The 122621-nt window shown below is 37.1% G+C and overlaps 1 protein-coding gene across 12 annotated transcripts; it reads left to right on the forward strand.

Moving 5' to 3' along the window:
- The first annotated feature begins 3668 nt into the window (after positions 1-3668).
- On the forward strand, positions 3669-115837 carry FNDC3A (fibronectin type III domain containing 3A). 12 transcript variants are annotated; one of them, XM_061133146.1, is made up of 31 exons: positions 4304-4578; positions 5164-5286; positions 6081-6170; positions 6253-6275; positions 6666-6713; positions 10163-10278; positions 24008-24145; positions 42604-42679; positions 64739-64815; positions 77132-77369; positions 80083-80352; positions 81827-81885; positions 83249-83406; positions 85300-85359; positions 88101-88239; positions 89977-90030; positions 92329-92453; positions 92829-93003; positions 94586-94672; positions 97195-97333; positions 97857-97925; positions 98731-98849; positions 100217-100322; positions 100410-100585; positions 101919-102032; positions 102740-102889; positions 102990-103273; positions 103383-103595; positions 106992-107158; positions 108344-108471; positions 113328-115837. In XM_061133146.1, the coding sequence occupies exons 7-31, from the start codon at positions 24047-24049 to the stop codon at positions 113640-113642; spliced, it is 3597 nt and encodes a 1198-aa protein (XP_060989129.1). In that variant the 5' UTR covers positions 4304-4578; positions 5164-5286; positions 6081-6170; positions 6253-6275; positions 6666-6713; positions 10163-10278; positions 24008-24046; the 3' UTR covers positions 113643-115837. The 12 variants fall into 12 exon arrangements, with proteins under 12 accessions (XP_060989133.1, XP_060989129.1, XP_060989130.1 ...); XM_061133147.1 differs by lacking the exon at positions 10163-10278; XM_061133144.1 differs by lacking the exons at positions 5164-5286; positions 6081-6170; positions 10163-10278.
- Positions 115838-122621: the final 6784 nt, after the last annotated feature.

The following is a 122621-nucleotide window of genomic DNA, read 5'->3' on the forward strand; positions in this document are numbered from 1 at the left end:
TCACTTTGCTGACAAAGGTCCATCTAGTCAAAGCTATGGTTTTTCCAGTAGTCATGTATGGATGTGAGAGTTGGACAATAAAGAAAACTGAGCGCCAAAGAATTGATGCTTTTGAACTGTGGTGTTGGAGAAGACTCTTGAGAGTTCCTCAGACTGGAAGGAGATCAAACGAGTCAATCATAAAGGAAATCAGTCCTGAATACTCATTGGAAGGATTGATGCTGAAGCTGAAGCTCCAATACTTTGGCCACCTAATGCGAAGAACTAACTCACTGGAAAAGACCCTGCTGCTGGGAAAGATTGAAGGCGGGAGGAGAGGGGGACAACAGAGGATGAGATGGTTGGATGGTATCACTGACTCAATGGACATGAATTTGAACAAGCTCTGGGAGTTGGTGATGGACAGGGAGGCCTGTGATGCTGCAGTCCATGGGATTGCAAAGAGTCAGACATGACTGAGCGACTTGAACTGAACAGGTAAACCCATTCAACCTTCACTACAGAAGGCGAAGTTATCATACTGGATGGTAAACAAGTGTGCCTCCTGCTCCAGTGAGAAACACGATCTCAACCTTCTAAGTCTGATATACAAACATCTGGAAAAGATAGTCTAGAGCAAAACTGCTGGTGTCTCTGCTTACTAGATGTAGTGAAATATGACAGCTCCGGGAAGAATTGTCTGCCAATGTATACCATATCTCTTTCTACTAATCATACAGAAGTTTCCTCTCTCAGATCTCCTAATTGCATGACTCAACAACTTTCCAGAATGCCAAAAGGAACCTCAGAGGACAACATTCATTTAAGAAATATTTATTGGGCAGCTATTAAATGCCAGGCACTATGTAAGCAAAAATAGGTTCAGTCCTTCTCCTCTTGAAGGGAACAATAGACACATACGCAGTATGTACACATACCAAATGCTACATGTGTGTGCTCAGTCGTGTCTGACTCTTTGCAATCCCATGGACTGTAACCTGTCAGGCTCGTCTGTTCATGAAATTTTCCCGGCAAGAATACTGGAGTGGGTTGCCATTTCCTTCTCCAACCAAATGCTACAAACTGAGGTAAGTCATAGAGGAAAAGGTACATTAGTTGTAGAAGGGCTTCATCAACAAGGGGCCTTGAACTTGTCTGGGAAGTTAGAAATGTTTTTTCCTTACTCAAGTTAAAGGAGAGAAGAGGGTCATGTGCAGAGAGCCTGTGCTGTTGGGACTGCAGCATGTTTGAGAATGTAAAAGGTGGTGGGGAAGTTTTCCACACAGGAAACCAGGGGAGAGTGGTGTCAGATCAGACTAGAAAAGGCAAGACCTCACATGCTCTGTTAGGCCACCTTAAGAATGCTAGTCTTATCTTAGAGCAGCTGTTTAAGGGTTTTATGTGAGAAGAAGAATAGTCTTACTTGCTTTTAGAAAAACTGTTTTAGCTGCAAAGTGGAGAATTGATGGAAGGGCTCAGATCATATACAGTGAGACCAGATTAGATTGGTGACAACAGGAAAGATGTAGGCCAATTTAAGAGATTTTGGAGAGAAAATTGCCAGAACTTGGTGTTGCAATGAATCTACAGGACATGTCAGGGGGCGACTGCTGCCTGTTTGATTTGAACAACTGGATAGATGAGGATAAGGCTTCCCTGATAGCTCAGATGATGAACAATCTGCCCGCAATGCGGGAGATCTGGGTTCATTCCCTGAGTTGAGAAGATCCCTTGGAGAACGGAATGGCTACCCATTCCAGTATTCTTGCCTGGAGATTCCCATGGACAGAGGAGCCTGGCAGGCTACAGACCATGGGGTCATAAAGAGTCCGACACAACAGAGCAACTAAAATGTGCACACACACACACACATAGATGAGGAGAAAGAAAACAAGAAGAGTTTATCAACTAAGTTGGTCTAAACTTTGTAACTTTGAGACTTTAAGTGAATAAGTTAATGAAGCAGTTGATTTGGAATTTAGGATAAGAGTCAGGGATACAGACACATACATGGTAATCATCAACTTTTGATGATAACTAAAGTAACTGGGGTGGGTGATGATGTTCAGACCAAGAGATTATAATGAAAACAGAAAAGAACCCAGACTAAATTGTAAGGCACTCCTGTATTTAACAGTTAGGGAGAGGAGAAGGAATCTGTGAGGGAATTAGAGAAACGATAGCCCGAAAGGTAGCGGGAAAAGCCAAGAGAATATAGTGCCAAAGGAAGAACTATTCAAGGAAATAAGTGATCCAAGTGTTGGGTATTACTCAGAGCTCAAGAAAGATGAGGATTTTAAATAACTTTTATTGATAAGCAAAATGAAGCACTGAGAAGTGACTTGTTCAAAGTCAGTGTAAATTCATGTTCCTCTCTGGATTCCCAAAGGATTCATACTGGTGGCCATGCTAGGGTTATTTATGTGTGTGATTCATTCTCTCCACAGAACATAAATTTCCCAGTCCTCACGTGACTCAACCTTACAGCATCACATACTGTTGACTAATCTATGTCTACTTCAATGGTATTCTGAATTATGTCTTGGTCCCCTCCAAAATAGCTGTTCTTTCTTGTTGTGCCTATACATGTAGGTATGCCCCAAATATAATTTTTAATAATATAGCTTTTTAAAATGACATTTTTTCCCCTCACCCCCACCCCAATGCCAAAGGAATTAAATCTTGAGGGATAGATTACAAGATTCTGTCTTTTTTAAAAGCTCCTGAATAGGAAGCTTTGGAAATTACTTAGAGTTGGGTTTGGAAACCACTAGCGTAGTCTCAGACCAAATAGAGCTAGGGAAGCAATGTGGAGAAGACACCCAACTCGCCCACACTCTGATAAATCCTCCTATTTTAAAACATACAGTTATGCTTCAGTTATTCAGAGATCAGCTTTCCAGCAATTGTCTGGAAGAGGGCCAAATCTGGAAGTTAAGAAAAGGAAACACCTCTCTCTTTCTCTCACTCTCTCTCGCTGGAAAAGAACTTTTGAGAGTGAACAACAATGAAAATATCTCAAGATACCACTTGATATAGAGTTACTGTCCTATTTACTGATGGGAAGAAGAGGAAGAAAACAAATCTCTCATTGGCTGATTGTGGATATAAACACCTCATCAATCATTACCTGGAGCCATAGAGATAAAGCACACAAGAAAGGAGAAAAGAGTAAAAAATAAACAGTAAAGCAGAAAGGATGAGAGGAAGGATCTGAGTGGTTCAAGAGGCAGATGAGAAGAGGAGAAGCAGTAACAGATATTAGAAAAGGTGGTGAGACCATTTCAAAGAGAAAAAAAAGAGATCACCTAAGTAGAGACCCTATATACCTCAGCAATCCTTTGGGATTTTAGGTTATGGCCAAGCTATGGCATCTGATGGCCAGTCATCTACAAAGGATTTCATTAACCATTGTATTCCTTAAGAAGGTAGGGATACATTTTCAAAGGATTCCTGTTAAAAGGTGGAGGGAAAAAGCACTGCTATTTTTGAAAGGCAGCACAATTAATAACCGAAATGAAGTCAGACAAAGAAGCCTGGTTACATCGCCATTGTTTCTGAAGGGAGAGTTCCTCGGTTAGACTCCCCGTCCCAAGGACTACCCCCATCCCAAGTCTTCTAGTAGAACCCGCGAAAGGAAGCAGCCCAGGGCAGCCCTCAGGCATTATTGCAGCGCCCCCAGTCGCCGGAGGTTCAGAGAAATCTCGGCTGCGTTCCCTTCCAGGTCTTCGGGCTGTTACACAAATTAAGGTAATGGGATTCCACGCGATTTGACTGGGGAAAAGGCTAAAAAACTAACCCCCACATTTTCAACTGCAGTAAATATCTAAGTATTTTTGCTTGCTGAGGAGATCCCGGGCACTAAAGCGTTTGGAATTGAAAACATCCAAGCCCACTTCGGTTGGCTTCCTATTCCTTGGGGGAGTGTCTTTAAAAGCACCTGCCGGCATTAAGTTTCGTGCTTTCGGAAAGAGGCAGACCCGGTGCGCCTCACAGGGAGTCTTTTAGAGTTTGGACTGAGAATTGTGTGAGTGGTCCCAGGAACGTCCATTATTAACTCATTTCCCTAGTGTCGCCAGCAGCCCGGCCGCCACGGCGGCTACGACGACTCGGGCGCAGGCGGGCCTCGGAAGAGAGCCCGGAGCCCGGGAGGGCGGTGGGCGTCCCGGGTTGCGGCGAGGTGGGGTTACTCGGCCGCCCGGCGCTCCGGGGAAAGACCCGCGGAGCGGCGGGCGCGGGCGCGGGGCGGGGACGCGGGGTCCGGGCCGGCCGGGGGCGCCGTCGGCGGGGCTCGCGCAGCCGCACTCGGCGAGCCGACTCCGGGCTCCTCCTCCCGGCTCCGTAGTAAGCATGGCGGCGGCGGCGTTCGCGGTCCCTCGGGTGAAACAGAAAGCGGGAGCTACGCGGAGAGGGAGCGAGGAGCGGGGCTGAGGCAGCGCCGTCACTGCCGGGAAACCACCCCAACAGTCAGTGCGCCGGCGGCTGCGGCGGCCCCGAGAGCTGGCTCTGCCGCTGAGGTGGAGCGAGGACGATCAGGAACCCGAAGAAGAGGCGCCGGGGTAGCCGCCTTCCTCCGCCTCAGAGCGGCGTGACTCGGAGGTGAGAGCGCGGGCGCTCCCTTCGGGAAAGGCGGGCGAGACAGAGGCGTCCCGGTCCCGTGGCGCCCCGGGGCAGGCGTCACGGAAACCGTTAGGCTGAGTGTGAAGGGCCGGGGCTCCGAGCGGGGGTTCGGGCCCGTCGAGGGGCGCGGCCCACCCCGTCCTGGGGGCGCGCGCTCTGCCGAGGGCGGGGAGTGGGCCGCGGGCGGGACGCATCCGCTGGTCGGGCACCTGCCGGGCCCGAGTCTCTCCGGGAGGCGCTCGCGGGGGCGCGGCCACGGCCCCGCCACCAGCCCGCGGAGGCGGCGCGGGGGCGCGGGCGGTCCTCCCTCCGCCCCCCCTGGCCAGCGGCCCGCGGCGAGCAGCGCCGCTCCTGGCGGCGCGGGGGTCGAGTGCCGGAGCCCTCCCGGAGAGGATCGCCGAGCGTCCGCAGTCGCCCGGGGTTGTGGCCGCCCGGCGGCCGCCGAACTTGAACGCCCCTCTGAAGAGACTTTCCTCCCGCGCCTGTTGGGGTTCAAACCTCGAAAACCCGCCCCGGTGTGTTGGATCTTGCTTGGCTGGTGCCGGTACCTGGCCGTTCCTTCAGCCGGCTGAGTTAACCACCTGTTCAGTCGCGGCGGGGTTGGACTCCAGGCTGCAGTCCTCGCCCTGTTTAACAACCTGGATCTTTGAACTTTTGACACGGCGGTGGAAGGACGTCATGTGTTAGGTAAAGGAAAATGAACTCATAATTTAGCCGTAAAATCGCGGGCAGAAAAGCGGCTATTTTAATTAGTGTTAGTCGTTCTTTTATTAAATTGTTAGCGTTAAAAAAAAAAAACCGTGGGATATTTTTGTGTGGGGATGGGGGTGGGTAATGGATAGTGGGGGTGCTAGGAATCGTTAATTCGGGATTTTCTTTTGTGAAATTTCGTGTAAGTTCCTTTGGATACCTTTGTGTCTGAGCATCTATTAACTAAGAATACCAGGCTGACAAATTTTTCTTTTTTTTTTTTTACTCTGTAAAGCTCATGTGCATGTAGATTTGTGGACTCAAAATTGAGCGGCAAAACGATTTTGCTTCTTTCCGTGTTTTTAGTTCTTGAAAGCAAAATTGGTATTTTTCTGTACTATAAGAATGAAAAGTTGAACTGTTACTATAATATTTTATCACCATGATAGTACCAGCACTAGTGCTAAACATATGCCACCCAGGAGTTGGAGCCATATGTTAGGCAGAAACTAATTGAGTCTTATGGCTATGATCTTGTATTTGGATAATATTTAGCTTTTGTGTATTTGCTAAATCTGTAGTTCTTGCCATCGTGTAAGCTTTTAAATCACCTGAAAATAGTCCAGAGAAATGAGTCTCCTGCCTTTTTGATATTTTCTCGGTTGATTTGATTTTGCTCAAGTAATGAGATAAAAGTGCACACTGAGACAGATGGTGGACTTAAAACAGTGATAAAAAGGATTTGTTGTAACACATCTTCTATAATGTAGTGCCTAAAATTTTGCTTTCAGCTTCTTAACCCACTGATAATTCTTGCCATCACCACTTATACCAGCTAGTGGGAACAGAGGATCCTGACTTGACAGGAAAGAAAATATTTGGTAAAATTTTTATAAATAATTGTGTTTCAGAATTTTAGCACTATCACAGTAAATTTTATGAAATTTTCTTTTTTTCTTTCAGAGAACATCTCTCAGTTTTCCTGGGTAGGTTAACTGAAATTTTTTTATCCCAGGCTGGCTGCTTTTAACCACCTGTATGCTTCTGAATGAACTCCCTCTTTTTCCATTTTGTCTGAACCCTCAAAAATCATTGACTGTTTAGGAAAAATTAACTGCTGGTTAACATTGGTTTCAATCAAATATAGGGGTAATTTACTTCTCCCAAATTAATGATATGCATTCAAAAAAACAGATTTAGTGTTACCTTTTGATGTCGTCTGTGTCATCACTTTCCCCCTTTATATGAATAGCTGAAAGCTGATTTATTTTCTCCTGCATTTAATAATTATGTTTTAATTTTTTAAGTTCTATGGTATAATATTGAGCATATTTTATTACTGATTAAGAAAAAATTTCTTCCTCTTCTCTGACCAGCCAGGAAAAGGTCAGGATTGAGAGGCTACAAAACCCAGAAAAGAATAGGTATGCATAATTAATATTTTTGTCATCTTTTGTAGCTTTTCTTAGGTAAAGAGCATTTAATTTATAATTTTAGTTTAGATTTATGGGTAGTAGTTATGTCTGTTTAAAAAAATACTTGTATATTTTAATGTGTATGTACCCAAGGCTTGTGCATCTTCTATTTTGCCTGTATTTTTAAAATACAGTTTGATGAGGTAACCTAAAGGTTTTGTTTTTTTAAAAAAATGTTCTTGGTGCATTTTTCTATGAAAATGAGTGTAGATGATGTCTTTGAGAATGATGTAGGGCCTTGCATATGATTTCCAATTTTATTAGCCAGGTGATCAAAAGATAAATGATTGCTTTATTCCCCCGAGCAGTCTCTAGCAGATTTCAAATAAATTCACAATATTGTAAATCCAAAGGTTTAGAATGCTCTGCCTGCAATTCCACTGAGTCTTTTTCAGTGCTTCTGTTTATCACATTGCAAAAAGAAAAAGAAAAATGGCCCCTATGGATATCAGTGTTGAGAGCTGCTTGCTTAAAAGAAATGAATGACCAATAATGGTGAAAGACAATATTTTTTTAACCTGTATTGGGAGCTTTTACTATTTTCTTAATATTTTGGCCTCATTTTATTTCAGAGTGTTATGCTGTGGCCTCTTTATCCCTTGATCTTATCTCCATCCTCCCACTCTGGTAGTTTTGCTTACCTTTCACATATACTTTATAAGTTTGTGGTGTAACCTATGGTTTTACATCAAGTTCCTTTGTAGGTGTCTTCCTTTGATATTTCCAATCACTTATTAGCCATTGCCAGGCCTCAGGCTTTTTTTTCTCAAGATAGAGAGTTGCATGTGTCATCTCTGGGAAGATGACATGCTCAGAGGATGGTGAACTATTAGAGTGGGGATACAAAAGCAATGGGATGTGTTTCCTTCCTTCAAGTAGATTACAGACTAGTTGGGGATACTAGACTAAAACACAAGAAATCCTTAACAAAAAATGCAAGATGGCCTTATTAAATTATGTGGCAAGGACTGGAATTTAAAGGAAAGTGAGGCTACGGAGGGCAGGAATGATCCTGGAAGGCATTCAGAAGAAGTCAGACTTGAATCTTAGGAAGGATTTCGGGATCAAGCAAAAGGAAAGACATTCAAGGAGACCAGTCTGAGAGGGTAGGTATCAGGAGGAAGAAGAAAAGAAGGTTAAAGTCAAGATTTTCGCTAAGTGCCATGACATGGTCAAGAAGGATAGGCAGGGCTGGACAGGACATTTTGGCTGTATCATTGTGAAGCCATCACTGGAAGAATGCTGCATCTACTTTGACATATTAATAACTTAAGCTTTATGTTTGAGGAATAGCTTATATATTTTATATGTGTATGTTTATTACAGCTTAGATCAGGGATCAGCGGACTTTCTGTAGAGTGCCAGATAGCTGATACTTTAGGCCTCGTGGGCCACTTATAGTCTCTGTTGAATATCCTTTTTTATTTGTTTTCTTCCAATCGCAGAATTTGACCAGCGGGCCTACTTTGCTGACTGTTGGCTAATAATTGGCTAGTTAATTGTCCATATAGCACATAATGTGAGCTGCCTTACATCATTTGTCTGCATGGTTGTTTTGTGTGTTTTGAGTATCATTTATGTTTTTCCATACGTTATAATAAAAATAAAGAGAACATACAGAAATAACTTCTACTGTAATTGCTATTTTGTGACCAGACTTCTAGCAACTGCCTAGACTGTCTCAGAACTAGGAAGTGAAAGAAGAAAAGCCTTTGAGCTAGTCCTTAGAGCAGTGAAAATAACTACCCCAGGGCTTGATTTAGAATCTGTATAAGGTTAAGTATATCAACTGCCTATTCAGGTTGTACATATTTTAAACTACAACTGGCATTTTAGAAGCCTTGGCTAGGATGCTGGTGGCCTGTAAGTGACAACTGGGGAGCAGGCAGCAGGAAACATTGTTTGTAAAAGTAGTTCAGGATGAGTTAGTGAAGAGAAGAACAGTTGCAACATCCTTCAGTAACTCCAAGAGTCACTGTGTTATAGAATAGTCTAATAATTGACATTTACATTGATGAGCTTGAGTCATCAAGAAAAGATTATATCACATGTAGATTGAGGCAGAGAAAAAAGACCTAGAAGTCTCTTTTAAAATATTTTCATTATGATGGTTTAAAAATAAGTTATAGTGATTTAAAGGGTAAGTATCAGTTATTTTGAAAATCCCTCTACATGAAATATCTCCTTTTAAGTTTCTAAATTTATAGATGTGTGTTTCTAAGGCAGTTCTGTTTCCTTCAGCACATTGTGTTTCATGTACCATTACCAGATAAATAGTGGTGCTTCAGGTTATGGTTGCATGAATAAAATTGTCTACGGTTACTCTGTATTTTGTCTTATCAAGAAAGTAAGAATATAGCATGAGAGGTTTCTTTGAATCAATAGGTATTAGTGAATACATTCTGTATGTCAGAGATAGCATTAGGTGCTGGGAAAAGTAAAGATATATAAGATGGAGAGCTGTCTGGGTAAAATCAGTGGAGTTTCTTTTTTTCCTCTTAAAGACATTAAAAGCAGACAAACCATCAAAACCCCCAAACTGAAGTTAACTTTTGCCCTTTTACTTACACTAGCATTTTCCATGCTTTGTGTATGTTTTCAGTTTTAAAGCATTATAGACCTTTTGAACTAAATTTCAAGCCTTCATGAATTGCTACGTAATAAAAGTTCAGCTTTTCAAATTTTGCTTTAAGGAGGAATTAACAATTCACTTTGCCACCCCACTTTTGTCAGTATTTGAAACAGCTTCATTATTCCAGCTGTTTCCATTTCCTAGATAGGAGATAAAGTACTTTGGATCTTAGTTCCAACTTTACCCTTATTAGCCATATGATTTCAGATGCGGTTTCTTTTTTTTTTCAGTCTTGGGTTCCCAATTCTTAAAAAGAGTTATATATATCCTGTGTTCCCCACAGAAATATTGTGAGCACCCAAAGAGATGTTGGAAACCATGATGGTATTAATGTACCATGTGTTTTTGCATTAATACTACTACACTGGAAGCAATGCAGCCTTTTTTTAGTAAGACCAGAAATCATGAGTTCAAGCTTTATCCTCCAAAGTTCTGTAAATAATAGTATTCCAGTAAGCATTTAGTTTACTCAAAACTTTTAACTGCCTTCTTGGCAAAGAGAATGCACTTTTAAAAGCTTTCTTTCCATTCTTATTAATCTTTCATTGTCCCTATCCAACGCCTGTGTTCCTCTTTGCAAGAGAATACTGATCTATTCCAAGGAAATTCGGCTAGTTTTCCCGCAGTGGGATAGAAATATGCAAAAGTGAATTCCTTATGTGTTGTTTTTTTTTTTCAAGTAGATGACTATTTCTGTATGTATAGTAATAAGATCCACTTGAACTCTGACTGGAAAGTTGATTATATTTTTTTAAATCCTATATAGACTGCCAGATATGTGGTGGTACTCTAATTTTACAGATGAAACTATTCTGATTGACTTCCATCTCTTCCTGCCTCACTTCTTGAGATTGCTTATGTGCTAGTTGTTAGAAATACAAAGTAAGTATGATATGTGCTTTGAAATAAACCTTGGTGTAAAAGATCTCTAAATTTGATAGATTGTTAATCAACCTCTATCAAAAATGTCTGAAAGTTACTGTGTTCTGCTTTCCTTTTTCAGAATCCACATTTTAATGTATATTTGAACAGAATAAACAATTTAAGTGATTTCCTGGTGAAATCCAGTTCCCTAGTGAGGAGGAAAAAAAAATCTGCCTACTTCTCTGGCAGTTCTAAACAGATGTTTAAGTACATTTTAAAGCACAGTTAAGACTTTTCTTTAAAAAGTAATTATATGCTTTCTTCGCGGGAATAGATGTCAAATACAACTGTGTACTTTTGTTGAAATCTAGCTTGAAGGGAGTAGTGATTTCGTTTACTTCAAAATTCATTTGTCTTTAAGATTGGCTTAAGTAAAAATAAAACTGAAGACATAATTTTAATTTGTGATTTTATTATGTTTTCATTCTCTAAATTTTTTGGTTGGCTTGTGATAGCCATTCTTTTTTGTTTTCCAAAGTTTTTTTTTTTTTTTTAGAGTATAGTTGATTGACAATGCCGTGTTAGTTTTGGGTGTACAGCAGAGAGATCAGTTATGCATGTATCTATTCTTTTTCGAATTCTTTTCTCATTTAGGTTGTTCCAGAGTATGGAGCAGTGTTCCCTTGCTGTACAGTAGGTCCTTGGTGGTTATCTGTTTTATATATAGCAGTGTATACATGTCAATCGCAAACTTCCATTGTATCTCTCCCTCCTACCCTTCCCCTCGGTAACCATAAATTCATTCTCTTAGGTCTGTGAGTCTTTTTTGTGACAGCCGTTCTCAATCACAGTTTCGTTCTTAGACTTGATTTTTTTCTATGTAATATTTTCATTTGCAATATGTATTTTCCCTTACATTTTAGTTAGTAGTTTATGAAATATATTTTTGTTTCTTCTGTATTAGGACTAGCTCTTTCCAGTATTTCAGATAATTATTCCTCAAATGCCATAGTATGCTAGCAATTATATTTTTTTATCAATTACTTGAACCTGACCAAAAGTGGTTTAATGTGTGTGATAGAGTAGACTTTGGGTAAAATGTGTGGACAGATGTCCCTCTAATTCATCTTCAGGCTGCTTCCAGATTATTCCTTCAAAAATACAAATTTATTCAAATCATTGCTCAGTTTTAGAAATTAAACTACACTACAGTTCCTGCTGCATCAATTATAATATATTCTGTCTTTATCTTAAGAGTTTGTACTCTGATGGTATCCTGTGACTGGGCTTCCTGGGTGGCTCAGTGATAAAGAATCTGCCTGCAATGTGGGAGATGCAGGTTTGGTCGCTGGATTGGGAAGATCTCCTGGAGAAGAAAATAGCTACCCACTCTAGTATTCTTGCCTGGGAAATCCCATGAACAGAGGAGCCTGGCCGGTTACAGTCCATGAGGTCTCAAAGAGTTGGACATGACTTAGCAACTAAACAAATTCTTTGACTATATTTCCCACCAGTTGCCAACTTGGTAGTATAGACAGCATGTATTTTACGTTAGGCAGGTATAGGTTTGTTTGTTGACTTCTTCCCTTACTGGCTGTTAGGAACATGAACGTATTACTTTACCTTAGTTTCTTCACTTTATAGAGGGGTAGTACAGGGATCTGTCTCCTAGAATTAGCTGTTATAGGGATTAAAAGAAAGAGCCTATTTAACATGGCAAGTGAAATACTTGTCATAGGATACTTATATCTAGATCTTTGATAGGCATTTCTAATCCTTGTTAGGGTATCCAAATTCTTGTTTTCACCATTCACTTATGTATCTATCATTTGTTAAAAAGCTTAAATGTTCTGGATACTTAGAATATGAATGTCACAGAAATCAACATTGTATTCCTTTCGTGTAGCAATTCACACACTTGGATAAGAGAGAAAGGCATATAAAAATATTTTAAAATGAAAAGTAAATAAAATACCACTTCTCTTATCTCTCTTCTCTTGTGTGAATCCTTTCTGTATTTTAGTACTGAACTGCCATATGTTTCCACAGTATGCTCAGAATATCATGAATGTGTACGTAACATACTGTAGCATATATACATATATATGTATATATATATATATATTTTTTTTTTTTTTTAACTTGCCTGTCTCATCTGTTAGACTGAACTCCATGAGTTTGAAGAGTTACTTCACAGGTTGGCAGTTTTGTTTTGTTTTGTTTCTGTAAAGGAGCAGATAGCAAGTATTTTAGGTTTTGTGGCAATATGAACTCTGTTGCAACTACTTAACTGTGGTTTAGGAGCCTTAAAAATAGCCATAGATAAATTATAAACATTGGGTATAACTGCATTCCAGTAAAAGCTGGCAGGAGGCCAGATTCAATGCACAGGTCTTAGTTTGCTGACCCCTATAATGCTGCATACCTTTTGGCAGGCAAATGTAAGGCACTCAGTAAATGATAATAATTATTTATGTATTAAATGCTTTCTGTATTCTGTATACTATTGTAAACAACTTTATATGTATTAGTTTACTTAATCCTTAAAGTGACTCTTTGAGGTAGATATTATTGTCATTTTTAAAAGGAAGAAACTGAAGCACAAAGAAGTTAAATAACTTGCTTAAAATCATATAACTAGTTAGTGAAACATTTGGGATTTGAACACAGGCATCTGACTCCAGAGCCTAGCTTTAAATCATACCAGTTCTGATAACATAGAATTCCAGGAGTGTAATATTGATTCAGTATTAGGAAATATATTAATGTAATTCACTATATTAATAGGTTAGTGGGGAAAAGTGTATGTTTCTCCCTTTGGTGCTAAAAAAAAAAACATCATCTTCTAAAATTCAGTTATCCCAGACAACTTTTTATCAACCAAAAATAATCTTGTAAAGAGACTCTACCAGAAACCTGTATTAAATGTCATAGTGAACTATTAGAAGTACTTTCATTAAAAGAAAGGAACATTGGTGAAAGTCTTAGCCAGTACATTAAGAAACAAGAAAAATAACCTCTAACTAATGGGGAAGAGGAGTGAGGTGGATTATATTATAGTTACTATTTGCAGTTGGTATGATTATCTACTTAGAAAATATAAGACAGGCAACAGAAAATGATTTGAATCAAAAAGAGATTTCAGTATACCGAGTGGCTATCAGGTAAACTTAGAAGATTCATTAGCTTTCTTATAAACCAGCAATAACCAACTGTGGAAAATGGTAACAAAAGTAGAAGCCTAAATTATAAAATCCTTAAGAAATTTTTAGAAATATGTTGCACCATCTGAAGAAAAAAAGTACAAGATCTTAAACTAATAGAAGAATAGTATATTCCTGTATGTGAGAATAAATTTCTGGTAAATTAATCAGTAAAGACAGTGTAATCCTAATTAGAAATCCAACAGAATTTTTAAAATGGGATTTGACCAACTGATGTTTCAAGTTTTGAGAAGGAAAGTGCACCAGAATGGACAGATCAGTTTCAATATGAAGCATGACAAAAGGGAATTTACCCATCAGAGATAAAAAACATACTGTAAAATTATAATTATTAATAAGAGTTTGGGGTAGGAATGAGCATGTTGATCAAAGGAACAGAATAAGGAATTCAGGAGGAGCTCCATGGTTACAGAAGAATTTATTATATGATAAACAAGTGAGTAATGGAAGGGCTAGTCTATAAATGATGTGAGACAATTGGCTATCCTGTTGAGGTAAAGATAATTAAGTACTCACTTTGTGGCACTCTCAAAACTAAGTTCCAGTTGGACTAAATACATTCAGTAAGTAAAAAATAAAATGGCAAAAAATTTGGAAGAAATGAATTTTAAAAAAATTTCAGGGCAGTGAAAGCCATTTCAAATGAGATGTCAAACTTAAATGGCATTAAAAAAGACAAGCAGTGGTGGCCTGGGCTAAAAATATTTGACATGTAATAGACAAGGTTAATATTCAGGATATACAAGGTGTGCCTACAAATCAACTTGGTAGAAAATGAGAAAAGATGTAAGTAGGAAATTCATAGAAGTAGAAATATAGCCTATACAGTTTTGAAGAGATACTCAAACACACCAATAATAGAAATTCAAAACATCAATGAAATAAGATATTTTTAAATCTTTGCTAATTGGCAAAAATTGGAAAACCTTAGCTAAGTATCAAATTGGAAAGTAGCCACTCAAACTGTTGAACAGAGTATGAACAGTTTTATCTTTTTAGGGTAAAAGTTTAACTGTATCTATCAATTTTGAAAGTGTATACTTCTAAACCAAAAGTTTCATTTCTGTGTATCTATAATACAGAAATAATATCATAGGTTCATATAGAATATTACATGATTTTTCCTTGAAGAAAGGGAAATACATGAAGAAAGGTGAAAGCATGTTGTGTTCATCATTGGAATAAATTATAGTATACCCTCCTGGTAGAGTATTAGACAGTCATGAAAAAGAATGAAGTAGATACAGATCTACTTCTTTAGAAAACTCTTAAGACATTTTACATGAAAAAGCAAGACACTCACCAGCCTACACAGTGACATTTAAACCACTCCCCTAAACCTCATGCAGGCTTCCCAAGTGGTTCAGTGGTAAAGAATCTGCCTTCCAAGCAGGAGACACTGGTGCACAGGCTTTAGTAGTTCCCAGGTCCTAAACCACGGCCCCAGTAGTTATGAAACAAGAGCTTAGTTGCTCCATGGCATGTGGTATCTTTCCAGACCAGGGATCGAACCTGCATCTCCTGCATTGGGAGGTGAATTCCTTACCACTGAGCACCAGGGAAGCCCTGGCTGTGTCAGGTCTTAGCTGCATCTTGCAGGATCTTTACTTGTGGTGCACAGACTTTCTAGTTGCCATGTGTAGGCTCAGTTGCCCTGCGACATGTAGGATCTTAGTTCCCTGACTGGGGATTGAACCTGTATCCAGCCAGACCTGCATCCTCTGCATTGCAAGGTGGATTCTCAACCGCAGGACCACCAGGGAAGTCCCAAATTACATATATTTTTAAGAGTCGTTTTTCTGGAGTACCATTAACATCAAACAGGGTAATTGAATTAATTAATTAGTCTTAGGAAAAATATAGTCTAACATCATGTACTTATTGTTAAATCTGTGAAATGTTTGTTTTAGGTTTCTGGTAAGAAATAATAAGATGATTTTGCATAGTGATTCCTGTGACTTTCTTCTTGGTAAGTTTCACGGCAGGGGGATTTTAAAATGCTCCGCCTCCTCTTTTTTAATCTAATGTAGTTAAGTTTAGAAAGTAAAAAATCCAGACATTTGAAAAAAAATAGGATCTAAATTGGAAAAATACATTTTAGGATATCAGTTCATAAGATGAATTAGTAATTTGGGTAAAAGTCCAAGTTCAAGCAGAATTTCTTGAAATTTCCCTGAAAGGGTATTTAGATTACAGCTGGATGTGACTCTGTAGTTGCCTTGAGTTGTGGCTTCTCAAGACTGTTCATTTTTAAATCAGCATTTTGATAAAAGTGATATAACCATAGCCACATTACAAAACAGTAGAAGAAATAGATAAAAAAAAAATACTGTAATTCCACTATCTTAATATAGTTGCTACTGTAATTTTAATATTTTTACCTAATGGTTTTTCATATGTATATTTTCAAGTAATCCTAAAATGTAGATTTAAATGTACTAAATCTACCTTGGAGTGTATAAAAGTCTTGTGATTTCATGTGTGGCCTTGGGATCCTATAATTTTTAGTTTCATTGATTTAGACAAGGCAAAAGACCAAAAAAAAATATTGGATTTCTCAACCTATTAATAAATGTACATAATTTTCCTATGTGTCTGTCAGTTACACTCTGGCTGTAATCCAAGTAGGGTCTTTCTTTGTATTTTCCCACATACTTTTTGAACAAGTAGAGCTGAAGTTTCAAACCCCCAGCCAAGCTTATTTCCATGAGTTACCTACCTTGGCTTCTAGGTCTCGACTGTTATCATTATGACAGCAGCATCATTAAAATAGAACAAATTCATATAGAATGGATGGCTGTTAATAAGAAGGTTAGGAAGAGAGACTTTGATAAAATGTATGCACAAGGAAACTGGTACCATTTCAGAGTTATGACAGGGACTGAGAAAACAGTACTGTTTCTAAACCTAGTAGTGTTGTAACTGAGTATCTCCTCCCCGCCCCACCCACCCACACAAATTCATATCCTGAAGCCCTAAACCTCAATGTGATTGTTTTTGGAGGTGGAGTCTTTGGAAGATTATTAAGCTTAGATGGGGTCATGAGGCTGGAGGTCTCATGATGGATTCACTAACCCTTATAAGACACAGAAGAGGGCAGAGCTTTCTGTCTCTCGGCCATGTGAAGATACAGCAAGAGAGTAGCCATTTGCAGGCCAGGAAGAGGGCCCTCACCAAGAATCTGTGCTGGCACTTAATCTTGGACTTTCAGCCTCCAAGAACTGTGAGAAATAAATGTGTGGTGTTTAAGCCACCCAGTCTATGTATTTTGTTCCAGTAGCACAAGCTAAGACAGTAATTGGTATGATAAGTAGAGTGCAGTGGTAACATATTTATCTAAAAATGTGCAAGTGGCTTTGGAACTGGGTAATGGGTAGAGGCTGGACCAGCTTTGACGTATGTGCCAGAAAAAGGTGTGCTGCAGTCCATGGGGTTGCAAAAAGTGTACGCAACTGAACGGAACTAAGGTCCCTAGCATGAAAAGACTGGGCTGTGGAGAAGGAAGGGCAGTTTGACCCATGTTAATTTCACCTACTTGGAGAAGGGGCAGGAGCAGTGGGGAGCAGTAAAAGTCACTGTTTCTTTAACATTTTGGTCTTCGAATTACTCCCACTTGTCATTTCCGCAGTAGAAGAACACTAAGCCCAACCAGGTAAACCTTGCAAAGAGGACAAATAACCCTTGGACCCACGGTAACTTTGACTCCTCCAAGAAAGAAATGATGAGAATGAACATTCAGTATGATGAGAATCACTATGATCAAATGATGAGAATGAGATCCTACTATGGGCTAGATGTGGTCCTAAGTGCTTCGTATGTAATGTTAAGTGATACAGGCAGCATTCCTGTGAAATAAGTAGTGTTGTCATTTCAATATGAGGACACTCCAGCTCAGAGAAAAAAGTAACCTGCTCTAAGTCACAAAGAACCTACTTGTCAATCACTTCTTGCACCACCCAGCATCAGTGAGAACAGAGCACTAAGTGGTCTCACCCAGCTTAGTTTTCCTCCCAATAAAGTGTTTTGGGAATTTGTAGAATTTATCTTCCAGTTTAGCCATGTACGTGTTGACATACATATCAAGTTATATCCTTTATATTTCTCTTTCATATGACAGGTGGTATTTCACATTTATTTTTTATTATCTGTATAGTTTGATTGCCTTATCTGTGAATTTCATTTCAGAATAGGAAAGGGATATCTCAAAGTATGTGATTATATGAAGGGAGGCTCTGAGTCTGAGGAACCTGAGAACCACTGCACTAACTAGTTACTCCCAGGTTCATGGAGAGTTGACTAAGTTTTGCAAGCAGTTTCTTTACCGACTGAGCTACCAGGGAAACCCAAAATTGTTGTTAAGGGACTGCTAATGGCAAATAGTGAGAGCTTAGAAAGAAGAGAGCAGAGCTGGAGGAGAAAAGCTCCATCATTTTAAGAGAATTCATAAATAATCATAAACAGAATGTTGGTAGAAATATAGACTGTAATGGCCATTCTGATGAGGTCTCAGATGAGAATGAGGAACTTGTTATTGGACAATGGAGAAATGGTGGTCCCTATTACAAAGGAGTAGAGAACTAGGCGGCGTTGTGTTCATGTTCTAACATTTTGTGGACGGTGAAACTTGTGATAAAATTAGATATTTAACTGAGGAGGTTTCTAACCAGTGTTGAAGGAGTGGCTTGATTCCTTCTGACTGTGTATAGCAAAATGTGAAAGGAGAGAAATGAATTGAAGAAGGGTTTGTTAAGCAAAAAAGAACCAGAACTTAAAAGTATTTGGAAAATTCTCAGCCTATCCAGGTTGCAAAAATGAGAAAGCACCTTCAGAAGAAAACACCAAGAGTGTGGCTCACCAACCATTTAATAAGGACATTATTGTGGACCTGAGTCGAGGACCTAATCAGCATCTTGGCAGAAGCTAGGAAGAGATGGAAGTATACCATCAAAAACACTGCCAGGTGGGACCAAAGGGCCAGGTGTGAGACTCAAGGAAGCAAGGGGAATGCAAAGAAGGACGGCTTTAAACATGTTACTCTTCAAGAATGGACAAGTATCCCAAAGGTGACTCAGGGTCATCAGGGCTGCTGCTGCCACAGGTTCAGAGTGCACAGGCCTGAAGGGCAGAGTGCCTCCACCTTGGTTTCGCAGGATGGGACTTCTGCCCTGCAGAGCCGCATGGGCAGGACTGCCAAGCGAAAGGCATGTCTGTGGAAGTGATGGCACACCCCTGAGGGTCCAGAGGGCAGAGCCTGGGTCCAAAGATATTCTTACTCTCTGGCCTGAAAATCTAATGGTATTTGCCTTGCCTAGATTTTGAACTTCCTTGGGACCTGTCACCCTTTTCTTCTGATTTCTTCCTTTTGTAATGAGAATATCTATCTTATGCCTATTTTACTGTTGTAGTTTGGAAGTGTGAAACTTAACAGGTTTCACAGGTTCACAGTGGGAGAGGAATTTTGTCTCAGGATGAATTGTACCTCAAGTCTCACCCAAATCTGATTTAGATGCAATTTTAGACTCTATGTTGAAATGGGTTAAGACTTTTGTGGCTATTGGGATGGAATGAATGTGTTGGGTTTTTTTGTGGTTTTTTTTTTTTTTAATTTACATAAAAAGAGGATATGAATGGGGGGGCAGGGGCAGAATTTAGTATGGACTAAATGTTTGTGTCCTTCCAAAATTCGTATGTCATAGCCCTGTGTTGATATTAAGGAGTAGGGCCTTTGTGAGGTAGGTGATTCATGAGGCTGGAGCCCCTATGATGGGATTAGTGCCCTTTAAATCCAGGAAGAGGAAGAGAGACTAGAGCTTTCTCTCTCCTGGCCATGTGAGGGTACAGAAAGAAGGTAGTCCTTTGCAAGCCAGGAGAAGGGCCCTCAACAAAAACCTGACCATGCTGGCATCCAGATCTTAGACTTCCTACCCTCTAGAACTGTGAGAAATAAATGTCTGTTGTTTAAGCCTACCAATCTGTGGTATTTTGTAGCAACTAGAGCTAAGTTTGCAAGTATTTTTTTTCCATTTCCATAGGTTGCCTTTTCACTCTATTCATAGTGTGTCCTCTGATGCACAAAAGTATTTGCATTTGATGTCCTATTTGTCTGTTTTTGTTTTTGTAGACTTTACTCTTGGTGTTATATCTAAGACGTAATTGCCAAGTCCAGTGTCTTGAAGCTTTCCCTCTGTCATCTTCTTGGAAAGTTATGGGTTTCACATTTGGGTCTTTAATTCATTTTGAGTTAATTTTTGAATGTGGTGTACAAGATAAGAGTTTAACTTCATTTAAAAAAAAAAAAATTTTTTTTGGCATGTGGATATGCAGTTTCCCAACGCTGTTTGTTGAAGATACTGCCCTTTCCTTGTTGACTGGTCTTGGCATCATTGTCAAAGATCATTTGACCATACACATGACAGTTTGTTTCTGGGCTCTCTGTTTTATTCCATTGGTGTATTTGTCTTTATGCCATTATCACACTGATTACTATGGCTTTGTAATGTGTTTTGAAATCAGGATATTTGAGTCTTCCAACTTTGTTCTTTTCAAAATTATTTTTCTGTTTCAGATTCCTTGAGATTCCATAGGAATTTTAGAATGAATTTTTCTGAAGAGAAAAAAAAAGTGCCATTGAGATTTTGATAGCGATTACATTTGGTCTGTAGATTGCTTTGGGTATTATGGACATCTCAACACTATTGAGCCTTCTAACTATGAACACAGGGTATCTTTCCATTTATTCATGTCCTCTTAAATTTCTTTTAGCAACATTTCATGGTTTTAGTATACAAATCTTTGTTCTCTTTGGTTAGATTTATTCCTGATTATTTTATTCTTTTTAAAAGTACATGGAACAGATATCAGATTGTTTTAGTTAGTGTATAGAAATGCAGCTGATCTTTGTGCATTGATTGCATGTCATGTATTTTTAATGAATTTGTTTGCTCTAATAGTTTTTTTTAAAAAATCTTTAGGGTTTTCTACATGTAAGATCCTGTCATCTGTGAACAAAGATAGTTTTACTTATTTATCCCCAATTTCTTATTTCTTTTTTCAGTTTTTTTCGTCAGTCTTTTTTCTTATTTCTTATTTCAATTTTCTTATTTCTTTTTCATGCCCAGTTGCTTTGCCTATGACTTCTAGTACTGTGTCCAATACTATGAATAGGTGTGGTGAGAGTGGGCATTCTAACCTTTTTCCTAATTAGAAGAGAGCTTTCAGCCTTTCACCACTGAGTATAATATTAGCTCTGAGGTTTTCACACGTGGCTTTTATTATGTTGAAGCAGTTTCTTTCTGTCCCTAGTTTGTTGAGTCTTTTTATCATGAAAGTGTATTAAATCTTATCAAGTGTTTTTTTTCCTGCATCAATTGAGGTGATCATGTGTTCATTTTAACTTTAAAAAATAATTTTATTGAAGTATATGCAGAGAAGTACGTACATAGTATACAGCTAAATTTATAATACACTGAAAGTAAAGTAGCTCAGTCATGTCTGACTCTTTGTGACCCCATAGACTGTAGCCTGCCAGGCTCCTCTGTCCATGGGCATTCTCCAGGTAAGAATACTGGAGTGGGTTCCCATTTCCTTCTCCAGAGTATCTTCTCCACCCAGGGATTGAACCCAGGTCTCCCACATTGTAGGCAGATTCTTTACCCTCTGAGCCACCAGGGAAGCCTATAACACACTAGTAATTACCATGTAACAGCCTCCCAGGTCAAGATGTAGAATAGTAGCAGCACCCCCAAAGCTGCCTTCATGCCCCTCCCGGTCCCCATCCTTTCTTCCTTTCCAAAGGCAATCACTACCTGATTTTTAATACCAGACAAATTTAATTGGTTTTTAAACTTTCTATAAATTTTTCAGTATGTTCTCTTCTGTGTCTATTTTTTACTCACATTGTATTTGTAAAATTCATTTTTGTTGTTCTCTGTATCACTAGTCCATTAATTTTTATTGCTGTATAGTAGTCAGTTGGATGAATCAGATACAGTGTTCCATTTACTGTTAAGGGACATTTAGATTACTTATAGTTTGGGGTTGTTAAAGATGAATGCTGCTGTATACCTTCATGTACTTTTCTTTTGATACACATGTGCATGCATTTCTTTTTGGTGTATGCTGCTGCTGCTGCTAAGTCGCTTCGGTCGTGTCCGACTCTGCGCGACCCCATAGATGGCAAGCCACCAGGCTCCCCCATCCCTGGGATTCTCCAGGCAAGAATACTGGAGTGGGTTGCCATTTCCTTCTCCACTTTTTGGTGTATACTAGGAGTCTAATAGCTGAATCATAGCCAGGTCATAGAATATTCATATATGTTCAATTTTGGTAGATAATATCAAACTGGTTTCCAAAGTGATTTTTATGAGTTTTCATTCACATTGCTTATGATTGTGTCAGTTGCTCTGTTCAGTTCAGTCACTCAGTCATGTCCGCCTCTTTGTGACCCCATGAATCAGCTTCACTAATACTTGATATCATCAGTCTTTTCCGTTTTTATCATCCTAGTATGTGGTAGCATTTCATTGTGATCATTTCCCAGTAATGAACTTGAGAATCTTCTCATATGTTTATTGGTCTCTTGAATTTCCATTTTTGTGAAGAGTGTATTCAGGTCTCATCTCATATTTCTTTTTTTAAAAACTCAATTTGTTAGCAGGCCTGAATTTGCTAAATATGTGCTCTTTTACAGTTATATATGTTGTAAATATCTTTCATTCTGTGGCTTGCCTTCTCATTCTCTTAAAGGTTTTTTTAAATGAATCATAGCTATTCATTTTAATTAAGTTCAGTATGTCATTCTTTTACTTTATGATTTAAGAAACATAATTTATACCCTGTTTAAAAAACCTTTCTCTGTCTCACAGTTATGAGATTTTCTTTTGTGTTATCTTTAGGAGGTTTTTTGTCTTACCTTTTGCATTCAGATATGCAATCTATCTGGCATCAATTTTTTAAGCATTGTTTAGTTTGACATTAGTTAGAAAAAAAATTTGCAATAGTACAAAGATATCCAGCTATTCTTCACACAGAATTGCTAAACATTAATATTTTATTGTATTACTATCACATAGATGGTCAAATATTGATATATAGATATAGAGAGTGAAACGTTGGAGCCATCTTGTACTTGGGTACAAAAATGATTGTTAAAAATTCAGGCATTTTCAGGTCAGTTTTTAAACCATGATGGCTTGAAATGGACCATGGGGGAATGTGTATTCATTCCATAGAAATTAGCAAGTGCGACAAATCATTTCTTTTTTTTTCACATATCAAATATATTTAAAAAACCAAGTGAAAATAGATGCATAATTTAAAACAAGTGGGTATTTGTGGCCACGAGATTAGATGAGAACATAGGAACTGAGTAGTAGCAAAATTAAAAGAAATTGATTGAAGGAAGCTGACAGTGTTCTCTGGGCAGGAATGAAAGGAACTTTTAGGTTTCCAAATGCAACATTTTAGTTGCATGACTGAAGTTTCTAATTTGCAAGCTGAAGTAAAACCACCTGCTTTGCATGTAGTGTGAATATGGCTATACAAGAAAGCAATCCAGGAAAACTGCAGGGGTGAGGGCTGGATACTGGCCATGGAGCTGAGGTCTCACATGCCAGGCAGCGCAGCCAGAATGAATACATAAAAACAAAATTCCAGCTTAAAAAGCTAACCATTTTGACCCTACTGAATTGGAGACTACTGCAAACATCCAGAAATGTTTGTTTTACCTTTCAGTATAGATTTGATAGAATTTATGATTGACCTCAGTTGTACTTATTTTGACATATGATTTGCTGACATTGGTTGATGTTCTATATGGTAGATTGATACTACCTCAAATCTTTTACTTTTTATAAAATATATAACAAGTGATACTGTGTATACAGTTAAAGTGTTCTAAATGTATGAGCTTTTATCACTGAAATGATTGGGCTTACTGTAAGGTTCTTAGGAAGAAATAATAAAACCAGAATGATAGAAGACCAAAGCCAGAACTTAACCCTTAAAACTTGAAGTTTCTTTTTCTAATCCTGAGGAAATTTTTCTACCATTTTGCTCTGTCTGAGGAATCAATAAAAGATTGTAGTTCTTGTGTAGTTCCTAGAGACTGATAGGGTGATGAGAGTTAATTGTTTCTTCATAAACACCTTCTCAGCTCAAATTAAAAAGAATCAGTGATAGAGTTGCCTCACTCAGTCATGCATTTTAATTCTTATTCCAGGGTTTAGCTAAAGTAGTGGTAGTTAAACAAATGGTATGTAGAGATGGAAGGAATAGAGAGACAGACAGACAGACATGGAATTTAAATAGAAGCTCCTGATGACGTATCTTGATTTGCTGTCTACATTAACAGACAGTTGGTAAACAAGAAATGTGTTTCCTTAAATGATCTGTTGACAGAAAGAAGAGTCAGCAGAATATATAAGATTTCCTTTGACAAGAATATCTCTTTATCTTGAATGCATTGTATTTTAGTGTATTTTTAAGGATGTACATACAAATGGCTATATATTTTTGTTTTTCAGAGTTGGAGGGTTATCCGGTATATTAATGTCTTATTGATAATGGCAGAACATCCACCACTACTGGATACAACTCAGATTTTAAGTAGTGATATTTCTCTTCTGTCTGCCCCTATTGTAAGTGCAGATGGAACACAACAGGTAAGGAAACTGAAATGTTTATTTTCTGATATCTAGTACACATGTATTTTCTTTCAGAAGAATGCAAAATTTAGAACAGTATGAGGCATCACAGCAGTGGGTTCCTGTTAATATTTTAAAATCCAGCTCACACTGTTTCTGGTTTCATAGGAAAATGAAATGAGACTGTTTTTGAAGCTGCTTCTAAAATGTCTCACTAATTAATGGTTAAATTTCTTGTGTTTCTGTTTAGTTGCCACTGAACTTGTTTTTATTTTACTTTAGGCAAGCAGTACTCTAGTCCCTGAACGTTTTTTAACTAAGTTTAACCTTGTGCCTTAATGATTATTATAGATCATTACTTCAAGTCATTATGAAATTATGATTTAATTATATGATTAAATGACTGCCTGCATTATATTATAATAAAATGTTTTCTTACCAAAATTCCCTTCCCCCCTAAAAGCAAACGCACAATTCCCGGTGTGTTTTTCTCCCAGGGCTTTATTAATAAAGTTCTGTTATTTCGTTGATGCCTCATTCCCTCAGAAATCCTAAAGGGATGAGAATGATGGGCTTTCATAGTTACCTGTGATGTGCCAAGCTGTGTACTTAAATTCTCACAGCTACTTTGTATGGTCCGGATTTTAATGTTGTGAGTAAGGAAACAAAGATTAAGGACATAGAAAATGAGGGAAGAGAAGGAACAATTTGAGTTCTCACTATGGGAAAAAACATGTCCTAAGAACTTTATGATCTTATTTAATTCTTTCAGCAATCCTGTCCCTATTGCAGATGAAACAAAATGAGCTTCAGAAAGGCTCAAGATCACACAAAGCTTTTTTGCTTCATTATTCATATTGCTTCCTTGGGAAACTAAGAGAAATACAATCGTATATTGTTACTTTATAAACTTAGTGTCTGCAGTGGGCAATTATTTGCTTACCAGATGACAGACTACTCTGTTCACTTTGCTCTTGAAAAATCGAGTGATGACTTGTGTTCTACATTTTTCTGTTTTAAATAAACGTGGTATGAAAAGTATACACTGGTTTTTATTTTCACACGTGCTCTGATAGCTTTTAGCAGCAACTTCATTTCACTAAAGTTGCTTTTTATGATAAAATTCAAGTCGGTTAAACAGGTTTTTTTCTCCCTTAAAAATAATATGTGACAGATACTCGTTTACTTTAAGGCTCTGGGAGTGCCTTTTATCATTGTTGCCTCAGGCAAATCACTGGCTTCAAGTTGTTTATAGTGTAATACAAGAAAGAATCTCTGAAGCAGTAAATTACAGTACACTGATGTAGTTCCTATAGTGTATAGTCTGTTAAAGGGAAGACAATAGGCTGAAACAAGACCAGAATGCCCTCTTAAGACTTATTTCTCTCTTTTCTTTCAAAAGGAGATTCTTTTGGCAGAATTTTTCTTGAGATCTTAAGAGCACCATGACTAGCATATAGTAGTGATTGTGTAGATGGACACAGAGAAAGGAGCTGGGAATAGAAGAGCATACTAGAGCAAAATTTGAAGGATCAGGTGGAGTCATTAGTTCTAGAAGACAGGTTTTTAGGTAGGTTTTGAAAAGTCAGGTGTCAAGAGATGGAATAAAGCCTTAAATTCTAACTAGTTAGGGGAGAGACATCAGTGAGTGGAACGAGCATAGGGTTGGTCGATAGATTTGATTTGGGTGACTTAAGACAAATTATTCAACTTCTCTCTGAGATAGAGGTTACAGTAGGTGTAGCTTTGAGGGTGAAATGAGCTTCAGTAAATATTTGCTGAATTTGAATTGAAGCCCTCAGTGAATGCTTAAAAGACTGAGGAAACTGTAGGTATGTCAGTCAGGACTTAAGTCAACCGATGTAGTTATAGTAAGCTGAGAAATAATTATGACTGATACTGAGTATAAGTGTAAGAGAACGGACCAATAACTATGGTAGACTGTAAGGAACTGAACAAAAGTAGGTAACAATTGACAACACACATCTCTTTGTCTTAACTCAGGAACTTACTGCTGTGCCAAGCATGGCCAAATTAGAGCTTGCCTGTGGTGATATGACACCACCTGGTTGGTGCCCAGAGTAAAGAAGCAAGCTGGAGACAGTTCCTAACAGAAGGAAGTCTCATGTACATGCATGATGTTAACAATTTAGGATAACAGATAGGTTGTCCTTTGTCTTTACTCTCTTGGGAATATCATTCTGTTTCTTCTTGGGAATATGAGATGATTTCTGTTCTACCTCTTGAGATCAAATTAATTTTATTATGGTTGACCATCCAGATTATCTAAAATACTCATCAATATTTTCTCATTTTTTATAGCAAACATATTTTACACAATGTCACATACATAGTGGGTCTTTTGGCTTATGAATTACCCTGGAAGGAATCACTCCTGACATCCATACTGCTAGTGTTGCTTTTAGGGAAGCCATGATAGACATTTATGTTTCATTTTGACTGGCAGCACCTGAACTGTTTTTTGTGTTTGAAAAATTTCATTCTTTTTTTTTTTTTTTTAATTTCTGGAGTGTTTTAGGTTTACAGAAAAATTTAACTGAGAGGTTTTCTCATTTACATCTTACACACAGTTTCCCCTATTATTAACATCTTATAGGTAGCATTTGTTGGAGTTAATAAACCAATGTGCTTAATTGCTCAGTCGTGTCCGACTCTTTGTGACCCCATGGACTATAGCTTGCCAGGCTCCTCTGTCCACAGGGATTCTCCAGGCCAGAATACTGGAGTGGGTAGCCTTTCCTTTCCCCAGAGTATCTTCTCAACCCGGGGATCGAACCCAGGTCTCCCACGTAGCAGGCAAATTCTTTACCATCTGAGCCACCAGGGAAGCCCAATAAATAAACCAATAATAACCAATATTGATACATTATTAAGTTCCACAGTTTACATTAAAGTTCATTGTACAATTCTGTGGGTTTTGAGAAATGTGTTATACTATGTATCATCATTATAGTATTATACAGAACAGTTTAACTTCCTTAAAACTCCCCTGTGCTCCATTATTCCTCCCTCACTCCCCACCACCTGAAACTTTGGCATATAGCTGTAGTTGTACTGTCACTATAGTTTTTATCTTTTTCCGAAGTATCTTATAGTTTGAATCATACAGCATGTAGCCTTTTCAGATCAACTTCTTTCACTTAGCAATATGATCTGGAAAATTTCTCTTTGTGGCTGTTTCAGTAGCTCATTTCTTTTTATTATTGTATGAATGATACTGTTGTATCATTCATTCATTGTATCATTCATTCATTGTATGATTGTATTGTATGAATAATACATTATATGAATGAGACTTCATTGTATGAATGTACTAGTTTATTCATTTACCTATTAAAGGACAGCTTGGTTGTTTATAGTTTCTGCCAATTATAAGTAAAAATGCTTTAAACATTTATGTGTAGGTTTTTGGATAGACATAAGTTTTCAACTAGTTGGATGAATATCTAGGAACATCATTGCTCGATCTGTGTTCAGCTTTATAAGAAACTAACAAGCTGTTTTCCAGAGTGGCTGTGTCATTTCACATCTTCAGGCATGTGCTTGATCTGAGATTGTACCCTTTCTTGGTAAAGCCCTTATGAGTGCTCCTCCTACCCTGTTAGAACCCCCACGTCTGCTTTAGGAAATTTGAGCTTTAAAGTATGTGAAATGCTCTCAGTTCTTGTCACTATTGGTACCAACAAAAGGAAAGTTCAGATATTTTGGGTTCTTGTGTAGTTCAGCACTTTCCTATTTTAACTTTACCTTCTCTAATTTCTATTCACTTACCTTCCAAAAACATTGAGTGCATGTAAACTTTTGGTAATCTGATAACATGGACCACAGCCTTGTCTAACTCAATGAAACTTAGCCATGCCATGTGGGGCCACCCAAGACGGCTGGGTCATGGTGGAGAGGTCTGACAGAATGTGATGCACTGGAGAAGGGAATGGCAAACCACTTCAGTATTCTTGCCTTGAGAAACTCATGAACAGTATGAAAAGGCAAAATGATAAGATACTGAAAGATGAACTCCCCAGATCGACAGGTACCCAATATGCTCCTGGAGATCAGTGGAGAAATAACTCCAGAAAGAATGATGGGATGGAGATAAAGCAAAAACAACACCCAGTTGTGAATGGGACTGGTGACAGAAGCAAGGTTTGATGCTGTCAAGAGCAATACTGCATAGGGACCTGGAATGTTAGGTCCATGGATCAAGACAAACTGGAAGTGGTCAAATAGGTGATGGCAAGAGTGAATGTCAACATTCTAGGAATCAGCGAACTAAGATGGTCTGGAATGGGTGAATTTAACTCAGAGGACCATTATATCTACCACTGTGCGCAGGAATCCCTTAGAAGAAATGGAGTAGCCATCATAGTCAACAACAGAGTCTGAAATGCAGTACTTGGATGCAATGAACTAACACCCAAAAAAGATGTCCTTTTCATTATAGGGGACTGGAATGCAAAAGTAGGAAGTCAAGAAACATCTGGAGTAACAGGCAAGTTCGGCCTTGGAGTACAAAATGAAGCAGGGCAAAGGAGTTTTGCCAAGAGAACGCACTGGTCATAGCAAACACCCTCTTCCAACAACACAAGAGAAGACTCTACACAAGGATATCACCAGATGGTCAACACCGAAATCAGATTGATTGTATTTTTTGCAGCCAAAGATGGAAAAGCTCCATACAGTCTGCAAAAACAAGACCAGGAGCTGACTGTGGCTCAGATCGTGAACTCTTTATTGCCAAATTCAGACTTAAATTGAAGAAAGTGGGGAAAACCACTAGACCATTCAGGTATGACCTAAATCAAATCCCTTATGACTATACAGTGGAAGTGAGAAATAGATTTAAGGGACTAGATCTGATAGACAGGGTGCCTGATGAATTATGAACGGAGGTTTGTAACATTGTACAGGAGACAGGAATCAAGACCATCCCCAAGAAAAAGAAATGCAAAAAAGCAAAATGGCTATCTGAGGAGGCCTTACAAATAGCTGTGAAAAGAAGAGAAGTGAAAAGCAAAGCAGAAAAGGAAAGATATACCCCTTTGAATGCAGAGTTCCAAAGAATAGCAGGGAGATAAGAAAGCCTTCTTCAGTGATCAATGCAAAGAAATAGAGGAAAACAATAGAATGGGAAAGACTAGAGATCTCTTCAAGAAAATTAGAGATACCAAGGGAACATTTCATGCAAAGATGGCACAATAAAGGACAGAAATGGTATAGACCTAACAGAAGCAGAAGATATTAAGAAGAGGTGGCAAGAATACACAGAAGAACTACAAAAAAGATCTTTACGACCCAGATAATCACGATAGTGTGATCACTCACACTCACCTAGAGCCAGACATCCTGGAATGTGAAGTCAAGTGGGCCTTAGGAAGCATCACTACAAACAAAGCTAGTGGAGGTGATGGAATTCCAGTTGAGCTGTTTCAAATCCTGAAAGATGATGCTGTGAGAGTGCTGCACTCAATATGCCAGCAAATTTGAAAAACTCAGCAGTGGTGACAGGACTGGAAAAGCTCAGTTTTCATTCCAATCCCTAAGAAAGGCAATGCCAAAGAATGCTCAGACTACCGCACAATTGCACTCATTTCACATGCTAGTAAAGTAATGCTCAAAATTCTCCAAGCCAGGCTTCAACAGTACGTGAACTGTGAAATTCCAGATGTTCAAGCTGGATTTAGAAAAGGCAGAGGAACCAGAGATCAAATTGCCAACATCTGTTGGATCATCGAAAAAGCAAGAGAGTTACAGAAAAACATCTATTTCTGCTTTATTGACTATGCCAAAGCCTTTGACTGTGTGGATCACAACAAACTGTGGAAAATTCTTCAAGAGATGGGAATACCAGACCACCTGACCTGCCTCTTGAGAAATCTGTGTGCAGGTCAGGAAGGAACAGTTAGAACTGGACATGGAACAACAGACTGGTTCCAAATAGGACAAGGAGTAAATCAAGGCTGTATATTGTCACCCTGCTTATTTAACTTATATGCAGAGTACATCATGAGAAACACTGGGCTGGAAGAAGCACAAGCTGGAATCAAGATTGCCAGGAGAAATATCAATAACCTCAGATATGCAGATGACACCACCTTATGGCAGAAAGTGAAGAAGAACCAAACAGCCTCTTGATGAAAGTGAAAGAGGAAAGTGAAAAAGTTGGCTTAAAGCTCAGCATTCAGAAAACTAAGATCATGGCATCTGGTCCCATTACTTCATGGCAAATAGATGGGGAAACAGTGGCTAACTTTATTTTTTTGGATTCCAAAATCGCTGCAGATTGTCACTGCAGCCATGAAATTAAAAGACACTTACTCCTTGGAGGGAAAGTTATGACCAACCTAGACAGCGTATTAAAAAGCAGAGACATTACTTTGTCCACAAAGGTCCGTCTAATCAAGGCTATGGTTTTTCCAGTGGTCATGTATGGATGTGAGAGTCGGACTGTAAAGAAAGCTGAGCACAGAAGAATTGATGCTTTTGAACTGTGGTGTTGGAGAAGACTCTTGAGAGTCCCTTGGACTGTAAGGAGATCCAACCAGTTCATCCTAAAGGAGATCAGTCCTGGGTGTTCATTGGAAGGACTGATGTTGAAGCTGAAACTCCAATACTTTGGCCACCTGATGCGAAGAACTGACTCATTGGAAAAAACCCTGATGCTGGGAAAGATTGAGGGCAGGAGGAGAAGGGGACGACAGAGGGTGAGATGGTTGGATGGCATCACTGACTCAATGGACATGGGTTTGAGTAGACTCCGGCAGTTGGTAATGAACAGGGAAGCCTGGCGTGTGTGGTTCATGGGGTCGCAAAGAGTCAGACATGACTGAGGAACTGAACTGAACTGAAACTTTTGGTTAAGGTCTTTCAAAACTCAGTGCCTGTCTAGTGTCTTTATCAGAATCTTCTCCATTTCATTAATTTTTAATTGTTATTTTATAAATCTCCATTACTATTTTATTTCACTTGTCCCTGTAGGATTTTAATTTATGAAGATGACTTGAGTAGTGACATAGAGAGATGAAATTTATATTACTTATATTTCTTGAAAGAAGAGAGCATGCCATGCCATGCTGGGCCACAGGGGAAACACCAGATTTTGGTCAGGAAACAGAAGCAGAAATAGGCAGAAAGCCTAGACCAAAGCCATTAACTAGTGTTTTCTCAGGAAAGACACAACAGGGTAAACAGCTTAGGATTGGCTGTTCATTAATTGTGGCAGGCAAGAAATAAATATTGACAAGGATGTGGAGAACAGGGAACCCTGTTCACTGTTGATAGGAATATAAATTGGTGCAGACATTATGGAAAACAATATGGAGATTCCTCAAAAAAAATTAAAAGTAGAACTATCACATGATCCTGCAATTTTACTTCTTGGTATTTATCTCAAGTAAGTGAAATCAGTGTCTCAAAGAAGATATGTGTACCCCTGTGTTGTGTTTGTTACAGCATTATTTACAATAGCAAAGACATGGTATGGGCTCACATATGTGGAATATATTTTTAAAAATTAATTTAATTGGAGGTTTATTACTTTACCATATTGTGGTTGTTTTTACCGTACATTGACATGAGTCAGGCTCAGATGTACATGTGTCCCCCATCCTGAACCTCCCTCCCCATCCCATCCCTCTGGGTTGTCCCAGTGCACCAGCTCTGAGTGCCCTGTCTCATGCATTGAACTTGGACTGGTCATCTGTTTCACATATGGTAATATACACGTTTCAGTGCTGTTCTCTCAAACATACCCACCCTCACCTTCTCCCACAGAGTCCAAAGTCTGTTCTTTCTCTCTGTGTCTCTTGCTGTCTCTTGTATAGGGTCGTCGTTCAGTTCAGTTCAGTTCAGTTGCTCAGTTGTGTCTGACTCTTTGCAACCCCATGGACTGCAGCACACCAGACCTCCCTGCACATCACCAACTCCTGGAGTTTACCCAAACTTACGTCCATCAAGTCGGTGATGCCATGCAACCATCTCATCCTCTGTCGTCCCCTTCTCCTCCTGCCTTCAATCTTTCCCAGCATCAGGGTCTTTTCAAATGAGTCAGTTCTTCGCATCAGGTGGCCAGAGTATTGGAGTTTCAGCTTCAGCATCAGTTCTTCCAGTGAACATTCAGGACTGATTTCCTTTAGGATGGAGTGGGAGGGTCATCATTACCATCTTTCTACATTCCCTATATATGCGTTAATATACTGTATTGGTGTTTTCTTTCTGACTTACTTCACACTGTATAATAGGCTCCAGTTTCGTCCACCTCATTAGTACTGATACAAATGCATTCTTTCTAAGAGCTGAACAATATTTATATAGAATATATTTTTAAATGAGCTCATAGATACAGAGAACAGATTGGATATTAGCAGAGGTAGGGAATTAGGGTGGTGGGCAAACAGGGTCAGAATGTACAAACTTCCAGTTATAAGGTAAATAAGTCTTAGGAATGTAATGTACAGCAGAATGACTGTAGTTAACAGCACCATATTTGAAAGTTGCTAAGAGAATAGATCTTAAAAGTTATCATCACAAGAAAAAACTTGTAAATGTGGTGGTGGACATTAACTAAACTTACTGTAGTAATTATCTTGTAATATATTCATATCAAATCATGCTGTACACTTAAAACTACTAATACAATGTTCTGTCAACTATATATCAATATTAAGAAAATTTTAAAAAAATGATTCTGGCAGATTTGGGGCTATACAGGTGGTCTTTAGTTGCCTGTTACTTGGCCCTGGGATGATTTAGAGCAGCAGAAATATTGGCTTGGTGTGTAAGAGTTCAGTAAGGAGGTTAGTTGGAGCTATAGACTTGTAATTGGTTGGTTTGCATATGAGGGGTATGCTCCTGACTGAGCCCTTTGCCACTTCTAAGAATTGGTTAGCCCTGGGATGGGCAGTCTCTTCCCTAGCCAGCTCAACCATAAATGCCAAAGCATCAAGAACACAGAAAATAAGAAAATATGATTAAAGTAATTGGTCCTGTGATGAACCGATGCCAGATTGAGAATTTAAGAAAACAAGGAACATGCCCTCAGCTTACTCTTTTCAAAGCCTGTTTAAATTGTAAGCTACAACCTATATATATAGAAAAGTACATAGAACAAAGATATAATATAGCACATGATTATAAAACATAAATTCTTATAACTGCCAGCCAGACTAACTGCCAACATCCTAGAAATCCCCTGTGTATTCCTTCTACATCACAATACCCTCTATATTTGGAGGTTACCATTATCTTTAATTTTATGGGAATTACTTCCAGACTCGTCTTTATAGTTTTATGTATGTGTATATCACTAAACAGTAGTAGTTTAGATTTGCCTATTCTTGATCTTTAAAGTAATCTTTACTATAACAGATCTTTTGTGTCTTGCTGGTTTTATCCAACATTGTGATTCATTTGTTGCTGTATATTGCTGAAATGTGTTCTCTTCCTTGCTGTATAGGATCCCATGTATGGATTTACCACAGTATATTCATTTCTCTCTTCTATTCTTGATGGACAGCTAGGCAGTTTCTAGTTTGATGCTGTTTTTTTCTTTCGATTTGTCGAAACCCTTTGTATATATTCTGGATATAAACCTTTTATCAGGCACCAGTGTAGTGAATGTTTTCTCTTATCCTTGTAACCACACTTTTTAGTATCTTGATGAACAATTCTTAATTTTAATGTAGTCAAATTTATCAGTTCTTTTATCTAGAGTTTGTATTTTTTGTTTATTTAAAAAATTCTTCCCTACACTGAGGTAATGAAAATGTTTTTCTACATTATCTTCTAAAAAGTATGGTTTTACTTTGAACATTTTATTTAAAAATCCACTGGAGTTTTCTTCTGTGAATTGTGTTAATTTGGTTATTTTTCCATACGTATATCAAATTATCTCACACCATTATTGAAACAACTGTCATTTTCGTGTTGCTTCACAGTGGTATTTATGCCATAAATTAAGTGACCATAAATCTGGGGAATCTTTTCTAAATTATTAATTCTATTCTGTTGATCTGTTTTAATTATCCCTGTACCAGGAACACACCAATACTTTAAATGAAGTCTTGGAATCTGGTAGGGCAAACTGTATCACTTTGTTGTTCTTGGAGAGTGTCTTGATGTGCTTGGCCTTCGCGTTACATACAAATTTTAGAAATAGCCTCTCAGTACACACAGACACAACCTTCTGAGATTCGAATTTGGATTACTTTGCGTCTGTAGATCAAATTAGGAAAGAATTGACATCTTTACAGTATCAAGTTTTTCAGTCCTTAAAGTTCAAGTTGGTATATCTAAGCTATTATAAATTGTATGCATGTGTATGAAATTTCATGTTCTGTTGTTGGTAAATAGAAACACAGTTTATTTTTGTATATTGCTTTAATATCTAGCAACCTTGCAGGATAGTAATCTCTTATTATGTTTTTATTACAAGAGAGTGGTACCCCTCCCGTTTTTATCCCTTGATTCTTGGACTTGAACTGGCTATGAGTGAAACAGCAGCATATGTTGGAGACCAGTTTAGAGCATATGCCACCTCCTAGGAAGCCTTACTGCAGCCCTGCAATGTATTGACACTTAGCTGTTTCTGTAACTTAAAACATTAAATTTTTTACATTATTTTAATGAAATATTTATAAGTATATACACACACTTAAACCTGTTGTGGAAGACAGAATCATCAAATCTAAAGGGAACAGCATCTTAGGGAAATAAAGCATAATGGTCATGGAATTTTGATGGACTCTGATCTAAAATTAACAGATATTCTATTAAATTAACTCCTGGATAGTCTACAGTTAGAATAATTGCTAATTATCTAGTTAAGGAATTCTGTACTTAGTCAGCTCCTGTGCCCCAGAATCATGTAAGAATTGTTGACTTTTAAGAAATATAAATTGGACTGAAGTGAGAAAGAAATAAAGAATGACTAGTAAGCAGCACTGAATAAATAAGGAAATGCATTCAACTGAAATTTATCCATGGGATACTGAAAATTCTTTAAGTGAATCTGATTATAAACTTCTGTAATAAGAGACACTAAATGAAAAGGAGGCTTTTTACAAAGATGACTTTTCCCATGATCTTTTGTATGTTCTTACGTTAGCTTAATACAAAGCGAGATTTTTTTTTGTCAAAAATTATACAGATGTTTGTAGAACTGGAAGTTGAATTCTGCTTTTTCAGTTCTCATAATGTTTCCCTTTCAATAATAAACTTATGGTTGTTTTATATTCAAGTACTGTTGTATATCTACTTACCGCCAGCTAGAACGCCCAGGATTCAAATTCCTGAAATGCATTTATGTGATATTTCAAAAAAGAACATTTTGAAAATCAGACAAATATGCACACGTATATAAACACATGACAGAAAATTATACAAGAAATTATAAGCAGGGATTGACCCCAGAAAAAGAGTTTACATTTTATACAACCTTTTGTACTGTTTGAGTATTTTTTAATCTTGTGGATTTATTACTTTTTAAACTTAAAAAGTTTAACAATTTAAAAAAGGGAAAAAAACCCACTCAGTTCCAAGTGTACATACACATATATCACAGGAAGAAAAGCTCTATACACATATATATCCATTTATTAACAGTGGTTCTTCTTAGGAAAGAGGAGTTGGTTGGCAAAAGGTTAAAATTTTGCTTTTTCTGAACTGTTTTAAGAAGTGCACAAATCATTTCTGTACAGGCCAATTAAAAAAACTAAAAGGAGTATAACCCCTGTAACCATCCTCAGGTCAAGAAATAGAACTTAACCAGCACCCCCAAGAGACTTCTTGGGAAGGATTAGAAAGGTAATCCCAAGAAGTCTCTTGCATTATTTTGGTCAGCATTATACATATGACATTCATTCCTGTTGCCATTCATAGCATAACATAGTATTTGCTGTATAATATTCCATCCTATAAACATGCCTCAATTGCTTCAATTTATTGTTAATGGACAATTGGGTTGTTTCTGGTTTTTGCTTACCACAAGTGATTCTTCAAGAACATTCCTATACACATCTTTTGCACATGTGTATGCTTTTCTTTTGGATATATACCTAGTAATGGAGTGCATGGGTCATAGGGAATATATTAATATATGTTCAAGTAGTAACTGCTGTTATTTTTGTTTATTTCCACTTATACATCCCCAATACCTCAAATACAATTGAACTCTTCTCATATTCCCTCACACACCAAGCTTTTATTACTGCTTCAGTTTTTCCTTATTGTTGAGGACTGTTATTTTCCCCAAATAGCTGCTGCTTCCCTCTAGGGTAAGATTATTTTTTCCTATCCTACTATTGGCAAAAAGAAAAAAAGGTTTCCAAAGAGGCAGCACCAGTAACACAAGCAGTATATTTTTGGCTATTGCTCTGCAGTCAAATCAACATTTGGAATTGTCTGTTTCATTCTGTCTATTAATTCGATAGATATATATACTATTTGAATTTGCCTCCTGTGTGAACAAAAATAGATATGCCTCCACTTGGGGAATATCTGAATAAAATACCTATTATTAGTAAACATCAATTCCAGTGTCTCATAAGTATCTGTAAACATAAAATTGACCACTTATGCGTCTGTGTACCTATGTAATATGCTTCCCTAATGGCTCAGTCAGTAAAGAATCTGCCTGAAGTGCAGGAGACCCAGGTTTGATCCCTGAGTCGGGAAGATCCCCTGGAAAAGGGCATGGCAACCCACTCTAGTATTCTTGCCTGGAGAATCCCATGGACAGAGGAGCCTGGTGGGCTACAGTCCATGCGGTCACAAAGAGTCGGACACTACTGAGCGACTTAACACATGCCTATGTAATATAAAAACTAATGTTTTAAAACTAAAGCGGTTGGTAAACCTAACTGGCACATTAATGAGTGCCTAGTTTGTAAGGGAAGAATTTCATGTCAGCTGCAAAGTTGGCAACGAAGTGCCTGTATGTAACAAAGTGCCCTGTCTTCTCGGGGATGGTTCATTGGACTCATCAAGCGTTTTGGGAGAAAAAGGAGTTTGGTACTGTTTTGAAGAAGGGAAATGCTAATTAAAACCTTAGTGATAATGTAAATATTAAGAAACCTGAAATACAGTAAGTCTGTGGAACAGTGGAATCCCTCGTATGCTGCTGGCGCAACTATTTTTCGAAGTGGTCTGGCAATATTTAATAAAGCTGAAAAAGTGCAGACCTAAAATCTAATAGAATATTCTTCTAGGTTATTATCCTACAGAAAATGTTATACATGCATACAAGGGCACATGTGCATGTCTGTTCATTGCTTTGTAATAACAAGAAAACAAGAAGTAATATAAGTATCTAACAGTAGGGAAATGAATAGAATTTGGAGAATTCATATGATAGAGTGCCTGTGTGCCTGCTGTCACTTCAGTCATGTCTGACTGTTTGATACCATGGACTATAGCCCACCAGGCTCCTCTGTCCATGGGTTTCTCCGGGCAAGATACTGGATTGGGTTGCCGTGCCCTCCTGCAAGGGATCTTCCCCACCCAGGGGTCAAACATGTGTCTCTTACGTCTCCCGCATCGGCATGCAGGTTCTTTACCATTAGTGCCACCTGAGAAGCCCTCAGGTGATGGAATGCTAGAATGTGATTACCAGTATTCCACCATGAATCTATACTATGGGTAAGTCTTAAAAAGGAAAGGGTGCATAAAACAGCAAGTTAGAAAGGGGTATTATATATGATCATTATATTAATGTAATGATGCCACTGACGTAAACTGGGGAAAAAAAGCCTTACAAATCAATAGTTACGTATCAGTACTAATATTGGATATATACAAACATGAATATTGAACAAAAATGAAAAAGATACACTGCAAGTTTAGGAAAAAATGAACTATAAACATATTTCTTTTTTCAAAAGAGCTTCTGATGCAACATTGTAAATCTGTCAGATCTTGTATTCAGAATATGTACAGAACTCTTATAACTCAGCAGTGAAAAGACAGTTAACCCAATTAAAAACTGGGCAAAGGCTTTGAATACTCATTTCTTCAAAGAAGGTATGTACAGGACCAATAAGTACATTAAAAGTTGTTCAATATCATTAATGTTTCAGTTCAGTTCAGTCGCTCAGTCGTGTCCGGCTCTTGGCGACCCTATGGACTGCAGCATGCCAGGCCTCCCTGTCCATCACCAACTCCCGGAGTTTACTCAAACTCATGTCCATTGAGTCAGTGATGCCATCCAACCATCTCATCCTCTATCATCCCCTTCTCCCACCTTCAGTCTCTTCAAGCATCAGGCAGGGTCTTTTCAAAACAGTCAGTTCTTCGCATCAGGTGGCCAATGTATTGGAGTTTCAGCTTCAGCATCAGTCTTTCCAATGAATATTCAGGACTGGTTTCTTTTAGGATGGACTGGTTGGATCTCCTTGCAGTCCAAGGGACTCTCAAGAGTCTTCTCCAACACCACAGTTCAAAAACATCAATTCTTCTGTGCTCAGCTTTCTTTATAGTCCAACTCCCACATCCATACATGACTACTAGAAAAGTGATAGCTTTGATTAGATGGAACTTTGTTGGCATTAATGTTCAGTTAATTTAATTAATGTTGGTATTAATGTTTAGAAAAATGCAAATGAAACCACTTCATACCCAGTAAAATGGCTAGAATCAAAAAGTCAAATAGTAGCAAGTGTTAACAAAAACATGGGAAAATTGGAACATTCATTCGCTACTGGTGAGAATGTAAACTGGTGTATCCACTTTGAAAATAATCTGGCAATTCCCCAAACAATCAAACATGCAGTTATGATGTGACCCAGCAGTTCTTCTCCTAGGTATTTACTCAAGAGAAATGAAAACATATATCCGTATAAAAATTTGTACAGCTTTTTTATTAATATCTCAAAGGTGGTAACAATCCAAATGTCCACCAACAAATGAATAAACAAAATGTGATACAGTGAAATGTTATTCTGCCATAAACTATAATGAAGTATTCCACAGTCTAGATAAAAGATTAAATGCAATACAGAAAGAATCCTAATTAAAGGAAATGTTAATTGTTTTTGAGGGTCTGCTATATATCAGGCACTGTGCTGGCATTTTGCATATAGTGTTTCTGTTAATCCTTCAAAAACACTACGTTTTAGAAAAGAGGACACTAAAGTTCATGGAGTTTAAATAATTTGCCTAAAGACCACATTTATTAAGCAATAGAGCAGAATTTCAGTATAGAATTGTCTGATTCCAAATTCATATTTTTTCTATTATAGTGCTTTTATTTCTAAAAAAGCAATTGTGAAGACAGATGACCCTAATAGAAAGTATTTTCTGTTTATCACATATTATATTGCATACCTTGTATTCTAGCTTAGCATTGTAATTGGCTGTAACTAATTTCCCTTAATGATTCATCTGTATATCCTCAGCTCTGCAAAACGTGCCTGATGTTTAGTATTTGCTCATTAATTACTTGTCAGTTAAAAGAGTGGATGGTTAACAGATCTCAATTGTTTGTCTATATGCTGGTATTCTTACCTGAGTTTGAAAATGATTTTCCTTCATAGGACTAAGAATTAAATTCAAATTCATTAGTTTGATAGCTGCCCTTTTATTTACAGTTATTAATCTCTATGTAGACTTCAGCTGAAATATGTTACATCAGCCAGCCCACCGAGAGATTGAAGTGAAGGATCCAGTGAAGAACAAAGCATGATTCAAAGTTCTTAATAGTGAAGTCAGCTTAATAACATTTTGATGTTTAAATAATTCATACTTGTTTGTGAAATCAATTTCCTGGCTTAATTTCTTAGGAAAATCATATAATAAGTTCAAATTTAGACATAATAAGATTAGGTATCTGCAGTTTATCAAGGTAAATAATCTAGAAATTAGTTGGAAATACAGTTTTGGAGTTTGGGGAATCTAGAGCTATAATCAGTAGCCATTAACTACATGTGGCTATTTAATTAAAATTAAGAAGATTAAAGAAGATGAGTTCTTCATTCTCACTGGTCACATTCCAAATGCTCAGTAACACTTGTGTACATTTTCAGGCCACGTATAGCCAAATATAGCTAGAGGCTATTATCAGACAGCACCATTATAGAATACTTTCATCATCACAGAAAGTTTTATCAGCTAGCCCTGTTCTCAAAGCCAGAAGAAAAGATTTAGGAGCTATTTAGAGACTGAACAGTAGTTAATTCAGCAAACATTTGTTCATCTTCTGTAGTCTCTGCGTATATAAATAAATAAACTGAAGTAAAGGGCTCATGTATGTTGTAGCAGAGTTGATAACATGCAAACAAGTGAATACAGTCTTGTACCAAGTATTTTAATAAATATACAAAGTACTGTGTCTCTGCTTTAGGGTGCCAACATGTTGAAGGATGAGTAGTATTTCCTGAAGAAGGAAATAGTTCCTCATAGGAAAATGTCGGCAGAAGTCAAGTGTGAATCAGATTGTGCTGGAGAATAGGCCAGGAAATGAAGATGAAACTTTTGACTATGGAATACTAGACTGAACGAAATAGAGCAGACGGATAGCTGAAAAGCTATAGGGTGGTCAGTACAGGAAAATATGGAAAGTAAGAGGCAGGCAGGTGTCCAGCATCAGTTCAGGAGAAATCTTATAAACATTGTGTCCTGCGTCTGTTCTCTCTCTGTCGTGTAAATCGGTGTGTTTCTCGTACGCTAGAGGGCATATCCTTAAAGCAACAGTTCTGCACTGATAAAAATAATAAAAAATTGTTCACTCATTATTGTGTTTCCTTTAAAATATATGTAGATATTATTAATAAACTATTATGCCCTGACATTTGGATAAAGTTTGACACTTTTATGTAGTAGTTCAGATTCCAAGGTGGTAAATGTTCATTTGAAATTGGAGTAGTAGTTTAAGTAGTTTAAGTACTTAGTTGTACTAAGTACTTACTCTAAGTAGTTGATAAGTTTTAAGTCCACTGCACTGGGAGTTTACCTTAAGAGAAAGTTTGTTTGAATGGTCTTGGAAAATGAAGTGACTTTTCAATAACAACAATAATCTCTTATTTTACTTTTAAAAAAATAAATCTGCATTGGACTAAATGATATCTCAGGTTTCCTTAGCTCTAACTTTCCCCAGGCTGTATGCCCTGTTTGTTTAGAGGTGTTCATGTCAGGCTTGCTGATTTCTGTTATCTATCTATACATCTTGGTCCTTCTCTTTGCTTCTCACTCCAGAGATGTCTTTTTCTGCTGTCTTGCTTTTTTTTTAATTATTTCTTTCTTTAAGAAAATAATTTTATATTTGATCCTCTTAAATTTTATGTTTTCTTCCATAACTTCTCCCAGCCACTGTATTTTTTTATTATTTATTAGGAAATTTAAGAAATGTTAAATACATTTTTCTAGATTTTTCTAGTCTTCATTAATGTATATACTAAGCATGGTTATAACTTTAATCAGGGACATTTTCTTTCTTTTTTTTAATCAGGGACATTTTCATTACACTTTTTTGTGTTACATTTATGTGACATTTTGTATTAGTATTTGCATGTATCATGTTGTTGTTAAGTCGATAAGTTGTATCTGACTCTTTCAACCCCATGGACTGTAGCCCTCCAGGCTCCTCTGTCCATGGGGTTTCCCAGGTAAGAATACTGGAGTAGGTTGCCATTTCCTACTCCAGGGGATCTTCCCAACCCAGGAATTGAACCCACATCTCCTGCATTGGCAGGTGGATTTGTTACCTCTGAACTACCCGGGAAGCCCATGTATCATCATAGCCTACTTGTAAGAATAATTTAAGTCTCCATGATATGGCATTATTTGCAGTCATTGTCAACTTTATCTGCCCTTTGGTGGTAGCCATCTTATCCAAAACATATGTTTCAAGCATATGTTTTATCTGTTATTCAGGAAGTAATATAAATATTAGTAGTATGAATATTCAGAATACTTAATGCTCAATAGCTGTATGTATCTCTGTTCAAAACGCTAAGAGAGCTAGAAGTTAACTATTGGCACATATTCAGGCAGTAACTTTTATCAGTTGTCCACTCACCCCCTGTTGACAGTATTAACTGAAACCAGACATTAAAAGCATTTTCTCTAAAGAATGACAAAAGAAAACTGCCTTGCTGATCTGTCCTGCGAGTTGAGTGAGGTCTTAAGCATGGTAGCAGGGATACAAGGATGTAAGAAAGTGGAGAAGAGAACCTATTCAGTAATTTTACAGAATGCAGTGTAACTGTCAGATCTGAATTCTGGTTTTTTAAAGGGGTTAGGAATTGGAAGGTCAGCAGTGCAGTGTCTTTTTTTATTCCCTTACTTTTGGCTTAAGTCTGATCTCCAGAAAAGTGAAGTAATTAATTTTTTCAACAAATGTGTAGTCCCCATTTTCCTTCCCTATTAAATAGCATACATCTACTCTCTTAACTTGCAACATTTAATATCTTGATGTGCAGATTTGATCTGCTGTTCTTATAATTAATACTTCTTCCCCTCATTTGAAGGTTATTCTGGTACAAGTTAACCCAGGGGAAGCATTTACAATAAGAAGAGAAGATGGACAGTTTCAGTGCATTACAGGTAAGAATGGTCATTTATTATCATTTGAGACAAGACTAAAGGTTATGATACATAAAAGTGTTATATGCTTGTGGTTTCTTCTTTCTTTCTGACTGCCACCACACCAAGGCACGAACTTTTCATACTTCATGGCTTAACTATAGCCAACTATAGTCTCTTTCCCAGGGTTTCTTGGTTAATATACTATAATGTTGTTCATGTCACTCCCCTGCTCAAAAATCTTTGGTGAATCCGGTTCAGTTTCCTTAGTCTTTTTGAAAGATCATTTCATCATTCTTGCTTGCTTTTTTCCCACTTTCCTTTCAATACTGTTTTGCTTTTAATACTGTTTCCCTTTAGTCTTGCTAAGTTGGCTTATCCGCTATCTCTGAACCCTTTTTATATTGAATACTTTCTGTACTGTTTTTCTTATCTACAGTTTACCCATATCACCACTACCGCCAGCCTATCCAGGTGCTTCCAGACTAAGCTCAGATCTTATCTTTAAAAGGTTTATTTATAAAGACCCATCATTATGTGTACCCATGTACTGGTTGGATGAATTACTTCATAATTCTTGTGTAGTAAAAGAATTTTGGTTGTGTAAGTTCCAGCATTTATTCTAACTAAAGAGTCCTTGATTCCAAAGTAACCTGTTAATTAAACCTAAAATCTTAGTTAAATTTTGGAAGTGAGTACTCTGAATGAGAACCCTAAATTTAACAAGTATATCTGTGCAGAGGCACATTTCAAAGAGTAATCGAGCTAGTGAATAGTTATTGTTCCTAATAGACCTGTATAAATAGGATGCCCACTAGCTAATTTACTAATTCAAATTCCTAATGAAATAAACACTTGTAAGAGAAGCTTCCACTAAACTTCAAAACTTATAGAAATAATGATGCTGTCTTTAGCTTAAGTAAGCTTTAGCTTACTTAACAAAAATGTTCAATTAGCTTCCTTCTATTTTGATTTCTTAACAACAAAAACTGTCTTTTTTACTTTTGATTCTCTGTGCTAAAATAATGCCTTTTGTTTAGTAGGTGTGCTGTTGATATTTATTAAAACTAACTGCTAAAATAGTTTTAAGTATATTGGTATGCTTGTTTGCCTTGGTAACTACTATGTACTGAAAATATATTTTTATACTCAGAGGTATTTTAGTGCCTTAGAGTTTTCAATATGAGCACCAATTAGGATTGCATGGTAATATGGAAATTTTAATGTAAAAATACAAATGTGGTGAGCCATAAGTAATGCCTAGATGTTAACCATTTAGCCAAATCCTGGATTTCTGGCTTTTTTTTTCATGATTTGACTCTCAAGTGTAAAAAAAAAATTGTTGAAGTGAATTCAGGTTTGTTGAAAGCTGTAGCTCACCTTACCTCGAGAAGTCAGGAACTAATTGACGGTTCCCCAGTGTGTGGGTTCCGAGCCCCTTCACCCGCTAGAGTTAATGTGCCATTAATACTGCCTCTACCTCTACATCTTCCTGCTTTCCGTTTTGTTTCCAGATAGCTCTGACCAGCTTTCTAGTAGTTACTGATGTGTGTTTCACCATTGTTGCTGCTGGTGTCACTTTCTAGTCTGCCAGTGGGAGGTTATTGGACCCTTGGTGCTTCTGCTGTCGTCTAACTCAGAGTGACCAGCACTGCTGCTCCTGGGACGGTTACTGTCCGCACCTCTGTTCCTGTTTGTCTTCCCCTTACTGCTACTGCTCTTTATTACTGTGTTTCTGCTCTCACAGTATCTCCTCATACACCTGATCATGACTCTTCCTGCCTTTATAGGGGCTTCTGAAGTTAGGGACGGTTCATCCCCACTAGTAAGTACCCCTCTGTTCTCCATGTGTTTGGGGATCATGGTGAGGATAAGCACACACATGGTCAGCTGTATCATATTTGCCATCTCCTTTGCAGAGCATTTTGTTGGTAAGTCTCTCCTAAACTGATCCAGATGACGTTTAGGTCTTTAGTAAAACAACATTTTGTTAAATACTTAGAAGCTCTGTATCCCAGTTATCCCAACTCTGTTACCCTAGCGTGAGTTCTCTGTACTCCAGATGTTGGCACTTCTGGCCTCTGTGTTCTAGTATGAATTCTTGTGCTTATGAGGTCTGTTCAGAATGCTTTTATCTTTATAGTTTTACCTTTGCTAGTAGTATCTCATAAATGAAAGCATATGCAGAATTTTGGTTCCTTTTCACTTAGTATAACAAGTTTGAGGTCCATCCATGTTGTTCCTGTGTCATTCGTTCTCTCATTCTTATTGCTGAGTTGTGTTACGTTGCGTGAACACCCCCATATGGTGTCTGCTTAATCACCTGTTGAGGGACCTTTGTGTTGTTTCCAGATTTTGGCTAACATAAATTAAATGGTTGCAAATATTTGTATTTTAAAAAAGGGCCGTTTTCTCCCAGGATGTCTTTGTTGGGGATGGGAGAGGAAGATTTCATCCAAGTAGGACCCCTAGTGACCTGCTCTGATATCCTAGAATCCCTGAGACGTGTGTACAAACTACACTTCAGGCCCCATGAATCTTGTTAGATATGTCAGATCTTTGATATTAAAAATGTCTGAAATTTATTCAAAGTTAAATGTCTGTTTTATATATCATGGTCACTATATTATTTGCTATAATTACTATAACTCGCAGAATGAAATATAATTTTTCTTACTACATTCACAATAAAACTTTAAAGAAATATTAATAACAAAATTATTAATTAATTAATGGTGCATTTTTAAAGGTACAAATCTGGTCAGCCTGGGTTCTGGAATTAGTGGGTGGGAGTTAAAGGGAAACAGATTTAACTCAGTGTGAGGAACAACTCTGTAATAAACAGAGCTGTCAGAGAGACTCAGGAGCAGTCAGTTCCCCACTTGCCTTTGTAGGTGGTAATGCATCTGCTGAGTCTTCACTTGGTGGTGCCATTAGCACGTTTAATTTCTCCTCAGTGATGGTTGGAGTTAATGCCTTCTAAGGTTCTTCACGAGTCTAAACTGTTCTGATTCTATATCCTTCAGTTACTTAAATTCTGCCCATTATTTTGCACATCTGTGAAATGAGGATGCACTAGTGTGAATTAGATTTTCTACCAACTCTCATTTTTTTTAATTTTTTTTGGTATTCATAATTATGGTAATATCTTAGGCCGTATCTTAAATTTATTTTAATAATAAGTAGATCAGTATTCCAAGAATTTTTTAAAAGACCACTGATTATCTTTGGACTAAGGACTTTTTTTCACTACAAATCTGACTGAACTAAATGAAGCTCTTTAAGGTATATGGAAACTATAATTAACTCAAGTTCAAACCATATATAGTAGTCTCATTCCCATATGATTAGCTATTATTTACTTTTTTTCATAATTTAACAAACTAAATGATGGAGAAGTTATATCTTTTATACATTACTTAGGAAATCTTAACTACCCTTAGGAAATACTCTAAAAGCATAAGTAACTATGTGGTGGAAATCCATTATTAAAAAGTGCCCTCTACATTTTTCCTTCTAAAATGAAAACATCAGTTGAGAGGCTCAGAAGACTCATTTTGAAATATTAATGAGTCTTGTTTTTGAAAATGAATCATAATGGATCATCCATTCATAAATTCACCCATTTTAGGTTAAGTGAATGACTCATCCTGAGTACTTTGTTTAATAGTCCCAGATTGTCCCTAAATGCTATTAAATGTTACCTTTCAAGAGAAACCATGTTATATATGACTTAATTAAGAGACAACTGCAATGTTTATGCTAAAAAGGAAAATTCAGGCAAATTAAGTTGTCTTCAATTCTTTATATTCCTAATGAATAAAATATCATTGTTCAAGTTGTTCTCTTGAAAATAGGAAATCTCAACTAGTTCAGTGAGTTCTGTTTTTTTTTAAGTGATAAAAATTTCAATTAAAACATTTTAATGAGTGGTGATGGCAAAAGGAAAGTAAGACCTAGAAATATAATTGTGTAAAATAGCTAGCAAGGAAATGAGAATCAGTCCTAGAGCTGTAAGAATCTCAATTCCGCCACAGCCTCATGAGATTGGAAAAGGACTCTAGCCTCCAAATGAGAACACACCCTAGCCAGTACTTTGATTTTCCCTTTGTGAGACCCTGAGTAGAAAATCCAGTTTATACAACACTCAGATTTATGAACTACAGAACTGTGGGCTAATAAATGGGTGTTTCTTAAAACCACCAAGTTTGTGCTAATGTTAACAGAGCAATAGAAAACTATGACAATTGTAATGTGAACATTTTTTCTCATGTGTCTTGTTCAGAGGTCTGTTAGTACTTGTATGGAGTTCTTTGCCCCATAGGTGGTAAAGGAACTCAGGTTACTTCCATCTTGATCTGCCATCCCTAGAATATTACACTCGTCTGCATGATCCATGGTGGCTCACCACCAATGTTCATGTCCCAAACAGAATGGAAGAGAGGATGAGAAGAAGAGATAAAAGATATGCCCTCTTTCTTTAAGGACATACTTTGGAGATTGTACAGGTAACTTCTGCTAAAGGCCATAGCTTAGCTGATCACTTCTAACTAAATAAAAGAACTAAAAGTTGTCTTTGGATGAGGTGCCCATGGATCCAACTAACATCAGAAGATTATTACTATGGAAGAAGTGAAGAACAAATACCAGAAAATAACTGATAGATACCACAGGCTATTTTAAATAATAATAATAACTGAAAATCTTCAAAGATCCTCCAAAAATAATTACAGTGTTTACTTATGGAGTGGTGGTGCATGAAATTGGGAACAGGGATGAAGGGAAAGTTTTTCTTCTCTTCTTTTTTATACTTTTTCATTTTTGAATCTTGTAAAATATAAGGGTTGTATATAAGAACCACCCCCTGTCTTTTTACCCAAAAGATACTTGTCTCCCTTCCCTCCGCCACATTTTACCTGTCCTAATGTGATTAGTATTTCTCCACTGTTCCTCCTTGTCCCTTTTGAGATTTTCATCATTTGGAGTTTGTTTAGTCAGTGACCTCAGCCCAGTGGAGGCCATGTCAAATTTATATATATATGTATATATACACTGCATATACATATGTATAATGGACTAAGTATATGAGGCGTTTTTAGGCATTTGATACTCTGATCTATTTTACAGTAATAGGAAAGGTCATTCTACTCTGTTGTCATTGCACATGCACAGTATTTTAGCTACTTTTTAGGCCATATCAGTATTTATTTTGTGAGTTTTTAATTATAGCAGAGCCTTACTACCATTTATAAAGTTGAAAGCATGGAGTAGTACATTCTGGGTTTGAAATACCTATTTTGCCAGTTGACTTTCTAATAAGCTGACTACTGTTTGTATGAAGCAGCTTCTTCCTAAATGAGGAAACCAAGGCTGATGATACTGTAATTTATCAAATCATTCTGACTCGCTGTATAAATTGGGGAAAGTGAAAGTGTTAGTCGCTCAGTCGTGTCCAGCTCTTTGCAACCCCATGGACTGTAGCCCACCAGGCTCATCTGTCCATGGAATTCTCCAGGCAGGAATACTGGAGTGGGGTTGCCATTCCCTCTCCAGGGGATCTTCCTCCCCCAGGGATCAAACTCAGGTCTCCTGTATTACAAGCCAATTCTTTACCATCTGAGCCACCAGGAAAGCCCTTGATGAACTGGGGAAATTTCCACAGATAGCCACATTAGAGAGCTATATTTTCTAACTGGATTTGATTAAAATTTATCACAGAAATCTGTCTGTGTATTATACCTAATTGAGTAAGTTTCATGCCCTTTTGAACACGTTACTGTGAAAGTCGCTCAGTCGTGTCCAACTCTTTGTAACCCCATGGACTATACAGTCCATGGAATTCTCCAGGCCAGAATACTGGAGTGGGTAGCTTTTCGCTTCTCCAGGGGATCTTCCCAACCCAGGGATCAAACCCAGGTCTCCTGCATTGCAGGCAGATTCTTTACCAGCAGAGCCACAAGGGAAGTCTTTTAATAAGCACATTAGTCCCACATTGATTTGGATTCAAATTTCTTTACAGAAATGTTATTTTCCATATTTGTTTCTGTAACTACAAGTTCAGCCTTCCTAAAGCACAACTTTTTTTTATTACTATGCTAAAAACAAACTGAAAAACCTTGCCTTCTTTCATTTCATACAGCATAGGACTCTTAGCCTCATTTTCTAGGCATTCCATCAACTCATTCCAGTCTTTCTTTCTAGTTTTAGTTTCAGAAACTTCTACTCCAGATATACCAGAATTAGTAGATACTCCAGTTTCTACCCCTGGAGGAGAGCATGGCAACCCATTCCAGTATTCTTGCCTGGAGAATCCCCATGGACAGAGGAGCCTGATGGACTTCAGTCCATGGGGTCGCAAAGAGTTGAACACGACTGAACGACTAAGCACAGCACCAGTCTCCAAATATTTCTTACAGAGACCCCTCTCATACCTTTGTTCGCATTGCCCCTTCATTAAAACTTACACAAGTGTGCATTCACATGTATACACACGAGAGCTTTCTGAATTTTTGCAATTCTTCAAAACGCAGTACAAACTAGGTCCCCATCTCTTGAGATTCTTTCTGAACACCCCAGGGTTAAAAAGTGCTCCTCAGTTTCCTTTTGCACTCATGGTCTGGCCTATATCTCTAACTTGGCATATGTCTTTTGTTGGTGTATATGTCACTTATTGGTTTTTGTCTTTTTTCTATTTTAGAGTCCACCACTAATCATGTAATTGAGTGCTCATTGTCTGACAGCATTGTGGTGTGTACAGTTAATCTTACTTGAACCTTAACAGAGTGAGAAACATGAGCTTTGTTAAAGTCTCATAGCTAGTTACTGGAAGATCTGGGACTCAAATGAAGGTCTTTCTGACTGTAAAGATTATAATTTTTATCCCTCCACCAAGGGATCAGACTCAACAGGGAAGTTTAAACATGCAGGTGTCTAGACCCACATCAGCCTTTCTCAAATGATTATGGTACAGACCGTACTGTGTCTAGATCTCCTTTCCTTCCCCGTTAGCATCTGGAACTGTCCCTTGCATCTATAGAAACTCTAAATGTTAATTGACTCATTTTAGGAATAAGCAACAGAGTTGTCTTTATTTCAGCACTTATTTCTAACTGCAAGACCAATGCTTTATAGAACTGCAAGTAATGGGAAAAAGGGCAGAAAGTGACTTATAATTTAATTAGCATGTATGATACTATCTAATGGTTATTGAACAATTACTGTACCAGTTACTTTTGTAAACATTCTAAATGTAATTAATCTATTTAATTATCCTATCACCCCTGTGAGATAGCTATTACTGTCTTCATTTTATGGACAAGAAAACTGAGACCTAGGTTAATAACTTGCCCAGTTACGGGTGACTGAACAGCTGAGCTGGGACCTGAACTCTGGTAGTCTGGCTGCAAAATCCACACTTTACAGCCATTTCTCAAGCGTAAGTATCTGAGATGGCACTCCACTCATGACTTAACAATAGTTAGCTTCCCTCAACCACATAATTTTTTCTGAAATATTTTCATATATTTACTGCAAGTCAATTTCAAAATTCTATTCTAGAAATGGGAGTGTCTTATTTCAAAAGATCCAAAACCAAATTACTATACCCTAAGCACTTTATAGATTCATCTCTGAACCCTAAAACCAGCCCTATCAAAAAGTACAACATGGCTTTATGTATGTTGTACTACATGATGCTAGGGGGGGAAAAACCTCTTACTTTTAATTGTAAGATATAATATTTTCCTCAGAGCACTGAGAAAGCATGTTTCATTTCATTTATTGATCTTCTTTGAGGAGAGAACCTACCATAAGAACTTTAAGGAGTAAATAGTACCATATTTTATATTAACACTCTCTAAATATTAGAATTTGAAAAGGTTCTTTTCTCATTTATACTTGAGAAAGATCTTAATTTTTATTACCCTAAAATGATGGGGATGGTCAACAGGAAGATTTGTATCTTTCAATTCAACCTTCTCATCTTTTGGGGAAGAAACTCATCAGTTGGATTTAAGTATTTTTGCTAAAGATGATATTATTAGAGTGTTAATTAAGCAGTCTAACTTAGTACGGCATAAGGTATATGCCTTAAACTTTAACCTGGGGCAAGGTGTTCTTGTTAAAATACCTTTCTGAGTAACTGAGAACCAGAAAATCTTTTTCCAAATCATGTAACTGAAAATATTTACAAAATAAACACTTAAATTTAGCCTTAGTGAACAGAATGTACTGAAAATAATTTAGAATCTTCCAGTGCCCTAAATCATTATAAGCATTAAAACTAATTTTATAGTGGTATAGTGTAGATTATTTAGAAGATTGAGTTGCTGGGTAAATTGCTGAGTCTAGATTAGGATATTAGGTTTCATTTAAAAGCCATTCTTTTATTTAGCAAATTATTATGAACTTGATATGGACACTGTGCCAAAACTCTGGGGATTTGCTGGTGAGTAAGATAGACCTTATCTCTGCCATCCACAAAGTTTGTGTTCTCGTAGGGAAGATTGTCAGTAACATGAGAAAAGGGTTGTGATGGAAGAAAACAGGATGGGTGCTGTAGAAGCTCTGGCAGGAACATCCAAACCAGCCCAGGGACTAGGAAAGACTTCCTGGAAGACACACAAAGGATAAGCTCTGGTTTTACTTTTTATTTCCCCAAAATGGAAGATTAAAAAGATTATTAATTAGTAGTTTTGTTTAATCAGGACTTGAATCTTGAAGTCTCTTTATTGATTATACATTACTGAGGGTATCAACGTAATTAGCTTTTTTGTAATAAGGAAAAAATACTGCTTTTAATGAGTACATATGCATCAAAACTAATTTGAGCACGTTTCCTTCAAGTACCTGCCCCTATGTGGTAGGATTATAGGAATCGCTTTCCTTCTTTATGTTTTCTGTATAACTTGATAATTTTGATGAATGTTAATTGCTTAAATAACCATTTAAATGTTGTAACTCCTTTAAAATTTAGTCCCGATTTTATTTTATAAAATTTAGAGTTTGGGTTTTTTTTTAAGCTGAGACCCTGAGTTTATTAAGGAAAATGGTGGACCATTTTGGTACAGATAAGTGATTTTTTTAACTAATGAAAACTAAAAATATGGGACATACCAAGCTTACAAGTATATAATATTAATAATAGTCTGACAATTTTTGAAATCAAGGAGGTGGAAAAAAGAAATGTGTAAATTTGATACCATAATTTAGAACTGGCTTAAAGAATTCTGACATTCAAATGGACAGATATGAACCCAGGGCAAAAACCATTAGATGTTGAGGATTTTGTCAGCCCCAAAAAAGTACCAGTATAAGTAAGCTAGACTGTATTTATGAAAGAAGTAGTATTTGTTTGGATCCCCTCTTTTTAACTAAATCATTCTGTGAAGGGATGCTAGAAAGGGAACAAGTATTTACTACAAACCTACTTTGTGCTTTGCATTCTTTTTCTTAACCTTATGTCAGAGTGTCTAGAAAGATCACTTTCCTTATTAAAAAGAAAGACCAGACTCTAAAGTTAACATCACTGGAAGGATCTCCTGGTGAGACGAGCAACTGAGTACAAACTGATACAGAGAGTTATCTTATTTTAGCCCTGTAGTAACTGCAACCACAAATTTGGACTCAGGGAAGTGTTAATTAAGCAGTCTAACTTAGGCATAAACATTTCTGGTTTTTTCCCCCAAAGCATAGCTGGGACAACACAAGGCTCCGATCTTCAATGAACATTTATATAAAGTTATAAAGAGACTACCATGAAATAATTATATAATCTGATTTATATATCCTTTTACCTATTGCAGAGATTGTCCCAGGAAAAAAGAAGAGATCTTTTCTGGTTCCTTTCTTTATATGGCAACAATATTGAATGTGATTTTTAGTACCTACCTAGATGTAAAGAGCTGGAAAAAGTCATTCTTTCACAATTCTCATTTTCCTGTGTCACAGCAGCTAACACAAGGCATAATTTCTTATCTAGTACAGACCCTTCTTATATTTATAAAAGCATGACTTTGCCTCTGACTGTGGTTATGGTATTATATTAAGGCACATCCAAACATGCTGCCATTAACCATAAGAGTCAGGCAACAACATAATAAGGGTGGTGGTAGAAGCTTTCCTTGCAAGTCTGTATTAGTTTCTCTAAGGCTCCAGAGGCAAGCTTACTGTCTGCCAGAGTCATAATTTTGACATAGGACTCTGATCTCAAAATATGTGCAGTAACATTATTTAAGGATGTTGATTCCCTTTTAGAAGGTGAACTTTAGTCAAGTCCTGTTCCCATTATTTATGGATCAGCAAAGTTCTCTTGTCTTTGACATCCTCTTCTGCTTCATTTTATCATCTAATCCCTCAATATTTTTGGAAAAACCCTTTATCATTACAGTGAAAGATCTTATTTCAATATTTTACTTCATTTTTAGTCTTACTTTGTTGGAATTTCTCAGCATCCTGTACTCAGTCTCCCATGCTTGGGTGTTGCCAGAACACAGAAAACAATACCTGAAAGTGTGTGCAGGCTCTTTTCCTGGAAAGAGAATTTGCCCAAATCTCTAACTGTTCTGAAGGACAACTCATTCTTGACAGCCATTTGAAAGACATAGACCCTACCTCACAGCATAGTGGGGAAGAAAGGCAAGTAATCTACAGTTAAAACAGAGAAGGTGATGTACTATGATGGAATTAAGTATGCCCAGATACATGTGGGAGGCCAGAGGAGACATGCCTAACCCAGCTAGGAATATTTGTTGAGTACAGTTCAAAGGGTTGCACAGAGTCAGACATGGCTGAGAGACTGGGCACACACATGTGCAGGAAAAAGCTTCCCACGTGGCACAATGGTAAAGAATCTACCTACCAGTGCAGGAGACACAAGAGATGCAGGTTTGATCCCTGGGTAGGGAAGATCTCCTAGAGGAGGAAATGGCAATCCGTTCCAGTATTCTTGCCTGGAAGATCCCATGGACAGGGGAGCCTGGTGGGCTCCAGGCCTTAGGGTCACAAAGAGTCAGACATGACTGACTGAGGACGCAGACATGCACGTGCAGGAAAAGATGATGGTTAGAGAAACAGTTGTTTAGCCAAGAGGAAGAGTAACTGAGAAATATCTTAGAAGCAGAAGGAATAGCATGTACAAATGCCTAGCACAGAGAAATTAGAGAAGACTGAAAAGGTATGAATAAAGAAATTCATTGGAAAACAGAGAACACTGAGGAGTATCTGAAAGTGAGACTAAATGTGGAGACATAGGTGCTCAGTCAGCCCAGAAGTCAGACCCACGTCGCTGGCATTTCCTGCATTGGCAGGCGAATGCTGGTCAAGTGCGCCACCCGGGAAGCCCCATAGGGTGTGTTAACAAATATCTTTATAGCATGCTAAAGAGTTGAGGTGTTATCCTGAAAGGAACAAAGAGCCACTGAAGGATTCATTTTAAGCAGGAAAATAGCAACAACGAAAGCAAATAAGTAATAAGGATAAGACCTGGGCACTCAGTGTGGAGGGTAAGAAGAAACTAGAATGATTTACAGATTTCAGTCAGTTGAGCATAAAGATAAATGACAGTGTCTTTCGCTGTGCTGCAACACATACAAGGAAGAGAAAAAAAAATTGGTTTGGGTAGAAGGATAGAGATGATTCATTTATTACTGAGCAGGTTAGGTTCAAAATGCTTTTTGGTTTTATAGCTGTTCCTCATAAGAAAGGTTTGGAATGTGTCTTAGGGCTCTCCAGGAAGTCCCAGTTTGATAACTGCTGGTAAGGGTGTGTTGATGAGAATATAAATACAAACTCTGAGATTTGATAACTTGAAAAAAGCAAATTCTCTTTAATATAGCTATTTCACTTCTAGTAATTTATCCTGTTGACATACTGATAACATCTGTGAATTATGTTTGTACAGAGGTGGTCATTACACCATTGTTTGTAATAGCAAAATGTTGAAAATAAGTTGAGTATCAATAGGGAAATAGTTAAATTATGGGACATTGTTATGGTGGAGTACCATGCAGCCATTAAGAGATTGAAGCAGCCTGTGCATGTACCCACATGGAAAGCTTTCTAAGCAAACCATATTATTAAGGTGCAGAACAATGCGTGTACTATACTGTCATTTGTATTTTTAAAAGAGTATACACATAATTGCTTTTGTATGCATTAAATACCTCTATTAAGATTTATACACTCGAAACTAACACAGCATGGTTAATCAACTATACACCAATAAATGCAAAACTAGCACAACACTGTAAATCAGTTATACTCCAATAAACACTGAAACAGCAGCAACTCGCCAACCTTTCTTATGTTCTCCTAAGAAGCACCATTAGTTGAGGATAACATGAAAGGAAGTTGAGGAAACAACATGAAAGCAGGTGCCTGAAAGCTTGGGAAAGACATGGTTTCATGTTAGCCTGATTATGTCAAACAGTGATAGAAGGAAACACCTCCAGCTTTCATCTCCTTCCAGCCTTCCAGTTCTCCTGGGAAGTGATAGTCCTTGAGAACATGATAAATGAGAAGGAAGGGTGATGCTTTAAGTGTAGAGACCAAGTTCCTTTTCAGAAGAACCCGAACATCCTGTGGCACATCTCCAGGGATAGGTTCTGTTCCTGTTACAGGAGATGAAATCTCTAACTCCACGTGGGTACACATAATTCAAAGAGAAGGTATTTTGACACCTGATATATGGTTATTCTTAATAAGCTATCTTTTCCAATCTGTCTGTAACCATAAGAAATTAATATTTTGATGCCAATAAAACTAAAAACTGTAAATGCTCAAAGAGGAAGGTGACAGTGGGAAGAAGACTGAGGTTGCAGCAAACTGAGGCACGGAGTAGTGCTTCCAGTCTAAATCTGAATGTTGTTTGTTAAGCATGCATTATATAAAATAATCAGTGGTGGTGTAGTCTTCAAAAGATTTGTCTAAAGAGCCTGGCTACGGAGGCCATTTGCCAGATAACTCATGTGGCTGGCGGAGCCTTAACATATGTTCTAAAGGTCCAGACCTTAAACCACAGAAGCTGTGAGGAAACTTAAAGATAAATATAGAGTCTATATGTGGGAAATCTATAATTAAAATTTTAAAAGTTCAACTATTGTATAAAAAGGACCTAACACAAGCCTCTTCATCAGCAGCGGTACTGATTTAATGCAGTCTGTACATGTTGGATGACGGGTCTGCCCTGCCATGCAGGCACTTTTTTTTTTTTTTTTTTTTTTTTAAACCTCTGTGGCCTTAATGTTTGATCCTGACAGGATTTGCATCACTGATCCGTATCACTGCCTGTGTGATGTCAGCGTGTGGGTGTACAGTTAGTGAGACTTAGTTAACCTCTTGTGCTGAAGTAAATCCCAAGCACCATTTCCTACTAGAATAACAATGATTCATGATTGTTCACATTGGACTGGTACTAAAAATAGTAATGTTCACAACCTGCTGTATCCATGCATTAATATCAGAGCCTTTGTAGCTTTCTAAACAAGAGCCCTAAAAATAACTCTTATTTAGAAGCAGGTGCTTGCTTGGTAAACATATCTACTGTTTTCTATCTATATACAGTTTGATTTAGTGGTAAAGATAGATTCTAACCATAGTATGATAGTCATTCTTCATCCTTTTCCTACTTGATATGCCTGTCACTGATACATGTAAATGCTTAGCAAGTCTGATTATAGAAAATTTTAGTTACCTGTACACGGATAAATGAAATTACCCATAATTCTGAATCATCCTTAGACCCCTGATTTTAATAGTCTACTTTATCCAGCCTTAAAAAGGAATAATAAATTTTCAAGGAAAAGAAAGGCCCCAAAGCAGTGAATAATAATTCCCTTGATCTTTTCTCTTTCTTCTTTAATTTCCTACTTCATTCTTTTCCCAAATTACAGTTGTCACACACTTCTAATGCCCAGGATTAGTGTTAGAGTCCATACTTTCAAGGACCTTTCAGTTACACTAAGAAAAATATACGATCAAAAAAACACGTACAAGCAAATTACAATCGACTAACTCAGTTCAGTTCCAAGACTCTATAGGCTTGTGCTGATTGCCAGCCTCATGTGAATAAACATTGTCAGGTGTTTTGTAACCTTAACAAATAAGCATTGCTTATTAATAAGGTGACCTTCTGTCCCATTTTGTCTAGGACAATCCCAGTTTATTCCTCTCATCTTGATATCTAACTGGTTTAACATTTGTTCCAGACTTTGCATTTTTTAACAGAGTATAATTAATAGTTCCATTAAAATAAGCTCTGATGTATATGATCAGCCATCATTTTGTGTTGTCAGTTTCTGCCATGATCTCCTCTAAGCAGTTTTTTTTGTTTGTTTGTTTTTTCTTGTTTTTATTTTAACCTGTGATTAAACTTAAAGGCAACTAGAATAAACTGTTTCTCTTTTCCTGACCCCTGTCAGAAGCAAGTCAAGCATGGCAGTTAAGGTACTTAGTACTAGAGCAGAATGTTCTTTGATAAGGAGGGCTAAGGACAGAACTCCTTCCACTCTCCTGCTGTTGCCGCAGCAGTATGTGGTGCTCATGCCCCCTGATGGCCACTTGGTGTCACCAGGCCTCCAGTAACCCTCTGCAAACATTGAGGCGGTGTTGAGAAAATAAAAACCAGGAGCCTTTTGTTTGTTAAAATTGTCATATAATTAGGTACAAAAGGGAAAATGAAAAAATGTATTCATCACTGCATAATGTTTTCCTGTAATTGTGATGTTCTCAATGCATTCTCTCTCTTTATTTCTGTGGGAAAATTGATGCACATTGTTAAATTAACATATCTTTAGAAAACATGAAATAAATTTAACTTTTATTTTTCTATTATAACTGAAAAGTCCTTGAAAGTATGGACCCTAACACTAACCTTGGGCATTAGAAGCGTGTGGCAGCTGTGGAAATAGTTGAGGATCATGAGGGGATAGAGCTGAATCTTGTTAAGAGGACACTGAAGACAGCCCCGTGCTTCCCAGGTGGCACTAGGGGTAAACCAAATCGGGAAAGGAGTACATCAAGGCTGTATACTGTCACCCTGCTTATTTAACTTATATGCAGAGTACATAATGAGAAACGCTGGGCTGGAGGAAGCACAAGCTGGAATCAAGATGCCGGGAGAAATATCAGTAACCTCAGATATGCAGATGACACCACCCTTATGGCAGAGAGTGAAGAGGAACTAAAAAGCGTCTTGATGAAAGTGAAAGAGGAGAGTGAAAAATCTGGCTTAAAGCTCAGCATTCAGAAAACTAAGATCATGGCATCTGGTCCCATTACTTCATGGCAAATAGATGGGGAAACAGTGGCTAACTTTATTTTTTTGGACTCCAAAATCGCTGCAGATTGTCATTGCAGCCATGAAATTAAAAGACGCTTACTCCTTGGAAGGAAAGTTATGACCAACCTAGACAGCGTATTAAAAAGCAGAGACATTACTTTGTCCACAAAGGTCCGTCTGGTCAAGGCTATGGTTTTTCCAGTGGTCATGTATGGATGTGAGAGTTGGACTGTAAAGAAAGCTGAGCACAGAAGAATTAATGCTTTTGAACTGTGGTGTTGGAGAAGACTCTTGAGAGTCCCTTGGACTGAAAGGAGATCAAACCAGTCCATCTTAAAGGAAATCAGTCCTGAATATTCATTGGAAGGACTGATGTTGAAGCTGAAACTCCAATACTTTGGCCACCTGATGTGAAGAACTGACTCATTTGAAAAGCCCCTGATGCTGGGAAAGATTGAGAGCAGGAGGAGAAGGGAACAACAGAGGATGAGATGGTTGGATGGCATTACCGACTAGATGGACATGGGTTTGGGTGGACTCCGGGAGTTGGTGATGGACAGGGAGGCCTGGTGTGCTTCAGTCCATGGGGTCACAAAGAGTCGGACACGACTGAGCGACTGGACTGAACTGAAGACAGACCCCAGTAGAGGAGGAAGTGGAGATTGGATCAAGACTAGAAGGGGAGAGATAGCTTTAATACAGTGTGAAAGGACAGGGATTCTTCTGAAAATAGAAGAGGTGAGAAGAGTTTGTAAACAACATTGAAAGAGTTCAATTTTGTGCTGAGATATGTAGTTGAGGTTGAATTGGGGGATATCCTTAAAGAGTGGTGGGGATCTCTGATAATCCCTGTAGAAAACAGAATATAAGTTTATTACCCAGGAATAAATTCCTGAAAGGATTCCTGAACAGTGCTGATGGCTGAGTTAAGGTTGGATATAACTAAATTCATAAACATGCCAGTCCACATAACATTTGATTTCTACAGTTCAAGTCTATGAGAAGATAATTAAATCTGATTTATTAAAATTGGGTATTTTTAGTGAAGGGGAGGTAAAAGGAAGACATGGATGGGAAAAAAAGATCAGGCCATGAAGACACAGGTGGATCAGGAGAAACAGGAGATCACTATGAGGAAGACCTAATGTTGTAGAAGAAAGAGAACTGGTCAGATGAAACATAGATACGGAGACCAGAGATTGAAACATAAAAGTTTTAACATTTCAAAGACGAGATCCTGTAGTGGAACTCTAAGTGATAAATTCTAAGATATATCATTGAACACGCGTTACTAAAAACAGAATAGAAGAGTTCAAGAAAGGTATAAGCTAGGTTTTCTTGGACACGGAAGTCGTCTTGCTGATGGGCAAGAGCTGGGAAAGACACTGTGGACTTGGTGCCGAAGCTCTCAGTAAATGACAGCAGTGAGGAGGGCAGAGGGTGGGGTATTCCCACGTGTTACTATGGCATGATCTCAAGGAAAAACTGAAGCGTGAAGCAGTAACTGCAGTGGCGTTGGGAAGCAGCCCTTCGGGTGTCTGGAGCCTGCTTCTGGAGAGAATGAGAAGCCACGGCTCCCAGCAGCTACTGGAAAAGCTGTCCTGGAGGCGAGCTGGGTTTCATTTAAAGAAAGCCCATCAGCAGGTGTTCTGTGAAAAAGGTTGAGGATCTAGGGGAGTTTATAACAAGGAAAATCTTCCAGTGAGCACAATGGGAAGAAAGGAGAAGATCATCAGTTAAAGAAAGAGTCAAGAAACGGAAACACAGCTGTGAGAGAACGTGAGCCAAAATGAGGAAGTGGGCTGCCGGGACTTGCTTTTTGTTTAGGGGCTAAAGATCAGAGGCATGATTGGATTTACTGGGAGCCTGAATCCAACATTTATGAGAAGATTCTGTTGAGACCAGGAGACTTTAAGGTATTAAGCTGTGCTCTTCAGGGCAGCTTTGCCTTTTAGTGGGACTTAGAAGGTAACAATTATCCTTCCCCACTAGTGAGAATGATACATCGATGTCTTATCTCCTCTGAAATGTCTGGCATGTATTTATTGAAACCTCCAGATTATCCCTTACCAGTTCTTTTCCAGCTTTTTGGAAGACTGAGTCTTTGAACATGGTTTATGTATGTTTAAAATATTGCCTTATTGTTAAAATAATCCTGGCTTTGCCTCATTGTGTGCTCTTGGCAAGTTACTTAATTGCATTCTGCTTCAATTCCCTTACCTATAAGTGATGCCTTTTTCAGTTATTGTGAGGATTGAGTTAACACATGTAATACATTGAATAGTACCCTGCCCATTATTACTTTCTCAAATGTGTGTGTGTGTGTGTGTGTGTGTGTGTGTTCAGTCATGTCTGACTGTGACCCCGTGGACTGTAGCCCACCAGGCTCCTCTGTCCATGGAATTTTCCAGGCAAGAATACTGGAGCAGGTTGCCATTTCCTACTCCAGGGTGTCTTCCTGACCCAGGGCTTGAACCCATGTCTCATTTGTCTCCTGCATTGGCAGGCAGATTCTTTATCACTGAGCCACCTGGGAAGCCCCATAGTGGCCATTCTTATAACTATCATTTATTGAGTGGTGCCAGCCAGTGTACTTGGTACTTTAAATTTATCTAGTTTGATTCTCACAACAATGCCATGAAGTTGATTGTTTTAACCATTTTATAGAAGGAAACTGAGTCTCAGAAGAGCAGTAAATTGCCTTGCTAATAAATATTGATGCTGTTGTTAAAGCTTACATCTTTTGATACCAAAATCCACTTTCTTTCCATTGTTCAATTTATTACAAATCACAGTCATTATCATTACCTGTATATTTGTATTAGCTATAAATAAATTTCCTTAACTACACAACACCATAAAGTAATGAAAGCCCTCCAAAGTTCTTACAGTCTTACTCCCTTCTCTTACAACTGAACATTTAGTCTTCTTTCTGGTCTCTATACATGCTTGAGTAAAGTACTTCAAGCCCCAATCATGACCTGTCTTTTCAGATTTCATGAGCATGAGTGAGAATGCCATCTACCAAGTATCTGTATTAGTGTCCAGGTTAAACCTTTAGAAACAGCAAGAAAAAATCAGAAGAAAAGAAAGTAAAACCAGTAATAAAAAAAAAAAGGTAGTGTTTATTAACTTGAGATGTTAAATGCTAGTCTGAAATAGAAATCCCATGTTTAAAGAACAAGTTGATCAAGCCTGTATTCTGTAGATAATTCTTCTGTATACTGTGGGCTTTCCTTAAGGGTTGCCCACAATACACAAAGGAATTTTAAGGGTTGAGTATGGAGAGTGCATCAGGTTACACAAGGACATTTCGGAGTGAATCTTCTAAATTAGTGTTATATGTATCCTAAAATTTATAAATGAAAAGCAGCCAGCTGGGGTAATAAAATTTGACTTAGTAGATAGTATGTAGGGCTTTCCAGGTGGCTCTAATGGCAAAGAACCCATCTGCCAATGCAGTAGACTAACGAGCCGCTAGTTCGATCCCTGGGTTGGGAGGATCCCCTGGAGAAGGATGTGGCAACCCACTCCAGTATTCTTGCCTGGAGAATCCCATGGACAGAGGAGCAGAGCAGACTGCAGTCCATAGGGTCGCAGAGTCGGACACGGCTGAAGCAACTTAGCACACAGGCCTATTAGTTATCAGAGGAAAATGAGAACAAAGGGAATTATTTTACATCAGGTATCTATTTTTCCATGAAAATCTTGATGCGCTTTTGAGTTGGTTCATAAAGGAGTCTGAAAATTTTCAAATCCAGGGCAGAATCAGTAGAAATCTTTTAATCATTTACTGTATGCCAAACACTGCCAGCAGGAACGCTTGCTTTTTTTTTTTTTTTTCCCTTCCCTTTCTGCGGGTCACTGCAGGTCACGTGGTCAGCATCATGTGACTCGGTCAAAGGATCTTTTCCTCGTAGCTTTGCAAAAAAAAAAAAAGCAGCAACCGCGGTTCTCCAATTAAAGCTGTTAACGTGTACTACGCTGTTTCCTTGTTGGATTTTCTTGTTCTCTGCTGCTACTGTAAAAACAAAATGAGTGGTAAGGTTTACTGGTTTTGAACATTCTGCTTTTATTTTAAAACGTAGCAAGTATTGTATTACTCTAAAGTCATGCCGTGTGTTTTTTCAATAGATGCCAGATCTGTCGCTGTAAAATTTTAAATTGTGGCCGTGTAGTTATAAAAAGATTAAACTCTGTTTAGAGTTGGGTTGATTTTACATTCCACAGAATATTCCTTTCCAGAGCCTTTACTAGGATTTTCTTTTTACAACTAAAATCTGCAAATTGGCATCAGATTATTTGGAAGCCATTGTGAAAGCTTGCTTGTAAAGAGAATGTGTGGCACGTCAGCAGCCCGTTGCTTGTTGAGAATTTGAACCCAGGCAGATCTTTTGTTTTGTTTTTTTAAATCAAATGTCTGCTAATGTCTACTAATAAGGAAAAAATTTGAAGAGTTGACATTTTACTAGATGAAATACCATCTTTACTAAATCCTTGATGGCAATTTTTAAGGAATTGAGGCTTCTCAAATTTCTTAAGGCAATTGATAAATAGAGTTGTTTACTCTTATGCAAGATTTTAGAAAAGGAAATATGCCCTTAAAAATCAATAGGTATATGATTTGTGGTAGATTTTGCTAAAATCGTATATATTATTAAGGAGTTACTTGGTGGATCTACAGTGGTTCAGATACAGCTACTCTCCTGCCAGATGTGTGTTTAATGGTACAGTCTGTAACAGACTTAGCTTCTTCACTGGGACAGGAGCTCCCTCACCGCCCTTAATCAAGAGTTTGCAGTTAATCTTTTCATACCTCCTAAATTAAAAAATATTGGTGGAACTAAGGAGGTGATGGAACCTCTGCATCATCAAGTATGCGAGGTTTTGGAGTTTTGCTACTATAGACAGGAATAGCAACAGAAATGGTGCTGTAAATATGTTACTTCACACCAGTATTTTAGGTATTAAATAATGCTATACATGAACTGTTTTTTGTTTTTTGTTTTTTTAAAGAAAAAAAAATCTAACCTTGTACCATTTTTCCTCAGGGTAAGAAAATTCACTTGCTAAAGTGAAAGGATTACTTCATAGGGTTATGAGTTAATCATTATTCCTGGACTGCAACTAGTTATGGGTTTACTGCTGGTTTGCGATTAGGTTTGTTTTGTGCTCTCTTCAGTAATCACGCTTAGATATAATTAAAGAATAAAGTAGAATTTTGTATTACTAAATTATAAACACTTAGCAGCTTTCAAAGTATGTTTGGTTTGAATTGCAACTAACTTAGTATTTATATATTCATATCTTTAGTGAAAGAAGAGCAACCCAAAGCAGTTATATAGTTTTATAAGCTTAAATGTAATTGGTGATAACTTATTTTTCACTCTGATGGCTAAAAAACAAAAACTTGTTCTGATAACTTGAAATAGGGATTAAACTTGACCACATATGCAAGGAACCAGTCTCTGGCACATACAGTAGAAACTCAACAAAGTAGTTTCCTTTATTAAGATTACAGATAATAGTTTTCAATGAATTCTCTTTCTGGTTCTCAGCTAAATTTCACACACTGTGAGTAATCTCTAAGCCAGATCTCAGGATTCAGAAAGCTAGCTTGCTATAGTTTTCTACAAATTGGCTAACAGAAGTAAACCAGCATAACTTTAAAACTGCTGTCATTTCTTCAGTCCAGCATGTAGAAGTTGAAATATGAGTTTTGGATGAAGCCTCTCTTGCCTAGAGGTGTAAAGCAATTCACAAGTATTGTTTAGTAAATTTATAGGTAACATTGACTTAGATGTAGAAAAAGTTTGTTGTTTTTGTTTTCCAAGGATATAAAAATAAAGAAGGCCTTACTTGTCCTTAGAAGCATCAGAGCATATTCTTAAAGCTCGTTACATCAGTTGCCAAAAAATACATAATATTTTAGTGTTTACTAAATACATAGTAGAAATATATCCTTAGATATGAAACAACTTTTTGAAAAGTTGTTGGTTGGGAAAGGATATCACTATAAAAATGAAAGGAAATGTAGAATAAGACAAGCTGAATTTTTAAAAGGACTTTTCCGTGTAAGGAACAAAAAAGTTTTCTTTGGGTAAATACTTGTGTATTCCATTTTTCTAACTGTTCTCAAGCCCCCAAAGGCATGACTTATGCACTACAGGGTTAAAGGAGATTTTTAACCCTAAGAAAACAAGTTCCAAATTTCTTAACTATTCTTCCTCTTACTGCCTCTTCCTCTTGACTTTTTCTTGATTTTTTTCTATTTTTTTTTTTTTCAAATTTTGCCTTTTGTATTTTTCATTGATTTTATATGCAAAGTTTGGTTTGATTTTCCACTGGGTCAGTGTTACTTAATTTGCAAAATTTGCACAGGAATTACCTGGGACATTTGTAAGTACACTGATTCAAGACCCCCATTTACTGTAAGCATACTAAACAAGAATCTCTAGCTCCCTGACCAGGGGTTGAACTCGCAGCCTGCAGTGGAAGACTGGACTAACCACTGGACTGCCAGAGAAGTCCCTGTATGCTTTAAAAATCTCCCCAGGTGACTGTTATGATCACCAGGCAGGTTTGAAAAACACAACTGTAGGTAAAGAGCAGTCAGTGCCCTTTACAAGATAAACATTTCTATTTTTTAGCAGGTGAATCATCTGAATTTCTTTTCATGGTTATACACTATTAGTTTAAGGGTTTAGTTTAAAATGAAGAATTCAAAATGCAATTCAAATTGTTTTCAATTTTTGCTCGTTAAGTAACCCAGGATTAACACGTGACTTCTGTGATCTGTGCAGGTCCTGCTCAGGTTCCAATGATGTCCCCAAATGGCTCTGTGCCTCCGATCTATGTGCCTCCTGGCTATGCCCCACAGGTATGTTTTGTGTTACTTTTGTCCACATGTGTGTGTTAGCGATCATAACGCTACTATTGAGTGCAAACAAAATTTAGATGCCGAAGCTTATGACCCAGTATAGTATATCTTTGGTAAATCTATTTCAAATATTTTAGCACATTCAGTGCTATTTGGAAAGGAGGAAAAATTAGGTTAGTAGCACTCATCATTTGGCCTTGTCTTTGGGTGTTGAATTATATTCAAGAGTTAATTTTAGAGTTTTATCTCCTTGGATATGTGAATAATATAATTAATATCATACGGTTTAAAGGCACCCATGCTAACATTTTAAAATTAACCATTTACTTAAAAGTAATCCAAGCCAGTGCGTCCAACTTCTTTTTTACACTTGTTCACAGGTGCCCATGATCATTGGATGGCACATTGTGGTCTATGCAAGAGAATTTAGACCTGCAGACCTGCAACCCTAAGGGCTGACAGGATCAGTATCACCAAACACCTGTAGCTCTTTCTTACATACAAGTTGCAACGCTCTGACTTAAAGGAAAAAGGATAGCTTGCTTATTTGCACAGGCAAACTTAGTAAAACTGTAAAATCTATAGGTGTCAATATCTGCTACTGACATTCTATGTAGTCAGCACTCATTGCTTCAAAAGCTTTTTGGAAGTAGCCAGTTTCTTATCCTAGCACTGAATTTATACTTGAAAATTTCTTTAAGATGTATTTATTTATTTATTTAAATTATGGCTGTGCTGGGTCTTCCCTGCTGCACGCAGGCTTTCTCTAGTTGCCGTGAGCGGGGCTGCTGTCCGTTGCTGTGTGCAGGCTTCTCCTTGCAGTGGCTTCTCCTGTTGCCACTCCTGGGCTCCAGGGACACAGGCTTCAGTAGTTGCAGCACACAGGCTGCATGTGTTGTCCCGCAGCATGTGGGATCTTCCCAGACCAGGGCTTGAACCCATGTTCCCTGCATTATAATAAGGCAGAGTCTTAATATAATAACATATATTAAATATATATTTATTATAATTAATGTATATTTGGTTCTATTAAATATATAATATTAAGATATAATATGTTATATCTTAATATAATAAGACAGATTCTTAACTACTGAGCCACCAGCGACGCCCCTATACTTGGAATTTTCTTCAGAGCCTCTCTTATATCCTCCCTGATTATGCCAAAATACTGGTGGGCTATTGTGGTAGATTCACTGGCCACTATCTGAAGCCTACCCCTATATGAATGACAGCAGAGGAGGACCATGATGCTGGGGAGAATGTAAATAGTATGAGAATTAGAGTCAGAAAGCTGGATCCGTATCTTGTTTAAAACCCTTGCTGGCTGCATGGCCTTGGACAAATCAACTTCCTTGAGCCTCAGTGTCCTCACTGTGAGATAAGATGATAACATATATGAGATAACATAGTTGAAAGTGGAAGAAGAAATGGTAGCTCACTCCAGTATTCTTGCCTGGAAAATCCCATGGACAGAGGAGCCTGGCAGTCTACAGTCCATGTGTCGCAGAGTCAAACACAACTGAGTGACTAATACTTTCACTTTCTTTCATATTTGAAAGTACTTTGTAAACTTTCCAGAAGAATAGTTTGCTCATTATTTCTGCTTTTGTTTAGCACACTGACTCCTTAGCCTGCCTGCCTTTTTTACCCTACTAAATCTACTCTCTGGTATACACCAAACCAAAGCCCTTTTTTCAGCATAATCCTCTTTGACTTCTAAACATTTGTTAAAAACATAGTCATGTATAGATGTGAGAGTTGGACCATAAAGAAGACTGAGCACCGAAGAATTGATGCTTTTGAACTGTGGTGTTGGAGAAGACTCTTGAGAGTCCCTTGGACTGAAAGGAGATCCAACCAGTCCATCCTAAAGGAGATCAGTCCTGGCTGTTCATTGGAAGGACTGATGCTGAAGCTGAAGCTCCAACACTTTGGCCACCTGACGTGAAGAACTGACTCATTAGAAAAGATCCTGATGCTGAGAAAGATTGAAGGCAGGAGAAGGGGATGACAGAGGACGAGATGATTGGATGGCATCACTAACTCAATGAACATGAATTTGAGCAAGCTTTGGGAAGTGGTGAAGGACAGGGAGGCCTGGTGTGCTGCAGTCCATGGATTCACAGAGTCCAACACGACTGAGCGACTGAACAGCGACAGTGAGGTCTAGATTTCTTCTCTTTGACCTCTAAACATTTGACCCTTCCCTGGTGGCTCAGTGGTAAAAGAGTACGCCTGCCAATGCAAGAGCCTTGGGTTTGATCCCAGGTCAGGAAGGTCCCCTGGAGAAGGAAATGGCAACCCACTCCAGTATTCTTGCCTGGGAAATCCCATGGACAGAGGAGCCTGGCGGGCTACAGTCCGTAGGGTCACAATCGTACACTACTTAGCGACTAAACAACAGTCGTATGATTTACCCCAGATTATCCCAGATTTTCTTGAAGTAATGCTATCCTGATTCTTCCTACTTCTCTGGTTGTTCCTTCTCAGACCTTTCTGCATCTCCATAAAGAGGATTACCTAGTTTTTTCTCTCTAGCATAGCTCCGTTTAACAAACATGTTGAATGGCATCATGTGCCCAGCTCTGTATTGGGTGCTGGTGACATAAAGATGATTAAGACAGATTATTTGAAGGCAGTTGTAAGTATTCTGCTGTTCTCTCAGCTAACAGTACCTTTCATTTTTATGGCAAATTTCTGCTCTTCTCAATTTTAGAATTAACTTTCCTTGAACCTTTTCAGGTGCCTTTCCGTTTGGGTTCTCATAGCACATTATGTATATCCCTCTTTGAACAAATTTTTCACATTGTTTAGTTAATAAATTCCCCTTCCTGAGAAGAGAAGATTATGAATTCATACAGTTCCTGTGTTTAACAGTGGTCAACAGATATGTGTTGAGTGCTCTTATATGTTAGGGACTCTCTCACTGCTTGAATGAAAAGAGGCAAGGACCTCTGTACTTCTGTAGTTTACATTGTTGTGGGGAAAAGGAAACAGTAATAATCATAATAAATGGATAAATTATATAATGGGTTAGGTGGTGAGTAAAATGGGAGGAAAAGAAAGAAAACAGGGCTAGTTACATTTTAAGATAGGGTAGTCAGACTAGGCACCATTGGAAAGGTGCCTTTGAACCAAGTCTTGAAGGACAGTTGGGAGTTAGCCCAAGCATTTATTCAGGGAAAGAGGATTCTGGAAACAGAAACAGCTGGTGCAAAAGGCCTAAGATGAGAGCATGCTTGGGAACAACAAGGCGGCTGTTGCGGCTGGACTGAGTCCTTAAGGCAGAATAATAGTAAACAGTGAGGTCAGAGAGGTCATAAGACTAGATCATACAGAATTCTCATTCATCTTTATTTCCTCAGTGCTGAGTACAGTGCCTGTCATGTATTAAGGGCTCAATAAATACTAGTAAGTCAATCAAATGATCATCCAAGTTGAGATTCTATATCTTTTTTAAAATTTATTTTGCCATGCTACACAACATGTGGAATCTTAGTTCTCCAACCAGGGATTAAACCTACACCCCCTGCATTGGAAGCATAGTGTTAACCACTGGACCCACCAGGAAGTCCAAGGTGCTGTATCTTTAGGGCAAGAGCCACTAAAATAATCTTCCTATATAACTTCTTTAATTTTTTCACTTCCGTGCTCATTAGTTGGCTTGGCCACTCAGTGAGGTCTAGATTTCTTGACACATAAGGCCTTAACGCGGTTCTTTTCTGGTTTGTGTCTGTACCCGTCTCTTGATAAATCTAATCACCTATCTATTTTTTCAGCCAAACATGACTACTCACATGCTCACTTAATGCTGTTATCCAGGGAATGTTATTCATTCCCTCATTTCTGCCTTTTGAAATTCTACCCATCTTTGAGAACCTAGATCAAGTTATTTGTACCATTCTTTAGTTACATATACATACCTGATACTATAATTGTGTGTCTATATATTCTTATATGGGATTTTAAGTTCCTTGAGTGTGTGGAGGTACCTTTTATTATTTTTGTTCTGTAGTAACTCAGATATAGTATGTATTTCATAAATATTTGTCAAATAAGTGAATGAACTTTAACAATAATCATTGTCTCTAGGAAATGTATCATTTTTAAGCACACAGTGTTAATCCAAAGACAAAATCTAGTTTCATCATTATTGAAATAATTTAAGTACCTAGTGTGTAAGAATGAATTCTAACATTTTTGACATCACTGTTGAAGTACAACCCCTATTGCCTGACATATAAAATTTCTCATGTTAGAAAATACCAAGAGCCAAGTTCTTGGCACAGCTAAGAGCTTGGTAATTGTCCAAAATTTGACACATAAGCAAACATAATTATATTAGCAAAGATAGAAGCTGGGAGTTGAACCAAACATTAAGACACGTAGATGGCTGTTACAAAGTGCATGTTGTATTTGGCTCAGTGGGAACTAAGGAGCACACACACTAAATCCAGGAATAGCTGTCATCTGCAGTCTCTTTTTAGACTTCTGTACACTGTTCTTCTCTTGGGGCAGCAATTTTATCAACTCCATCCCTGCCTACTGTGTATCTGTTGTCGAAGGCCAGTGATCAAAGGAGGGTCAAGTAATGTTTTTGCTATACCATCATGTAATTCAGTACATACACTAACAGGATTCAGCAAATGTAAATATCCTAAAACATTTGGTCAGGCAAGCAAGGACTGCAAAAATTTAAATCCAGTAAGGGAGAAACCAACACAATGTTGTAAGGCACTTATCCTCCAATTAAAAATAAATAAATTTAATTAAAAAAAATTAAAATCCAGTGTTGGGACTCTCTAGCTCTGCTACTGAGGAAGCAATCATGCTACAAACCAAAGAGTATATTGAGGCCGAAAAATGAAAGATTCAAAAGATAAATAATCTTAGATGAAGATCAAGATTTAAGTGAAAATGAAGAAATCATGATTTACCAAGGATAAATCAGCCTTCACATTTTTTATGTTTGTACAAATGCCATTAAGTTTAGAAGCACTTCAGACGTGCACTTATCAATAATTCACATATATTTTAACTTAATTTTTGAGAATAACAGACAGGGTATTATATATTAGGTAATTTGGGGATTCATTGGTTCTGTTTTTCTCATTTGCAATTTGCAAAGCCCAAAGTTGCCGTTAAAATTGCCGATTTTGTTATACTTTCTTTGCTTCTTTATCCAAGAGTTCTATGATATTGTTAATTTATATTTGTACCTTATTTCTCTGATACTTCAGCATTCTACTTAGCAGTAATGAGAATAGTCAGACTTAATTTTTTAGTTACATAGCTTTTGTTGTTGGAGCAGAAAAATGGATCATCATTTTAAAAAAATTTTTATTAACTGTAACATACTTGCAATATGATTGGGAAACCTAAAATTAATTAAAATTTTACGCATAAAGTAAAATGTAATTGTTCACCAGAAGCTTAAATGTCAAGGAATATTAGTTTTTCAAGCAAGCCAATGGGAAATATATTTAGTGATAAAGAACAAATAATAGTTGTACTTTTTCTGATCATTATTATATGGAAAACTTGGAAAACATGTAAAAGGGTAGGGAAAAAATTCCATTGAGTGTTATAACCCATAGATACTCTTTGTAAACATTTAGTATGTTTCCCCTTAGCCTTTTCTCTAATTACAGACATAATTTTAGACATAACCTTAATGAAGTTGATTATTACAGTTTAACAAATAAGAAAGGGAAATTTATGAGCGATTTGACTTACTGCATAGAGACAGAAATATGTGCCAGCTGAACTCAGACACCAAAGGGAGAAACAGTACAGTAAACAAAAACAGTGAAAACAAATGATGACACAGAAAGCATATGGTGACAGGTATAGAAGGAACTTAGTTTCCTGGCAAATAATAACAACTTGTAGTCCCTAAGGGCATTGCAGCTCAGAATAACACTTGATATTTTAGTGATGAAGTTAATGAATTATCAAGAAAATAGTGTAGACTTAACCTGAAGGGGACTCCTGAAAGGTAATACCAAAAGTTCCCTCCTTCTGCTTTTCTGTAATGGCTCCTTGTTTTTTATGGAATGTGGGTTGTTATGGTGATGAGAGGGTATCTAACAGGGAGGGGATTGTAGATCTCATAATGTGGGGAAAGGACCTGTGTCAGCTTCATGAAAAGTTTCAGATTACTCCTTTGAGCTGGACTTGGTATTTCACTGTGCCTTTATGTCAGCACGCACCAGTGAGGTTAGTAAATCTTTCAAAGATTGTACAAACAAGTCTGATCTCGGTCTTTGTCTCTCCTGGAAAGGACAACCCAAACAGATGGACAGCAGTGTAAGAGACTGAAAGGGGATTTAGTGGTTTCGATGAGGATGAAGAGACACAGTAAGAGCTGGAGAGAAAGGTTGTAGTTGCTTACGTTGCTGTGTGCTTGATTAGATATTGGATGAATCTGTGAGATGAATGGCCAGAAATATCTGTAATACTCTTCAATAGCTTAAATTTGGAGTAGTTCAGAATGATGCAATAGAAGTAGGTTGCTAGAAGTAGTGGGGAAGCAAAGGTTGTAGGAATTGAAGAAGTCACAAAACTCCAGTAGTTGGCTATTGTTAAGAGGGGGTGGGAGATTCGAGTAGAACTAATAGCATTTATTTCTGGTCATATCAGTCATCAAACAAATATTTTTTGAGCATCTGTCATACACTACATGTACCGTACCAGTTATTGGGAAGAAAACAGGATACAGAACAGATCTGTCACGGAATGTCCATTCTGGAGCACAATATAAAATATCAGATAGTAAATACAACCTCCTTTCTCTGCAGCCCCTCTTCAATTATGTCTGTGTTCAGTGAAGGAAACAAAACAGGGCTTTTGTCTAATTAGATATTGCATGGTGTATGTGGTTAGGTGGTCAGACTGTGTTGATATTTCCATTTATCTCATTGTCTTTCATTTTTTTAGCATAGACTAATTTGGATTATATTTCACCTTTTTTTCCTTCTCAGAACTTGTTGATTTTATCTTAATCTCTGCCATCATTGTACCCTTTTGGTGTAAAATTCAGTGTCTTGGCTATTTCTTGGCAGCTAGAAACTAGGCGGATCGTTTTGAGGTCTCTGGCCTCACTCTGAAGTTACTGGCTGCTCAGATGATTTATTGTGGTGGAGTTCTCCACACCCTCTTGATCCTGATCTGGCTCTTTTCTTTTTTTTAATCTCTATATCTTAGTTTTGTTTTGTTTTGTTTTCTTTTAACTGTGGTAAAATACACATTAAAAATATACCATAACTATTTTAAAGTTATAGTTCAGTGGTATTAAGTACGTTCACACTGTTGCGCTACCATCCGTCCCCAGAACTCTTCTTTCTTGCAAAACTGAACTCTGTACCTTATCAGCCTTAAAGATAAAATACATAGTTAACAGCAAAATGATGTTATTCAGGAATAGCAGAGAAATTGCAGTGCAGGACATGCAGACTACGGCAAACCATAGGCAAGTTCCCAAAACAAAGAAGAGGACTATTCTTAGGGGAGTTGGGAAGGGATGGTTTTTGAGCAAAGTCCATTGGAGGAAAGAGAGTTGAGGGTTATAGCTGCTTCTGATTAGGCTAGTTGTGGTAGCTTCTCATTGGCTATACTAAGCAAGGAAAAAAATTTTCTTTCCTCCAGCTGGGGTATATAAAGTAAGCTTCCTTCCGGTTGGGAAATGTGATTCCTGCTAGAGTCTGTAAGGGACAGCAAACAGTAGTGCATGAGAGCTCCCCCTCTTCAGGGCTTCCAGACTATTATAAATCAGGTTTCTTGTACTCATTTCACAACCTTTTAAAACAATTAACTCCCCAGCCTCCCTTCCCTCAGCTTATCTTTATATTTGAAATGTTCTTTTTCAGCAGAAAAGTGGTTTTAATTTCATAAGCAGTTTAGCCATTTCTTTTTTAACTGATGAGGTCTCACTTGTGTTTGTGAAATTTAAAAAGGCACTAAGAGGCAGGTGTCTGTGGATTCTGTGCTGACAGAATGAATAAGAACACGGAGTTGAAGCCAGCTTACCTGAGTTCAGTTACTAGCTCCTCCATTTATTGCCTGTGTGACCTTGCAAGTTATTTAACATCTCTATGCCTCCGTTTCACCATCTAAAAAAATGGGGAAAATAATGCTACCTATTTTAGCATTGTTTTGAGGATTAAATAGTTCACACATGTCCCTTGAGAAATTTACAGTTAAATTATAGAGTAAGAAATGTTGGAAAATTAACAGATACTACAGTGTTAGGGATACCAAACAGATGATAGCGAATAAATGCAATAGAATTGATAGGAAGGAGATAATACTGAAATTCTGGTATCTAAGGAAAGGGTTCACAGAGAGCAATCAAGGAAACTACAGACTCCTAACCCCACATCTCTTATCAGCATCTGAAGTTACATTCTCTACCTTCTCATTTCATCAGTCTGTACTTGTTTTTCATCTAGATCAAAGACAGACTTTTCTGCTCCTGTCTAAATCCTGTGCCCCAGCTGGAGTCCTGACTGTCCTCTCCTTTTGCCTGCTCAAGGACATTACTCTAGCTCTCTCTCCCCTACATCATCAGTTTCTTACTCTGATGGATCATGCTCATTAGTATATCAGCATGTTGTAATTGCTCCCACTAAAAACAGCAACAGATTTTTTAAGCTGCTTGACTTTTCTATTGTCAGTTACCACCCTACGTATTCCCTTCTACAGGAAAACTTTCCAAAATTGTGAGAAAATTTAGCTCTCTAATTTTCCTCCCCACTTTCTCTCTTAAATCCACTCCACTCAGGCTTTGCCCCTATGATTATGCTAAAACTGCTCTCATCAAGGTCCCTATGACTTCCAAATTGCTAAATCCAATGGTCAGTCCTTAGTCTTCATCTTATTGAACCTATCAGCGACACTTAACAAAATCGATCCATTCTCCCTGGTATACTTAACCAAATTTCCAGACTCCACACTCTTTAAGTTTTCGTCCTGCCTTATTGTTTGTCCTTTCCTATCTTTCTGGAACTGCAGACCACTATTATCTAATTGCCTACTCAACATTTCCACTTACAGACTTACCAAACTTACATGTGCAAAACCTAAAACTCCAGATCTTCTCCCTACTCTGCTAAAGTAACTTGTTCTAACCTATAGCTTTCCCTTTCACTGTTGGTGAAATACCGTCACTCCAGAACTTTTTCACACTTCTCCAGTGGAATTATCCGCTAATCTTGTTCTGCCTTTAAAGGTATGCAGAATGTAGGCAACTTCTCACCACCTTCACTGCTGCCACCATGGTCCAAGCCACCACCATCTCCTGCCTAGGTTTCTACAATGACTTCCTAAATGATCTCCCCATTTTTGGCTTTGCCCTACAATCTATCCTCAACTCAGCAGCCAGAGTAACCCTATTAAACGTAAGGGTATATCAGGACTTCTCAATCTTGGCACCATAAACAGTGTAAGCCAATAATTTTTTGTTTTGGGGGGGGTTGTCCTCTGTGTTGTAGGGCATTTAGCGCCATCCCTGACCTCTACTCACTTAATAGTTAGTACCTGCAACTCCAGGTGTGACAACCAAAACTGACTCCAAGCATGCTCAGTCGCTTCAGTTGTGTCCGACTCTTTGTGACCCCATGGACTGTAGCCCACTAGGCTCCTCTTTCCGTGGGGATTCTCCAGGCAGGAATACTGAAGTGGGTTGCCATGCCCTTCTCCAGGGGATCGTCCTGACCCAGGGATTGAACCTGTGTCTCTTATGTCTCCTGCGTTGGCAGGCAGCTTCTTTACCACTAGTGCCACCTGGGAAGCCCTAAAAATGACTCCAGATAGTGCCAAATGTCCTTTACAACAAGGGTCCCCAACCTCCAGGATCTAATGCCTGATGATCTGAGGTGGAGCTAATGTAATGATAATAGAAATAAAGTGCACAATAAATGTAATACGCTTGAATCATTCCAAAACCATCCTTACCCTAAGTCCATGGAAAAATTGTCTTCCATAAAACCAGTCCTCCTAAAAGTTGGAGACTGTTGCTCTAAGGAGTAAAATCACCCCTTGATGAGAACCACTTGTTTCTGTGATGGTCCTCCATTTCTCTGAGTACATGTAAGTCCTTAATAGCCTATACAGGGCAACCTGCCTGACTTGGCCATCATCTCTACCATTTTGTATCTGTTGATCTCATCTGCTTCTGTCTTTTCTCCTCCTTTATGCTGATCCAGTCACACTGGCTTCCTCCTAGCCACTCCTACTTTAAAGGCTTTGTTCTGACTGTTCCCTCTTCCCAGAACAGTCTTTCACATTTTTGCCTGGCTAATTCCTTCAATTCCTTCACATCTCTGCTCAAATTTCACTTTGCCAATAAGGCCTATCCTGATCATTCTTTTATACTACAACTGTTCCCCTTTTGCGGTACTTCTGATCCGCCTTACCTGGTGTGTTGTTTTTTTCCATAGTGTTTATCACCTTCCAGCATGCTAAATAATTTACTTTTGCTGTCATGTTTGTCCGCCCCTGTGAGTGTGTGTGCCCACACAAACATGTCACTGTTTTTTTCTCTGCTAAATTACCTCTATCTTTTTGTTCAAAAACAAATTTTTTTTTAATGAATGGAGGTGGTTAGTGCTAGATTTGGAAGGATAGATGGGACTTTCATAGATATGGACTGGGGGAAAGTAAAATGAAGAGGGAAGATGGCATAAGCCAAAGTACAAGATAAAGAAATATGCAGGTAAGTATGAAGATAGGTGTTTTAGTATACCAGCCTGACTGGAATGAAGGGTTCAGAATTTAGTGTGGAAGAAAGATAATAGCTATAATGAGAGGTTGGAACCATATGGAATGCTAGGTTGAAGAGTATGTACCATGCAATCCTATCAGCAGTGGGGGGCATTTAAGATTTGTGAGTCAGACAGTTGATAAAGGTGAAAATGGTATGTTAATGGCAGACACTGTGGTTTGGCTCACTCAAAATCCATTTCAGACTTCCTCTCAGGTCCTTTCCTATAGGTTAGAGGCTGAAAAATGGTAAACAGATTCCAGATTATCTTCAGCTAGGGTTCCAGATAGGACGTTCTTTCCACCAGTCATAGGCAGTTGTCCAGGCTTGAATCCAGACCTGGGTTAAATAGGGAGACATGGGATATGAGGTCTCCATTGTGCTGGAAACAAACGTAGTCTATACCTAGAGTCTCCTATACCAGTGATTCATTTGCTCTTCTGGTTCTGTCTTATCTCACAAGTCATCTCACACTTCAGCAGAGAAAGTTAGTTTAATAGCCTATTTAATAGCAACTATGTTCTTTCTAAAGCAGTAATTTATATGTAAGTTAGGCTTATCTGTATCCAAGTAACTGTGTTTTCTAACATCCCTACCAAGCACGTATGTTTGTAAACTAAATTTGCTATTCGTTTAGGTGTAGTAAAACTTATTCTTCCATAGTAAAATGTGAAAATATTAGGATTTGCCTTTAAGTTACTGCTTTACATTTTAATCATTTTCTGTTATTAAATGTTTGTTATACTTCAGTAGTAATTATTTAAGTCTGAAAGATAAAGAACTCTTCTCATAGAAGGATTTCTAATTTTAAGGTAAAATCTTGTATCTTTTTAGTCCTTCCTATATGTTCTTGTTGTTCCAGTGAGGTTCAAAGGGAGTAAATCTGTCATTTTTAAAAATATTTTTCCACAGCGTGACCCCTGTGTAGAAATGTATGATTTCTAAGACTTAGAGCTGCAGATATTTTCCTTAACTGGGAGTTAATATATGAGGTGTTTGCCTGCCTTGACAGGATCTTCAACTATCAAAATTGTTCTGGTCATGGTGCTAAGAGTTTTATGCCTAAATTCTATATACAGTTGATCTGAGGAGTTTGGATCCAGTTTTTTTCCCCATTGCTATTTCACAGTTTCTGTTCTTTCCATATCTTATTTTTCCCCTACCCCACAAAAAAGAAATTCCTGACCCTGTTATTTTGAAACCAGAAGGTCCCTTGAGACACTTGGTCCCATTACTACATTTTTACTGTATCACTAAATGCATGTCACACCTAAGATAAATACCTAATATCATAACTCACTGTGTATATTATTATTTAGCTAATCTTGTCAGTGTTTTAAGATTTATATTGTATTGTATAACAAAAACAACTTCATGTTGTTCAGTGCTAATTCATATGTATGTAATGTATTTAATAAAATCTTTTCATGTTGATTCTGTAAAATTTCTTAATTAACTTCTAATCTGTGTAATAATTCTTCCTCTCACATATCTGGAAAAAACTGCTTACGTCCTATGGAAGAAACCTTTAATCTACTGCTCATTTTATAGGTTATTGAAGACAATGGTGTTCGAAGAGTTGTTGTGGTTCCTCAGGCACCAGAGTTTCACCCTGGTGGTCACACAGTCATCCATCGCTCTCCACACCCTCCTCTTCCCGGTTTCATTCCTGTCCCAGCCATGATGCACCCCCCACCACGCCACATGTACTCACCAGTAACCGGAGCTGGAGACATGGCAACACAGTATATGCCACAGTATCAGTCTTCACAAGTATATGGAGATGTAGGTAAGACATCTAGAAAGTATTCTTGTTTTGTGGAGTTGGCTGTTCTTTGCTTGGATGTAATAGGTGCTATTATCACATTATATAAAAGAAAACAAATGGTCACTATCACAATAATTTTCTATCACTCAAACGCTGTGTTAAGGGAATTCTAGTCAGTACTCTGTAATGCCCCATGTGGGAAAAGAATCTAAAAAAGAGTGGATATATGTATATGTGTAACCCATTCACTTTGCTATACAGCAGAAACTAACACAACATTGTAAATCAACTATGCTCCAGTAAAAATTAACTTTAAAAAGCATGTTAAATGCTTCATCTTCATGGCCACCCTTCAAGGCAGGTGAGTAAACAGAAAATCAGAAAGGGAAAGTAACTTACATCGTGCAGCAACATTCATTGGGGACACATTCAAACAAGAGGTCTACTTGTCTGTTCTGCTGCTCTCTGAGGAAATTTTTTAGCCAGGAATGATCATGCTACTGTTAAATTCTGAAGCCTCTGATGCCACTAACATTGCTAGGTTCTGTAAGAAACTGGGGGGGAAAAAACAAAACATAATCTCTGCCCTCAGGCAGTTAATAAATTGTTGGGAAGAATAGACAGCTACATATACACAACCTAATTATCTCACTCTTTCCTGTGGCTTTAAATACCATCCATAGACTGACAGTTTTTTTTTTAATTTGTATCTTCAGTCAAAAACCTCTCCTCTGAGTCCCAGGCTTTTATTTCTGTATGTGGTTTGTTTTTTTTTTTTTTTTTGGACTGTGCTGCATTCCTGAGCCAGGGATTAAATCCAGGCCATGGTATTAAAAGCCTGGACTCTGGAATCCTAACCACTAGGCCACCAGGCTACTCCCCTAACTGCCTTCTTGATAATTCCACTTAAGTGTCTCATACATCTCAGTTATAGTATTTTAAAACATAATTATGGAACTTGATTTTCTGTGTCATCTTCATCTCCATGGATGGTACCACTGTCCACTCAGTTTGCACAAGTGAAAACCAGATGACCAAATTTGATTCCTCCTCTTTGAACCCCCACATCAGTTGGTATATACTGTCAGAAGATTCCCAGATGTGACTGCTTTTCTCCACTGCTACTCAGACTTCGTCCACCATCACCTCTTGTCAGGACATCTGCAGCAGCAGCCTTCCAGTTGGTTTTCTGCTGTCATTCCTGCCCGCAACCACCCACACTCAGCCAGAGGAGTCATTTAAAATACAAATCAGACCATTCTTCTAGTTAATAGAGTTCAGTGACTTTCCGCTACACTTAGAATAAAATCCTAAACCCTTCCCCTTGACCAGAATTTCTCAACCTCAACACTTTGATCTTTGGACAAGGATGAGTCTTTCTGTGGAGGTCAGGACTGGCTTTGTAGGATGTTTAAAAGGAGCCCCGCCCTCTACCCACTAGACGCCAGCAGCAGACAGCTCCACCCCTCACCCTCGTCCAGCTCAGCTACGACAACTAGAGCATCTCTGGATGCTGCCAGACGACCCCTGGGGGCCACAGTTGGACCTGCTTGCCAGCCACTGCCCTGGGCAAGATCCTGCTCTGGCCACTGTCTGCCTGGTCTTACTTGTTCCCACCTTTGGTTTTTCAGAGCCAAGCTCTTTCTTACCTCAGTGCCTCTACACATGGTATTCTCTCTCCCAGAAGTGCTCTTCCCCCCTTTGCATGCAAGCTGCTGCTGCTGTGGGTTTTTTGTTTGTTTGTTTGTTTTAGATTTTAGCTTTCAGAGATCTTCCCATTACCTTTCCTTGTCAATCTCTGAAACCTGTTTCTTTCACAGAACTGAACACAACTTGATTTTTTTGTGTGTGTATTTAGAAGTCTTTTTCCCTTATTTAACTGTAAACCCCTGAAGAACTGAATCTGTTTTTTTCATCGCTGTTTTCCTCGCACTTAATCAGTACTTGTCATTCAAGCTTAGTAAATTTGTAGAAGAAATAACTCTTAAGTACAGATTTTAAATTATGCAACACAGCCTGCAGGTAGTAGATATATTACATATTATGTCATATATTACATTTTTTTCAAACTTATTTCTATTGCTCAAGTAATGCATATTAATTCTGTAGGTCTGAGTGTGGTTTGAGTGTGGTTTGGTTTTCTGCATTTAACAAATAACAAATTCCCAGGTAAGTCTTGTGCAGTAGCCCAATGAACATACTTTTGATAGCAAGAGTTTATACTACAAATCAGTCTCTTTCATTTTTTTTACTCCTAATTATGACCTAGTTTTTTAAAATGTGAGAAAATTATAAGAAAAATCTTAACTATTACAATATACTACTATTGTACATTGTTAAAAGCCATTGTTATTCAGAGATGTTTGAAGTTGAAAGAGATGCTAAAATTAATGGCTACAAAAGAATAAAAGAACTCTACACAGCTCAGTTCAGGTCTTATTCCCCTCCTGTGACAGTCATAGCTTAGGACCAAGCTATTTCTATGGAGATTAATACTTGAGAAAAGAGGAAGGAAAGAAATATCTGTAAGATTATAATTATAATCAAGTCATAAAGCTTGGTTCTCTTTAGTTAGTGGAGACACAGAAATAGCTTTGTGTTGTGCAAGATTTTTCTTTGAATTATAAGTTTTATATAATATAATGATAATTTACTTCCTACTCTTTTCTCATGCCATAAATGTGTTTGAAGAAAACGACCTTTTCTAAATGATTTTTACTTTATTTCTTCTTAGATGCTCACTCTTCACATGGAAGGTCCAACTTTAGAGATGAAAGATCTAGTAAAACATATGAACGTTTGCAGAAAAAATTAAAGGATCGCCAAGGAACACAGAAAGATAAGATGAGCAGTCCACCATCATCACCCCAGAAATGCCCTTCTCCTATCAGTGAACATAATGGGCTTACAAAAGGGCAGAATGCTAGTGGTACAAACACAGGATCAGTGAAGAACAAGTCAGGAAAGGGGAAAGGTGGTGCACAAATTGATACAGAAATAGAAGGTAACTATTTAATATATATTCTTTTAATATATAATATATATATTTAATATATAATAATATATTCTAATTGTCTTTTTATCATCATTTAACCTACTAAGAGTATAGTCTGACTTTTCAGTCATTTCATCATGCTTCACATAAACTGTAGATTGGTAGCATAACACTGTCTAAATGTGAGGGGTAAGTTTTAGAACCTGAATTGTTACTAGGGTGTTTCTTTTTACATTTTGGGAAAGCTCAATTAATACTTACACCTATATCATAAATTTTACTAACCACGAGAAATTTGTTTGATAGGAAAACTCAAAGTTCATTCAGATTCCTTTCTTCTTTCTGAACCTAAATAAGGCTAAACTGGTTTTTAATCAAAACTCTTATTCTTCCCAGCTTCTTCTTATACAGGTCCCTGATAGCAACTAGTTATGTAGTTCACCAATCCATTTATATACTCTATAAATGTTATAGTTAGGATAGAGTCTTGTCCATTTCTTTGTTCAAAAGTTCTTTTCTGTTTCCCTTAGATCCTTCCTCTAACCTGTGACTTCCACCATATGAACTCTGAGCACTATTTCCTTTTCTTTAAAATTTTTATTTCCCATCCATTTAGTGCTTTAACAGCCTCTTGGCTTGTAATATAAACATTTATTAAAATGTTCTCCCATATTTTTGAGACCTTCTGATCATTCTTTTCAGCACTGATGTTTCAGAGGAGTTAAGCTAAAGTTTCAGATACTTCAGCGGTGGTTTTAGGTTATGGTCTAGTCAATTATATTCCTATTTTGGGAACCACAATTAAGGCATATATGAAACAAATGCTTAGTTAACTTGTCATTAAGAGGTATGAGATTGGCAAATAAGGATTTTAAGAGAGAGCATACTTTATTTTTTTAAAGGGATATATATAGTGGTACTATAACTAGTTATTAAGGTTAAAAGGGAAATAGAAACTGAGGCAAAAGAACTCTATAAGTTCTTTAAAAAGCCACAAACTGCTGAATATGAACTAAGGAGTAGAAACTAGAAAATAAAATTCTCAAATTCCAACCTCTTGTTACATGTTTTAGAAGACTAAACACAAAAAAGAAACCTTCCCAAAAGATGGGAAATACAAAAGTGTTTTTGCGTAGGTATTTGTTTTGTTTTACTCCTTCCCGTTATGTAAGTTAATGGTTTATCATAAAGAGCTTAATACTAATTCTGTGCTGCTTTCCCTCTTCATGCTTTTATTTTGAATCTATAAGTTGACCAGTGATACTGATTTCAATAATAGTCCACAAAAAGTTTGTAAAAGCCACAAACTGCTGAACATGAACTAAGGAGTAGAAACTAGAAAATAAAATTCTCAAATTCCAACCTCTTGTTACATGTTTTAGAAGACATATTTTGAAGGGAGCAGGATGATTGCATTTAAGTTGTATTTTTTTTTAATTCCCCAAAAAAAAAATTTTTTTTCTTTTTTTTTTTTTTTTTTAAGAAAAAGATGAAGAAACTAAAGCTTTTGAAGCACTTCTTTCCAACATTGTCAAACCAGTGGTGAGTATCGCATGTATTTTCTTGACATTTACATTTAGGATATTCACATAGGATTTTGGTAGGTTCAGGGCTTACTTCCAATTTAACTATATGTAAGGAATGTGAGATCTGTAATAATAGATCAGTACAGATCTGACATAGGAGAGTGAGGCTGTTAATCAGTGTGGCAGAATACTCAACCAGCAATTCATTTTTTAAACAAGGTTTTAGTATATGCTCAATGACATTCAAAATCACTGAACCGGGCAAAGATCTAACTATGAGTGTAGGTACAACTGATTATCATTTAAAGAAAAAAATTTGTTATTTCCATGTAAAATACATCCAATTAACTCCAGTTGCAAAAAGAGTTAAAATAAAACCATAGAAGAAAGTTAATATTTCCCAATGCTATTTGTGTGTAGATGTAATAGAAGAAATCAGAAAAATGTATGACAGCAAAATTGGCTACATAAAATTTTCTGTGTATTTTGCATGCATGCGTGCTAAGTCACTTCAGTCGTGTACAACTCTGTGACCCTATGGCTTTAGCCCACCAGGCTTTTCTGTCCATGGAATTCTCCAGGCAAGAATACTGGAGTGGGTTGCCATGCCCTCCTCCAGGGGATCTTCTTGGCCCAGGGGTCGAACCTGCATCCCTGCATTGGCAGGCGGGTTCTTTACCACTAGCGCCATCTGAAAAGCTTCTGTGTGTTTTAAAATAGCCTAAATAAAGGCTATCATTCTGATAGGAAAAATATTTCCATCAGATACAAGATTAATATTAAGTAAAATGCTCATACAAACTGAATTTTTAGACCCATTAAGACCCCCACTAGTAATTAAAAGAAATATAAACTTTTCTGAAATGGTGAGGTCTTATTTCTCAGTTAAAAATTTACACAAATGAAAAGAGAAAGTTATGCTCTGTACAGATTGTTTAATTATGAAGGTAGTTAGATATATTTTTATTTTTTAAATACGATTCAATTATATTTCTTTGGACAGTCCCAGTCTTTTGCTCATTTTTCTCTTAAGGTTTTGGTCTTTTTCTTATTGTTAGACACTTTCTAAAGTGAGGAAATGAATCCTTTCAAGTATGTTACAAGTGAGTTTTTTCTGCCATTCTTTCAACTGTATATGATGTTTACACTAATCATTTTAAACAGCCAAAAAAATGGTCTTTGAACTTTGTCGAACCCATCTGCCCTTTCATGGCAAATTGTATCTCATTTACAAATGGGCAGGTTTCTATTGGTGAGTCATTTTATGTAAGTAACTACAGATAAATTTTATCTAATCTTGAAACCGTATTAGATTTTGTGCTGTTTGTTGTGCACATTACAGTTGTTTCAGAGAGCTTTTAAATATTATGTTTTTGCAGGCCTCAGACATCCAGGCAAGGACAGTAGTTCTTACCTGGTCACCACCTTCCAGCCTCATAAATGGTGAAACAGATGAGACTACTGTACCAGAGCTCTATGGTTATGAAATTCTGGTCTCAAGCACTGGAAAAGATGGGAAATACAAAAGTGTTTTTGCGTAGGTATTTGTTTTGTTTTACTCCTTCCCGTTATGTAAGTTAATGGTTTATCATAAAGAGCTTAATACTAATTCTGTGCTGCTTTCCCTCTTCATGCTTTTATTTTGAATCTATAAGTTGACCAGTGATACTGATTTCAATGTAAATAGTCCATATGCCAGCTGGTTCACATTTCTGTCTACAACTCCCTTGGAATAAATCACTTTCATTGGCCACATTCAGCTTTTTTTTTTTCAATAGGCTCCCTGATAGATATTTCACTATCCACGTATTCCTGAGACATAAATATAAATTGTAGTATGTAGAAGCCAGGACCAGAAATGGAGAACTCTTAGATTGTGAGCTCATGCACTGTTGCTCTTCTAGGGAGCTGGATTTCATTCTTACATATACAACCTCATGTGCTATTGTGAAGTGAATTTAGTACCATTGTTCCTCATTTGTGTGTTGAAAATGCCATAGTTCTCTTTTCTTGGTTCAAAAGTGTATTATACCCCAACAAACAGAAAGTGTCAGTGGCTAAAATTGTGACTTTGTGATTGACAGCTGTAAAATAAATTATTTTTCTGTTATTGTTCATATAGAAATTGTTTATTCTGGTGAAAAAGAGTAAAATCAATTACTGTTATGTAACTTTACCAGAAAGATTGTAAAGCAGGATGTGGTTAGCCATTTGAATGATCGTTATTAACACAAAACACTGGATAAATCAATCTTCTTGGTGTATTTTCTAAAAAAAATAGCTAGTGTGGGGAAGAAAGGAAAGTGAAACTGCTTCAGTGACTGTCATCTAGTAACAAGGCTCCTCCTCTTTGTTGGAGACTCCCTTGTGTGTATTGTATTTCATTTTCTTAAAAGAGCAAACCTACCTATGGGGTAAATAGAGAGTAAAGGACCATCAAAGTAAAGGTTTCTTTTTTGTGTTAGCGGCTATTTTAGTTTGATATGACTGCTTCCTAAGGGAAAGAATTTATCTCCATTTGCAGCCTGACCAGAGAGCACAAGAGGGACATTAGTCAACCTCAGTCATCTCGTTATCCTGCACCAATTAAAGTCTCTTTCTGAGGCTGCTATTACAACTGCCCTGATTCAGTAAGGTGTCCTTCCATCAGTGAGACGTGTTTCCTTTCTCATACTATTCACTGGCTTTGATTTGAGAAATAGGATACCTGGAAGGAAAGTGAGAGGGGGATGGGAGGAAGAAATCCATTAAGTAGAGAGGAGAGAAACTTGACTGAAGAAAATGGAATAGAGAACAGTGATTTAAAAGAAAAGGAAGAGAAAACAGGCTAACTTGTTGGCTACATGCCCAAATAATAGTGGTAGCAAATAATTATTTAAGAAAATATGTGCTATTATATTTGAAAATGTAATAGTGGCTACGAAAAATGCTTTACCTTAAATTGTGATTCACTTTTTAGAAACCTACTCATTAAATTGTAACATTTTAAATAAAGTTCCACATTATATTTTAAATAAAACCCAATAGTGGCAGACTCCTTGTAAAAATTTGATAGTTTTGATTTCAGTTTTGATTTCATGTGTTACTTAGCACATGTGTTACTTTAACTATATGCCAGTAACTGAAAATGGTTCCATTTCTTCAGTTAAGCTAAATATCTACCCTAACTCCACACACACACATACACATACAAAGTCTTACATATACAGTCCATTTACTTAGCACACGTGTTATGCAAGTACATACCTAAGTGTGGCATATATCCTAAATATGCAAATTGCTTATTGATACAGTCTGAATGTGGTTACAGTTGGGAAAGTTAGAAGCAGTATAATTTCATAAAATACCACAAACTGTAGTGTACATAACACACATTCTCTAAAAATGCTATATTTATCAAATAATGATATGTTACCTTTTTTCCCCCCAGAGGAGAAGAAACCAGTGTCACTTTAAATGATCTCAAACCAGCTACAGATTACCATGCAAAGTAAGGAAATCCTATATGCTACTTTTATGTGATATATTGTAGCATAGGGTTTGTTTTTAATGATTTCCTTAAAAGTCTAGAATATAGTTTCAGTATTAATTTTGGATTAAAAACATGGAGTTTGTGGATTTTGATTTTTCTTTTGCTATAATTATCAACACATTCCCCCTAAAAACATTTAACTCAAATGTTATATTGAAGGTAAATGGCCTGGTTTGTAGGACCTAGGGATTAGAATGAATATACATTACCGACTCAATGGACATGAGTTTGCGTAAACTCTGAGAGTTGGTGATGGACAGGGAGGCCTGGCGTGCTGCAGTCCATGGGGTCACAAAGAGTTGGACACGACTGAGCAACTGAACTGAACTGAATTGACAGATAATATGTACACTATATCTGTAATACCTGATTTAGCACTGGAAGACTGTGCCAGCTTTTGAAATTTTTACAAAGCAAAATCATAAATAATAATTGCCACTTATGTATATTTATTCCATCCTATTTTGTAAGAGTTTGGAATATTGAAACTTAGAATTTCGTAACATTTAGTTGGGATAGCTTAGATACTACTGTTTTACTCTGCACAGTTCTTCTATTATGATTTCACAAATTTATTTTTTTAGACTATAGGGCCTCCCCAACTGGGACTCATATAACAGTTTATTCAGTCACCTATTTTTATTTTTTATTTATTTATTTATTTTTTCAGTGGGTTTTGTCATACATTGACATGAATCAGCAATAGATTTACACGTATTCCCCATTCCGATCCCCCCTCCCACCTCCCTCTCCACCCGATTCCTCTGGGTCTTCCCAGTGCACCAGGCCCGAGCACTTGTCTCATGCATCCCACCTGGGCTGGTGATCTGTTTCACCATAGATAATATACATTGTGTTCTCTCAAAACATCCCACCCTCACCTTCTCCCACAGAGTTCAAAAGTCTGTTCTGTACTTCTGTGTCTCTTTTTCTGTTTTGCATATAGGGTTGTCGTTACCATCTTTCTAAATTCCATATATATGTGTTGGTATGCTGTAATGTTCTTTATCTTTCTGGCTTACTTCACTCTGTATAATGGGCTCCAGTTTCATCCATCTCATTAGAACTGGTTCAAATGAATTCTTTTTAACGGCTGAGTAATATTCCATGGTGTATATGTACCACAGCTTCCTTATCCATTCATCTGCTGATGGGCATCTAGGTTGCTTCCATGTCCTGGCTATTATAAACAGTGCTGCGATGAACATTGGGGTGCACGTGTCTCTTTCAGATCTGGTTTCCTCAGTGTGTATGCCCAGAAGTGGTATTGCTGGGTCATATGGCAGTTCTATTTCCAGTTTTTTAAGAGATCTCCACCCTGTTCTCCATAGCGGCTGTACTAGTTTGCATTCCCACCAACAGTGTAAGAGGGTTCCCTTTTCTCCACACCCTCTCCAGCATTTATTGCTTGTAGACTTTTGGATAGCAGCCATCCTGACTGGCGTGTAATGGTACCTCATTGTGGTTTTGATTTGCATTTCTCTGATAATGAGTGATGTTGAGCATCTTTTCATGTGTTTGTTAGCCATCTGCGTGTCTTCTTTGGAGAAATGTCTGTTTAGTTCTTTGGCCCATTTTTTGATTGGGTCATTTATTTTTCTGGAATTGAGCTTCAAGAGTTGCTTGTATATTTTTGAGATTAATCCTTTGTCTGTTGCTTCGTTTGCTATTATTTTCTCCCAATCTGAGGGCTGTCTTTTCACCTTACTTATAGTTTCCTTTGTAGTGCAAAAGCTTTTAAGTTTCATTAGGTCCCATTTGTTTAGTTTTGCTTTTATTTCCAATATTCCGGGAGGTGGGTCATAGAGGATCCTGCTGTGATTTATGTCGGAGACTGTTTTGCCTATGTTCTCCTCTAGGAGTTTTATAGTTTCTGGTCTTACATTTAGATCTCTAATCCATTTTGAGTTTATTTTTGTGTATGGTGTCAGAAAGTGTTCTAGTTTCATTCCTTTACAAGTGGTTGACCAGCTTTCCCAGCACCACTTGTTAAAGAGGTTGTCTTTTTTCCATTGTGTATCCTTGCCTCCTTTGTCAAAGATAAGGTGTCCATAAGTTCGTGGATTTATCTCTGGGCTTTCTATTCTGTTCCATTGATCTATATTTCTGTCTTTGTGCCAGTACCATACTGTCTTGATGACAGTCACCTATTTTTAAAAAGAACACTTGTACTTGAGATTATCCTATTAAACTATTAAACTGTCTTCAATTATACTCTCTGTGGATGAACCCTAAGTATTATCCAACCTAATATTTTTCAAACTGTGGATTATAACCACCATTGAATCATGAAATTAATTTTGTGGGTTATAGTCAGAATTTTTTTAATTAAATATAATCAAATGGAATAGAAAATATCAGTATATTACCCAATTAAGGATATTGTTTCAGAATACTACTTTTGTTGTGTGTGTTCATGTATGTGTGTGTGTGACGTATATGTGCACATATGTATAGATACATATTGCAGAGACAGTCATAGTTTAAAATGTATTTCTTACTTTGAGCAGTTAGAAAAATATGAAAGCCACTGGTTTATTCTACTTTTTTTTTAAGGGTTACCCTTTATTTCTGATATGCATATTTCTCGATAGAACATTTAGAGGGCACTTTACTGACTTGCAGATACTTAAAGGTGATGCTATAGAATGGTAGGACAGTGATTCTGCAGGATAAAACTATTTATTTTATCACCATAGAGTCCAGGCAGAATACAATTCTATAAAGGGAACGCCTTCTGAAGCTGAAACCTTTACCACCTTGAGCTGTGAACCTGACATACCTAACCCACCGAGGATAGCCAATCGGACCAAAAACTCACTCACTTTGCAGTGGAAGGTAAGACTGTAGAGTGTTTCCAACTGGACGTTTGTTTCCTTTTTTTTTTTTGCCCTGTACTATTAAACTTCATTTGTTTTCGGAGACAAAAAGAGGTTTAAGCTAACTTGCTCTGCTCTTCACGGTATATTAAATAGGCATTTGTTCCTTGTATCCTAAAATAACACTCTTATCAGTTTTTCTTACATAACACAACTATAAATGTAACATAAATATAACAGAAACATTGTTACAAATAAATTATATGTTATATATAACATATATGTAACAAAAACATAAAACTAAACAGAAACAGAAAAATATAACATTTATGTAACATAAATATAACAGAAAAGATTGGCTTATAATTAGCAGTCCTTACACTGAATGTGTGATGACACTGCAATGTGTTTCTCAGACTGCTTTCTATATTTTGTAGTAACACCTTTATATCCTGAATTTTATCCTAAAATGAGATTCATAATAACTTAACCCAAATATTAATATGATGCCATAAAGGAGGAATAAAATTATTTCTAATAGAATGCATGCTGTGTCATTTCAGTCATGTCTCTTTGCAACCCCATGAACAGTCTATGGGATTCTCCAGACAAGAATACTGGAGTGGTTTGCCATGCCCTCCTCCAGGGGATCTAACCAACCCAGGGATCAAATCCACGTCTCTTACATCTCCTGCATCAAAAGGCAGTTTCTTTATATTTTTTTTAGTGTATAATTGTTTCGACCCAATATTACACAAGAAGATGTAATAAAGTGGATAGACACTAGATCGAATTGGATCCTAGATAAAACAGGCATTGTTGTCATTGGTGACATGATTTTCTGAAATCGTAACACAAGTCTTGGTAAATTTCTGAATAAAATTAAGTACAGTCTTTTCCAAATTGCATAGTAGTTGCATTTAGGGGAATACACTGTTAAAATTATACCACTGATAACCTTGGAAAATGGAATCAGGTTCTAGGCTATAATAATTATAAACAGATATTCATCTATGTGGATATCCAGGAATACATTCAAAAGTCCTGGAGGAAGAAACCAACACAATATTGTAAAGCAATTATCCTCCAGTTAAAAATAAATAAATTTTAAAGAAATTACCAAAAACAGGATGGAAAAAAAACAGAAAAAAAAAATTTAAATTATCACAGGCTCTCAAAAAAAATATCCTGGAGAAAAAATACAATTTTTCATGTTCTGAAATAAAGGTGAAATTCTTTAGTTCTAGAGTGACCAAATCCTGGGGGAAAATGACTAGAACTGAAATTTTCACCTCTGAAAATTAACAGATTGATGAATTAACAGTCTTAGGCAGTCAACACATGGAGCCTAGAAGTGGAGATCCAGATAGTATGCGCCCTTGGAGTTCCTGTCAGCACACTTGCTCTTTTACTTTTTAGTGTATTACATGGTATCACTTGCAGACTGTGTTGATAAGTTGAGTTTTAATGAAAATGACAGGATCTATCCCAGAAGCTTAAAGATGATAAAACCTTCTGATAAAAGATAGTTCTTGATAAAAGAGATTGTTCAGAGTTCAAAAATATCTGAGTAGTCTCCTGCGTTGTTTTCTTTTCTGCAGTTAAAAGGATTATAGGATGTACATCTATATCTGTAATCCCAGAGAACATCTATAGCATAGTAGATGCCTTAGATTAGATCATCACCAATACCTTTTATGAAAGTACTAACTTGTACTCATGTTGGGGGTTTTTTTTTTTTTGGTGTTTGTTTTAGGCACCTAGTGACAATGGCTCTAAAATCCAAAGTTTTATTTTAGAATGGGATGAGGTAAGTACATTTGAACTTTTTAAATTAGTCTAAAATGTATGTATACCTTCAGGCAGAAATGCCTTTCTGTTTAATAATTTTTTCCTCTTTAAAAACAATATGAATGATCTCATGTGGTGCTTGAGTCAGTTGATGGTGTTCTTAGAAAATGTTACTGACCAGACCTCCTGATGTTTTAGTTTTTCCAACTAAACCAACCGTCAAAGCAATCACTTGGTTAATTAACTTGATGGAATATTTTCTTTCACATCAGCCTTAAAGGCAAGCATGTTTGTTTACTGTGACTGCTTTAACAAATTACCACAAACTGGGCACCTCAAAACAACACTTTTATTCTTAAAATTCTGGAAATCAGAAACCCAAAATGGCTTTCACTGGGTCAGAGTCAGGGTGGCACCTGAGCCCTGCTTACTTCAGGGACTCTATAGAGAACCCATTGCCTTGCCTTCTCCAGCCCCTGGAGGCTTCCTCATTACTTGGTTCATGGCCACATCAGATTGCCTTTTCTCCCCCTGCTGCCCTTATCACATGACCATCTTCAGGTCCTTCTCTGCCTCCCTCTAGAAAAGATACTTGTAATTCCACTGACGATGCACCCAGATGACCCAGCATAATCTCTCCATCTCAGGAGCCTGACTTTCACCACATTTATACAGCCTGTGCTGCCATCTGAGGTCATATTCACGTGTTCCAGGGGTCAGGACCTGGGTATCTTTGGGGGCCTACCGCAGCAAGCATCCTGGGCTTTACTACTTAGTACTTTGTTTTGCTGTCGTTTGTCATGTTCTCTTGTTGCCCTGCTGCTTCACTGCAGCAGAGAGGAGGGGCCAGAGGGAGTAGAGGAAATGTCAGCCATATATTAAAGCAGTAATGAGGCGCAACCCAAGGAAGCTTTATTCCAGAAGTTCTAAGTGAATACAGAATTAGGCAATCTGTTGCAGTATCAGAGCAATTGAGAAGAAAAACTATTATCGTCTTGATAAATTATGACAAGTATTTGATAAAATTTATTACCAGTTTCATTTAAAACTCAAATTAGGAATACAAGAGTAATCCCTTATTTGATAGTTTTGTATTAAGTGAAGTACTATCACTAAACAATAAAAGCATTTCTAGCCAAGCAAAAATAAGTCAAAGTTACCAGTTTTTGCCACCTTTATTTGACGTTACTCAGGAAATTATAGCTAAACAGTGTCAAAAAAAGAGGTAGAGCTATGGTGGCTGGCCTGGGGGACAAAATTATCATTGTTTAGAGATAATATGAGTTTCTATTTAGATAACTCAATAGAATAAACTATAAACATTATTAAAACTAACATTAGAGTTGAACAAAGCAACCAAATTCAGACTAAAGATTTTTCTCTGACAGAGGTCACTCTAACCACCCTTTATGTGTGTGTGTGTGTGTGTGTGTGTGTTTTAAGTCACTTCGGCTTTTTGTGACGCTATAGACTGTAGCCCACCCACAGGGGTCCTCAGTTGAAGAGATTCTCCAGGCAAGAATACTGGAGTGGGTTGCCATGCCCTTCTCAAGGGGACCTTCCCGACCCAGGGATTGAACTCACATCTCTTATGTCTCCTCATTGGCAGGCGGGTTCTTCACCACTAGCACCACCTGGGAAGCCCTATCCTTTACCTCTACCACACAATAAAGAGTAATGGGTAGAAAATGAGAAATTTGTAGATGTTATATAACACTTAAATTTCTAAAACTCTTCACTTGTCCTGAACTGCAAACTTTTCTCCCTCCCATCTTAATACATATAATGGAGTTTTTCTATCTACTTACACTTTTTCAGTGTTAAATCTAATCAGTAGTAGCATCAAAGTCTTTACTTTAAGCACGTTTAGCAGCTGTCCAGGTGGTTTGAAGATGCATAGGAGGGACCTTTTTTAAAACTGTTTGCATAGAACTTTTCATAGGTTAAGGAGAGCAGCCAGATACTTCATGTTGAAGATCAATCTATTTCTACCACTACCAGTCCCTCCATAGAGTTGTGGGATCCATACCCAGAAAGTTTCTTTTATTAAAAGCCAGAGGATTACCATCAGCTCTAAAATGGGATGTTTAGTTCAGGAAGCTATACAGAGATGCCTACTCTTTGGTTTTTTAATTTTGCATTAATGAACAATGAGTATTGTATAAAGCATGTGTTATCTCAACCTTTTCTTGAGATTCATGACATGTATGTAACAAAGATGACTTTAAATGTATACTAGCTAATATGTTACTGTCAGGAATTAATGTGGATTTCTGTTTACATTAATGTACAGTGATGTATAAAAACTTTCTTTTAGGGAAAAGGAAATGGAGACTTTTGTCAGTGTTATATGGGCTTACAGAAGCAATTTAAAATTACTAAACTGTCACCAGCAATGGGTTGTAAATTTAGACTATCAGCCAAAAATGATTATGGTACAAGGTAAGATGCATTTTAATATAGATATTTTAGACTGTTCATTTGTATAAATTATTTACAGTCCAAATTAACCACTGAAAATTCTGCCTCAGTTTATTATCACTTTATTGATACGGTTAAGACGTGTTACTAACCTAGCAAAAACTATAAGAGAAATTTAATTATGTAAATGGCAGTTTTTAAAAAATAATAATTCATCATTAGGTATCTGACCTAGTTACCATAAAGCTATTATCACATCAAAGATACATTATTGGACTATAATGCATTATCAAATTTATCATTTTCACCAAAAATGTCATTTATCAAAACTGTGTTTTTTGGCTTTAGAAAATTAACTTTTCTTCATTCCTTCTTAAAAACCATTTGTTTCAACAGCGGTGTTAGTGAAGAAGTCTTATATTACACCTCAGGCTGTGCCCCATCTATGCCAGCAAGTCCTATATTAACTAAAGCCGGGGTTACTTGGTTATCCTTACAATGGAGTAAACCCTCAGGAACACCATCAGATGAAGGAATTTCTTACATTTTAGAGATGGAGGAAGAAACTTCAGTAAGTATATGTATTTTAAATAGGGTATATAGAACATTTCAGTGTGACATTAATCCTGATACAGTAAATGCTGCCACAGTAGCCAGCTCCTTCCCCAGGTCCTTTGAAACCTTGGTTGGTCACTGTCTGCAAAGGACTGGACGTGAGGAACAGCTCGGCCTTTTGCTCCCTCAGTATGTGGGAGGGGGGTTTGTTTTTATGTGTGTGTGTGTGTGTATACGCACTCTGTGCCTGGGAATAGCACAGACCCCATGTAAGTGTATATGTTTTGGGGACAGTAAAGAGAGGGCAAGGTCACCACAGCCTTAGACTAAGCAGCGCTAAAAGATAAGGAAAGAGCTGTCTGCAGTCTCCAACGGTGGGCAAATGCTGCTCCCCAGGTGCCACGGAGACTTTGAAGAGCCTCACATGAGACTGTCCAGTCACAGCGTCTCGGCTCCTGTGAGAGCACTGAGCTGAGCAAGTGATAGACTGTCGTCTGTTAGTTACCTATAGCGCCATAGCTTTTCAGAGTTACTTTGAAGCAATATGAGTTGAAAATAGCTTGGTCCATCCTAGATATATACCCAGAAGAACTGAAAGTACATTTGTACAAAACTCTGTACCCCAGTGTTCTTAGCAGCATTAATCATAATAACCAAAAAGTGGGAATAACTGACATGCCCGTCAACTAATGTTAATAATTGGATAAACAAAATGTAATATATCCATGTAGTAGAATATCATTCAGCCATATAAAGGCTTTGAGTACTGACATATGCCACACATGAATGAACCTTAAAAACGTCATACTAAATAAAAGAGCAAAATCACAAAAGACCATACATTATGTGATTCCATTTATATAGGTACTGGCAAATCCATAGAGACAGAAAGTGTATTAGTGTATAAGAAAAGAAAGGAAGTGACTGCTAACCAGAAAATAAAAGTACTTTGTTTATTTAGGCTTTATTCTGGAACTAGGAATTAAATGATGGTTTTACAAGCTTATGAATATACTGTAAACCATTGAATTTTATACTTTAAAATGGGAATTTCATGATTTGTGAATTATATCTGGTTTTTTTTAACTTTTAAAAATAACATTGTGAAAGTAGTGAAGCATAGGGCTGGAAATAATAATGCCAAACCTAAATGACATCTCAACCTGCCAGCCCAACCAATCACTCATCTTTCACCTAAACACAGTTGTGTGTTCAGGGAGAGTTGAATATGTTAAATAGTTATAGTTTTGTTTAATTCTTGCAACATCCGTCTGGGAAATTCCCTCAGTTCTAGGGATAAGCTTACTGATGGTGATGTTACCATAGTCTCTGATTTTCCCTCAACACAAAGATCTTCTCTTGGTTACTGTATTTACTGAGAGTAAGTGGTGGTCTTCGTCCTCCTATAAATGGTCAGCAGCATTTCTTGATCTGTCTTCTCAAGATAGAAACAGCAAGGAGAAGATTACAGTCAACCAGGCATTACTCACATTGCACACAGCAGAAGATGAAGGGGACCTGAATCTTTTCACATATTTCTTATTCCCCGTATTTCTGCTGTTGGGCATCTAATGAAGATTTTTTTTTTCCCTTTCCAGGGATATGGTTTTAAGCCTAAATATGATGGGGAAGACCTTGCTTACACAGTGAAAAATCTCAGACGTAGTACAAAGTATAAATTTAAGGTAAGCTTTGAAAGCCCTTGAAAGATTTATTGTTCTTACTGTTCTGTTTTAAAACCAAGTACATGCCTCATTCCTATAGTTTTAAATCTTAAATATTTTGGCCTTTTCTCATGAGCTTTATTGTTTTACTCTCTTACTATATAATAATGCTTCTCAAACTTTATGTATTTCAATTCAAAGCAGTCTTAATGCTTAACAAGACTCTGTAAAATGTGAACAAAACATCTTTTAAAATGTGGGTGTCATTGAACATAGTCAGAATATGCTTTTTTGGCAGGTATGTCAGAAAAAACTTTTTTTTTTTTTTTTGAAGTGGTGCTACTTAAGGTGATACCTGCTGTGTTTCTTTGCTGTAAAGTTGTTCTTTCTCCCTTTGTAATAAGTATTTTGAAGATACTGTATAGACATCTTGTTCCTCATCAAAGTCTCACCCACTAGTTTTAACATCCATTGATAATTCTTGCCCTGAATCATTCAGTAACCATGATTAATGGTTGCCAAGTGGTGGTTTTTAACATTTCTTCTACATTGATTAGTTGGCATTATACTATAAGGAAAAGCTTTCTCTTCTCATTTATATTAGTATGAACTCATGGATTCCTGTTTACTGAGTGGGTTATATTTTGTTGCTGTGGTTATCAGTTATGAGGTTCAAATTGTCTTAGATTTTGGGAGCCCTTGTTAAGCTGACTTCTAATTTTTTTGACATGTCCCCACCCCATCATTCTTTGAGCCCCTCCTTTCTGGCACATGATACTACGTTCTCATCATGTACTTTCTCTTCTTCAAATTTGACATTGACCATTTCTCAGAGCACCTGGGTCCTTTAAGCAGACAGTGGTGTTTAGAAGTCAGGATCTGGGTAGTAAGTGTAATTAGGTAATTAAGTAATAAGTAATCCTTAATGCTATAGGATTTTGCTACTCCTAGGCCTCCTCTCAGTGGACAAAGCCAAGAACTAGATGTATATGTGTATGTTTTCTGTGTGTGTGTAGACACACATAGACCCTTTACATGCAGGAACACATATTTCTACATATATATCTATTTTTAAAAGTCATGAGTTTGCACCCTATACCTCCATTTGATCTAGTGCCACGGATTAATTCTAATTTTCTCACTTTCCTTATTTCTAACACCCATCATCATCAGTGAGAAACTTTTCTCCACTTATGTTCACGGTATTTTACTTACTGGATGAAACCCAGTAAGCCTTATAGCCTTCCCTAAAGTCCTATCCAGAGCACTTGAGTTCGTGCAGGGTGAATGCTGCTGCCTCCGCCCAACCTTCGTCCATCCCCCAGCACACGTGCTTGTCTCACTGTCCCATCTGATGGCCTTCAGACTTAATTATTTTAGGAAAGTAGAGATACCCTATATGTATTTTGCTCATTGGAGGCCTGGAGACTCTATATATCATTCTTGCTCACTTGAAGCAATAGCAAGCTTTGAAAATTCTCCTATGGAGACTCCTGAAATCCTGAATCTTTCCAAGCATCCATTCTAGGATATAGTCTATCTTTGACTTGGTCAGTGATATACATTGCTATTGCGTGGCAGACAGGGCCTTGAATTAGCTAATATACAATTTAATATAAGCCAGCCTTCATTTTCGTGCAGAGGTTTTCCCAAAAATGTAACAGGATGTTTACTAGTTGACAAATACAATATTTGAATTTTCCTACCATTGTTTGTTTAAACAAATTATTCCAAATAAATAATAGAAGCCATTGTAAAGTGTTTTCACTATTAAAAAGTTTTATTACTCCTTGAGAACCTAAGAAAGAAAATTTTAGTGATATCGGGAAATTTGTTTATGTAGTGCACAATTATATCTGTTATGTTTTATTTTGGGCTTCCCTGGCGGCTCAGACAGTAAGGAGTATGCCTGCAATACTTACTTTGTATACTAGCTTCATTTTCAAAACTTCTGACAGCACTGGGTCATTTTAATTTTCAAATACAGTTTTTATATTGACACAATTTACAAAGGATCTAAGGAATACAAACATTTTTCCAGTTTTCCTCTTATGATATTGGATTGCATTTTTGCTTCAGTTATAATTATAAAACCTCACCACATGGGCTTCTCCATAGGGAAGCTACACACACCATCATTTCTGCTACACACTTTGTTAGAAGCAAGTTATTAAGGACAATTCAAAAGGAGGAGGAGTTAACCTTTATCTTTTAAAGAGAGGAAATTCAGAGAATGTGACGTTTTTTTAAATCCCTGAAGAATATTAAAAGAATAAGTTAAATTAAGCCTCGCCAAGTATCATCAGATTATATAGCTTGTTCCAGTGATGACTCTTGTTTAGTATCAAAATGTTAGACTCATTCAAGACTGACTGAAAGGGGATTATACCTGAATTCTCTTCATATGTGCTGAGTTCCTTTTGAAGACAAGCAGTTCTCACATAAATCATTTGATTGACCCTATTTGTCTCCCATCACTTTGTTCATTAAGCCAGTATCATTAAGTATCAGACATTAATTATGTCTTTGTGTTCTCATCATAGGTTATTGCTTATAACTCAGAAGGTAAAAGTAGTCCAAGTGAGGTGGTAGAGTTTACTACCTGTCCTGATAAACCCGGAGTCCCTGTAAAGCCTTCAGTTAAAGGAAAGATACATTCACATAGTTTTAAAATAACTTGGGGTAAGATATTATACATATTTGTATGTCATTACTTTTATATTTGATTTAAATTATTTGAATATTTAGATCATTTTTTAAGATACTTGAGTAAATTTATTAGCTCAGGTAAGTTCACTGAGAAATGTGAGACTTACTGAGGATCTGCTTTTGGAGAGCATTGTACTCATAGATACTAAGTTCAGGCTTGATGGAGGAAGAACTTGGGGTCAACTGTAGAACTGTGAGCAGGGGCCGCCTGTGTGAAATGAAAGATTATTGAGCTTGTAGCTAAAGTTTTCATGGCTCATTCTGTTTTTATGAGAAATTAAAATTACTTATTCATTTAAAACAAAAATTTATTGAGAATCTGCTTGTGTAAAAACAGAGTAAATAAGATGCTGGTATTAATTTTTAAAAAGTCATTGAAGGTGATTCTTCTTACTTTTAGAGCAATCCTGAGTTTGGTATTCTGTTTATTATGAGTTTATGTCATTTTTTGAATTGTATATACTCTGCCCAATACCACTTTTGCTTCTTTGGATAGACCCACCAAAAGACAATGGAGGAGCAGCCATCAATAAATATGTAGTAGAGATGGCAGAAGGTTCTAACGGTAAGAATAACTATTAAAACTGATCATTTAAACCAGTCGGTCTACCTTGAGTCTTCATGGTTCTAAATTTTACATGATGTCTTTTCTTTCCTCTTGATTTTTTTCCTTTGTTTGTAGCAGATAAGATTTTGCCTGTTATGACCCACTTTAAGTTGTAATCTCCAGATACACAGTGACTCAAATGTAAGACTGCTGTATACGTATATTATTACATTCTTATTTTTTTCCTCATTGGTTTGCATTGCTCAATTCCAGTATACCTAGACTAAAGTCTTCTGAAGGTTAGCTCACTCAGATTTATACCCAGATGTATCAGAAAAATCTTCTAAAATTTAACTTATAGTAGTTTTAGTAATAAGTTCTTTGTCTAGTGAGCTTTATTCTTGAATCACACGTTTTTATCTTTATATCAAATGGCCTATTTCCTTGCAAAAAATAAAGATGTCTTTTAATTAAGACTAAACTTCCTATGGTATTGGTTCTTTCTACTCTTTGTGTGTTATAATGTTATTACTGGGCCAGTAAGCACATTTAAAATACTTAATTAAAAGCAAATTATCGATCTAAGTCAGAGTCTGTACAGAGTTACAGAGATATTTCACTTCAACAAAGCCATGCAAATTTGTCTAGGAAGCTATACACATAAAGAAAATTAGATCATTTCCAGGAAACTCAAAAAACAGGCTTAAATCATTTCTGACAAATTACATAAATGCTTACTTAGTGAAGCTAGGATACCTGCCATGATACCAAAATGTTAAACATTACCTTGTCGCTGATGGAGCATAATTTTTCCATCTTACAGGAAACAAATGGGATATGATATACAGTGGAGCTACTAGGGAACATCTTTGTGATCGACTGAATCCAGGCTGTTTCTATCGTTTTCGAGTTTACTGCATCAGTGATGGAGGACAGAGTGCGGTAATACTTACGTGTAGATTGTTTTTCTCAAGTTTGGTCAAATGAGATGAAATCATCAGATGCCACCTCAAATACTGAAGTACATCCATAAAATGTATAACCCAGGTGGTTAAATTTTCAGTGACCAGACTAGCTTAATGCAGTATTTAGCTTGTAGTGAATATCTGTTGTCTGGTTGCTGTTTAGCTTTGGAAAAAATAGGTATACAAAAACATTGTAGAAAATTTTATAAATTTTAGAATGATGCTCAATTAACCCTACCTAACAGAAATAGAAACAAAATAATTATTTAAACACAAAATCTAAATATACACTTATTTCAGAAAAGTTTGGCAATTATTTTATTTCTTACTAGAGACAGAAATGGATTTAAATGTGCCATTGATTATATATGAGACATTTGTAATGCTCTGGAAAAGTATAATGTTTTTTAATAGGAGTGATTTTGTAATGAATTCAACCAATAATGTATCTTAGAGCATTCATAATTGTTATTTTTTTCAAATGAGATTTAATGCAATGAAAGTGATTTTTTTTTTTATGAATTAGGAGCATTTTGTTGAAAATGAGAGTACAGTGAAATTGAGTTGCAAGTCCTACACAACAGGCTTTGGATGCAATTTAATACAGTGCAGATAATGAATATAGCACTGAGTTAGTGTCAGTGCTTTTAAGAGAATGTCTTTTAAAATAAAACTAAAAGTTTTATTAAAATAAACTTTTATTTAAACTATTTTATTTTATTTTTATTTAAGCTATTTTATTTAAAATTAAAAGTAGCATAGAAATGAAAACTAATACCAAAACTAATACCAAATACCTAGAAAGATGCCAAGTACTTGCGCACACTTATCTGATCTTTAAATTATTTTTAGGGTGAAAGAAAAGATTTTTTTTTGTTGTTAATATTAAATTAGCATTTAGGTTGGAAAATACAGTCAAGTGGGCAGTATAGTCTAAACCTCCTAAAAACACAGCAAACAGCATTTATAGAATGTTAAACATTCTTCTTTAGAAGAGATTTGTAGATCCATTTGGACACCAAAAATAATGTCCATTAGGTTATGAGGGAGGTTTTTCTTTTAATTATGGAAAGAAGAAAAGAGTTCTTTGTTGGGGTTTGTTTTGTTTTTTTGTTTTTCTGGTAACTTTATATCTAGTAGGCACACAATACTTGCCTGTATAAAATTTGTGTTTTAATGATTTAATTAGATTTGATTTTATTCAGAACTTTATTCCTTTTCTGTTGATACTCAAATGCAAATTATTGGTGCAGTCTTTGTGTTTGTCTTATTTTCCTTTAACAAAAGCAGTCTGATTATTTGGCTTGGGGCATTTTTGTTTTGTTTTTGCTTTTGTTTTGGCAGGTATCTGAATCTTTACTTGTGCAGACTCCAGCTGTGCCTCCTGGCCCATGCCTCCCTCCCAGATTACAGGGTAGACCCAAAGCAAAAGAAATACAGTTACGATGGGGTAATTTTCATTTTGGTAATAAATTATAATTAAGTCGGTACTAAATATATTCCTCTTGTTTAACTGCGTGAATCTTTCCACCTTTAGGACCCCCTCTGGTCAATGGTGGATCACCCATTTCTTGCTATGGGGTGGAAATGTCTCCTGTAGAAAGAGATGAACCCAGAGAAGTTTACCAAGGTCCTGAAGTAGAATGTACAGTGAGCAACCTTCTTCCTGGAAAGACTTACAGCTTCAGACTACGTGCAGCTAACAAAATGGGGGTAGGAAAACCGAGCTGACTGAATTATAAATCCCAGGAGTATTTCATACAACATTGTCATTGTGCCCATTATTTGACCATTTTGCTTTTAACATGTGACTCCAAATTTTACAATTTTTAATAAGCCTCTGTTGATAAATGAGAAGTCAGTATGTACCATAGCTTAACTGTTACAGAATCTCAGTACTTTAAAACTCCAATTACTAATATGTGACACTTTGAACTTGAGCTGAGCCTTTCAGGCAGGGCTGATGGAGTTTACTTAGTAAGAAGACTAGAAACATGATCATAAGAGGAAATACTTAAGAGTAAGTAAGTGTTTTGAGGCTGGTTGTACGCAGTGTTTATTTCCAGTTGACAATTACTCGTGATTCATTTTTTTTGCCTAAGGGAAAAAACGTACATTCCAAGCATTTCTGGTTTTGTGTATTTTTTTTTTGTTTTTAATTATCTCTGTATCTGTATAACTCCATAAAATGGAAAGAATAGGTGATATCTCCATTTTATAGCTGAGGAAGCTGGGGCACACGAAAGCTAAACTCCTTGCCCCAGCAGTCACACACACTAAAAAGTGGGAGACATCAGTCACTGTGTCCGACTTTGGAGCCAAAACCCTTTCCGCTCAACTGTGACATCTCTCATCTCTGAATTAAAAGTTCTCTGAGGACTAGCCAGTTACTTCTGACTTTGAGTTAGCACTGTATTTCTTAACACTACAGTATAATTAAAATTTCATGAAATTAAACTGACAAGTTTTTCCCCATTGTTTCAGATTTTAGTAAACTCTGATGATCTTGTCAGCCCCATAAGGCTGCAGTACATGGGATAGCATCTTTAATACTAGTGTCTATAATCTATGTTTTCAGGTTTGTGATAACTTGTCAGAATCATCTTAAGTAAATATTTGTTCCCTATACTTTCACAGAATGCATTTTTTATACCCTACTAAAGCTATTAAGTTTAAGTTATAATTTATGCCTATAATCTCTCGTGCCTTTAATTGGTATTCATTTCTTCACTCTTGACATGATTTCTTCTTTTTATTTGACTTAATTCCTAAATTCCCCTCCCTTCTTACAAAAAACCAATTCATGAAGGAATAAGGGGCAAGAGAAGAAACTATAGTAAATGAAACTTTAAAATACCTCACATATTTACTTCCTTGATCGTTAATTAAATCTTTACTTTCTGTGATTTCTTTTAGGAGAATTTTATTATGACTAATTAGTCTTAAAGGAAAGGGATGATGAATTTAATTATCTGTGAATATTTATGGAGAGCTGTGCAATTGGTAGGTGAAAAATGAAAACACTGATTAATATTTGTTTTTCTAGTTTGGGCCATTTTCAGAAAAACATGATATTACTACAGCTCCTGGACCACCAGATCAGTGTAAGCCCCCTCAAGTGACGTGCAGATCTGCAACTTGTGCACAAGTGAACTGGGAGGTATTGTAATTTCCTTCACTTATATTTGCTTTAAATGATTAAAATAATTTTACATAAAAGAATGAAGATACTGCTCATTTCATCTCCATAAATTATATAAAGAGTAAAGTCCTAGTTAAATTCACTTGGTAAAAAGTAAATTCTTTTTTCTCTTTGAAATATTTAAATAAGGTATATGTTTACAAGTATTTAGATTCTTGTTGACGATGGTGCCCCATCTCAGTACTGAGATACTTAGCCATGGTGCACTTAATGTTCAGAACATTCATAGGAATTAGTGTGTACTCTTTCTCTCATGTTCATTATCTTCAGTATACTTACTGCATATAGTAGTAATCAATAATAATTACATTTTCTGTTTCCTTTGAAATTTAACAAAGAAAATATCCTCATATGATTTAACATTTATATTACTTAACAGAATTATTTTAAAGTATATTTACCTTAAGATACTCTTTCTAAAGTGATTGAATCATATTTCTGTGTCTGATTGAAAACAGTTATATTTTTGATAGATCTTTAATTCAGGTGGCCTTAATGAATAAAAATGTAATATTAAACAGTTTATATTCTGTTAAGCTTTTTTTTAGAAATCCAAAAACAGTTCAGTTTTTTACGTGCTTGGGTAAATAACATTTTTGCCCCAAAACTATGTAATCATTATCAGAACTTAAGACAAAAGACTATCTCCTTTTCTTAACTTTAAGGTCCCTTTGAGTAATGGAACTGATGTCACTGAATATCGATTGGAATGGGGAGGAGTTGAAGGAAGTATGCAGATATGTTACTGCGGGCCTGGTCTCAGTTACGAATTAAAAGGACTTTCACCAGCAACTACCTATTATTGCAGAGTCCAGGTAAAGGTGGTTAGGGTCTTGTCACTCTTATCTAGAGTTTTGTGTTTTGTGAGCATTTGCATGATTATGTCTTTAACTTTGGGGCTTTCTTAATTTGTAGGCTCTGAGCATTGTGGGTGCAGGCCCTTTTAGTGAAGTAGTAGCCTGTATGACTCCACCATCAGTTCCTGCTATTGTGACTTGTCTTCAAGAAATAAGTGATGATGATATAGAAAATCCCGATTATTCACCATCTACATGCCTTGCAATAAGCTGGGGAAAGCCTTGTGATCATGGTTCAGAAATCCTTGCCTACAGCATAGACTTTGGAGATAAACAGCCCTTGACAGTGGGAAAGGTTACAAACTACATTCTAGACAATCTGCAGCCAGATACAACATACAGGTACACAGTAAAATCTTAATTTTTGCCTAGACCAGAGAGACACTAAATAGAATAATCATAAACTAAACGTTTTTTTTTGTTTGTTTGTTTGTTTTAACATGGCACTTAGAATACGAATTCAAGCCTTGAATAGCCTTGGAGCTGGTCCTTTCAGCCACACAATAAAATTAAAAACTAAACCCCTCCCTCCTGATCCACCTCGTCTGGAATGCGTTGCCTTCAGCCACCAGAACCTTAAACTGAAGTGGGGAGAAGGAACCCCAAAGACATTGTCAACAGATTCGGTTCAGTACCACCTTCAGATGGAGGATAAGAATGGAAGGTGGGTGTTTCTAATTGCTTCTTTATATGATTTCTTAGGTCTTAAGTATATAAATTTTTTTAACACTAGAAATAAGTTTTCAAAAACAGAAGTCTCATAAGAAATAATTTTTAAGTATGCCATTTTTGAAACATCAGAAGACATAGTGAAGAGAGAAAATAATAGGGAAGCTGATCTTTGGCTGTCTAACCCATTCACTCTCTTCAAGCTAGTAAAAGGAGCAATCTTTACTGCAAAATAAGTTCTTCAATGCTGATTTCCAGCAAGAGGCAGTTTTTACAGTAAACAGTTGATTGACATAAGGCCTTTGAGATCCTTGAAGGTTATGTCTCACCCTCCCCCACACTCTCACAAGGCCGTGCACATCATGTGAATGCAGAAGTTCACTTCCTCACCGTCAGATCTTAGACCCTCTGATAAATAGTCCAGCCCCCTGGCTACTCAGGTTCCTCTCTGTTCTGCTGTCCTTTGCCATCTCATTATATGCGTGCTGTTTTATTCCACTAAATCATGCATTTGAATTATAGTGTTACCCAAAGTAATTAGTGCAAATTATTCAAAATCCAGTCTGGGGCAGCATATTGATATTAAATCAAAAATAAACAATGCCATATATCTTCCCCATTGTTACTTTAATCTTTTAAGAATTTTGTTTTGTTTTTGTTTTTTATGTTTCACTCAATTTGTTAGAAATAAATTTGTGTATCTGATAGAGTGCTAGTGACAGTTTTTCCCAAGGCTACTTTGTTTTTTTGCATTGGGTTTGTATGTCAGCCAAATATTCAGCAATGGAATACTCAAGGTACTTGTATATCAGTACTTTCTATCAGAAATAATTACACATTTAAAATAGCATACAGAATTAAAACATCCTGTATCAATCATAACAGCATTACACAGAGCAAATAGTATTGATCATTTATCTCCTGAAATCTGTGCCTCTCTGAATATTAGCCTTTGCTCCTGGCAGAATTTTATGTACTCTTTGTAACCTTACATCTGGAAGGAAGTTTTTTGCCTTGCTGCACGTTTTTGGTATAGACATTTATCTTTAATATATGTTGTTATTTTTAGGTGAATTAATTAATTTACATTTAGGGTCGTGCAAGATTTACTAGAAACAGATTTAATTGGTATTTGGTTGAAAAATAATAGAAGAAAGATTCTATGAAGATGATATTAGTCTGTATTCTATTGTAGAACTTTAAGCATGATTAATGTTTAGCAGGCATCTAGAGAACTGTTGCAGGGTATGGGGTATGGCTTATGGTCTTTGTGGAAAATAAAGTGTTTTATGATATTGTAAATTTACCACATAAATTTCATAAATTAAATCAATTTAATATCTTTACTTTCCTTTGATTTTTCACAACTCTTCACATTTGTTGTGGGATCATGTCGGAATGCTACCTCATCTGTTCCCTGACCACAGCTGTTTGTTTTATCATGGTTCAGCTTTTTACAACAGTGGCTTTGCCACTGGTTTTTTTTTAATCCTCTCAGTTTAAAAAAAAAAAAAAAAAGGAGATTCAAAAGGCAAGGCTTATCCAATTACTACTTCTTGGAAACAGTGTTACTAACAATCTTAGTAACTAATGATCTTAGTAACACTGTTACTAAACAGTGTTACTAAGTATTCCTTCATTTTAAACTAACTACAATTTTCAGACTGTTAGAACTACATGAGTATTCATTATCCATTCCTCAGTTTCCAAAAATTTTTAAAACAGCCAATTAAAAATTTGGAGAACATTCAGCATATGTATGATATCAGTTCAGTTCAGTTCAGTCGCTCAGTCATGTCCGATTCTTTGCAAGCCCATGAGTCGCAGCACACCAGGCCTCCCTGTCCATCGCCAACTCCCGGAGTTTACTCAAACTCATGCCCATCGAGTCGGTGATGCCATCCAGCCATCTCATCCTCTGTCGTCCCCTTTTCATCCTGCCTTCAATCTTTCCCAGCATCAGGGTCTTTTCCAATGAGTCAACTCTTCGCATGAGGTGGCCAAAGTATTGAAGTTTCAGCTTCAGCATCAGTCCTTCCAGTGAACACCCAGGACTGATCTCCTTTAGGATGGACTGGTTGGATCTCCTGGCAGTCCATGGGACTCTCAAGAGTCTTCTCCAACACCATAGTTCAAAAGCATCAATTTTTTGGCACTCAGCTTTCCTCACAGTCCAACTCTCACATCCATACATGACCACTGGAAAAACCATAGCCTTGACCAGACGGACCTTTGTTGGCAAAATAATGTCTCTGCTTTTTAATATGCTCTCTAAGTTGGTCATAACTTTCCTTCCAAGGAGTAAGTGTCTTTTAATTTCATGGCTTCAGTCACCATCTGCATTGATTTTGGAGCCCCAAAAAATAAAGTCTGACACTGTTTCCAGTGTCTCCCCATCTATTTCCCATGAGGTGATGGGACCAGATGCCATGAGCTTAGTTTTCTGAATTGTTGAGCTTTAAGCCAACTTTTTCACTCTCCTCTTTCACTTTCATCAAGAGGCGTTTTAGTTCCTCTTCACTTTCTGCCATAAGCGTGGTGTCATCTGCATGTCTGAGGTTATTGATATTTCTCCTGGCAATTTTGATTCCAGCTTGTGTCTCTTCCAGCCCAGCGTTTCTCATGATGTACTCTGCATATAAGTTAAATAAGCAGGGTGACAACGTACAGACTTGACGTACTCCTTGTCCTATTTGGAACCAGTCTGTTGTTCCATGTCCAGTTCTAACTGTTGCTTCCTGTCCTGCATACAGATTTCTCAAGAGGGAGGTCAGGTGGTCTGCTATTCCCATCTCTTTCAGAATTTTCCACAGTTTATTATGATCCACACAGTCTGACACTAAACTTACCATTGAACAGTTCAAGTGGATAATTTATGGGAAATTAAATACAATATTATCTCATACTGTTAGGTAAACATTAAGAAAACCTTACTAAATCAATTAAAATTATGCCTAGGAAAGGGAATTATCTTTTTTATGTGACAAACTGTATGCCTGTAGCTCTAGTTAGAAATAATTGATAATGAAAATTGTGATGTTCTGAGTGTCTTTTAAGATGTATATGTTAAAAAACAGCAGTCAGAAAAAAAAAAAAACAGCAGTCAGAAGCAAAGCTATACCAGAAGCCTGAAAAGAAACAGTTACTGTGATTGGATATGAAATTTTGCAATAAATTTTCAGGAAACTATGGCAAATTGGGAAATTAACTAATTCTGTGATTTTCATCTGATGAAAAATAGGATTTATTGAGTGACAAACCATTGTGGCGTTAAATTCTAGGAGTAACTTATTGCTCCTAAATAATGTCTGAACTGTTCTTTTTTAGTGGTTTTTAAACATTTTTCATAAGGTAGTCGAGGTTTATTTTTCATAAGTCATTTCCATTTTAGGTTTGTATCCTTATACAGAGGTCCATGTCATACATACAAAGTACAAAGACTTAATGAGTCGACGTCCTATAAATTCTGTATTCAAGCTTGTAATGAAGCAGGGGAAGGTCCTCTTTCCCAAGAATATATTTTCACTACTCCAAAATCTGTCCCAGCTGCCCTGAAAGGTAAGTTCTCCATCCTCAAGTTACTTTCTTTAGTAGTAAATTAATTTTAAGTGCTCTTTCATAATGTACTTTTTGTACAGTTAAAATTTATCATCTAGTATGTGTCTAACATTCAAATTATAAAAAGGAAATGAGCTAGACAGGCCTACTTGGGATTTCACTTAATAATAAAAGCTATTTTATCTGGCATATTGATAATCAGACAGTGCTGTTTTTTGTCACTCATCTTTTAAATAAACATAAAAGTACTAAATTGAATAGATAGGCTGGTTTTCTAATAGGGCCATTTACCGTTTTCACTATTGTTATTTAAAGAAAAAAAAAATCACAATTCTTGTTGTTTTGAGTCATTGCTATTTCATTCATTTGGGATTTCAGGGGGAAAGTCAGGTCATCTGTTTAGCAAAACATAAATACTCAGTTAATTTGAATTTTTAAGTCAAATTTACATACACATTTGTGCGTGTGTTATATATTTAAGATTAGTTTCAGCAGAGTTCTTATTTTAAAGTGACCTGGCAAGTATTGCACTTTGTGCATTTAGCCAAGAAAAAGCTAAAATTCCTTTCCCTCTGAGGACAAATCACAAACACTTCTAGTACAGTGTCCTGGATCATATACTTGAATGTACCATCTGTTAATGACCTATAATATCAAGATTGTTCTTGAATACTCCTTCTAATAATGTTGACGGATTTCACAGAGTTGTTTTTCTGTTTCTTCATCTGGTTTGGTTGTCTCTTAACCTTAAGAAGATTGCTGGTTTTGATACCTTCTACCCCACTACTGAGTCATATGTGTGGTCAGGAAGTTGGGGGTGTTTTTCAATTCATTCTCTTAGGAAATTTCTTAAATTATAAAATTTCATGTTCTAGTTAACGCTCTTTGAAGTACCATAAAAGATGTTGTAGAACTACCACTAGCTTTTTAGCTCAGTGAAAACAGTACTTATCTTGACAGATCTTTTAATCAGTCTGCATTGTAATGCTTATAGATTGTATGGCCTGGAGGATATAAGAGTTAGCCATTGACCATTTCTCTGCAGATTTCAAAAATTCACTGATGCTTACTTCAAGTTTATAACTAGGTTTTACAGTCTGTTGATTTTGATTAAAACAAAGTCTGTGTGATGTGCCAAGTGAAAAATGAAGTCAAGCAGATTTTATTTATATTTCTTCTCTACAGCCCCCAAAATAGAGAAAGTAAATGATCACATTTGTGATATTACATGGGAGTGTTTACAGCCAATGAAAGGTGATCCAGTTATTTACAGTCTCCAGGTTATGGTGGGAAAAGATTCAGAGTTCAAACAGGTATGTGTCAAAATATAATTCTATAGATACATGTTTTTACCTTTTTCACTTTAACGTATTTTTAGTACAAGATTTGACTAACCTTTATCTTCCTAATTCAGAAACATTTGTTCAGTGCTTACTGTGTTCCAAAGATTAGTAACTGCACAGTATATCAGGATTCAAAGTCTTTTAGGTATGAGCTGTACTTAACCAGAGTATTCATTCATTTGATAGGCTGTATTGAACTCTGTGCCAGGCACTCAGGATATGCAAAAAGTAACAAAAAGGCCTTGCCTTCATGCTGCTTACATTCTAGCAGAAAAAAGATACTAAAAGCAGATAAACACATCCCTATATCAGTGTTAGATAGTGATGAGCACAATGGAGAAAAAAATAAAACTGGATAAAAGGAGTAGGGAGTACTAGGACAAGGGACAGCTAGTTCTGTTTCATACAGGACAGCAGGTAACATTTGAACAGAGACTCAAAGTAAGTGAATATGGGGAGTAGAGTGTTCCAAAAAGCAGGAACAGTAGGTGCAAAGGCCCTGAGGTAGGAGCATGCTTGTTAAACTTAATGAACAAGAATTCACTGTGGCTGGGACAGTGTGACCAAGGGGAGGAATAATAGATGATGTCAGGGAGTTAATCACAGAGGGTCTGTGAGCGGCATGGAGGTCATGCAGGGTGTTATAGGCCACGCTCCAGCATTTCCTCCACGTGAAATGAGAAGCCAGTGGAGGGTTGTGACCAGAGTAGTCACATGATCAGACAGAAGGTCATTGTGACCAGAGTAGGATGAGGACAGATGCAAAGACACCACTGAGGAGGCTTTGACAGTGTTGGTAATAGTCATAGTCAGAGTGCAGAGTTGCAGTATAGAAGCCTAGAGGAAGTATCACCTTCCCGGCCGAGAAATTTCAAAGACAGATTCCTGGCAGAGAATGAATAGTCGATGAAGTGAGGAGCTGTCAGTATTCATTATAACTTATAAAAGAAGTCTTTATGCAGCTCAAAAGCCTTATTTCTTTAGGCATTTCATCTGCTTCTCCCTTTTTGCTGTCGAACTTCTTGATTTTTGAGGGCTTTTAAACTGGGTTGTTTTTAATTCAGTATCTTACCTTATATTTTCTTTTCCCAGTAAAAAAACCAGTCATTCATCTGTTTTATTTCATTCTTGTGCTGTTATAATTATTAATAATAGATTACTTCTCAATATAGGTATAATTTTTTCCTTTCAAGTTTCGCTAAATATGGAAGCATAATTTCTTAACCAAAATTACAGAAGGCCCCAAAGGGTCAGATTAAATTTGGAATGTGGTTGTTTTTCTTTATTAAGTCATCTGCAAATTGACATGATAATTGGATTTGAATATAATTTACAGATAAGCAGGTTTCCTTCCAAGGAAGAAATAAAATTAATACTAAAGAAAATGTAATTGCATTACATGTTTAAAGGAAATAGGGATCCCACATTTGAGTAGTATGTAAACACATCACTACATGAAACAGCAGTGCTAATTCTAATTTAAAAGCTAAATTATCCCTATCAACACTCTACTTTAGATTGTAAGCATACTGTAAAACTGGTTTCCTTAGAACTTCATCATATATATGCATGTACATATGCTCATCTAAATCTCTTAAATGTTTATGTAATTTTATAATTTACTGACAAATTATATTCTAAAAGTTTGAAGGTCATTTTTAAAGAGTTTGATCTCATTCGTGGAATTTAATATTTTACTTAAAATTTACTTGATATTCAATACACATGTATTAAATACTACATATGAAGAAATAGAGGGGGCTACATTATTAATATTACCGTTCTTATTTTCCACTTATTACACATTAGCAAGCAAGCAGAAATACTATAATTGACATTTTATGTAAGCAAACAAAAGGTCATAATAAAGATAAAACATACTTTATAAGAAGAAATGATTTTTTCCCCCCTGGACTTTAGAATGTTTTCCAAAAGGATTATCACTGAAGGGACTCTTGAGGGGCTGGTGTGACTCAAGTGTGGCTTGAGAAAGGCTCAAGAATGGAGTGTGGAGTGGAAGAGGCCAGGTCTTGGTGGGTCTTTATTCTACAGCAGTAGGAACTGTTGATGTTTTTAAGAAGGGGATTATTTTTTTAAAAGTTGGTGGTTGACTTTCTAGGCTAGCCTACAAAGACCTGTTTAACCTGTTATGCTGCTGGTTTGGGGGATCTGAAAGCAAATTAGCGTTGCAGCAACCAGTACTTCTGACCCTGGGCCGCACTTACAGTTCTTTATCTTCTGCCCTGTTTGATCAGTCATTTGCTTTGACCAGACTTCCCACTCTGTAGCACCTCACCAAGGCTTGGCCTAGTTCTCTAAAATTACACTCTTGCCCTGACTCTTGCCTCCCTCCCTCACATACATTGTAACTCTCATCTCCACAGTATAACTGACCTTATGGGCATTAGGAGAAAAACTTTTTGCTTGGGAAAATTCATATCAAAAGTCAAGTGTCTACTGGCTCTTTGATCCTCCCAGCAGTGTATACATTTTTTAAAGCAAGTGCTTTTTAACCAAAGCAGCATTTCAAGTGGTATAACAGGGTGAAGTAAAAATACTGGGGGACAGTAGAACCACCTTCAAAGTAGATAATTCCCATTTGGGAGTCTGTACCTGAAACAGTTCTTATGTCCAAGCTCATTAATGTTACAGGTACCAGGAAAATTAATTCAAATTAGTGTATAAAGTATAAATTCTCTTAGAGAGAAGCCTGTAGGTAGGCAGGTTGATCCAGGAGCTTAATGCAGTCATCAGGGACATAGTTTCTCTCAGTGTTCATTGCCTGCCATGGGGAACTTACTCTTCCTTATTCACATTCAGCAAAGTCCTATATCTACAGTTACCTCTAGGATGTCTCCCTGTTTAGACATCTTCCCGACATCTAAAACAAAATGATTTTATCATCTTCCTTCCCAGTCTCTTCTCTCTAGCTTCCTCCTCATTTATCACTATCATAAACACTTCGGTATCCATAAACACTTCCCTGGTAGCTCAGCTGGTAAAGAATCCACCTGCAATGCAGGAGACCCTGGTTCGATTCCTGGGTCAGGAAGATTCCCTGGAGAAGGGAACGGCTGCCCACTCCAGTATTCTTGCCTGGAGAATTCCATGGGCAGAGTAGCCTGGCAGGCTACAGTCCATGGGGTCACAGAGAGTCAGACACAACTGAGCAACTAACAGTTTCACTTGAAACCTTGTGCTTTTATCACCAAGAGTCCCTGTCCTGCCCAACTCCCTCAATCCCTCACTCAACCTTATGATCAGGATTCCTTAAACACTTTAAATAGCACACAGTAAAGTGGCCCCTGGGGAATTAGACCTAAATTTCCAGTTAGTGTATTAACATGGTCCTCTTCTCGGTGTCAAATCGCCTCACCTGTCACCCTCATGCCATTTGTTGAGGTTTTTTCCTAAATCATTTTATCATGATCATTTGGAGATAAATTGGAAAGTAAAGAAAATTTCAAAGGCAAAAATGAGTATCATCCACTGTACCTGTAGGACAAATACATATTTTTTAACTTTTACTAAATTGACCCATTGTATGAATATTGTTTCACACTGCTTTCTAATACAGTCTTCTGATTTACTTAAGTTCATCCTTTTACCATCGATGAGACATAAATCATTTCTACATTCCCACTCCCTGAAATGCTCATCTGCATCTTCAGGACTAAGGCATATTCAGCATTTTTTAAAGATTGATTTTTCAATAAAAATTCATTTGTATATCTTTTCAGTATCTACCAATACACATTTTGATATATACATAGTGAATACTAATATTGTGGCCTTTTATTAATAAGTACCTGTTATATGCTGGAGACACAGAATTGAGGGAAAGATCTTACCTTGCTCATTTGGGAGCAAACCAGTATATAAAAATTTAGATTTATAACACGGATACAAACAAGGCAGCTAAAATTGCTTGACCTTACTTGTAACCCACCAACTAGCTGGGGAAACTCAACTGGGAAACCATTGAGTCTTGGTCTTTTCATTTAGAGAATGAGTGAAGGGATTCAGTAATGGAAGTGAGAGCTTCCATATATTGAGCACTCACTATATGCTGGGCACTGTGCTGAGAAGTGCCGTAACATTAGTTTACTTCATTCTCGTAATTACCATACAGGATGACTACTATCACACCATCACGGCATGTGCAGGGGTAGAGCAGAGCTCGGAGCCCAGTCCCTGCAGTCACTAGCCTTCTCCCTTGAAAATCTGTGGGATTCCATTCTTGTTATTGCCCTTCTGGGGGATTGAGCAGAAGAGTTGGGTTTTAAGATCTAATTCTATGGTTCTAAGTGATCTCTCATTTTGAAGTTTATAAAATGATTTGCCACAGACACCTGCAGCAAGCTCTCCTTTTTCATTTATTATTTCATTCATCACATCTGTTTGAAACATTTAAGAAAACCAGTTTTACAAAGATACCATGGGAGAGGAAGATTAGACACTGTCCCTCTTTTCATGGAATGATTTCACAAAGTTTGACTTCTTACATTTGGTGAAACCAGAGAAATGCCTGTGGGCTGATTATGCTTATTCTGTAGCTACTCTGGGGGCACATCTTCCTTCTTCAGCTGGTCTGTAGGCTCTGTGAGGGGAGATAGCACACCCTGACTCTTCAGATTTCCCCTGCAATTATACAGCAAACAGTTGAGTTCTTTAATATATAGGTATTTTAAAATCTCATTTAAAAGAGCCAGGCAGTGGCTCTCACAAGCATCCATGTCAAAAACAACTCTAAACCTAGCCAATTTTAACACAGATTTTCTACCCAGCCTTCACATACAGTTCTTTTCCTCGTGTCTTACTATCAGATTTACAGAGGTCCTGACTCTTCATTCCGGTATTCAAGCCTTCAGCTGAACTGTGAATATCGTTTCCGCGTGTGTGCCATCCGCCAGTGCCAAGACCCTGCGGGGCATCAGGACCTCGTCGGTCCCTACAGCACGACAGTGCTCTTCATCTCCCAGAGGACTGAACCTCCAGCCAGCGCCAGCAGAGACACTGTGGAAGGCTCGAGGCCCGGGCGGGCACTCAGCGACGAGCAGTGCGCAGCCGTCATCCTCGTGCTCTTTGCGTTCTTTTCCATTTTGATTGCCTTTATCATTCAGTACTTTGTAATCAAGTGAAAATATAACTTTATTTTTAATATTACCTTTTATTTTGTCATGTACTAAAATTATTTCTGTATTGCTTTTACAAAAACAGTGGCATTTAGCACTGGCATTGAGATTCTAGTACATCATTTTGGCCATTTTTAATGCTTTATATTGCTAGGTAGAGGCTGGGACCTTATTAGAATGCAAGCCACAGAAATAGCAATTTTTGGCTTTTTGGTTGGTTGGGGCTCTTTTTTTTCTTTCTTTCTTTCTTTTTTTTTGACATGCCTTCTTGTGAAACAAAATTTCTGAGAGGCAACAATACAGTATACAATTGATATTTTGACCAGTCAGCATGAGTGTAACAATGACATCCTGATTTGTTTGTTCTAAAGATTATCTAGTGAAAAATTCAGAATGGTTAAAATTCACACTAACATACTATATAAAATGTTAAAGTATGATGATGCTGTGAAAGCAATCTAGTGCTATATTTCTACCTCCTCATTTGTCTTAATTTGGTAAGTGGGATTATGATGAATAACTGGAGGGGCTTAGCAGACAAAAACTGGATGAAAGAATATGCATGGAAAAAAGCTTCTTGTTTGATAAATGTGGAGTTCTTCATTACAAGTATATATCCATGAATTCACAGATAAGTCACTTGAAGAAAGCACAGACAGTTTACTTGGCCTAAAAATATTTTAACGTTTACTCAGAAATACATCTTCAGGTCTTGAAAACATGGAAAAGAACAGAGGGCTTTTAGATAGTTAACTTTTTAAAAGTACTTCATAATCAGTTCTGAATTTCAAACTTATTTGATTTTTGAGCCTTTGAACTATATGTGTGTGTATAAGGACATGCACGTACATATGGCTTTATATATACCAAGTGTAGAAATATATATATATATAATATATATACACACACACACATACACTCTCACTCCATCTATCTGGTATAGGCTAATTTTGAAGAACTCCCATAAGTTTTGCTGCTTCTCCCATAACTACTGCCATCACCATCAGAATTCATAATCAAACCTAACCTTTTTGTTTGGGGCACCAAATCTGAAGACAAAATTAATTTGCACCAGTAAACTTCAAGCTGCTTTCTTTCTTGAAAAACTAATGTTTAATGTAATGTCTGTTTGGATACTGTTCCAGTTGTTGATTGCATGTGGTTAATGTTGCATTAGAGCACTTTGCAATTACATAATTCATTAATGTTTTGTGAGCTTGCATTTGTGAGTTATTGGATGATCAGATTGAATCTTGTCAAGTATCACATTGTACATCTTGCATAGATGTCCATGACTGCCAGTAATAATACAGTTTGTAATGAAACTATCTAAAATTCTTGTTTTATCACATCTGTTATCTGTAAAACACTTGTAACTAGCCTTTTTAATTTATTATTTGAATTTTAGGATAGTGAATCACTAATTTTTAGTTGCTGAGGTTAGCATCTTAGTGATTACTAAGCACTTCTGTCAGTCTTTGAAAAAAAGGACGTATGTTTTGTGCTTTGAAGATCTCTGAAGAATTTCTTCTATTAGAATGGGCATGTATTGTAATTGTTTTATGTCAAATGATCTGTGCTGTAGAAAAAAACATTAACTTTTGTTCAAAAAAGAAACGGATAAACTTGGCCTTCCCAAGTGGTAAGAATGATCTGTCACTATAAAATACTGTATGTTTACATTTTATTTAAATTTAATCTCTTATATGTAGGCTGATAACTTCCCCCAAAACAGTGATTGTTTTCTAGAAACTTCTTAAAAGTGCCACATTTGGCAGTACAAATGAGTTTGAGTGTAATAGCCCAGAGATTTCTATATAGTTGAATGTCTAAAATGGTAAAATGTGCCACTGTGGCAGTTACAGTGGCTTATGTTTTTCATAGTATCTCAAATGAACTCCTATTTTTGATAGTAAATGTCATTTAATAGTGTACTTGCCATTTGAGCCTCACTGCAAAATGAGTGCAGAGGAGAAACAATTTTTAATGTAATCTTGATTTTACCTCATATACTGTACATTCCAAAAACTCTAAACTTTTTAAAGATTATAGATACACTACCAAACATATCACCTTAAAATTGTGTAAGGATGAACTTCATACAGATGAAAAAAATATAATCTCATAAAAATACATAAACTATGTAGCAAAAATATCTTTAAAATCCATGGAAAATAAAAGTTGTATCATTCTTTTTTTGAGCTATGTTTATTGTATTTATAAACATTATTTGCTGCCTCTTTTGGAGAATGAAATGTTAAGGTCTCCCCTCTTGCAATTGGCTTACAACAGTTTTCCCAAAATAATTAAATCTTCAACAGGAGAGGATCCATATTCAAGAAGGTCAAGTTTTATCCTAGTGAGCTGATTTTGTGCAATTCACTATATATCTATATATAAAGAAAACAAGATATCTAATGAATAAAGATGGGTCTGAGGTAAACTTCCCATTGGAAAGAAAATCTGACCTCTCCTCACCTATCCTGCATTCTTTGCCTTCTTTCCCACCTACAGGGGCCCAGAACGAGGTCTGCTTTCCACCAGAAGTTTCAACATTCCCTCCTTAATACCATAAAGTTCTCACATGTACCAGGACATTGAACATCCCTTCTCATTTATCTCAAAATTTCCATCCCACAGACCTCATCCAGGGATACATTGCTTTTTAAAATCCAAGTGGATCTATAATTGCTGCACCTGTAGGCACCACGAGAAAGTTTAAAATGTTAGGCTGAGGAAGAAGAGAAACTGGACGTAGGGGTATTGCTGCATGGAAGCACCTCAGTTGGAATCCACCCTTGAGAAGAACAGGATACTGGATTCACGGTTCCGCGTCACCTCATTTTTTTTTTTTTTTTTTTTCCTATAGATTGGAAATAGGAACTTTACATGTTGTGCTTAAGCATTTTGTGGGTTGGTTTCCAACACGTGTATGTACCTTAACATCATCAGCAGATTCTCTGCAGGAGGAACCCATGTCTATGGTGGCTCAGTCAGGCAAACAGCCTGCAAAAAGGAAATGGGTCCCCTAAACCTAACACTTGTCATCCTAGAATCTAAACACCTACCATCAACATAGGTGACCACAGTGCTTTGTGTTTTTTAAACACCCTGGTCTCCCACATTGCAGGTAGATTCTTTATTGTCTGAGCCACAGAAAGCTTTTAAAATTACAGATTGAGAATAATCTGCATGTGTCCCTTTACTCATTTGTTTTTCTCCCTGACTCTCTTAAAGGAGAAGTTGAATTTCACCCCAAAACAATCAACTTCACCTTTTTCTCAAGTGCACACGGAACCTTCTCCAGAATAGATCACATCCTGGGCCATAAATCTAGTCTTAGTAAATTCGAAAAACTTGAAATCATTCCAGTCATCTTTTCTGACCACAGTGCAGTAAGATTAGATCTCAATTACAGGAAAAAAATTATTAAAAATTCAAACATGTGGAGGCTAAATAACACACTAATGAATAACCAACAAATCATAGAAGAAACCAAAAAAGAAATCAAAATATGCATAGAAATGGATGAAAATGAAAACACAACAACCCAAAACCTATGGGACACTGTAAAAGCAGTGCTAAGGGGAAGGTTCATAGCATTACAGGCTTACCTCAAGAAACAAGAAAAAAGTCAAATAAATAACCTAACCCTACACCTATAAGCAACTAGAGAAGGAAGAAATGAAGAACCCCAGGGTTAGTAGAAGGAAAGAAATCTTAAAAATTAGGGCAGAAATAAATGCAAAAGAAACTAAAGAGACCATAGCAAAAATCAACAAAGTTAAAAGCTGGTTTTTTGAAAAAATAAAATTGACAAACCATTAGCAAGACTCAGTAAGAAACAAAGGGAGAAGAACCAAATTAACAAAATTAGAAATGAAAATGGAGAGATCACAACAGACAACACTGAAATACAAAGGATCATAAGAGACTACTACCAGCAGCTCTATGCCAATAAAATGGACAACTTGGAAGAAATGGACAAATTCTTAGAAAAGTATAACTTTCCAAAACTGAACCAGGAAGAAATAGAAGATCTTAACAGACCCATCACAAGCAAGGAAATCAAAACTGTAATCAGAAATCTTCCAGCAAACAAAAGCCCAGGACCAGATGGCTTCACAGCTGAATTCTACCAAAAATTTAGAGAAGAGCTAACACCTATCTTACTCAAACTCTTCCAGAAAATTGCAGAAGGTAAAGTTCCAAACTCATTCTATGAGGCCACCATCACCCTAATTCCAAAACCAGACAAAGATGCCACAAAAAAAGAAAACTACAGGCCAATATCACTGATGAACATAGATGCAAAAATCCTTAACAAAATTCTAGCAAACAGAATCCAACAACATATTAAAAAAATCATACACCATGACCAAGTGGGCTTTATCCCAGGAATGCAAGGATTCTTTAATATCTGCAAATCAATCAATGTAATACACCACATTAACAAATTGAAAGATAAAAACCATATGATTATCTCAACAGATGCAGAGAAAGCCTTTGACAAAATTCAACACCCATTTATGATTAAAACTCTCCAGAAAGCAGGAATAGAAGGAACATACCTCAACATAATAAAAGCTATATATGACAAACCCACAGCAAGCATTACCCTCAATGGTGAAAAATTGAAAGCATTTCCCCTAAAATCAGGAACAAGACAAGGGTGCCCACTCTCACCACTACTATTCAACATAGTTTTGGAAGTGTTGGCCACAGCAATCAGAGCAGAAAAAGAAGTAAAAGGAATCCAGATAGGAAAAGAATAAGTGAAACTCTTGCTGTTTGCAGATGACATGATCCTCTACATAGAAAACCCTAAAGACTCTACCAGAAAATTACTCGAGCTAATCAGCAAATATAGTAAAGCTGCAGGATATAAAATTAACACAGAAATCCCTTGCATTCCTATACACTAACAATGAGAAAACAGAAAGAGAAATTAAGGAAACAATACCATTCACCATTGCAACAAAAAGAATAAAATACTTAGGAGTATATCAACCTAAAGAAACAAAAGACCCATACATAGAAAACTATAAAACACTGATGAAAGAAATCAAAGAGGACACAAACAGATGGAGAAACATACCGTGTTCATGGATTGGAAGAATCAATATTGTCAAAATGGCTATACTACCCAAAGCAATCTATAGATTCAATGCAATCCCTATCAAGCTACCAATGGTATTTTTCACAGAACTAGAACAAATAATTTCACAATTTGTATGGAAATACAAAAACCTCAAATAGCCAAAGTAATCTTGAGAAAGAAGAATGGAACTGGAGGAATCAACCTGCCTGACTTCAGACTATACTACAAAGCCACAGTCATCAAGACATTATGGTACTGGCACAAAGACAGAAATATAGATCAATGGAACAGAATAGAAAGCCCAGAGATAAATCCACGAACCTGTGGACACCTTATCTTGGACAAAGGAGGCAAGGATATACAATGGAAAAAACACAACCTCTTTAACAAGTGGTGCTGGGAAAACTGGTCAACCACATGTAAAAGAATGAAACTAGAACACTTTCTAACACCATACACAAAAATAAACTCAAAATGGATTAAAGATCTAAATGTAAGACCAGAAACTATAAAACTCCTAGAGGAGAACATAGGCAAAACACTCTCCGACATAAATCACAGCAGGATCCTCTATGACCCACCTCCCAGAATATTGGAAATAAAAGCAAAAATACACAAATGGGACCTAATGAAACTTAAAAGCTTTTGCACAACAAAGGAAACTATAAGCAAGGTGAAAAGACAGCCCTCAGAATGGGAGAAAAATAATAGCAAACGAAGCAACAGACAAAGGATTAATCTCAAAAATATACAAGCAACTCTTGAAGCTCAATTCCAGAAAAATAAATGACCCAATCAAAAAATGGGCCAAAGAACTAAACAGACATTTTTCCAAAGAAGACATACAGATGGCTAACAGACACATGAAAAGATGCTCAACATCACTCATTATCAGAGAAATGCAAATCAAAACCACAATGAGGTACCATTACACGCCAGTCAGGATGGCTGCTATCCAAAGTCTACAAGCAATAAATGCTGGAGAGGGTGTGGAGAAAAGGGAACCCTCTTACACTGTTGGTGGGAATGCAAACTAGTACAGCCACTATGGAGAACAGTGTGGAGATTTCTTAAAAAACTGGAAATAGAACTGCCATATGACCCAGCAATCCCACTTCTGGGCATACACACCGAGGAAACCAGATCTGAAAGAGACACATGCACCCCAATGTTCATCGCAGCACTGTTTATAATAGCCAGGACGTGCAAGCAACCTAGATGCCCATCAGCAGACGAATGGATAAGGAAGCTGTGGTACATATACACAATGGAATATTACTCAGCCATTAAAAAGAATTCATTTGAATCAGTTCTAATGAGATGGATGAAACTGGAGCCCATTATACAGAGTGAAGTAAACCAGAAAGATAAAAAACATTACAGCATACTAACACATATATATGGAATTTAGAAAGATGGTAATGATAACCCTATATGCAAAACAGAAAAAGAGACACAGATGTACAGAACAGACTTTTGGACTCTGTGGGAGAAGGCGAGGGTGGGATGTTTCGAGAGAACGGCATTGAAACATGTATATTATCTATGGTGAAACAGATCACCAGCCCAGGTTGGGTGCATGAGACAAGTGCTCGGGCCTGGTGCACTGGGAAGACCCAGAGGGATCGGGTGGAGAGGGAGGTGGGAGAGGGGATCAGGATGGGGAATACATGTAAATCCATGGCTGATTCATGTCAGTGTATGACAAAAACCACTACAATATTGTAAAGTAGTCAGCCTCCAACTAATAAAAATAAATGGGAAAAAAAAAAAGGAGAAGTTGAAAGAAGAACTAAGATTTTAATAGTTGGGGTCAGCAAACCTTCAGTGTCTGCAGTGGTGCCTTCAAATGTTTAAATGTTATAAATAAAGGACTATTTTTCATCTTATATATAACTGGATGCTGTGGGAAATTTGCCAAGAGAAAAGTTTCAAAAACATTTTAAAGCCACATGACCCATTCAAATCATAATAGCATCTGTTGACCACTCAGTGTGTTAAAGATGTTGTATTCGGTGTTTTACCTTAGTTATTTCACAATCCTTTTAACTGCTCCATTAAGTATAAACTGAAGCACAGAGCATCATCTGCTAAAGATCACATGACTAATAAGTGAGAGACCTGAGATTAGATATTTGAATCCGTGTGACTGGTCTGGTGCCCCCAAACTTTACCACTATCCTCTGCTGTCTCCCAGAGAAGCCCTAAACTCAAGGAACTCAATATAATAATTGACTTTAATTAATTGCATTTATGATAGCATTTATTGAGTACTTCCTGTATATCAAGGTGAACACCTCACCACATCAAAAGCAGCTCACAGTCCCCTTAAAACTGAACAGAAAGAAATCAGACTAGGAGAATATGGTACAAAACAAAAACAGAAAAACCCTGAAAAAGCAATGAGAGGGGATTAGCTGCACTATATTATAAAGCCTTAAGAACTTATAATACCAGCACACACATACACAGAAAAGAATAGAAAGCCCATAGTCCCAAGTACATAGAGAATCTGGTACAGGCATTTCAGACCAAGCATAAAGCTCTAATTTCTTTCCGCCAAAATTTCATCCTTGGATACACTGGATACCTTGGATACCATTTTGAGCCTCCACCCTGCCCTAGGTTTAACTCATTCTCTTAAACACTCATTCATCCACAGGTGAGACATGATCACTTGTTCAAAAAGGGAATATAGCTACTGGGTTGGCCAAAAAGTTCATCTGGGTTTCTCCGTGCCATCCTACAGAAAAACTCAAATGAACTCTTTGATCAACTCAGTACAATGTGGCTGAAACTTGAAAACAGGCTGCGTGAAAGAAACTAGACACAGCAGGTCACATATTGTGATTCTATTCATTGGAAATATCAAGACTACAGAAATCCATGTAGGTAGAAAGATCAGTGGTTGCCAGGAGCTGGAAGGAGTAGGAAATGGGGAGTAACTGCTTAATGTGTATGGTGTTTTGCTGGAGAAATGATTTGGAACTTGATAGAAGTAGGTGGGTGTTGCACAACATTGTAACTATACCAAAAGTCCCTGGTGGTCCAGTGGCTAAAACTCCATGCTCCCAATGCAGGGGGCCCGGGTTCAATCCCTGGTCAGGGAACTAGATCCCACAGGCTGCAACTGAGACCCGGCACAATCAAATAAATAAAAGTAAAACCCACTGAAATGCTCACTTTAAGATGGTTAATTTTCAGTGACTTTTTTACCTCAATTTCTAGAAGGGACTATAAGACATTCCTAGAGACTGATCTACAGATAGCACATGACTAGAGAATCCTGGACATTGAGTCAATCAAATAAATTGACCTAGTCATTAAGTCCACGTTTCTAAGGACACAGACCAACTTCTCACTTCCTTTTCCAACTTCCCTGATGTCCTTGGGTGTTCCCACTCCCTCTAGTTGGTGGGTTGTGCCTGGTGAAACGGAGTCTTTTACCGGTGTCATTAATAGCTATTAAATGATTTGGCCTGCCCACTAATTACCAGCTCTGTCTGACCCCTAACATTTCTAGGATGACCCAGTGATGTTGGAGAGGAAATTACGTTTTACAGTTTCAGTTTGCCAATGACTGTAGCTCTGCAATAAGAAGTTCATATAGGGTAGCATAAGACCTTTTTCCTTACAGCCTGTATTCTGACAAGCAACCTAAAAGTCATGTGATGAAAATTCATGTATTCATGCTTCCCTGGTGGCTCAGACAGTGAAGACTCTGCCTGCAATGCAGGAGACCCAGGTTCAATCCCTGGGTTGGGAAGATCCCCTGGAGAAGGGAACGGCTACTCACTCCAGTATTCTGCCCTGGAGAATTCCATGGATAGAGGAACCTGGTAGGCTACAGTCCATGGGGTCGTAAAGAGTCAGACATGACTGAG

The sequence above is a fragment of the Dama dama genome, chromosome 30 (assembly GCF_033118175.1).
Source record: "Dama dama isolate Ldn47 chromosome 30, ASM3311817v1, whole genome shotgun sequence".
NCBI classification, from domain to species: domain Eukaryota; kingdom Metazoa; phylum Chordata; class Mammalia; order Artiodactyla; family Cervidae; genus Dama; species Dama dama.

What these genes read in the sequence shown, in the direction of transcription:
- FNDC3A (XM_061133140.1), top strand. Translation starts at nt 18,415, where the DNA reads ATGGAAGTATACCATCAAAAACACTGCCAG. An exon ending in GCTACAGATTACCATGCAAA is followed by an intron (nt 85,360 to 88,100) that starts GTAAGGAAATCC and finishes TTATCACCATAG; the next exon opens with AGTCCAGGCAGAATACAATT. An exon ending in CAGCCAGATACAACATACAG is followed by an intron (nt 103,274 to 103,382) that starts GTACACAGTAAA and finishes CATGGCACTTAG; the next exon opens with AATACGAATTCAAGCCTTGA.